General features: G+C 40.4%; 1 pseudogene; it reads left to right on the forward strand.

Annotated features, from left to right (window-relative positions):
- The first annotated feature begins 45886 nt into the window (after positions 1 to 45886).
- Positions 45887 to 92515, forward strand: LOC117078870 (annotated as a pseudogene).
- The last annotated feature ends 51664 nt before the right edge of the window (positions 92516 to 144179 follow it).

Consider the following 144179-nt stretch of genomic DNA (forward strand, 5'->3'; position numbering starts at 1 on the left):
TATTAGGCATGATGTATCATTAAAATTTAGCACAGTACTTGGCAAATCCTAGGGACTTAATAAATGGTTGTTGAATGAATGAATTGCGCTTTTTCTAAACTCCTTTTATGACCCCTGACATGTAATACTTTTTCTTACAGCTATTTGTGTACAAGTCTTGGTTTCCTTTGAGATGGTGAGCATTGTAGAGTAGGGATATTTTGGAGTCAGCTATCTACATCAAATTCCTAGCATCAGCTTTGATATGTTGTAGAACCCATTAAAGCTATAAGATGCTATAACTAGGTGGCATGAAATACCTGGACTCATGAAGTATATTCCTAAACTCCTTGCTAACTTATCTTCATAGAGACTTATGTTGCATGAGGTATTATTGATGAATTATTTCATAAAACATGTGTATTCCACATATTCTCTAGTGTCTGGAGTCTGGACTCCAGACCCTCTAAATTATGTCATTGGGTTAATCAGAAAGTTGTATACCTAGTCATTAAGCTTTGTCATCCTGGGAGAATTCATTTTTCTGAATTGTGTTTGGCATTAGGTCACTGGCCTTATAGGCACACTCTAGAAAAGTGTTGTGAAATTCAGTTTGTGCTGACTGTTGAGATAATGTTGAGAATATAGTGCTCTACATCATATCTTTTTTTTCTTTCTTTCTTTCTTGAGATGGAGTCTCACTCTGTCACCCAGGCTGGAGTGCAATGGCACGACCTTGGCTCACTGCAACCGTCGCCTCCTGGGTTCAAGCAATTCTCCTGTCTCAGCCTCCCGAGTAGCTGGGATTACAGGCACATGCAACCATGCCTAGCTAATTTTTTTTTTTTTTTTGTATTTTTATTAGAGATGGGGTTTCACCATGTTGGCCAGGCTGGTCTCAAACTCCTGACTTCAGGTGATCCGCCTGCCTCAGCCTCCCAAAGTGCTGGGATTACAGGCATGAGCCATTATGCCCGGCCAAAGTATCTTCTTAATGAAAACCCATGTGGAAAGTTCTCTCCATCCCCAGAACTGTGAATAACTGTTCATTTCCTTAGCAACTGTAACTTACATATCTGGTCAAATTTCCCACTTTGTGTTTGTCATGCGTGTCCGTGTGAAGAGACCACCAAACAGGCTTTGTGTGAGCAACATGGCTGTTTATTTCACCTGCGTGTAGGCGGGCTGAGTCCGAAAAGAGAGTCAGCAAAGGGAGATAAGTGTGGGGCCGTTTTATAGGATTTGGGTAGGTAAAGGAAAATTACTGTCAAAGGGGGGTTGTTCTCTGGCGGGAAGGAGTGGGGGTCACAAGGTGCTCAGTGGGGGAGCTTTTTGAGCCAGGATGAGCCAGGAAGAGGAATTCCACAAGATAATATCAACGCTTAAGGCAAGGACCAGCCATTTTCACTTCTTTTGTGGTGGAATGTCATCAGTTAAGGCGGGGCAGGGCCTTTGCACTTCTTTTGTGGTGGAATGTCATCAGTTAAGGCGATGTAGGGCATTGGCACTTCTTTTGTGATTCTTCAGTTATTTCAGGCCATCTGGGCGTATCCATGCAAGTCACAGGGGATGCGATGGCTTGGCTTGAGCTCAGAGGCCTGACATTCCTGTCTTCTTATATTAATAAGAAAAATAAAACAAAATAGTGTTGAGTGTTGGGGCGGCGAAAATTTTTTGGGGGGTGATATGGAGAAAGAATGGGCGATGTTTCTCAGGGTTGTTTCAAGTGGGATTAGGGGCAGCGTGGGAACCTAGAGTGGGAGAGATTAAGCTGAAGGAAGATTTTGTGGTAAGGAGTGATATTGTGGGGTCGTTAGAAGAAACATTTGTCGTATTGAATGATTGGTGATGGCCTGGATGCGGTTTTGTATGAATTAAAAAACTAAACAGAAGACACAAGGTCTGAATAAGAGAAGGAGAGAAAACAGGTATCAAAGGACTAAGAACTGGGAGGACCTAAGACATCTAATTAGAGAGTGCTTAAGGAGGCTCAGCATAGCCTTGCTAGCAAAGATTATTTATTTACTTTAAGAGGGAATTTAGAGTGGCGGTTTGGGATAGCACTAGGAGATATCAGCTGTGATGGCTTGGAGAAACAGTGTAAACTAGCAGTATAAACACGAGCAGGGCATTTATGAGTAGTTAAGAACGGTGAATAGGAGTGTGACTAGACAGAAGACAGTAGGGATGAAAGTTTTCTGGGGTGCAGTCTAAGTTGGTCACGCAGTAGCTCAAATGGGCTGGAACCTGTAGCATTCTGAGGACAGGCCTGAATTCTGAGAAAGGAAAGTGGTTAAAGTGTTGTCTAGTCCTTTTTAAGTTGGTGACTGAGCTTGGTGAGGTGTGTTTTTAAAAGACCATTAGTCCATTCTACCTTTCCTGAAGACTGAGGATGGTAAAGGATATAAAGGTTTTACTGAATACCAAGAGCCTGAGAAACTGCTTGGGTGATTTGACTAATAAAGGCTGGTCCGTTATCAGACTGTATAGAGGTGGGAAGGCCAAACTGAGGAATTATGTCTGACAGAAGGGAGGAAATGACCGCGGTGGCCTTCTCAGACCCTGTGGGAAAGGCCTCTACCCATCCAGTGAAAGTATCTACCCAGACTAAGAGATATTTTAGTTTTCTGACTTGGGGCATGTGAGTAAAGTCAATTTGCCCGTCCTGGGCAGGGGCAAATCCTCGAGCTTGATGAGTAGGAAAGGGAGGGGCCTGAACAATCCCTGAGGGGCAGTAGAATAGCAGATGGAACACTGAGAAGTGATCTCCTTTAGGATAGATTTCCATGATGGAAAGGAAATGAGAGGTTCTAAGAGATGGGTTAGCAGCTTCTAACCTTCATGGAAGAGGTTATGAAATGATGACAGAATAGAATGGGCCTGTGAGGCTGGAAGGAGATAATTTCCTTGGTCTAAGAACTATTTGCCTTCTGTGGGAAGAGATTGATAGGTGGAGCTTTCAGGGGGAGTAGGTGGGAGTGGCCGATGTGAAGGAGGAAAACTGCTGTGAGGGATAGAAGTTGGAAGCTAGCTGCTTTTTTAGCTACCTTATCAGCATAAGCATTGTCCTGAGCGATGGGATCTGATGCCTTTTGATGGATGCTTTTTTAGCTACCTTATCAGCATAAGCGTTGTCTTGAGCAAAGGTTGGGGGAAGAAAAACAGATTTTGGAAGTTATGAGAACTGTAAAGAGTTGAGCATAGTTGGTGATTTTTAGGGCCTCGAACAGTATTAAAGCAGTGGCAGCCACTGCGCGCAGACATGAGGGCTAGGCTAAAACAGTAACGTCGTTTGGACAGAAAGGCTATAGGATGCAGTCCCAGCCCTTGTGTAAGAATTCTGACCACACTAACCATGCCTAGGAAGGAAAGGAGTTGTTGTTTTGTAGAAGGGATTGGGGTTTGGGAGATTAGTCGGACACAATCAGCAGGGAGAGCATGTGTGTATTTATGAGAATTATGCCGAGATAGGTAACAAATGAGGAAGAAGTTTGGGCTTGACTGAAGTAATGGGGGCTCTCTGTGAAGCCTTGCGGCAGTAGAGCCCAGGTAATTGGCTGAGCCTGATGGGTGTCAGGGTCAGTTGAAGTGAAAGCAAAAGATAGGCTGGGATGAAGGGTGTAAAGGAATAGTAAAGAAAGTATGTTTGAGATCTAGAATAGAATAATGGGTTGTGGAGGGAGGTATTGAGGATAGGAGAGTATATGGGTTTGGCACCACGGGGTGGATAGGCAAAACAATTTGGTTGGTAAGGTGCAGATCTTGAACTAACCTGTAAGCCTTGTCTAGTTTTAGGACAGGTAAAATGGAGGAATTGAAAGGAGAGTTTATAGGTTTTAAAAGCCCATGCTGTAGCAGGCGAGTGATAACAGGCTTAATCCTTTTAAAGCATGCTGCAGGATGGGATATTGGCATTGAATGGGGTAAGGGTGATTAGGTTTTAATGAGATGGCGAGGGGCGTATGATCAGTTGCCAAGGAGGGAGTAGAGGTATCTTATACTTGTGGGTTAAGGTTGGGGGGTATGAGGGGAGGATGTGAAGAAGGCTTTGAACTGGGGGAAAAGGCAGCAATGAGGTGTGGCTGTAGCCTAGGAATAGACAGGAAAGCAGATAATTTAGTTAAAATGTCTTGGCCTAATAAGGGAACTGGGCAGGTGGGGATAACTAAAAAAGAATGTGTAAAAGAATGTTGTCCAAGTTGGCACTAGAGTTGGGGAGTTTTGAGAGGTTTAGCAGCCTGGCCGTCAATACCCACAACAGTTATGGAGGCAAGGGAAACAGGCCCTTGAAAAGAAGGTAATGTGGAGTGAGTAGCCTCCGTATTGATTAAGAAGGGGACGGACTTACCCTCCACTGTAAGAGTTACCCAAAGCGTCTGTGATGGTCCAGGAGGCTTCCGAGGCGATGGGGCAGCATCAGTCTTCAGCAGCTAAGCCAAGAAGATATGGGAAGGAGTCAGAGAGCCTTGGGCTAGAGCTCCAGGGGCTCTGGGAGTGGCTGCCAGGCGAGTTGGACAGTCCGATTTCCAGTGGGGTCCCGCACAGATGGGACACGGCTTAGGAGGAATCCCAGGCTGCGGGCATTCCTTGGCCCAGTGGCCACATTTCCGGCACTTGTAGCAAGCTCCTGGGTGAGGAGGTTCTGGAGGAACCCCTGGCAGCTGCCGTTCAAGCGTTCAGAGTTGTGTGCTGGAGATGTGGCTGCGGTTTGTCTCACAGTGGAGGCAAGCAATTGCAACTCAGAAATAAGTTGCTACTTGGCTGCCTCTACTCTATTATTGTACATCTTGAAGGCGAGGTTCATTAAGTCCTGTTGTGGGGTTTGAGGGGCCGGAATTTAATTTTTGGAGCTTTATTTAATGTGGGGAGTAGATTGGGTAATAAAATAAAATGCATATTAAGAATAAGACGGCCTTCTGACCTTTCAGGGTCTAGGGCTGAAAAGCATCTCAGGGTTGCTGCTAAATAGGCCATGAACTGGGCTAAGTTTTTCATATTTGATGAAAAAGAGCCTAAACACTCACTGATGTGGGAGAGGTAGGATAAAGAAAAAGGAACATTAACCTTAATGCCTTTAGCTCTAGCCACTTTTTTAAGAGGAAATTGCTTGGGCAGGTTGGGGAGGGCTAGTCGTGGAAGGAAATTGTAAGCCAGACCAGGTGTGAGGAGGGGAGATAATAAAAGGATTACAGGGTAGGGGAGCAGAGGCTGAGGAAAAATTGGGACCTAGCTCGGCCTGGCGAGGAGGGAAGAGGTCAGATGGGTCTGTAGAAAAGGAAGATTAGAAAGACTCAGCAACGCTTGGGGTTGGGACTGAAGGGACAGGCGGGAGGGAAAGAAGGAAGATTTGGGTCGAGTTTCATTGGGAACAGAGACTAGGGAGGGACTGATGTGTAAAAGAATGCCTGGACGTCAGGAACCTCAGACCATTTGCCCACTTTATGACAAGAATTATTTAGCTCTTGTAGGATGGAAAAAATCGAAAGTGCCGTTTTCTGGCTATTTGGAATTACTGTCGAGTATGTATTGGGGTTAAGCGGTATTGTAGAAGAAAATAAGGCATTTAGGTTTTAGGTCAGGTGTGAGTTGAAGAGGTTTTAAGTTCTTGAGAACACAAACTAAGGGAGAAGAAGGAGGAATGGAGGGTGGAAGGTTGCCCATAGTGAAGGAGGCAAGCCCAGAGAAAAGAGAGAGTAGAGACATGGAGAGAAGGGGTTCGGGGGTTCTTCCCCTCCAGGAAAGCGGGAAAGGGGTCAGGGCGTGGAACTAAGGTATTGGGGGGCAAAAATAAGAGGGGACACAAAAAATAAGGTCAGAGAGCAAAAATTAGAGGTCGGGGTACTTGCCCCTCCCCCAGAAAAGCGGAGAAGCGGTAGAGACAGGGAGGGTAGGGGTTGGGGTGCTTGCCCCTCCCCCAGAAAAGCGGGACTTGCCACTTAGGGTGAAGGACCAAGGCAGGCGTCTCTGCAGCATGGTCAGACACCCCTGAAACGTGGGTGAGTAATCAGAGAGGCGTCCCTGCAATGATTAAACACCAAGGGAAGGCTGCCTTCCCCATTCTGTGACCGGCACGGCGTTTTGGGTCCATGGATAAAACGTGTCTCGTTTGTCTCTACCAGAAAGTGAAAGGAATTGAAATTAAGAGAAGGGAGAGATTGAAGGATGGTGCCAAGATTCAAAGGAGAAAGAAGTTGAGAGACAGAGAGAGGTTGGAGAAGAGAGTAAAAAGGGGGCCACTTACCCGATTTAAAATTGGTGAGATGTTTCTTGGGCTGCTGGGTCTGAGGACTCGAGGTCATAGGTGGATCTTTTTCATGGAACAAAGAGCAGGAGGACAAGGGATTGATCTCCCAAGGGAGGTCCCCCTGATCCGAGTCACAGCACCAAAATGTCTGTTTATTTCACCTGGGTGCAGGCGAGCTGAGTCCGAAAAGAGAGTCAGCAAAGGGAGATAAGTGTGGGGCCGTTTTATAGGATTTGGGTAGGTAAAGGAAATTACAGTCAAAGGGGGGGTTCTCTGGCGGGCAGGAGTGGGGGTCACAAGGTGCTCAGTGGGGAAGCTTTTTGAGCCAAGATGAGCCAGGAAAAGGAATTTCACAAGATAATATCGCTTAAGGCAAGGACTGGCCATTTTCACTTCTTTTGTGGTGGAATGTCATCAGTTAAGGCGGGGCAGGGCATTTGCACTTCTTTTGTGATTCTTCAGTTACTTCAGGCCATCTGGGCGTATATATATATACACGTGCAAGTCACAGGGGATGCGGGATGTGATGGCTTGGCTTGGGCTCAAAGGCCTGACATTCCTACCTTCTTATATTAATAATAGTAAAACAAAGTATGTTTGAGAACCAGAACAGAATAATGGGTTGTGGAGGGAGGTACTGAGGATAGGAGAGTATTTGGGTTTGGCACTATGGGTGGATAAGGAAGACAATTTGGTTGATAAGGTGCAGATCTTGAACTAACCGTGTAAGCCTTGTCTGGTTTTTGGACAGGTAAAATGGGAGAATTGTAAGGGGAGTTTGCGGGCTTTAAAAGGCCATGCTGTAGCAGGTAAGTGATAACAGGCTTTAATCCTTTTAAAGCATGCTGTGGGATAGGATATTGGCATTGAGCAGGGTAGGGATGATTAGGTTTTAATGAGATGGTAAGGGGTGCATGATCAGTCGCCAAGGAGGGAGTAGAGGTATCTTATACTTGTGGGTTAAGGTGGGGGGATACGAGGGGAGGATGCGAAGGAGGCTTTGAACTGGGGGAAAGAGCATCAATGAGGTATGGCTGTAGCCTAGGAATAGTCAGGGAAGCAGATAATTTAGTTAAAATGTCTTGGTCTAATAAGGGAACTGGGCAGGTGGGGATAACTAAAAAGGAGTGTATAAAAGAATGTTGTCCAAGTTGGCACCAGAGTTGGGGAGTTTTAAAAGCCTGGCCGTCAATACCCACAACAGTTATGGAGGCAAGGGAAACAGGCCCTTGAAAAGAAGAAAATGTGGAGTGAGTAGCCTCCGTATTGATTAAGAAGGGGACGGACTTACCCTCCACTGTAAGAGTTACCCAAAGCGTCTGTGATGGTTCAGGAGGCTTCCGAGGTGATGGGGCAGCGTCAGTCTTCAGCCGCTAAGCCGAGAAGATCTGGGAAGGAGTCAGTCAGAGGCCAGAGCTCCAGGGGCTCTGGGAGTGGCTGCTGGGTGAGTTAAATAGTCCGATTTCCAGTGGGGTCCTGCACAGATGGGACACGGCTTAGGAGGAATCCCGGGCTGCGGACATTCCTTGACCTGGTGGCCAGATTTCCGACACTTGTAGCAAGCTCCTGGGTGAGGAGGTTCTGGAGGAACCCCTGGCAGCTGCGGTTCAGGCGTTCGGAGTTGTGTGCTGGAGATGTGGCTGGGGTTTGTCTCACAGTGGAGGCAAGAAATTCCCACTCAGAAATAAGTTGCTACTTGGCTGCCTCTACTCTATTATTGTACACCTTAAAGGCGAGGTTCATTAAGTCCTGTTGTGGGATTTGAGGGCCGGAATTTAATTTTTGGAGCTTTAATGTGGGGAACAGATTGGGTAATAAAATAAAATGCATATTAAGAATAAGATGGCCTTCTGACCTTTCAGGGTCTAGGGCTGAAAAGCGTCTCAGGGTTGCTGCTAAACAGGCCATGAACTGGGCTAAGGTTTTTGTTTGTTTGTTTGTTTTTTAATGAAAAAGAGCCTAAATGCTAACTGATTTAGGAGAGGTCGGATAAAGAAAAAGGAACATTAACCTTCACTATGCCTGTAGCTCTAGCCACTTTAAGAGGAAATTGCTGGGCAGGTGGGGGAGGGCTAGTCACAGAAGGAAACTGTAAGCCAGACCAGGTGTGAGGAGGGGCGGTGAGAAAAGGATTACAGGGTTGGGGAGCGGAGGCTGAGGAAAAATTGGGACCTAGCTTGGCCTGGCGAGGAGGACAGAGGTCAGATGGGTCTGTAGAAAAGGATGATTTTTAGAAAGACTCAGCGACGCTTGGGGTTGGGACTTGAGGGGACAGGCGGGAGGGAAAGAAGGAAGATTTGGGTCGAGTTGCATTGGGAACAGGAGACTAGGGAAAGACCGATGTGTAAAAGAATGCCTGGACATCAGGCACCTCAGACCATTTGCCCATTTTACGACAAGAATTATTTAGATCTTGTAGGATGGAAAAATCAAAAGTGCCGTTTTCTGGCTATTTGGAACTACTGTTGAGTTTGTATTGGTGTTAAGCGGCATTGTAGAAGAAAATAAGGCATTTAGGTTTTAGGTCAGGTGTGATTTGTAGAGGTTTTAAGTTCTTGAGAGCACAGGCTAAGGGAGAAGGAGGAATGGAGGGTGGAAGGTTGCCCATAGTGAAGGAGGCAAGCTCAGAGAAAAGAGAGAGTAGAGACATGGAGAGAAGGAGTTTGGGGGTTCTTGCCCTCCAGGAAAGCGGGAAAGGGATCGGGGTGTGGAACTAAGGGATTCAGGAACAAAAATAAGAGGTCAGGGCGCAAAAATAAGAGGGGGCGCAAAAAATAAGAGGTTGGGATACTTGCCCCTCCCCTAGAAAAGTGGAGAAGGGGTAGAAATGGAGAGAAGGGGTCGGGGTGCTTGCCCCTCCCCCAGAAAAGTGGGACTTGCCTCCTAGGGTGAAGGACCAAGGCAGGCGTCCCTGCAGCGTGGTCAGACACCCCTGAAACGTGGGTGAGTAATCAGAGAGGCGTCCCTGCAATGATTAAACACCAAGGGAAGGCTGCCTTCCCCAGTCCGTGACCTGCGCCGGCATTTTGGGTCCACGGATAAAACGTGTCTCCTTTGTCTCTACCAGAAAATGAAAGGAATTGAAATTAAGAGAAAGGAGAGATTGAAGGGTGGTGCCAAGATTGAAAGGAGAAAGAGATGGAGGGATAGTGAGAGAGGTTGGAGAAGAGAGTGAAAAGGGGCCACTTACCCGATTTAAAATTGGTGAGATGTTCCTAGGGCTGGTGGTGGATCTTTTTCATGGAACAAAGAGCAGGAGGACAGGGGGTTCATCTCCCAAGGGAGGTCCCCTGATCCGAGTCACGGCACCAAAATGTCATGCGCGTCCGTGTGAAGAGACCACCAAACAGGCCTTGTGTGAGCAACATGGCTGTTTATTTCACCTGGGTGCAGGCGGGCTGAGTCTGAAAGGAGAGTCAGCAAAGGGAGATAAGTGTGGGGCCGTTTTATAGGATTTGGGTAGGTAAAGGAAAATTACTGTCAAAGGGGGGTTGTTCTCTGGCAGGCAGGAGTTGGGGGGTCACAAGGTGCCCAGTGGGGGAGCTTTTTGAGCCAGGATGAGCCAGGAAGAGCCAGGAAGAGGAATTTCACAAGATAATATCATGGCTTAAGGCAAGGACCGGTCATTTTCACTTCTTTCATGGTGGAATGTCATCAATTAAGGCGGGGCAGGGCATTTGCACTTCTTTTGTGAGTCTTCAGTTACTTCAGGCCATCTGGGCCTATACGTACACGTGCAAGTCACAGGGGATGTGATGGCTTGGCTTGGGCTCAGAGGCCTGACAGCGTTACTACTAGAAGGATCATTATTAATTATTGGCCAACTTTTAGCAAATGACATAGGATATGATAAGCATTTGGAATTTAAATATTAAGCTTAGAAAGCAGAGCAAAAAGTCAGAGAGATCCATGAGGGTGGAAACTCCAAAGAGCAGATGCCATGTCTGTTTCCTTCATGCAGCACCTATATATTAAATGTGTGGGTGCTAAACGACACAGTGCATATTCTGAAAGTCATGTACAATACAGGATACAACCATAAAGAGAGAAGGGAAAGAGCGGAAAGAAGAGAGACTACAGTGCTTGTAAGGCCAAGCAATTAATTAATATGAGACATTTAATGTGACTTTTCCCCTAATTTGTGTGTGTGCGTGTGTGCGTGTGTGTGTGTGTGTCAGAGTCTCACTCTGTCACCTAGGTTGGAGTTCAGTGGCATGATCTCAGTTCCCTGCAGCCTCCACCTCCCGGGCTCAAGTGATCCTCCCACCTCAACCTCCCAAGTAGCTGGGACTACAAGTACATGCCACCACACTGGCTAATATTTTATATATTTTGGTAGAGATGGAGTTTTGCCATGCTGCTCAGGCTGGTCATGAACTTCTGAGCAATTTGCCCACCTGGGCCTCCCAATGTGTTGGGATTACAGGCATGAGCCACCACGTCTAGCCTAAATTTTTTTTTTTTTTTTTTTTTTTTTTTTTTTTTGAGACGGAGTCTCGCTTTGTCGCCCAGGCTGGAGTGCAGTGGCTGGATCTCAGCTCCCTGCAAGCTCCGCCTCCCGGGTTTATGCCATTCTCCTGCCTCAGCCTCCCGAGTAGCTGGGACTACAGGCGCCCGCCAACTCGCCCGGCTAGTTTTTTGTATTTTTTAGTAGAGACGGGGCTTCACAGTGTTAGCCAGGATGGTCTCAATCTCCTGACCTCGTGATCCGCCCATCTTGGCCTCCCAAAGTGCTGGGATTGCAGGCTTGAGCCACCGCGCCCGGCCTAGCCTAAATTTTTAACTTAATGTTTTTATTTTTTAAGAAAAGTGACGTCTATTAGCAAAAGAAGTCAGATCTTTGTGTACTGGCAGGGGAAGACACTCACAACAAAGTGAATATAAATATGTACTGTATAATCACACTTTTATTTTTGCAAAACAAAATCCATATGAATTTTTGTATGTTTTTTCTAAATATGTAATCATATAGTCATTGGTACAAAGAGAAAACTAGCAGTTCTGATCCCTGTTCTACTTTCTACACTATATTGTTGTGACCTTGACTTGGGATGTCTTATGATAAGGGTGACAATGGTACAATGAGATTTGGTATGAAATGAATTTTTTTGTGTTGCCAGGGGCAGGTTATATTAGTAAACATGGGTTGTCAGTTTAGCACTTCTTATCTGAAGCCATAATGATGTTCATAAACTTTGATCAATTTTTTTCCACATCTGGGCATTTATTGTAAGAAAATTACCCCAATGAATAATAAAGTTCTGTATGCAAAGATATTTATTGCTACCATAATGAATATATTTACCAATCCAAACCAAGTGGGGGTAAAATATTGAAATATCTTTTTTTCTTAATATTTCTGTCTCTCAGCTGGATGATATTTGAAGCAGATCTTGTAGCCTTTTCAGTAACTTTAAAGTATTAAACGTAAATAACACTCTCATTCTGGGGTATTAAAATGTTTGATTAAATCTAAGTCAAAATTTCTATCTAATTTAATTTAAAATGCTTAATCTGATCTGAGCTTAGAAACCTGATTGGGAGGCAGTAGAAGGGAGCAGAAAGACAGCTTTTTCTGTTTTTGTTTTACTTCCTTTCTCACTTCCCTGCTGAGAAGTGGGGCCAACAGAAGAGAAGAGAGATAGATAAAAAGTCATTTCACTGATATTAATCTGGGGTCAGAGCTCCCTGTAAGAGGCAGATACCTAAATACTAGCCCTTTCTCTTTAGTCCATTTTTTGGGGGAACTCCCCAGTTAGGGGCCTCCCTCTACATTATTCCAGTGAAAGACAGGCTCTTGCTCGTGATTTACCTCATTGGCACAGGCAGAACTTTGGGGCACAGTGCTTTAAATTCAACATAGCCCCAACTGTCTTCCAAGGACTACAGCTAAAAGTACTTCTTATTCCTGCTGCTGCTGCACTCCCAACACTCTGACCTGGGGAAGTATAACCAGCCCCTCACATTTAATATTTCTAGATGTGTACCAGAAACTAGCCTCTGTGTCCTCCAACATAGGGCACACCTTCCAGAAGTTCTATTGAGAACTCTTTCACCTGGCTTAAGTGAGGAGAGGGGGACGCAGCATTCCTTCATCTCTCCCCAAAGAGATTCATATAGCCTGTTCCTCCTATCTCCCCATATACATAGAATACAGGCATACAGAATAGAGTGATGGGCTTTGGGACGGGAGGTGGAACTGGCTGGTTCAAAGTTCCATTTAGCAAGGACCACATGGATAATCTGGCCCCTCTGGTCAGATGCATGGTACTTACTCTTTTGTCCCAGCTGCAGCTCTGATGCAGAAAGGCATTCTGTGACACCACTTTACTCATTTGCTATTTTTAAAAACCAGTAAAAATTTATTTCACTAAACTTTGAACAACTTTCACAATTTCAGTATTACAGTAGAAAACAGTTCATAACAGAGACAACTGACTTTTAAAGTTTTAAATGTATGTAGTTACTTATGCAAAATGGCTATTATAACTTATGGGGAATGGGTTAATCAAATCAAAATACAAATTTTCTGCTACCTAGAGAGTACAATAATACAGAAATGGTTCATTTATAAGAATCTAGTTTGTAAATCAACTTCACTTGTAAAATATTACCCCAAGAATTATAATTATATCAAGCTTCAATTTGAACAAATGTACAATCACTTAAACAACAGTTATTAAACTAAAAAAATGCAAAATGAATTTAGAAGAATGACAGAGACATTATTGCTCTGGTTCAGACCTTCAGAAGGAGGCTCTCTTAAAGGCTGGCTCAGCCCTAGGGAATTCACTTCTTGATAATGGGGGTAAAATCCAGCTCTTGTGCAAGAGTCACAGGGAAACTCCCTTGATGGACAGATGTCCCTCAGTGCCAATGCAGGCTGAAAGGACCAGGAAAAATCCCCTGTGGAAAGTAATCTCAGGACTTCATAGGGATTTCTTGGAGGAAAGAGAGATACAAGAGGTTCCTCCTCTTGTATCCCAATGGATCCTCAACTGGGCTAATATTTTATAACATGGAAAATCAACTGGATGATGTGGTTGAGGTAATAGAGATGGATCAGGAGGACCTAAACAACCAAAAGCATCCTCACAACGCATCCCACCAGGCTCCATTTTTTTAAAATGTGGACCAATTGCTCTTCAAAAGCAGTCCCATTCAAACTTGCGAATCTTGTCCATGTAGAAAGATCACCAGTGTCTGAAGCAGAAAGGTAAACTTTGTCTTGCACATGTGGACAAAGAGTAGGATATCGTTGGCCTGCTGGGAACTATATCATGCTAGGGTCTAGATCCCATGAGATAGCATCTGGTGATGTAAGGCAATATCAAAGCTTGAATCCCCAAACCATCCCAGCTGGACATACCTCCTGTGTTGAGGATCTGATGTTCCAGCAAATTGCCTGGTTCCTGTGGGCCTCTGCCAAACACTGCATGTGGATTGGCAAGGCCTTCAGGACCCTTTTCTAAAACTCTCAAGTTTAACATCTTCGGCTGCTTTTGGTCTTCCATGTGCATTCTTTCCTCCTAAATTGTACAGGGTTTTTGGCCAGCCTAAATTATCATCTGCAATTCAAGAGCTGTTATCAAGACCAATGGCCTGGTTTTCCAAAGAGCACATAAGTCCTTTCATTTCGTATCCTAAAGCTTTGGCTTATTTTTAATTTTTGTTTTTTTGGAATCCAGATCTTCAGGGCATGGCTCACATTTTTATTTGCTGTGGAGCTTTTCTTCTCAATCACAAATCATTCTCTCCCTCTACAGAATAATTTTCTGTGAGGTTTCTTATCATTGTCTTGATAAGAAAGCTCAGTCTTCAAGTTCATGCCAAAGCTTTTGAATCTCATTTTAATATTTTCATTTTCTGATTCCAACAACGTACTTACTTTGTTTTGAGAGTTTTGATGTAATTTGCTAGTGACTGTTTTATCTTCTCTAGCTAGTTGACTATATATTTAATTACTTTCTGCTTCAAGAATTTATAAGGAAGCATTTAGCTTGTTGTTATCAGTTTCCCCAAAGCTCATATTGACTGATCATCTAAGTGGTATCCAATTCCTGATCTAATTATTTCCATTTCCTGGTGACCTTCATCTATATCGTCTTTTCCCAGGACAGCAGCCAAACCCACCATCTTTAGCAGACAGATTAGTAAGAGTTTGATCTGATGTTCTTCCTCATGTAGAATTTTTCTACCCATGCTTTAGAGCAGTGGTTCTCAAAGTACAGGAGTTGGGGGGTCTCAAGACTCTTTCAGAAGATTGTGAGATCCTCTGAAACTATTTTCATAATGTAAGACAGTACATATTTTTGTCACCATTGACATTTTGTACTGATAATGCAAAACAATGCTGGGTAAAACTGGTGACACTTTAGTATGAATCAAGGCAGAAGCACCAAAAGGTACTAGAAGTCATTGTATTCTTCTTTGCCTTGCAATCTCAGTTAAAAAAAAAAAAAAAAAAGCAGCTTCACTTAAGTGTGTCCTTGATGAAGCAGGAGAAAACAACTATTAATTTTATTTTATAAAAAAAAGTTTTACATATCTAAGCCTGACACCTTGACACAAATTTTTCTAGTGTCTTGAACAACAAAATTAGAAGTACACATGAAATATTTCTGCTCCATACTGAGCTATGATGACTGTCCAGAGGCAAAGCGTATGGAAAGCATGTGCAGTTGATTGAGTTGCAAGCTAAATGACTACTTTTTTTAATAAAAAACTATTTTCACCTGAAAAACTGACAAACTATATAAAGTATTGGCAGACATTTTCATAAAAATAGTCAAAGTAAGCCTGTCACTTGACAGAAAATTGACAGTATTTTTTGCCAATGATAAAATTCAACTTTTCAAGTGAATACTAGAATTTAGGACAAAATTATATCTGTCACCATGAGCTTTACAGCTTCCCAATACTTAAAAAAATTTGATTAAATCAATGGAGTTATTAACAAATATAATATTTTGATTTTATAATAAAATATGTCCATATTTGGAAAATTTTAATAACTCAGCCAATATTTCTCAAGTGGCCAATATATGATGTTACAAAACTATGCATACGTAAAATAAATCCATTCAAAGTGCTGTATTGACCAATTAGTTTTAATGTAACAGAATTTGAAATTTTCATTAATCTGATGTCAGATTCCTCATTGCAACTACCCTTTAATAAGTAATTATCAGGTTTTAGTAGTAACAAAGAATACCCACAATTATCTAAAAATCCTATTAACATACTCCTCCCTTTTCCAAGTACATTTTTAAGACTGTAAAGGGGTCCTGACACTAAAACATGTAGAACTGCTAGTTTAGAGACCTCAACCATTTTTTTCCTGTTTATTGAGTTTCTCCCACTTTCTATCCACTAGCCTCTTAGGAAAGTAGTTTTATGCTTTCCTAAACATGGACATATTCATCCACACCTTTCTTTAATGCTGTCATTAGTTATTCTTCACTCTTCTAACATAACTTTAAGGTTGTTTTGGCTTCAGTCATTTGGAATTGAATGACTTCTGATTTATCTTCTAGCAACTGTATTCTTGTGACGTGAGTCCTCACCAACTCTTATTCTGGACATCTAGTTTTCTGTTCTCTTGATTCTTTTACTGAAAAGTCTATTTAACCTTAAGAAAGACCTTTTCAGTTTTTGGAGTTTTTAAAAATTATTTGCCTCCAGACGCAGCTTGTTCTTCAGAAGGCTGGCCTCCATCAAAAGGATTCCAGTGCTTCATAATATCTTAATATTCTCGAGCTCAAAAATTTTACTTTTTCTTTATCTAAGGCATAAAAAGTTATGCCAAACTTCTTCTCCCCACCTTTAAAAGTTGATGTTTATCTACAAGAAACCTTGTACCATCTCTTGGGCAATGCCCTGAGGGCTGCAACTAGGCTCACACCTTCAGAGGTGGTGCTCACCCCTACAGGGCATTTTCAGAACAGCCTGGTGGAAAGCTTTGTAGACATCACCAGGCCCTAGTGCCACAGAAAGCCCAGGTTGTCAGAGTTTTGTGAAGCCCAAAAAAGTACTCTGTAGAGTGTTCTACTCAACATACAAGGACCTGGCAAGCAGAACAGACAAGCAGTGGGAACAGTCAGGGAGGAGCAGGAAGGAACAAAAATGACAAAACAGAGCTTTTCAACATTTTCTGTATCATGGCCACACCAGTAAATCATTGTCACCAAAAGAAATGGGAGGTTCTTTGTGGCTTAGGGTACAGGCCCCACCTGGAAGCTGGGAGAGATGAAGTGTCCACATCATTCCACATCTATGGGCCCTTCCAGGATTGCTGGCCAACAAGATGTTCTCCGCAGGAAAGGGCTTGTATGTTCATCTCATGGGCCCAGCTACCTCCTTTTTGTCCTACAGTCCTAGAGTTGTGATTCTGTCTGCAAAGGTCCTAGAGATCTCCCTCCCCACACACCCCCACTCAAGTTTATTTTGTCAGTATGGGAGCATACATGTGCATGGCTGAGTCAGGAATACAAAGGGCCAACAATACATTTCAGTAATATGTATGACGGTGATATGGTCTGGCTCTGTGTCCCCACCCACATCTCATCTCGAACTGTAATCCCCACATGTCTGGGGAGGGACCTGGTGGAGGTGGTTGGACCATAGGGGTGGTTTCCCCTATGCTGTTCTCATGATAGGGAGTTCTCACAAGATCTGCTTGTTTAAAAGTGGCAGTTTCCCCTGTACACTCTCTCTCCTGCTGCCATGTAAGACATGCCTTGCTTCCTCTTCACCTTCTGCTTTAATTGTAAGTTTCCTGAGGCCTTCTCAGCCATGCAGAACTGTGAGTCAATTAAACCTATTTTCTTCATAAATTGTCCAGTCTCAGGCAATTCTCTATAGCGGTGTGAAAATGTATGATTAATAATACAATGGCAGATTCCTCTGTTTCTCTCTTTAGTTATGTCAGTTTTGCTTCAAGTATTTTAGTGTCCTGTCATTAGATGCATACACACTTAGGATCATTACGTCTTCCTGATACCTGACCTTTTCATCATTATTATGAAGTAACCATCTTTATCTCTGGTAATACTTCCTCTTGAGGTATTATTTTTTACATTAGTAAAACCAGAGCAGCTTTCTTATGCTTAATGTTTGCATGGTGTATCTTTGCCCACCCTCTATCAACTTTTTTTTCCATAAAATTTGTCTCATGTAAACAGCAAATATTGGATCTGGTTTTTCATCTAACCTCTGATTCCTTGGCTTTTACATGAAAGGTTTAGTCTATTTACATTCAATGTTATTACTGAATTTTTTTTCTCTTTTTCTAATTTCCTACCTTCTTTTGGATTAATTAGATTTTGTTTCATTATGTTTTGTTGTTTAAGTACTTTATTTTTTGTGTTATCTTTTAGTGATTGGTCTAGAGATTAAAATATGAATCTTTAGATATCAAGTAAAATGATATTAAACTATTTTATTAATTCAGGAAACTCACAGCATTCTAATTGTATTTAACCCCTTTCATACCCTTTTTGCTCTTGTTGTCATATAAGTATTTCTATATATGTTACAATCCCATAATATATTTTTATTACTGTACTTTGTTTTAAATGGTTAATAATAAAGAATATACATATGTGTGCATAGAGATATACATTGTACATACATTGTAATGTATATAATTATGTATAGAATGTATAATTGTATATAATGTATAATTATATGCAATTATATGATTATACATTATAATTATGATGTATATAATGTGTGTATAATGTATATCTCCATGTACACACACACACATATAGTCTTTGTTATTGACCATTTAAAATAAGATATACGTATTAAACTAAATAATGTATTTATACATCATTTGTAGTAAGAATCTGCCATTATTCTTTAAGTATAATAATATGCCTTTTTCTTCAAGCTAATTTTATTTTTTTTTTTCATCTTTATCTTTTGGAAGTTGACTACAATTTGCTTGTAGTTTATTTTGAATTTATATTGCTTGAAGTTCACTGAGATTTATGGATCTGTTTCATCAGTTTGGACACATTCATGGCCATTGCCTCTTCAAATCTTTTTTTCTGCCCCATTATCTCTTTCCCTTCTTTTAAAACTCCTATTATATTTGATCATTTGATATTGTCCCTAAGGTCTCAGATGTTTTTCAGTTTTACATTCTTATTTTCCTTTTTTATTTGGTTTATATAATCTCTTTTAGCCTGTCTCCATGTTCACTGATCTTTTCCCATTATTAAGCCTATCAATTCAATTATTAAAATTAATTCTGATAGATATTTTTCAATTCTATCATTTCCATTTGGCTCCTTTTAATATTTTCCAATTATTTTCTGAAAGTCTACATTTGTTGTGCCACATATGAGTCTAATTCTTTTAACTCTTATTTTCCGCTCTGGATTATAGGCCCCATTTTCTTCCTTTGTCTCCTGACTTGTTTGTTTTTAAAAATTATATGCCAGAAATTTTGTACGAAGGTACAACAGGAACTGAAGTAAATAAGATTCACTCCCAGAAAAAAGAGTATGCCCCTTCCTCTCTCAGGCTGCTAGTGCATGGATGGGTGGCAAGAGAAGGGGACAGTGGTGAATCGGTCTAATCCGCAGTTGAGCTGAATTTGGACGTTGCTGGCATCTTATTTAATGAGATTTAGTTCAAATATTCTGATGGTAGGATCAGACCTCTTCAGCAGGGCTTTGGATCTGAGCGTCAGTGACACTCTGGAGACTTCTGGGTGCTTTGGACGTCTGTGTCCAGCTATCAACTTTCTGGGTTACTGGTGAGTTCCATTTGCTCTGATACCAATTTATTTTGTGTTTTTTTAAACTTGGAAATTATTTAAATGCCGTACAAGAAGAGAATGCTTATGTAAGTTGTAGAAAAACTAGTACTGAAAATGTATGCACTGGTTTATAAAATACTTCTGAGGAAAAAGCAAAATCGTTAACATGTAATGTTAAATTTAAAGAACAGAACATTAAGCTATATCAAATAAAAACTAGGCAAAAAATATGTATATACATAAAGAGAAAGATGAGTATTGAAAAGAAGCCCCTCAAAATAAAATGTTTGAGTCACTCATGTCACAGGATCATGAGCTGCTTTGTTTTAATTTTTATTTTGATTTCCATTGATATGGCCAATTTTATTATATATGATATGAAGTACTTAAAAAGATAACCTAAGCCATTTGGGGCAAATCTTAGACAAGTCAGAAATAACAATAAAGTATCCTAGTCTATGAAAGATAATCCAGAGCAGAAACAGGCCAGCTGTCCTCTTCTCCCTTAAGGCCCACACAAAAGGAAACTAGTTTAAAATATAGCAGGAAGACTGAATTAGGAGAAAAGAAGAAAGAGCTTTTGGACCGTCAGGGCTGTAAAATGATGGCTAACATGACAGAGTAAGAAAAGAGGAATAGACTTAGAAAAACCCAGGTGCTGGGTAGTTCAGTCCTGCCCATAGGTTCTACATTAATTGATGACAATGTTGTGAGACATCTCAGAGTAAACCAACTTCATTTCTATCACTATTATTGCGGACTGGAACTGGTTACTAAGGGAAGCTCTGGCATTTTTTCCCTGGAGGCCGTTTAAAATCAGATATGAACAACCACCTGTCTAAATAACTCAGGTCCCATCATGCCTAGAAGCAGGGGATTGAACTAAATGGCACTTAAAGGTCCTTTTAAACCCTATGACTTTGTGATTCCTGTGCTAATAATATTAAGAAAGCATTAATACCTAACTTTTCTCTAATCCTCTTTTATTTACTCTCTACTTGTATTTTTTCGACTGGAAAGGGACCCTTCTTCCTGCAAATAGTCCATTCGCATCTCTGCCTGACACAAGGCTGAAATTTTAGTATTGCAAATATCACTGGGGAATATTTCTCAGCTGCAGTTGATTATTTCTTCTTTCACTACCAGATGTCACTGTACCTGGAAAGAATTCACTTAGCAAGGAAGGGGGAGGCAGTGAGCTGTAGCGGGAAGAAACAGCATGCCAAAGAAACTGGCGGGTGGGCCTGAGAGAGAGTGGAGGAAGCTGGGGAAAATTTGCTAAAAGTCAGAGACACAAAACTAGTATTTGAGATTAAAAATAAAGTCAACTAAGGCATAGTTTGTGTGTGTGCACATATGTGTATTTCAAGTGTCTTAGGACACCAAATTCTATACCATTCAAAGTTATTTGACCATAGCAATTAAAAACATTAATGATGCCATTCTAAATCCTTCATAAGAATTCATCTCAAGCTGCCAGAAAGGGCAAAAAGTTTTAGGCAAGATTTATCTACACCCATTCAGAATGAAAAATTAGTGACCTCAAATTAGCGGCCGGAATGAAAAGTAACCAATGAACTTCTATTTTACACCTGAATTTCTCATCTCTCTAATTTGTCAGTGGTCAATTCTGGGAGTTCTTTTGGAGGACTCTGCCTTTTGCCCTTCCTTGGAATGTGATTTTCACCCAGGGAGAAATGAGGGCAGGAATTCTTGAAAGCCCTGTTTCAGATCAGCATTAACAATTCATGGAACTCATCTCTAGTTCTACCCAAGGCATTTGGAAGGACACCTGACGTGTAGCAAAGGCTTGTTCAAAGTGTCTCCTAATCTGCTTTGAAATGCACAGTGGATTGGGGCCAACACAAGGTCAACACCCGTCCTCTTTTAGTGAGCTGGCTGGCTGCGCTCTTCTGGTAGAGGAAGTGAAAAGACAGAACCTACTGTAAATCCACTGCAGAGTTTTTCAGCTGGTGGCTGAGGGTCTTTTGAAATGCAAACCTCTAGAGCTGAGGGGGAAGCTTGTTTTCCATTCTGAGCCACTGGCTCACAGAAGGGGAAAAAATAATCACCGAAAAGTAATTTAGGTTGGGTGATTTACAAAGTGAGAAAGATCAAAGGTTAAACTCACACAATTTAAATGTTGAGAATAGGGAATTTTCAACATTATTCATTAAATATACTCAATTTAGGGGAATGTATCTTGATTTCAGATGAGAAGCAAGTAAGGAAGACTTTCATTCCTGCCACTCCACCAAACTTTATGCAGGTAAAACTAATGCATTGTACGGCATTGCCCATTCCCCCCAGCTACACTCTCTTCCTCTGGCTTCTGCGATGCCAAACTTCTGGTTTTCCTCCTCCTCCCAACTTCCCACTCCTCAGTGTCACTTGCCAGGTCTTCCTCCTCTTCTCAAACTTGACTATGATATACCCTTGACCATGAATTCCTCAAACTTGACTATGAAACCCTGTGACATACCTGCCTCCTTCAAGGTTGGTTCTTTAAGGCTTGGTCCTAGACCTGCTTTTGTTCTGTCAATGTACTGCCCACCTACAGGACCTCACCCACACCATAGCTCCACACCTTCTCTAAGCAGATGATCATGTATTTGATCTTCAGCCACAGCTCCAGGCCCACACATCCAGCAGCCTGCTGACTGTGCCCCTTGTATGTCTCACACACAACTCAGCGTGATGCAGACTGACATCCACCCCTTCATCCAATCCCAGTCTTCCTCCAGTGTCTCTTTCTTGGTGAAAGCAAATCCATCTGCTCAGTTTCAAAACTTAGAAAACTAAGAGTCAGTCTTGAAACTCCCTCTCCCCGCATCTAATCCATCTCCAAATCCTAAATATCTCCCCTTCTCTCTACTCCTAAAGTCCAAGCTGCCAGCATATCTACATCCAAAATGGCAACAGCTTATTAACCAGTTTCTCTGCATCTGCTTTGGCTCCCTTCAGTCCATTCTGTGCACACCAGCCAGGGGGATTATTCTACAGGGCAAAGCTGATTGTGCCTTGCTCCTGCTGAGAATTGTTCAATGCATTGTAATGCTTTTAGGATAAAGATCAACATCCTTATCACAGCCCAGAAAGCTGTGAAAGACTTATCTGCACAATTCTGCAACCTCATCTCGAGACACCTTCCTGCCTCCCATGTCCTCTCCCAGTTCCACTCTAAAAACCACACAGGTTTTTCATTTTCTCAAGCTCACCCCACTTCTCTCCACCTCAGCACCTCCAGAAAGTGCTGGTTCTTTTCTGGCTATTCATGCTTCCTCCTCATGAACCTCCTTGTCTAGTTTCTTCTCATCTTTTAGATCTCAGTTCCTCACAGAAAGCTTCCTGCATCCACAAAGCCAGGTTAAAACCTCTACTTATCTAATGTCCCAATGTCTTTGACTTTCCATGTTTGTAGGACTTATTACATTTTTAATTAAATGGCGACTCTACATATTCAGTTGTTTTCTATCTTTTGCACTGCTACTTTTCCCAGTGCCTAGTACTGTGCCCTGCACATAAGATATATTCAATAAGACTATCCTGAATGAATGAATGAATGAATGAACGAATGAATAATATAAAGAGATAAAATCACCCCAAAAAGGAGAAAGATCGTTTCTAGCCAACTTACTCATAATTTGTGTGTTTTTATTTCTTTGAATTTGGTGAAATGCTATCTCTCTCAGTTACTTTTTTTCATATTAGCAACCAACTTAAACCCCATTGGATTTTTTTACATTAACTGATGTCAAGCCAGGTATGTCTCTATGCATCAGCAATTTCTGTTTCATTTACATGTAAAGTTTTATATTTGAGAAAAAGGTGTTTTTGAAATGGAATTCTGCAAGTCAATATATTAACTGTCCTCACCAGATGTCATCTGAAGATACTATAATCATGACTTTCATGCCTTTTTCAAATTGTTAATAAATTGTCTTCTTATGCTAGCACCACAAAAACCCTATGACATACCTGCCTCTTTCCCCATGTGGCAGGAATAATTGGTCAATTAATTCACTAGCCTTTCCCCAACCCTCTTAGTCTTTCTTTTTTAGTTATAAAGTCTAAAACATGCCAGAGACCCACTTTGCCAGTTTTCCTTGCAGCTAGTGTTGTCTAGTGAGAAATAAGGTACATCTATAGAAGAAACGTGGGAACATATTTTGCTGTCATTTAAAAAAAAAAAAAAGCAATATCAACCCAAGAGACACTTCTTTAACACAATTGCTCAATTGCTTCTACCCTTGAATGTGGTTGTACTGCCTGGAACCATGGCAGCCATCTGATGATCATGAGGTAACAAGCATGAAGGAAGGGTCAATATGATGAAAATGAAAGAGCTTCTGAACCAGCCTGTTATGCCTATCCGCAGAGTTCTTGTGATGAGAAATGACTGTATCTTCATTGCTTAAGCCACTAATAGATAGGTTTCCTGGGATTTACACTCAAACATATCTTAAATAATACAATTAGTTAGAATGGGACCATTGATCAACATTCCAAGTATAGTTCATCATACATACACAACTCTGTCTACCTGTATTGAACAGCAGTCATCATTTCTCTATCTTATTCATAGAGCTATCTTGAGAGACTTTATTTTAAATTCCTCATTCAAGTCAAGGTACATTGAGACTGTGAGATTTCTCCCCTTTGAAAATTCTGTAGGTTTACCCTATAAGCATTGCTCTTGGCCTGAAAAGAGTATAGATAACAGACATAGTGTGCTCAGGTCCTATTTCTGTGAAATTTGGTCTGGATTAACATTAAGCTTCTTAAGACCTTACTTTCTATCAGCTTCATCCTCCTCTTTCTCATAATTCTTTTTTGAAGTGGATAGGTAGTCTTCTGAACACATAAAAATGAAAAAAGCAACAAAACAAGAGAATAAATTCTCCCTGCTGCTCATTCAAGCCCTTTAATGGTTCTTTATCCTGAGAAGTTCTTCAGAGGCTCTCTCCAATAAATAGAATAGTCACAGCATCCCCTGATTTTAGTTAGACTATCAGCTGGACTTCTGTATCACAGACCCAAAATAACAGTGGCCTCAATAAAAAGGTGATGATTTCTAACCTAACAGCCCAGGCATTGGCAGTCAGAGTGGTGTGGTAGCCATAATTTCAGGCAGTCTCCCCCTCTCTTCTTCCTCTAGCATATCTTGTTGGCTTTTCCTCTTGGCCCACATCCACAACCATGGCATAAGAATGGGGACAGGAGAATGGAAGATGTTCTTTTCCTTTTAAGGGATGACACAGGAATTGCCCTCATCCCTTCTGCCCATGTTTAATTGACTAGAACTTAGTCACATGGCCACATCCAGGTGTAAGGAAGGCTAAAAAATGTAGTCAATATTATAGGAAGCCATGTGCACATAAAGATCAGGGCTTTCACTACAATAGAACAAAGTGAGAAAAAAAATTTGAGGAACAACTTACTCTCTCTATCAGAACCCCTTCCCCAAAAAAATCTTATTTTCTGGGCTGAAGTTGCAGTAACAAACTGTAAGGTCACAATCGAAATGAAATCAAGCCAAAGGCCCAAGCTGGCTCCTGGGTTGAACAGAGGTCACCCACTTTGATAAGCAAAGCCCAATATTTTCTAAGAAGATTCTCTATCGTAGTGGTTCTCAAAGTACACTTGGCACCAGGAACATCAGCTATCAGTGTCATCTGGATATTAGAATTGCAAATTATTGGGCACCACCTGGACTTACTGAATCAGAAACTCCAGAGATGATACCCAGGAATCTGTTTTAACGAGCTCTCCAGGTGATATTGATGCATGTTCAAGTATGAGAACCACCACGCTGTAAAGTATCACACTTCATGGGTTTATAATGAGCACTTATTAATTCCTACAATAAGACACCAGATTACCCGAGTAATTCTTGGGCTCAGGTAAGCAATGAAATGTTCAGTTAGGAAAATGTTCTGGTCATAAAACGAATTCCAAATAAAAATATATATTTTTATATCAAGGTGTCTTTAATTCCTCTTAGGAAAGATTCTATTAGGTTTGCCTTTAACCTTTTCAAAAACAACAGTTTTTCATCTGCAAAACAGAGTAGTGAAAAAAACAGTTATACAGAAGTGGATTTAAAATCAAGCAAAAGGCAAGTCCTTCTCTTACTGTGTTGTCATCATAAAGACATGGACCAGCTAGCTCTCTTTTGGATATAGTCACCATTATGAATAACATGTCACCTGGGGCCATCCTTCCCCAGGGGAAGGGATGCCAATTGCTAGCTAAATAGGTGGAGGCAGGGGTCTCTGGGGAATCCCTCTACACAGTGCTTTTGTTTTCTGGCTCATAAATCTGAACAATTACTTATTTCTACACTCTTGCCTTTCTCTTCGGGTTTCATTACTTCTACGGGGTCATACACTGTCTTTATAATCATTACCTCAGGGTCTCTCAAACTTTCATGTGTCTGTGAATCACCTGGGGATCTTGATAAACTGTAGATTCAGATTCGGTGGGTCTGGGACCAGGCCTGAGATTCTGCATTTCTGACAAGCTCTCAGGTGAGGCTGATGCTGCTGGCCCACAGACCATAATCTGTATAAGAAGGATTTGTAGTATTAAAGGATAGAGAATAGAAGAGCTGTTTCAGAAGGCTTCCCATATTTAGCTGATGAAGTCACCACCCACGGTGACTGTTTAAGCTTTCAACACCAGGCATGTTTAAAAGGAAAAAAAGACACCTATTTACTGGGAGTAGTGGACAAAGAGAATAAAAAGGAAGTGGGGCACAAGCTGCCCATTCCCAGAACTATCGTCCCACCCTTGCTTTCAGGGCCGGACATCTTCACAGTCTGGGTGTTTTCCCTGGGAATCATTATGGTTGATGACAGGCCTTCCCTCATGCACGCATTTATTTTACAAACATTTATTAAGCAATGACTACATGCCAAAGGGGTCGACTCAAGTCTCAACGCATTAACTGAATGAGCAGAAGGGCGTCATCAAAGTCCCTTGCCCTAACTGGGCTTTAGCCCCTTGAAGTGCCCCCATCACTCCTTCTGTCCGTCTGAGCACTGGCTCATCTCCAGACTATTACCTTGGAAGTAGGGGCTCACTTCTCATTGGGTTGTTTAATAGCTTTGAGGCCCATTTATATCTGACTCAATTTCTTTGTCTTGCAAAAGACAATGTTTTCCAGTTGGGGAAGATGGGTCATCCAGGAGTACCCCCATGGACACCGTCTCCTCTGTGTATTTACAGAGCTAGTGTACAGCATTTCTTCCCTCAACTCAAAATTATTCTTTTAGTCAGGTCTCAATGACAGAGAAGCTGTGTCTGATTTACTGTACACCGTGGACAAATTAAACAAATTTTTTCTAAGCCAAAATTCAAGAATATGCTTGGAAATTAGAAAGTACTAATTGGAATAAAGGAACAGAAAATTCTAAAATAGGTGTATCCTAAAAGTTTCAGGCATATATTCATCTTGGCACTGGGTAGCTAAAAGTGTTCTAGAGGAGACAGAGAAGAGGAAAAAAGGATATAGAAATCAACATGGAGAAAACACAAAGACTGTGTGCTTTATAATTCTATCATTCAGGGTAAGCTAGTCCGGTGTCTCTGAACTGATTTTTCATTATCACTACCCTTAAAGACATTTTTTCTTGATTCCCCAACCCAAGATACTTAGTTTGTAAAATTTATTTATTTTTAGTTGCCAAATAAAAATTAATGTAATGTTTTGATACACACGCGCGCGCGCACACACACACACACACACACACAAACACACATATATCATGGGAAAATTAAGTCAAGCTAATTAATGTATCCATCACCTCATATTTTTATCATTTTTTATGGTGAGAGCATTTAAAATCTACTCTCTTAGCAATTTTAAAATATACATTATTATTAATTATAGTCTCATCTCCATGCTGTTCAGTGAATTTATAGAACTTACTTCTCCTGTCTAAATAAAAATTTATACTCTGACCAGTATCTTTCCATTCCCACTCACTTCCCCATGAAATTTGAATACCACAAATATGCTAAGTATCTGCTTATGTACAGTATATACACACCGTATTTTTTTCTCCTATCCCAAGAGCCAATTTTCATGCTCTTGGAAGTCATATTATCCATGTTTGGAATGCAAAGATTAGATACTGCTTGGTAACACACAATTCCAATTTTTTAAATTACTTTAAGTTCTAGAATACATGTGTCAGAATGTGCACGTTTGTTATATAGGTATACATGTGCCATGGTGGTTTGTGGCACCCATCAACCTGTCATCTAGGTTTTAAGCCCTGCATGCATTAAGTATTTGTCCTAAAGTTCTCTCACCCCTTGCCCCCCAACCCCTGACAGGCCCCAGTGTGTGATGTTCCCCTCCCTGTGTCCATGGGTTCTCATTGTTCAACTCCCACTTATGAGGGAGAACATGTGATGTTTGGTTTTCTGTTCCTGTGTTAGTTTGCTGAGAATGATGGTTTCCAGCTTCATCCATGTCCCTGCAAAAGATCTGAACTCATCCTTTTTTATGGCTGCATAGTATTCCATGGTATATATGTGCCACATTTTCTTGATCCAGTCTATCATTGGTGGGCATTTGGGTTGGTTCCAAGTCTTTGCTATTGTGAACAGTGCTGCAATAGACATACGTGAGCATGTGTCTTTATAGTAGAATGATTTATAATCCTTTGGGTATATACCCAATAATGGGATTCCTGGGTCAAATGGTATTTCTGGTTCTAGATTTTCGAGGAATCGCCACACTTCTTCCATAATGATTGAACTAATTTACATTCCCACCAACAGTATAAAGGCATTTCTATTTCTCCACATCCTCTCCAGCATTTGTTGTTTCCTAACTTTTTAATGATCGCCATTCTAACTGGCGTGAGATGATATCTCATTGTGGTTTTGATTTGCATTTCTCTAATGACCAGTGATGATGAGCTTTTATTCATATGTTTGTTGGTTGCATAAATGTCTTCTTTTGAGAAGTGTCTGTTCATATCCTTCACCCACTTTTTGATGGGATTGTTTTTTCTTGTAAATTTGTTTAACTTACTTGTAGATTCTGGATATTAGACCTGGATAGATGGCAAAAATTTTCTCCCATTCTGTAGGTTGTATGTTCATTCTGATGATAGTTTCTTTTGCTGTGCAGAAGCTCTTTAGTTTAATTAGATCCCATTTGTCAATTTTGGCTTTTGTTGCAATTGCTTTTGGTGTTTCAGTTATAAAGTCTTTGCCTATGCTTATGTCCTGAACGGTACAATCCTGAAATTTTAGTAGCTAGTTACAACAAAGCTATTGATTCACATCCTCTGTTTATCACAGATCAGATGGGGTAGGTGCTGCTCCCCACATCTTCTCACCACAGGATTCAAGCTAACAGGGCAACTACCAGTTCCAGTGTTGCCAGTTGCCAGTGGAGGAGAGAAAAGGAGTGTTCTGGAATTTCTCAAACCTGCAATTAAATGCTTCAGCCTAGAAGATACATAAGTCACTTTTCCTCTCAGCTCATTGGACAAAATTGGTCATATGGCCCTTGCAACCACATAAGGTCCAAGAAATACAATTCTATTGTATACCTAGCAGGTGGAGAACAGGAGGAAATACTAAGCAAAAGGCACCAAAGATTCAAAGCAACCTTACCTTTGGCCAGACTTCCCAATCAAAGACAATATGCTCGTACTGTATACAGAGAGGCTCTCAGGACCACAGGACAGAAACTTACTTTGTCCAAGGCTCACCTGAGTTCTTGCCAAAATTAATCAACTGAGACACTTCCCCTTCCCCCACCATCCTGTCCAATGATCAGTCCATTCATACCCCAACTACATTGTAGCCACAAACGCTCCACATCCTCTGTTTCCTCACTATCACGTCTACTTCTACTTCTACTCCCCCAGTGTTGAAAAGATCAAAAACCAGCAAAAGGAAGTTAGAAGGCTAAGAAGACTGTCTGTTACAGATACTCTATAGATTGCAAAATGGTACCTTTTAAAGAAAGCAGATGAACTAAATGCAAATTGTTTAACACAGAAGCAAGGATCATTAGACAAAGTGAAATTAGGTAAGGCTCAAAAAATTGATAAATGAATGTATGATTAGATAAATCAATGAATGAAAAGCACGATGTGCCATCCATTTTTCTTTTCTTTTTTTTTTAACTTTTAGGTTCAGGGATATATGTGAAGGTTTGTCACAAAGGTGAACTCGTGTCATGAGGGTTTCTTGTACAGATTATTTCATCACCCAGGTATTAATCCCAGTGCTTAATAGTTACCTTTCCTGCTCCTCTCCTTCCTCCCAACCTCCACCCTCAAGCAGACCCCAGTATCTGTTGTTCCCTTCTTATCTTCGTGTTCGTGAGTTCTTATCATTTAGCTCCCACTTATAAGTGAGAACATGCAGCTTTTGGTTTTCTGTTCCTGTGTTTGTTTGCTAAGGATAACAGCCTCCAGCTCCATCCATGTTCCAGCAAAAGTCATGAGCTCATTCCTTTTTATGGCTGCATAGTATTCCATGATGTATATGTACCACATTTTCTTTAGTCAGTCTGTCAGCAATGGGCCTTTAGGTTGATACCATGTCTTTGCTATTGTGGCTAGTGCTGCAGTGAATATTCACATGCATGTGTCTTTATGGTAGAATGATTTATACTCCTCTGGGTATATACCCAGTAATGGGATTGCTGGGTTGAATGGTAGTTGTGCTTTTAACTCTTTGAGGAATTGCCTTCCTGCTTTCCACAATGATTGAACTAATTTACACTCCCATCAACAATGTATAAGTGTTCTCTTTTCTCCACAACCTTGCCAGCATCTGTTATTTTTTTTGACATTTTAATAATACCCATTCTGACTGGCATGAGATGGTATCTCATTGTAGCTTTGATTTGCATATCCCTAATGATCAGTGATGTTGAACTTTTTTTCATATGCTTGTTAGCCACATGCATGTCTTCTTTTGAAAAGTGTCTGTTCATGTCCTTTGCTCACACTTTTTTTTAAGACCGAGTTTAATTCTTGTTGCCCAGGCTGAAGTGCAATGGCCAGTCTCAGCTCACTGCAACCTCTGCCTCCCAGGTTCAAGTGACTCTCCTACCTCAGCCTCCCAAGTAGATGGGATTACAGGTGCCCACCACTACAACCACCTTTTTGTTTTTTTCTGTATTTTTAGTAGAAATAGGGTTTCACTATGTTGATCAGGCTGGTCTCAAACTCCTGACCTCAGGTGCTCCACACGCCTCAGCCTCCCAAAGTGCTGGGATTACAGGCATGAGCCACCATGCCCAGCCCTTTGCCCACTTTTTAATGGGGATGTTTGTTTTTCTCTTATAAATTGGTTTAAGTTCCTTATAGATGCTGAATATTAGACCTTTGTCATATGCATAGTTTGCAAACATTCTCGCATTCTGTAGATTGTTTGTTTACTCTGTTGATAGTTTCTTTTGCTGTGCAGAAGTTCTTAGGTTTAATTAGACACTATTTGTCAATTTTTGCTTTCGATGCAATTGCTTTTGATGTCTTTGTCATGAAATCTTTGCCTGTTCCTATGTTCAGAATGGTATTGCCTAGGTTGTCTTCCAGGGTTTTGGTAGTTTTGGGTTTTACACCTAAGTCTTTAATCTACCTTGAGTTGATTTTTGTATATTGTGTAAGAAAGGGATCCAGTTTCAATCTTCTGCATATGGCTAGCAGTTTTCACAGCACCATTTATTGAATAGAGAATTCTTTCCCCAGTGCTTGTTTCTGACAGCTTTGTTGAAGATCAAATGGACATAGGTGTGTGATCTTATTTCTGGGCTCTCTATTCTGTTTCATTGGTCTATGTGCCTTTTTTTTTTTTTACCAGTACCGTGTTGTTTTGGTTACTGTAGCCCTGTCATATAGTTTGAAGTAAGGTATTGTGATGCTTCTAGTTTTGTTCTTTTTGCTTAGGATTACCTTGGCTATTCAGGCTCTTTTTCAGTTCCATATGAACTTTAAAATAGTTTTTTCTAGTTCTGTGAAGAATGTTGTTGGTAGTTTGATAGCAATTGCATTGAATCCGTAAATTGTTTTGGGCAGTATGGCCATCTTAATGATATCGATTCTTCCTCTCTGTGAGCATGGGTTGTTTTTCCATTTGTTTGTGTCATCTCTGATTTCTTTGAGCAATGTTTTGTAATTCTCATTGTACAGCTCTTTCACTTTCCTGGCTAGCTGTATTCCTAGGTATTTTATTCTTATTGCGGCAATTTTGAATAGGATTGCCTTCCTGATTTGGCTGTCAGCTTGGCTGTCGTTGTATAGGAATGCTAATTTTTTTACATTGATTTTGTATCCTGAAATGTTGCTGAAATTGTTTATCAGCTGAAGGAGGTGTTGAGCTGACACTATGGGATTTTCTAGGTATAGGATCAAGGACAGTTTGACTTCTCTTCCTATTTGGATGCCCTTTATTTGTTATTTGTTTCTCTTGCCCGATTGCTCTGGCTAGGATTTCCAACACTATATTGAATAGGAGGAGCCACCCATTTTTCAAAGTCCTCAAATATACATTTTCCTTTTATTGCTATTTTATTTATCTTGATTTAGACAAGTAGGGCTCTCCTTCCTTTCTTTCCGTGTTCCAGTCTTAGCTAAACAGCAAGCTCTGTTTCCTGGTGGTCCCATCGTTGGCTTGACAACTTGATTTGGATTACCAGTGTTTATTACTCCACTTCCTCTTTCCTTCCTCTCTATTTGCAGTCAAGATCTTATAAATTGGCCCCTTCTTTAGATTATTCTGTACCCTATTGACCTATGACTATCTAAGCTTCAAGTTAGCCCTTTCCAAAGTCCCCAGAAGAAAGGATCTCGTGACACAAACACACCAACAATGAAACAATGACACTGATAAGTAGAAAGAAAGTAACTGCTTATTGTGAAATGCCAGATACATGTGCACAGAGTCCTGCAGGTCCAAGCCAAGAATTGTTTTAAGTTTGTTGTTTCTCTCTCTCTCTTTTTTTTTTTTTCCCCCTTTTCTTTAAGACTGGGTCTCACTCTGTCACCCAGGTGGGGTGAGTGCAATGGTTCAATCACAGCTCACTAAAGCCTCAACCTCCTCAGGTTCAGGTAGTCCTCCCACCTCAGCCTCCTGAGTAGCTGGGACTACAGGCACATGCAACCACACCTGGCTAATTTTTTCTATTTTTTGTAGAGATGGGGTTTCACTGTGTTGCCCAGTCTGATTTCAAACTTCTGACCTCAAGTGATCCATCTGCCTTGGCCTCCCAAATTGCTGGGTTTACAAATGTGAACCACTGTGGCCAGTTCATTTTAAAATACATTAAGAAGCAGGGTGATAGCAGTCAGTATTTTTCCTTTCTCCACACGGTTAGGTGCCCAAGCACTCCTGATGCAAGTGGCATAATGAACTATGATCAAGAATCAGTCATTTGTCCATTTTAGGCAGTTCAAGTGTCCAAGCGGAGATTTGTCACTTTCAAACCAAAATATCTACTTGAATATTAAAATATTAAAACCTCTCCTGAGACAGGGCCAGGGCTAGTGAGGATATAGGGAGTGGGAGTTAGTCTTTATGTTCTACAGAGCAATGGAGTCATTTTTTTTTTTTTTTTTAATACCTTTAGGGGAAAGGAAGAGGAAGAAGAGATTCCCAGGTCAGCAGAAAAATTTTGAGTCAGCAATTGTAGAACCAAGCCTTGGAAAGGGCAGCATAAACTTGCTTTGAACACAAATCAAACATCATTAACACAGCAGATGGCCATCTTGGTTGTCTGTATCCTATAACATGTCACTCCTTGCTATGTGCTCCAGAGAGATCATAGATTTCTATTTCCATTTCGATTCATCTGATATTCTTGGCAAACAACATAATGGAGAAGAGAGAGTGCAGACAGCATAGCGGGAAAATGACCTTTCTTTGCCCTTTCCATGTAGGCAATATATTCATCATCATGCACATGTGTATCGATGACAATATGAGAGAGGCACTCAACTAAAAAGCACTGGGAATATAGCTGTGACCAACACAGACCCAGTCCCTGACCTCAAGCAAGTAACATTTTAATGCAGGAGAACAGACAATAAGCAAATAAACAAATGAATAAGATAATTTCATGTGACAATCAATGCTAGGAAGAACATAGAATATTGTGATTTTTAAATGATATGAGAGTTAGGTGTAACTTTAGACAGAGGTCCAGTGAGATTTTCTAAGACAGCGTCATTTGAACTGAGACCTAAATGATAAGAAAGGGAACAGTAAGTACAAAGCCCCTGAGGCAGTAATGAGTTTGGTGTGTTCAAGGAACTAAAGGAAGGTCATGTGCCTAGGGAAGTGAGGAGGGGAACCATAGGAGATGGGGTTGGAGCAACCAGCCGAATCTAGGTCATGTACAATCTTAAAGACCAAGGCCAATACGCTTGAATGTCTAAGGGCATGTGTAGTGTGGTTGTCCCAAGTCAGAGTTAGGATAGTGGGCACTGAGTCTGTCTTCCTGTATGTCCATTCTATCCCAGCCTCATTGTGTAGCAGCTGGTGAATGGGGGAAATCTCACATCTTGTTTTGTTTAAAAAAAAAAAAAAAAAAAGTATTCTGTTCTACATCAAGTTTCCTAGGAGCATACCCCAAAATAAGGATTCCTGTATAAGTAATTTATTAAGGAAGTGTGCCCCTCAAAAAAAACAGTAAGGGAGGGTGGGGGAGTAAGTTAGAAAAGGTGTAGAAACTAGGGAAGGGAGAAATATCAGGCAGAGTCCCACAGGTAGAGCTGCAGCCCTAGAGGAAACACTCCAAAGATATTTAACTCAACATCTCCAGGTTGTCCCAGTCTGAGATAAGAAAGCTGGGCTTTCATGGCCTCACACTTGAGAGTCATCGACTAAAGGCTATCCCAGGAAAAGTGAGTTCCAATGTCCTGGGTACAATTCTCAAAAAAAAAAAAAAAAAAAAATACTGGAGGTGGTAACTGTTGGAAGCAAAAGCACACTGAAGTGCATGCACACAGGCACACATGCACACACACAAGTAAAATCAGATCTAGAGGGTCCGGTAGACCACGCTATTATCCACTATACATCCTAACTGAAACACCTAGCTTGAAAATATGGTGTCACCATTTACCATCTTCATGATCCCAGTTTTCTTATCTATAAAATGTATATAATCATAGTATCTATCTTACGGCATTATTTAAATGATTTAAATAATGATAATGCCTTTAAAACTCTTAACACTATGCTTAGCATATGGTAGCCACTCAATAAAAGTTATTATTTTTTTTCACCTAATCAGGCATTCCAAAAACACAATCTAATGGAATATTTTCCCACTTACTGCTTTTTCCATACTCACATGAGATCATAAAAGCTGCACTGATTTCCATGAGCATAATAGCTTTAAAATAAGATCAGTTAACAAGCTACAGGATTATCCTCAAAACCTTCAAAGAGAAATATAACTGCATTCCCACCTAATTATACATCAAGGCATCCTTAAGAATCTCTCTTCCCACTGTGGAGGACTAGGAATATTCTTAACAATAACCAAGGAATGTCCTTGGCTGTCATAAATAGATGTAGAAATCACAGATATCCAAAAAATTTCAACCAAATTCTTTAGATTGGAGTTCATTATGGGTGATAATAGACATGTGGCTGCTTCGTGGATTCTTGGAGATATTTCACAGCTTCCACAATTGCATTTCAAATGCTATCCTACTTCCTAACCACTAAGGTACATGTTCACTTCAGCAAAATGTTTTTAAAATCTTGATTAAAGGGCCCAATGTCAGAGAATCTCTATTTAGCACCCAACAGGAATTTGAACATTTAATCATGTTCCTGCCTTTCATCATCCCACTTCCCAGCACCTACATTTTGAGCTGTTTCCAGGTTGGCCTATTTCTTCCATCCATTAAAATGAGCCCACAACAAGCAAGGGATGACCTAAGTACAAGAATTAGAAACTAACCTCAGTAAGTGCAAGTCCTATACAGAGCAAGACAGTACTCAGCTCAGAGTCTAGTTGGAAAGGAGAGTAATAACACTGCACTCCTTAAAGTCAGCACAGTCTATTTAGCTGGAATTTCAGGGCCCTTGACTGATAAAGATTGTGAAAAGTGGTTGGCTGAGATGTATTATCCTCCATGGTTTTCTCCCTTTCCTTGCCAAACTCCAGTAAAATTCCAGTAAAGAAATTTTTTAAATGTGTTAACCCAAAAGGACAAACAGAGCAGAAGAGGAGACAGCAAAGGGATAGAGTTACAGGTGGGACTGAAAACACAGCAATTAAGTAAAAATCCACGTTCTCAACTGTGGGAACTTGAGCCTCCTTCTTCCACCTGCCCCAAAATGACAGTAGCAAGACAACTTACTTCCCCTTCATCCCACCCCATTATGGAGGCTGGATTCTTCTCTGCAAACGCTGACCAGCACAAATATAAGACCTTTTGAGACATGTAGCACTCCCCAAGAAAAATATCTCCTTCATGAAACAGAGGTAACTATTGACCCCAAGAACAACCAAAAGTGTATTAAGATGTGATCATAATATACTACTTATCTCAGCAGTGAATGGCATTTGTAGATTGAAACAGTGTAAACACCAACTCGCTTGAAACCAAAATTGTGATCGATTGGGTAGACGGTAGAGAGGGGAGGTGGAGAGAGAAGGATCAGAGAAGTGTATAAAGCAGTGAATTTCTCAACTATCTTGCAGGAAATATAAAAATAACATTAAAAAAATCATAAGATTGTTATTTGAAATGTGGAGGTATATATTAGATGTAATTTCTAAAAAGAATTGAAATGGGTTATTTCTGGAGACTGAAAGTAAGGGATGAAGAAGGGTGAAAGAGAAGGTCACTTTTGATGTAATAAATGTTTTAGTACTGATTTTTTAAAAGATTACAAGCCAGTTCAAAACTAAACATCAAAAACATACTCAGTTCACCGGAAAGCAAAAATTCAAATCAAATAAATAAAATATCAAGCTTACTTTAGGCTCAAGTCAAAAAGTATATATATTGTCCTTTCAGTTTTGATTCTCTTTGATCATTTTTGTACACACACACACACACACACACACACACACCACTCTTTATTCAAACCTCCCTAAGATGTGTATTCTTATGTTTCTTATTTTACTTTTGATCCCTTTGATTCAATATCAACATTGTAATCCAGTTGTTGGTCTTTCTTAATGTAAGATAGCCAAATAAAATAAAAGATGTCAGTTAAATTTCAGTTTCAGATAAACAACAAAATTTTTTAGTACATCCCAAATAATACATGAGACATACTTATACTAAAACTTATTTATTGCTTATCTGAAATTCAAATGTAATGGGATTCTGTATTTTTATTTTCTAAATCTGACAACCCTATTTTAAGGATTACCTCTGTCTATATGCGCTGCACATTTGCTTCTGTGTTAGTCCAAACTGCAACTGCCTTTTTCCATCACATGTTCCCTCTCTAGCATTCCCAGGTCCATCTTGAGCCATCATTTCTTTAAGCCTGGTCACTAGAACTGCAAGGTTCTTGTTCATCCTGGAAAGGGTGCAGCCTCTGCCTTGCTGGCCTCAGCCAAGGGGTGATGCAGAGACGGTGGTATTTCCTTGGCTGCCCTGTGCTTAGACACCTGCCACTGACCTACAGTCTGTGACATTGTAAAAGATTGGTGACACTTAACACAGAATAATAAACATGACTTCGAGTAACATTTTTTAAAAAAAGGAAAGCTTTCACTTGGGGTCCTCTCATGGAAAACTCCAGTTCCTGGCTTACTTTTTACTCTCATGGTCAAATAGTGCCACATCCTCTTCTGGGCAATAAAACCCACCACCATTAGTCTTTCAGAATATGAGCTCTTTCTCCCCTTTAAGAGAACTTAATTCCTACTCACGGTCTTGCCCTTCTTCTACTAGAGAACTTTATTAGGATTAAGAATCCCCCCAGCAAAGAGAATAATGTTCTATATCTTGATTGTCGTGGTGATTGCATGAGTGCACATATTTGTCAAGTTTCATGAATTGTACACATAGAATGAGTGCATTTAGTAATATATTAATAACAAGTACCTCAATGAAATCAACTTTTTAAAATGTCCCCTAGCAGTACTTTTACTAAATCACGAGTTAATCTTTTTGGAATCTAAAATAATGCCACAGAGATTTCAGCAGCACGGCCCAGGATTTTCTTTTCCAAGTTTGGATTTCCTCCAATTCTGGCCACCACCGTGAAGTGGAAATATGTCTTCATTTGTTTCTACCCTCCTGTGGGTACTTTTGAATAACACACACACACACACACACACACACACCCTTCAAAGAGTATACAATGTAGTTTATCTGAATATCTTATTGAAAGCAAAATTATTTAGTAATAAACTCTTTATGTAGCTTGGAGACATGTGCAAGATATAGCTTGGTAGAACAATTCGGTCAAGGCAAAATTATGGGCCTCTTTATAAAAATGTACTTGCATATGAGACAATATTAAAAATGGAATTATATTAAGCAAGAATATCCTCTGAACTGTTATACGTGGGTTAGGGGAGGTGGATTTGGGGGTGTTTGACTCCATCAACTTCTTACCATTAAGAGTTTCCTCCAACTGTTATAGGTGCTGTGGCAGAGGTGGAGCTGGGGATTTGTTTTGCAGAAATAGTCCTGGGTTCTGGAATTTTCTATCCAACCCAGGGAAAATTCCATTTTCAGCCAAACCCCAATCAGGAAATGGTTCTTCCTAAAAACGGGGAACAGCTTAAAAAAAAAAAAAAAAAACTCTTCCTTACTCCACAGCCCAGAAAACACAAACAGGACAGAAGACTTAGCTCAGATAGAGGGACCGGAAGAGTCTGAACTCCACCCAGAGAAAAGCCGTTTTTGGGTAAGGAATTATTTAGGGCCAGGCATTTTGCAGATGACACAGGAGGGAAGCAAACCTCTTAAGCAAAAAGTGGGTACTTAGAGTGACCCTTTTGAAAGCACATACACAAACTCTAACAACTTTCTGTAACTTTAATAAACAAATGCTTTACTACTAAAAAGAGAGAAAAAAAGAAGGTAATCTAACATTAAACCAAGACAGAGCAAAGGGTACCCAGCAAGCGGAATATCAAAAGAAACAAAGGAAAGAGGTTGATGTCCAGCATTAGAACAATAATAGTAATAGTGACAACTGTCTTGGGCACCCACTGTGTGCAAGGACTATTCCTAAGCACTTTATCTGCATATCATCCTTAGTATCAGCCCACCGCAAGGGAAGAATCAGGGGAAAAGGCCCACAAGACCCTGGAAATATGCCAAGTATAAAACCCCGGGTCAAAAGGTCACACCGCACACTTGTCTTTCAAGTCACCTGCTTAGCCCTCTTCCAGGTATAATTATCTTCCTTTTGTTCCTGCTCTAAAGCTTTCTAGTAAGCTTTCACTCCTGTTCTAAAACTCGCCTCAGTCTCTCCTTCTGCCTCATGCCCCTCACTTGAATTCTTTCCTCTGAAGAAGCAACAAGTGAGGTTGCTGCAGACCCGTACAGATGCGGATTTGCCGCTGGTAACAATAGTGCTTAGTTAGGTTCTTTCAGGTTGCAGGGACTAGGCACTTCCAAGTTACTTTACAGTTATGCGTTTAAAACTTTCCCACCAAATACCCTTACCAGCTGAACCCACACACCTTCAGTGCCTCTGGGAGCCGTAAACTTTTTTCTCTCTCTCTTCCTTATCTGTTTTTCATAAACGACTTTGCTGAGGTGTAGTTTTCAGACTGTCATATTCACCTGTTAAATTTACAGCTCAATGATTTTTAATAAATTTACTGAGCTGTACAACCATCACCATAATCCCGTTTTAGAACATTTCCGTCATCCCAATATGATCCCTCATGCCTGTTTACAGTTATCTCCATTTTCACCACCTGCCTCAAGCAACCACGAATCTGTTTCTGTCTCTGTAGATTTGCCTAGTTTGAACATGTTATATAATTGGAATCATACAATATGTGATCTTTTTTCATGTGGCTTTTTTCCTTAAGTGTAATCTTTTTGAAGTTTATCCATACTGTAGCAGATATCAGTACTCAATTCTTTTTACTGCTGGCTTGTTTTCACTGTATGGAGCCATAGCCTTTTTCATTGTTTAGCAAATCTGAAAAAATATTGAAGCCTCAATATTTACCTTTAAAATTTATTCAAGTGTTGTATGTGTCTGTGTTGGCCTTAATATACAGATGTTTTAAATGACATGGTTTTCTTCAAATTGTTAAGAATTTAACTGTTATTTCAGCTCATTTTAGACTTCATTGGTGTAAGAGATAGAGCCTTGGGTAATGGAATTTAATTACAGGGAAGTCGGCAGATAAAAGAAGGCAGGGTAGGTGGATCTCAAGCCTTTGTCTAAGTCACCAATCACAGGTCCAAGCAGTGTGGCTGAGCCAGCAGAGTCGCATGGGACCAGGAAAGGCAACACTAGGCACTAAGAACTGCCCATGGTAGACTTCCTGAGAAGCAGGCAATGGAGTTTTATGACCCTCTATTCCATATATTTAGAGTACTCATTTGAAAGTCTTTAGTCATTCCCAAACTAATATTTCTGTAATTGGCTTCTAAGTTCCAAGATAAAGATGCCCACCAGGTACAGGTATAAAGAGATAGGAGAATGAGGCGAACCATCATGACAATTGCAGTCAAGATTTTGAGGACTAGAACATTGAAAAAAAGTGAGCATCTCTCTTTAAAAGCTATTGTTTTAATAAAGGATTATTTTTGTTACACAGAACAAGTAGCTACCTCTCCCTTAATATCCCAAAAGCTTACTCCTAAAGATAAGCTCTTTTTTGCATGTTCTAAAGCTCTTTTTGTTGACTTTGTCAAAACTTGGAACAACCCCATGGGGCTGTTAATTAATTCCACAAATGATCAACTTGCTCCCTAGCTGAAGTTCTATTAAAAGCACCATCAACTCACCACCAACGCAAAGATCTTGGTTTCTAATGCCATTTTCCAATAAAAGAAACCAAGGCTCCTTGGAGAAATCGTTGATTCTAGGACTGGGGCAGGAAATACACAGGATGAGGCTGGAGCATTTTTCAGTACCAGAAAGTAAGGAAGTACTGAAAATAAGATGATGAGGGTATGTCAAGGGACACAGGAGCCAACCTGAAAGATCTCCCAACAGCCAAAATCAGAAAAAATTGTAGAAGCAACATAGATAATGCAGTACTGGATTAAAATCCAAAGTGTAAAATAAATATCCATGAGTCCCTACTGATATAAATAAATTATTGAATAAATAAACAAGTAGGAAGAGAAAGAGATATCCAATACAGAAGAATTCCAAGTTATTTGTGTAGATATTCCTTCCTCAAGGAGGTAGAACTTAACTCCCCAGTTCTTGAGTGTGGCTGTATTTAGTGACTTACTGCTGAAGAGTAGTATGTAAAGGGACAAAAAAGCTTCACAAAGGAGAAATCTGGCAAATTGCATTGGCCAAGCAATCAAGGTTAACATCATCAGTGATAAGTTATGTTGATGACAGATACCCCTCAACTAATGTGTTGAGAGAATGGCATTTTACTTTCATGGTTTTCTTCCAAAAACCCATAACCACAGTCTAATCATTAGAAAAACATCATATAAACCCTAACTGAGGGACATTCTACAAAATACTTGACCAGTACTCCTTGAAACTGTCAAGGTTATCAAAACCAAGGAACATCACAGAAACTGTCACAGACTAAAGGCGGCTAAGGAGACATGATAAATAAATATAATATGGTATCCTGGATAGAATCCTGGAACAGAAAAAGGATGATTTTTGGAGAAAAACTGATGAAATCTGAATAAAGCACAGAGTTTAATTAATAGTAATGTGCCAGTGTTGATTTCTTAATTGTGACAAAAGAACCATAGTAATGTAAGATGTTAACATTAGGGGAAGCCATGCAATATACAGGATCTCTCTTGACTATCTTTGTAACTTTTCTGTGAATACATGCTATTCTAAAACAAAAAGATTATTTGGAAAAAAAAAAAAAACAAGCAAACATCAAGTTACAACCAAAGAGTTACTTCATAAAATCTCTCTACAGAGAAATATGCAATAAATCAGCCTAACTATGGGCAATCAATGCTTGTAGAAACAGGGACTTTTTCCTTATTTTTTTTTAAGAGTTACTCACTGCAAGTCTGATGTCATCCAGACCCAAAAGCCTTGAGCTGCATAATGATTATCCAGCCACCTCTCCCAAGCCACTACTCAAGTACCAAAAGCCTAATATTGTTTCCATGTAACTGTCCCCCAGGTCTCTCAAATGCATGTGACAACAATCCATGTACAATAAATATATGTATTTATATTTATAAATACATATAAATACAATAAAAATTACATATAGTGATTGACTAATATTTTAATAGTTCAAATATCCAACACAGACTCATTTTCAGGAAGGCTGATATTTGTGAATTCAGCCTCTTGACAGGCCCTGGTGATTTGCTCAGCCTTCAAAATAGATGAATCCATGTTATAAACCATTTGTGAACAAGGTCCACTGGCAAATAACCCAGTCATTCCTAAATGGTCAGAGCAGTTCTTGGGATCATTCAAAATAAACTGAAACTAATTTTCTTTTGGTGTGGGGATGATGAGGTGGAAGCAAAGATTATTAATAATATGAAACCCCTCACTAAATTATTTCTTTTATTTTTTTTTTTTTTCCTTTTTTTGAGACAGAGTCTTGTTTTGTCGCCTAGGCTGGAGTGCAGCGGTGCGATCTCAGCTCACTGCAACTTCTCAAGTAGCTGAGACTACAGGTGCATGCCACCACGGCGGACTAATTTTTTGTATTTTTAGTAGAGACAGGGTATCACCATGTTGACCAGGCTGGTCTCAAACTCCTGATCCAGCCTCCCAAAGCACTGGGATTACAGGCTGGAGCCACCGCACCCACCTCTCCTCACGAAGAGTCTAAAATCAGGAAGTTGGGCCCTGAGGCTGGGGCTGAGGATGAGAATTAAGACTCTTTTGCAGTTACTTTCCCTCCATCTTTCATTCATTCTTTCATTAATTATTTGTTGAGTGCCTACAATGAACCTGAAAGCTGTGACCTATTACAAGGTGGTTTTTGAACACCTAGAACAGAAGAAAAGCAAATGGAACCAGAAATGAAATAAATCAAGCCAGGAACTACCTGGATGCCAATTTCCACAGTTCTTAATCCAATGGTATATGGCATACAGTAGGTGCTTAATTAAATATTTGTTGAATGAATGAGTAAACACATCAAGGCTTCCCCATAAATACCTGTCTGAATAACTAGACAGGAGCCTGGGTCTGATGGCAAATTAAGAAACTATTCTGCAGTAAGAGCCTTTGGAATGACAACACCCAGTAGTGAACTGCAGAGCCTCTTTACCAAACACACTCATCCTGGAGTCCCTGTGAGTCAAGGCGATGGAATAAGTGCAAGGCCCTGTGAGTCAAGGCAATGGAATAAGTGCAAGGAGCTTGTTAAGTTCCTTATTACAACGTTGCTCCTTTATTTCCCAGGTTTCTTTAATCTTAAAATTAGCTGAGTAAGATCAGTACATGCTTAATATAAACTGAATGATTATTTGTGAACAAATCTTTAAAAGCAGAATAATCAACATGCTTTGGGGAAAGTATTGAGTTAGAAATTAAGAGAGCATTCTGGTGCCAGGTGTGTCTTCATTCTCATAGAACTTTAGACAGGTTATTCTACTTCCTTGTGACTGTTTCTTTTTCTAAAGGGTACAGTGAAGAATTAGACTACATTATCTCTCTAAAATCCCATTAGGGTCCAAAATCTTATAATTCTAAGGCTATTACTCTAATAATTATAATAGCTATTCACATATTGCACTGTTTGTTTTACATGATTTCCAAGTATTGTCTTATATAATCCTCACAACAATTGTATAAAGTAGGTACTATTATTCCTATTTTCAGATGAGAAAACTGAAGCACAGAGAGATTAAAGATCACAGGCAGTCTTCATTGTACATGATATCATGTTGATGGAAACTCACATATATTGAAATCATGCAAAGCAAGGGCACTGATCTGATATGCACACATTTTTGTTTGTACAATATCTTGAAAGCTAATCAATCACTGTACATGAACTCAAGCAATTCACATTCAGGGTCTGCATGCTTAGCTTCTATCTACACCAATAGTTCTCAAAGGGTAGTCCTCAGAACAGAAACATCATCATCCATGAACTTGGTAGAAATGCAACTTTTCAGACCCCAGTCCAGACCAACAGAATCAGAAACTCTGGAGCTGCAGCTTAGCCATCTGTTTGCAAGCCTTCTAGATGATTCTGAGGTAGGCCAGAGTTTGAGAACCACTGTTCCACAAGTTCCTGTTTAGTGACCCTTAGAAGGTGTGGTGATGAAAGTCAGGAAGCATAGTGCAACGGTCAGGGCATCCTCAAAGTTCATCTACTCCAAAGAACTAAGCATTCCTTCAGCAGAGAGACAAAAGCCATAAAAAGGAAACATGCAGAAGTAGGTCAACTTTGCAAGCTGGTCCTTTTCTTTTTAAGAGATGGGGGTCTCGCTAGGTTGCTCAGGCTAGTCTCAAACTCTTGGGCTCAAGTGATCCTCCCACCTCAGCCTCCCAAGTAGCTGGGACTACTGGTACACACCATCATGCCTGGCTTCAGTTACCTTTAGAGACAGCGTTTTTTTTTTTTTCTTTTAACCATAGCGCTTCAGTGAACAAAGAATAAGGAAAAAAGAAATCTGTTTTTTCCTTTAAAACTGTTACCCATGACCTTTTTTTTCAGGTTGAAGTGTCTTCAGGATGTATCCCTGAGTTTCCAAAGCACTAGGCAGGGATTTAGCTACATGACTCCAATTAGACTCCACAGGAGAGAGCTGGAGCCACTGACGGGTGCTTTGAAGTCCTTACCTCTGGTGGACAGTCTCCCCTTCTCAGATACAGCATCTGATATTCTGACAGTGGTGGAAAGCATCTGACAACCCTCTTATTTCTCTTCAGACCCAATGCTGTTCATTCAGTGGCCTTTTTCTAAGAGGCACACCAGATCGTCCGCTTGCTTTCTTAAACTAAAAAAAAATAAAAATAAAAAAAACTCCAAGCTAAGATATTCAAATTGCCAAACCAATAATATCATGGGAGACCATTATAAAATCCTCTCCTAGTTAAATCTGCATGGCTCAAAGAGCAAAAAATTAATATACTGCCGTTACACAGTTGAGAGGGAAAATTAATTTATAGAGAAACCTTTTCTAAGGCATGTTCAGACTGCCTGGATACTACTCTAAATGGCAGCATTATCTGCCTTCCCAAAATAATACACCATATGCCCTAATCTGGCAGACACAAAGATAATTACATGACTCTGGCAGAGCCAATATGCTTGCTAATAAATGGAAAAATGAGAATAATGCAAATCAAAGTTAAATTCAACCATTTTCAGAATTGTGGTAGGGAAACTACCTACTACAATTAAATATGGGAAAAGGCAGAAAATGGGTCTCTTGCATAGATTTCAAAAGCCAAATCTGGCTGGGTACTGTGGCTGGTGCCTGCAATCCCAGCAATTTGGGAAGTTAAGGAGGGAAGATCATTTGAACCCAGAGCTCAAGACCACCCTGGGCAACATAGCAAGACTCTGTCTCTACAAAAACTTTAAAAAAAAAAAAAAAATTCCAGGCACTGCAGTGCCACCTGTAGTCCCAGCAACTAGGGAGGCTGAGGCAGGAGGACTGCTTGAGCCCAGGAGTTCAAGGCTGCAGCAAGCTATGATTGTGCCACTGCATTTCAGCCTGGGTAACAGAGTGAGACCCTATCTTTAAAAAAAAAAAAATGCCAAAGCTTCTCTCAGGAGACCCTTTTAATATATATCATACATATCAAAGAATACAAAGGATATTAACATGGAAAAGACGGTTGCTTGTGAATAGGTGAGGCGATCTCATATGATTCCAAGCCATCAGGCAATTCCTTTTCGAATCGTCCATTGTCATAGAGATTCAATGAGGGTTCTTAATAAAACCAAAGCTCAAAATGCCAAATTCCACACAATTACCTTCAGTTTTTAGCAAAGAAAACTAAATGCAAAATGTGGTCTGGAAGTTGGATTTGCATCAGTACAAACTTATTTCAGATGATGGAACCAAAATCATGAAAAACTCTAGCCTACAGTAAAAAATCACAATCTAACATTGGTGTATTCTTCAGAGCTCTCTTTTCCAGGTAAGTGGTTTTTTCTCCCCCCCAATCATTTTCTCACAAAGCTACCAGTAATTCTCATTTCTAAGCTCCTGAGTCTTGATGTGTATTAAAAAGTACTAAGTAGGCCAAATGCGGTGGCTCACGCCTGTAATCCCAACACTTTGGGAGGTCGAGGTGGGTGGATCATGAGGTCAGGAGTTCAAGACCAGCCTGGCCAACATGGTGAAACCCCGTCTCTACTAAAAATACAAAAATTAGCTGGGTGTAGTGGCAGGTGCCTGTAGTCCCAGCTACTTGGGAGGCTGAGGCAGGAGAATTGCTTGAACCCAGGAGGCAGAGGTTGCAGTGAGCCAAGATCACACCACTGCACTCCAGCCTGGGTGAGAGAGCAAGACTCTGTCTCGGGAAGGAAAAAAAAAAGTGCTAAGTAACTGGAAGCATCAAGTCTGATTCCACATGACTATGGAAGAAAGATGTGGAGACAAAAAAAAAATGGTGTTTCTTTTACCTTAGAAAATATCCAATTTTGATAAGAAAGTTTTTTTACTGCAATTTTGCTCTTTATCTCCCCCACCAATAAGCCCCAGCAAGCTCTCCTATCTTTAGAATAGAAGGAAGAATACAATCCTAGTGGTGAAACACTGGTGTGGGGAACCTAAATTAAAAGCACCCAGGCTCTCATGGGCTATCTCAAGGAGCAAGCAGAACCCTGCTACCCCACTGGGGTAAGACGTGAGGCATGGCGATCTCTGCAGGAGGGGCTTCAGCTTACAAGCCCCTCTTGTCAACCACAAGGAAAAATCTGTCATTGGGAATGTGAACCCTTAGGGAAAGAGTCCCTCCCAGAGTGCTACCAAATAAGGTCCCTCGAGTCACTGTTGCCAATTAAATTCCAGGAGAAAGACAGTGACAGATAGATGTGGGGGTGCCAGTGGATTTGCGCTCTGTTAGTACAAATACCTTCGCAAGGGAGCGTGCGTTGCACAGAGGAAAGCAGCAGTAATGAAATAGTTACATATTTATAAATATCCAGGCATTAACAAGCTTGCCAAACTCATTCCGTGCATTCTAAAGAGTGGTTCCAGGAAAGAAAGAGGAAGACATGGCCCTTGATCAAGAGATGGCCACAGATCTAGGAAATCAGGCAGAGTAAACCAAATCTCTACTCCCAGAGAGTACACATCATTTTTACTGCTTCAAGGACAACCTTTGACAATCATAGAAGAGATTATTACAAGTCCAGACATTTACCTAATACAAGGTCTCTGAGAGCATTTTCCACTCTATTCCTAAGAGATGATCCTGGGTATGCAGGTGGCGGGGGAAGTCCACTGGCTAGACAAAGGCTCTGAAAAGTCCTACAGTAAAGAAAGCTGCTAAATGTTGTTTAACCCATCTCTCTGACTTCTTTGGCCGTAAGAATCCTTTTATTCGCCAATACATACATCTCACATAGTGCAAATTACCCTTCACACTACCCAACATAGTGGAATTTAATTAGGAAAAGCTGTATTTGCTTATTCCATATTTTAATGTTGAATTAAACAACAGTGCATTTCTTTTCCTGTGTGGAAATAAAACAATTTCCTTTAAGAAAGAAAAAAAGAAGAAGAAGAACTGAATCAGAGTGCCTATGAGGTTCTGCTTGATTTAAATCTTTTTTAAATTTATTGTTCTGGTACCCAGAGGCCAAGGTCACACTTGTTTTTCTATGAAGACAAACATAAAAGGCATGACTACACTACAGGTCATTCTCTGACCCTGTAAAGCAACAATGGAGAAATGCGACGGGTCTGAGGTGGGCAGGGACTTAAGAGTATTTCTGAGAAGTGTCTGATTTTGACTGATTGCTGGTCTAGCTTATCTGCTTGTTACAGTTTAGGACAAGATCTAACTCTTTTATAAAGTAGAGCTCCTGAGTTACTTACCTGGATCCATTTCCATTTAAAACAAATTCTGGAGAAGTGGTGATGGGGAGAGATTGGTTAACAATAATATATTATACAGTTTCAAACAGCTAGAAGGAGGATACTGAATGTCCCCTGCACAAAGAAATGATAAATGTTGAAGATGATGGATATGCTAATTACCATGATATGATCCCCCTACATTATATGCATATGACATCATTGGGTACCCTATAAATATGTATAATTATTATATGTCAATTTTTAAAAATAAAATGTAAAAAAAGCAAATTCTCAATGTGAAACAGAATTAGAGTTAACCCTTGAGCAACGCAAGTTTGAACTTCATGGGTTCACTTACACACGAATTTTTTTTTCAATAAATACAGTCGGTCCTCTGTATCTGCGGGTTTGGCATCCAAAACCAAGCACAGATGGAAAATACAGTATTTGCGAGATACAAAATCCATGGATATAAAGGGCTGGCTTTTTTTATATGTGAGTTCCCAAGGGCCAACTTTGAGATTTGAATGTGTGGATTTTGGTATCTGAGGGTGTCTGGAAACAAACCCCTCACAGAAAGCAAGGGAGACGGTAGTACCTCCTCTCCACCTCCTACCCTCATCTTCAGCCAGCTCTCTTATTAGCAGCTCAGTGTGGCTCACTTGCCTACCCACCAGCTCTAAGCTACTTATACTCTAGGATCAGCCCTAAGTCCAGGCTGAAATGCAAAAAGGTTTCCCTGCTGAAACAGGAATGGCCTTTGATCCTCCCTTAATTTATTTGTGTTAGTCAGCTATTGCCACAATAATGCCACATAACAAAGTACCTTAAAACTCAGTGGCTACAACAACCAATGTGTATTTGTCTCACTCACAGTCCCCTGGGTCTGCTGGGATGGTTCACTTTCGACTGCTGCTTGGCTGGCTGGGCTCCAGGCTGTAGGTTGTGTTCATGTGTGCTCCATGTGTCTCTTCATTTTGAGTCCCAGGCGGAAAAGACAGTAAATCCGTAGGCATGCTTTCCTTTTAGTGGATCACTGGAGCATAAGACACCTTGCCCTGTGACCCAAGCAAAGGTAAGATAGCCGTTTCTGTCATATCAGCTAACATTCTACCAGCCAAGAAACATCGTACAGCCAAGCCCCAAATCAATAGGGTGGGAAATTGAGGGAGAGGGGACTGAATATTTGCTGAACAATAATTCAAACGACATCACTCATCTCCTCCCTTGCTTCTCCTTGCACTATGTCTTTTGGGGTCCCCTACCCCTAACTGCTGGTCTGGCTTTACAGGCACCTGGATGGTTTTGACCTCTTGGACACTGCCTGCTTTCTAACTTTCATAGGGCCATTTGGGATGTCAGCCAGAAGGACAATGCGGGAGTGGAGACACAAGAGCCAAAATCTAATCAAGTGGGATGAGTACCATAAAGAATCCTAACCTCAAGTCTTTTACCCAAAGAATGTGGGTAAAAGACATAATGTTAGGGAGTGGCAAGAGTAATATGAGGAAGCCCAACTTCATCTTCCAGGCCAAAGGGACCCAACAGAGACAATAGTAAGAGATGAGCCTCAATGGTAAGAAGCTGAATTGACCCAGAAACAGGATGAAGGTCAGACAGGCAGGGAGAGTCAATGTTTTCCTGACTAGTTTCCATCCGGTCATCAAGGTCTTACGTTATACTGTTCCAGGCCATTTGGTAGAGCAACCTACTTCCCTACCACAAGGTCCAGGTATCCTGCCTCAGGACAGCAAGCTAATGTAGCCCTACCGAATCCCTTCACTCACCTCCACACTAGAGAGCAGATGCAAAAGATAATTTGTACGTCCCTTGTTTCAGCATCAGCTTAGCCCTCTCCGTGATTAGGAGACAGGCCTCAGCATCCTTCCAAATGATTTCCCCTTTCCCCGAAGCCAGAAGTTCCCAAATTTTGCTTCACATTGGAAACACCTAGAGATAATGAAGTCAGAATGCCCACACTGCAGGCATTCTGATTAACTGATCTGTGGTAGATCTGGGTACCAGAATGTTTAAGAGATTCTTGGGAAATTCTAATAAGCGGTGCAGTTTGGTACCCACTTTTCTAAAAATCTAATCCAGCCAATCAGACTTTGACAAGAGTTCATTTCACATTTACAACACAGTTTTGGATAGGCAAAAGGAGACCCCAAGATGACTTTGTATGTAGGAACTGAAGGGACCCCAATAGTTCTGCATAAGAAACTACAGGCCCAAATCCCTCAGTCTGAAACCCAAAAGGCTCTGAAAACTGAAAGTTTTTTCAAAACTCAAAGGCAGTAAACCCTGACCTGACTTGAATCACTTGGTGTTAAGACCCGACTATTTATAGTTTTTATTCATCAAACACAGTGTGAATATTCATCCATTTTTCCAGGTAAATGTTAATGTGTTTAATTACAGAGTGCTTTTCCAGACCCTGCTGGAGTTGTTACATAACACAAGGTATGTGTACCTTTCTACATTCTGAAAATTCTGAATTCAGAAAACAAATGTGTGGCTGAAGAGTTTAGGCTAAGAGAATATGGATTTATAGAAATAATTTTTTTAATTGCTCCTTAGATATAAAGACCAGAGAAAACAAGGGGATAGGAGAGAGAAAAATGATGAATCAACATAGCCCTTGTGTGACTTAGCTAAAAGTGCCCATCTGGGTGGATTAATTAGCGAAAGGGGCCACCTCTGAGTAAACACAGCCCTTCACTAGGGCTCACAGCTTGATAAGCAGATCACAGGCTGGATTTTACCCTCACTCACCTCCCTTGGCCAGATTCTTCTGTGCACTGCACAAACTACACAACCATACAGATGGCCTTACAAAGCAACTTTTATAGCAGCTGGAATCTGAGGTGCGGAAATGAGCAAAGTTTTAGGTACAGGGATGTCTAATATTCAATTTTTAATTGTTTCTGTTAATGAAATGAAAATGTCTCTGCCTCCCAAACCTTTAACACAGAGCATACACAAAAGCTCTGGGATGAAATAAATAGGATCATCCACTTGGGGCACGTGCATGGGATAGCATGCGTAGGATAGTACAGGTAAAGATGGCAAGCACGGGAGAAACAGAGTTCATCAGATGGGGCATTGGACTTTCCACCAACTGTTAAATAGACTTCAAGCTAATGTCATCCAATGATTAAGGAACAGTGTCTAGAGTGACCCCAACCAATGTCTGAAGTACAATAACAAGCTTCAGGCCAGATGCGGTGGCTCATGCCTGTAATCCCAGCACTTTGGGAGGCCGAGGTGGGCGGATCACCTGAGGTCAGGAGTTGAAGACCAGCCTGGCCAACATGGCAAAACCCCTTCCCTACTAAAAATACAAAAGTACAAAGTCGCCAGGCATGGTGGCGGGCACCTGTAATCCCAGCTACTCGGGAGGCTGAGGCAAGAGAATCACTTGAACCCAGGAGGTGGAGGTTGCAGTGAGCTGAGATCGTATCACTGCACTCCAGCCTGGGTGACAAGAGTGAAACTCCATCTCAAAAAATAATAATAAAAATTAAAAAATTCTAGAACAATTCTAGAAGAGAAGAGGAAGCTAAGATAGGTTAGGTCATTTGCCCAGTAAACGTGGCCAAAAAGCATCAAAATCAGTGACTCAATGCAGATATTTCTGATGCCAAAGCCAATGCTCACAACTACTACTCTGTTTCTACCCCACAGCAGCTATAACAGCACTTAGTGCCCAAAGGCCGCACAAACAAACCCAAAAATGTTGCCCACCCAGCCCTTTGCATATTTGCATATTCAAGGATCTTATTAAAATGAGGCCTTATCAAACTAAGCCATAATAAACACCCTACCAGACAAACACAAGCATGTGAAACACTTAACTAGCTCCTGTGTACTTGTGTGCCTCGTTCACATTTATGTAAACTCCACAATACAAATGTATTCACAATTTCAGCTCTATTTTAAGGAGAAATGTTTTGCTTTGGGCATTTCATTTGTAGGATCCATTAAACTGAAAGTCACCACTAGTTACTTAGAACCAAAAAAGCACTCTCATGTACAAGGCAAAACTGAAAACATTCTCAGCAGTGTTTATCAGCAAGGGGGGTTTCCATTACCTGCACCCTTTGAATATGCAACAGACCACAAGAAATTCAACCAATTCAGGATGCAGCAGTACCCTGGCCTATGACTGGTCATGCACAGAGTTGTTTGCTTAAACTCCCATCAAACTCAGCCACCAAACTGCACCAGTGATTGATACGGCACTTAATAAGCAACATAGATAAATTGAAAATATAAATTTCCTGTTGTTAGTGACTATGGCAGACACTGCTGATTATCTCTGTGGCAATAGCTAACGATGCATCAAGAAACTTATCCTCCCCAGAGGAAATTCTGCAGTACTAATTATTTTCTGTTTCTAGATCTACATACTGGTCACATAGGTGTGCTAAGTTTATGAAAATGCATTGGACTATACGTTTCTCATCTAAGCATCTTTCTGATTATAGTCTATGCTTTAATTTAAAAATTTTTTTAAACCAGTTATCCAGTATATACAATACAGCCAAATGAAAAGAATAAACTGAGAAAAATATGTTATGCTCCATTCTAGGTATACAGTTGTAACTGGAAGCACATATCTAGGTAGGAAACTTTCCCAGGATTGCTTGCTTCAAGATAGAGCCCTGTGACTAGTTCTCACCCATGAAATGTGAGCAGAAGTGATATGTGCCATTTCTAGGTCATGGTGGCTACAGCATTGTGTACTTTCTCTACCCTCCCTTCCCATCTGTCCGATGAATGAAGAACGCTCCCTTGCCCTAGAGGATGGCAGCACAACATGTTAACAGGCTGACCACTGACCACACCCACACTGAACTTTTAATGGCCTAGAAATAAAATTCTGTTGTGTTAAGTCATTGAAATTTTAGAGTTGTGTTGTTAAGGCAGCTGGCATTACCCTAACATATATACCTACCTAAAATCTGTTTACTCCTTCTTGACTAACAGACTCCTGTTTTTGTTTAGGTTGACAATGTGTCCACTTAAAAATACTGATCTCCTTAGATTATCTTGCAGTGGGATTTGGTTACGTGACTCAGTCCTGATCAATGAGATATAAATGGAATTTGCTGGCTGTGACCTCCAGGAAAGCTCTTTAAAAGATTCAGTTTTACCATGTGTGGAGCACAGACATGCTACATGGGGATGTCACAGCCATTTTGCAACCATGAGAGCCTGAGAGCGAAAGATATCTTCCCCCAGGAGTAACCACTATCCTTCTCAGTCTCTATTATTTTCAGCACTGCCCAGGCACGCATACATACGTATCTAACACACATGTGCACAGACATTTCTTTCCAAAATGGCAGTTGGGTATACGAAGGAGGGGGTTGAAGCGTCTTCATGTGAATGACATAGTGATTACCTCAGATCTGTACAGTCTCCTCTAATGCTGCTCCTCATCTTCATGAGAGGGAATATCTAGGACCTACATGTCCAAAGGGCTTCTTTTTCGGCCTCAGTCTCTCACTCTGACTCCTCTTATCCCCTCAAACATCTCAGCAGAAGGGACAGGCTTTCTCTGTGTCATATTCTCCTTCTCAATTCCAGCTTTGAGGCTAAGCCTAGATGGGGATAAGTATTTCTTTTTTTACTAGATAAGAGAAAGTCTAGGGAAACTGGCTTTTGCTATGAAAAAAAAAAAAAAAACTAAAGAAATTTAGAAAAATCTCCCTTCTCAACAATGCCTAATGCTCAAACCTATCTCTTGCTAAAGAAGTCAGGAACCTAACCTCTCCTCCCTGAATCACTAAAGCCTCCAGGCTTAGAGTTCAAGGAGAATCTAGTAGCTTAAAATAACAACCATCTATTCTGCTCATGAGTCTGCAGGTCAGCTGGGCAGTTTCTTTTGATCTCAGCTAAGCTCACTCATGCATCTGCAGTCCAGCTGTGGATTGGCTAGTTTGGTCTGCTGATCTTAGCTTGGCTCTCTCTCACATGCCCAGGGGTCATATGACTATCAATTGTTCTACAAAGGCCTTGGCTGCTCCATATGTCTCATTCCTGCGCAGGCTAGCCTGGCCATGTTCTCAGGGCCGTCACAGAGGAATAGCTGAGAAACCAGAAATGCACAAGGACTTTCACAAGCCTCTGCTTACAGCAAGTCTGCTAATATAATATCCTATAGACCAATGAAAATCACATGAAGCCCTTATTTAAGTGATGGGAAAATAGACGCCCTCTCTTTAGTGAGAGGAACTGCAAAGTCTTAAGGCGAGGGGCATGGATTCAGAGAGGGTTTAAGAGTTGGTATTTTCACCACAAATAACCTGCCATATCCACCAATCTCATCTGCCATTGTTGTAGATTAGATCCCCAGCACTGCCAGACTGGCCTACAAGCTTGGGCCAAGAGAAAGCCCTCAAGCAGAGAGTTGCAGATACGTAGAGTAGCACAATACTGACAATTACTGAAATGGTGATGCTAAGGGGATATGGGGGGCAGTTAGCAGTCAACCTACAGTTTGGTGGATATTCCATGATAGAACTGACCCATCAGATACTCACTCAGGAATTAGTACCAAGATCTAGACAGTTGTGATAGAAAAAAAGAGACACAGCCGGGCATGGTGGCTTATGCCTGTAAGCCCAGTATATTGGGGGATAGAGGCAGGAGGAATGTTTGAGCCCAGGAGTTTGAGACCAGCTTGGGCAATATAGTGAGACTCTGTCTCTATAAAAAAAATTAAATATTAGTCAGGAATGGTGGCATGCTCCTGTGGTCCCAGCTACGAGGGAGGCTGAGGTGTGATGATCACTTGAGCCTGGGAGGTTGAGGCTGCAATGAGCCATGATCATGCCACTGTACTCCAGCCTGGGTGACAGAGTAAGACCCTGAAGAAAAAAGAAGAAAAGAAAAGAAAAGAAAGGGAAGGGAAGGGAAGGGAAGGGAAGGGGAGGGAGGGAGACAAAGACAGAAAGAGAAAGGGAAGGAGGAAGGGGAAGGGAAGGAAGAGAGACACTAATTAGCAGGACACACAGAGAAAAATAGAGCTTCTAGGAATAGGTCTAGGTACAAGCTGTAAGATACAGCCATGTGCATTTTGTAATGAATGCCTTTTTCTTGAAAACACCTAAGTGAATCTCTGTGTATACTGACTACCAAAAATGGGCCAAATTCTTTATCTCCCCCTGTATCTCCCTGATCAATACCCCTTTACAATGTGATTTTGTAGGTCCTCTAATCAAATATCTATTTTCACACCCTTTGAATTTGGGCTGGTCTTGTCACTTCTTTTGACAGTAAAATACAATAGAAGTGATAGTGAACCAGTTCCAAGTCTGGGTCTTAACACGTGCATGATTTTGTCCTATTTTGGGGATCCTTGCCAATGCCACAAAAACAAACGTTGAAGAATGAGAGAAACCATGTGAAAGAGCACGGTCATTCCAGTCATCCAAGTCATCCAAGCCCCTTCAACAACAGCTGACCCTCAAGCACGTAAGAGAGCCCGCTTAAGATTAGCAGACCTGCCTACCCAACCTACAGCTGATGACAAACATTTGAAGCAGCTCATCCCAGGTCAGAAGAACTTCCTAGCCGATACATAGGATTTTTCTTCTTTGGTGTGTTAATATGGTAGATTATATGGGTTCATTTTCAAATACTGAGCCATCCTTTGTTGTATTGCATTATTCTTTTTATATATTGTTAGATTCAATTTACTAATATTTTGTTGAAGATTTTTGTATCAATGTCACTGGTCTATCTTTGGTTTTTGTATCAAAGTAATGTGAGAGTCATATCATCAGTTTGGAAGTATTCCCTCCTTGTCGATTTGCTCAGTTCCCACCTATGAGTGAGAACATGCAGTGTTTATGGTTTTCTGTTCTTGCAATAGTTTGCTGAGAATTATGGTTTCTAGCTGCATCCATGTCCCTACAAAGGACATGAACTCATCCTTTCTTATGGCTGCATAGTATTCCATGGTGTATATGTGCCACATTTTCTTAATCCAGTCTGTCATTGATGGACATTTCGGTTGGTTCCAAGTCTTTGCTATTGTGAATAGTGCCACAATAAACATATGTGTGCATGTGTCTTTATAGCAGCATGATTTATGATCCTTTGGGTATATACCCACTAATGGGATGGCTGGGTCAAATGGTATTTCTAGTTCTAGATCCTTGAGGAATCATCACACTGTCTTCCACAATGGTTGAACTAGTTTACAGTCCCACCAACAGTGTAAAAGTGTTCCTATTTCTCCACATCCTCTCCAGCACCTGTTGTTTCCTGCCTTTTTAATGATCACCATTCTAACTGGTGTGAGATGGTATCTCATTGTGGTTTTGATTTGCATTTCTCTGATGGCGAGTGATGATGAGCATTCTTTCATGTGTCTATTGGCTGCATAAATGTCTTCTTTTGAGAAGTATCTGTTCACATCCTTTGCCCACTTTTTTATGGGGTTGTTTTTTTCTTGTAAATTTGTTTAAGTTCTTTGTGGGTTCTGGATATTAGCCCTTTGTCAGATGAGTAGATTGCAAAAATTTTCTCCCATTCTGTAGGTTGCCTGTTCACTCTGATGGTAGTTTCTTTTGCTGTGCAGAAGCTCTTTAGTTTAATTAGATCCCAATTGTCAATTCTGGCTTTTGTTGCCATTGCTTTTGGTGTTTTAGACATGAAGTCTTTGCCCATGCCTATGTCCTGAATGGTATTGCCTAGGTTTACTTCTAGGGTTTTTATGGTTTTAGGTCTAACATTTCAGTCTCTAATCCATCTTGATTTAATTTTCATATAAGGTGTAAGGAAGGGATCCAGTTTCACCTTTCTATGTATGGCTAGCCAGTTTTCCCAGCACCATTTATTAAATAGGGAATCCTTTTCCCATTTCTTGTTTTTGTCAGGTTTGTCAAAGATCAGATGGTTGTAGATGTGTGGTATTATTTCTGAGGGCTCTGTTCTGTTCTATTGGTCTGTATCTCTGTTTTGGTACCAGTACCATGCTGTTTTGGTTACTGTAGCCTTGTAGTACAGTTTGAAGTAAGGTAGTGTGATGCCTCCAGCTTTGTTCTTTTGGCTTAGAATTGCCTTGGCAATGGGGGCTGTTTTTTGGTTCTACATGAACTTTAAAGTAGTTTTTTCCAATTCTGTGAAGAAAGTCATTGGTAGCTTAATGGTGATGGCACTGAATCTATAAATTACCTTGGGCAGTATGACTATTTTCATTATATTGATTCTTCCTATCCATGAGCATGGAATGTTCTTCCATTTGTTTGTGTCCTCTTTTATTTGATTGAGCAGTGGTTTGTAGTTCTCCTTGAAGAGGTCCTTCACATCCCTTGTAAGTTGGATTCCTAGGTATTTTATTCTATTTGAAGTAATTGTGAATGGGATTTCACTCATGATTTGGCTCTCTGTTTGTCTGTTATTGGTGTATAAGAATGCTTGTAATTTTTGCACATTTTGTGTCCTGAGACTTTGCCTAAGTTGCTTATCAGCTTAAGGAGATTTTGGGCTGAGACGATGGGGTTTCTGAATATACAATCATGTCATCTGCAAACAGGGACAATTTGACTTCCTCTTTTCCTAATTGAATACCCTTTATTTCTTTCTCCTGCCTGATTGCCCTGACCAGAAGCTCCAACACTATGTTGAATGGGAGTGGTGAGAGAGGGCATCCCTGTCTTGTGCCAGTTTTCAAAGGGTATGCTTCCAGTTTTTGCCCATTCAGTATGATATTGGCTGTGGGTTTGTCATAAATAGCTGTTATTATTTTGAGATACATTCCATCAATACCAAATTTATTCCATTCAGTATGATATTGGCTGTGGGTTTGTCATAAATAGCTGTTATTATTTTGAGATACATTCCATCAATACCAAATTTATTCAGAGTTTTTAGCATGAAGGGCTGTTGAATTTTGCCAAAGGCCTTTTCTCATTTATTGAGATAATCATGTGGTTTTTGTCTTTGGTTCTGTTTATATGCTGGATTACATTTATTGATTTGTGTGTGTTGAACCAGCCTTGCATCCCAGGGATGAAGCCCACTTGATCATGGTGGATACGCTTTTTGATGTGCTACTGGATTCGGTTTGCCAGTATTTTATTGAGGATTTTTACATCAATGTTCATCAGGCATATTGGTCTAAAACTCTCTTTTTTTGTTGTGTCTTTGCCAGACTTTGGTATCAGGATGATGTTGGCCTCATAAAATGAGTTAGGGAGGATTCCCTCTTTTTCTACTGATTGGAATAGTTTCAGAAGGAATGGTACCAGCTCCTCCTTGTACCTCTGGTAGAATTCAGCTGTGAATCTGTGTGGTCCTGGACTTTTTTGGTTGGTAAGCTATTAAATATTGCCTCAATTTCAGAGCCTGCTATTGGTCTATTCAGGGATTCAACTTCTTCCTGGTTTAGTCTTGGGAGAGTGTATATGTCCAGGAATTTATCCATTTCTTCTAGGTTTTCTAGTTTATTTGCGTAAAGTTGTTTATAGTATTCTCTGATGGTAGTTTGTATTTCTGTGGGGTCAGTGGTGATATCCCCTATATCATTTTTTATTGCATCTATTTGATTCTTCTCTCTTTTCTTCTTTGTTAGTCTTGCTGGTAGTCTATCAATTTTGTTCATCTTTTCAAAAAACCAGCTCCTGGATTCATTGATTTTTTAAAGAGCTTTTGTGTCTGTGTCTCCTTCAGTTCTGCTCTGATCTTAGTTATTTCTTGCCTTCTGCTAGCTTTTGAATGTGTTTGCTCTTGCTTCTCTAGTTCTTTTAATTGTGATGTTAGGGTGTCCATGTTAGATCTTTCCTGATTTCTCTTGTGGGCATTTAGTGCTACAAATTTCCCTCTACATACCGCTTTGAATGTGTCCCAGAGATTCTGGTATGTTGTATTTTGGTTCTCATTGGTTTCAAAGAACATCTTTAGTTCTGCCTTCATTTTGTTATGTACCCAGTAGTCATGCAGGAGCAGGTTGTTCAGTTTCCATGTCATTGAGTGGTTTTGAGTGAGTTTCTTAATCCTGAGTTCTAGTTTGATTGCACTGGGGTCTCAGAGACAGTTTGTTATAATTTCTGTTCTTTTACATTTGCTGAGGAGTGCTTTACTTCCAACTATGTGGTCAATTTTGGAATAAGTGTGATGTGGTGTTGAGAAGAATGTATATTCTGTTGATTTGGGGTGGAGAGTTCTGTAGATGTCTATTACATCCGCCTGGTGCAGAGCTGAGTTCAATTCTTGGATATCCTTGTTAACTTTGTGTCTCATTGATCTGTCTAATGTTAACAGTGGGGTGTTAAAGTCTCCCATTATTTGTGTGGGAGTCTAAGTCTCTTTGTAAGCCTCTAAGGGCTTGCTTTATGAATCTGGGTGCTCCTGTATTGGGTGCATATATATTTAGGATAGTTAGCTCTTCTAGTTGAATTGATCCTTTTACCATTATGTAATGGCCTTCTTTGTCTCTTTTGATCTTTGTTTGTTTAAAGTCTGTTTTATCAGAGACTAGGATTGCAACCTCTGCCTTTTTTTGTTTTCCATTTGCTTGGTAGATCTTCCTCCATCCCTTTATTTTGAGCCCATGTGTGTCTCTGCATGTGAGATGGATCTCCTGAATATAGCACACTGATGGGTCTTGACCCTTTATTCAATTTGCCAGTCTGTGTCTTTTAATTGGAGCATTTAGCCCATTTACATTGAAGGTTAATATTGTTATGTGTGAATAAGGTTAATATTGTTATATGTCGTTTTGATGTTAGCTGCTTATTTTGCTCGTTAGTTGATGCAGTTTCTTCCTAGCATTGATGGTCTTTATATTTTGGCATGTTTTTGCAGTGCCTGGTACCCGTTATTCCTTTCCATGTTTAGTGCTTCCTTCAGGAGTTCTTGTAGGGCAGGCCTGGTGGTGACAAAATGTCTCAGCATTTGCTTGTCTGTAAAGGATTTTATTTCTCCTCCACTTATGAAACTTAGTTTGACTGGATATGAAATTCTCGGTTGAAAATTATTTTCTTTAAGAACGTTGAATATTGGCCCCCACTCTCTTCTGGCTTGTAGAGTTTCTGCCAAGAGATTTGCATTAGTCTGATGGGCTTCCCTTTGTGGGTAACCCAACCTTTCTCTCTGGCTGCCCTTAACATTTTTTCCTTCATTTCAACTTTGGTGAATCTGACAATTATGTGTCTTGGAGTTGCTCTTCTCGAGGAGTATCTTTGTGGCATTCTCTGTATTTCCTGAATGTGAATGTTGGCCTGCCTTGCTAGGTTGGGGAAGTTCTCCTGGATAATATCCTGCAAAGTGTTTTCCGATTTGGTTCCATTCTCCCCGTCACTTTCAGGTACACCAATAAGACATAGATTTGATCTTTTCACATAGTCCCGTATTTCTTGGAGGCTTTGTTTTTTTCTTTTTACTCTTTTTTCTCTTAACTTCTCTTCTCACTTCATTTCATTCGTTTGATCTTTGATCACTGATACCCTTTCTTCCAGTTGATCGAATCAGTTACTGAAGCTTGTGCACTTGTCACATAGTTCTCGTGCCATGGTTTTCAGCTCTATCAGGTCATTTAAGGACTTCTCTACATTGGTTATTCTAGTTAGCCATTCGTGTAATCTTTTTTCAATGTTTTTAGCTTCTTTGCGATGCGTTTGAACTTCCTCCTTTAGCTCGGAGAAGTCTGATCATCTGAAGCCTTCTTCTCTCAACTCGTCAAAGTCATTCTCCATCCAGCTTTGTTCCGTTGCTGGCAAGGAGCTGCATTCCTTTGGAGGGGGAGAGATGCTCTAATTTTTAGAATTTTCAGCTTTTCTGCTCTGTTTTTTCCCCATCTTTGTGGCTTTATCTACCTTTGGTCTTTGATGATAATGACGTACAGGTGTGGTTTTGGTGTGGCTGCCCTTTCTGTTTGTTAGTTTTCCTTCTGACAGTCAGGACCCTCAGCTGCAGGTCTGTTGGAGTTTGCTGGAGGTCCACTCCAGACCCTGTTTGCCTTGGTATCAGCAGCAGAAGCAGAGGCTGCAGAAGAGTGAATATTGCTGAATAGCAAATGTTGCTGCCTGATCATTCCTCTGGAAGCTTCGTCTCAGAGGGGTACCCAGCTGTGTGAGGTGTCAGTCTGCCCCTACATGGGGGTGCCTCTCAGTTAGGCTACTCGGGAGTCAGGCACCCACTTGAGGAGGCAGTCTGTCCATTCTCAGATCTCAAACTCCATGCTGGGAGAACTACTACTCTCTTCAAAGCTGTCAGATAGGGACATTTAAATCTGCAGAGGTTTCTGTTGTCTTTTGTTTGGCTACAACAAAAGACAACAGAGGTGTCTGTTGTCCTGTCCCCAGAGGTGGAGTCTACAGAGGCAGACAGGCCTCCTTGAGCTGTGGTGGGCTCCACCCAGTTCGAGCTTCCCGGCCATTTTGTTTACCTACTCAAGCCTCAGCAATGGTGGGCACCCTCCTTCAACCTTGCTGCCACCTTGCAGTTAGATCTCAGACTGCTGTGCTAGCAATGCGGGAGGCCCCGTGGGCGTGGGACCCTCTGAATCAGGCACGGGATATAATCTGCTGGTGTGCTGTTTGCTAAGACCCTTGGAAAAGCACAGTATTAGGGTGGGAGTGACCCGATTTTCCAGGTGCTCTGTGTCATGGTCTCCCTTGGCTAGGAAAGGGAATTCCATTACCCCTTGCACTTCCCAGGAGAGGTGATGCCTCGCCCTGCTTCAGCTCTTGCTTGGTGGGCTGCACCCACTGTCCTGCACCCACCATCTGACACACCCCAGTGAGATGAACCTGGTACCTCAGTTGGAAATGCAGAAATCACCTATCTTCTGTGTCACTCATGCTGGGAGCTGTAGCCTGGAGTTGTTCCTATGTGGCCATCTTGGAACCACCACCGAAATGGTGTTTTTGTCTTCATTAATTGTTTGGCAGAATAGTAAAGCTCTCTGGGTCTAAAGTTTTGGGATTTGGTTTTGTTATTGATTTTTGTTTTTTGTTTTTTTTTTTTTTTTTTTGAAGATTCCTAAATACGAATTATATCTCTTTAATAGATATAGAACTATTTTTTCTTAAATAACTTTTGCTAATTTTTTTCTTTCAAGGAATTGATCTATATTATCTATGTTGTTGAATTTATGTGTATAGAGTTATTTATAGATTTTGTTATTATCGTGTTAAAGTCTGCAGGGTCTGTAGTAATATTCCTATTTCATTTCTGATGTTGATTATTTGTGTCTTTTATTTTTTCCCTGGAGAGTATGGATAGATGTATTGTATTAGCCTGTTCTCATACTGCTGATAAAGACATATCCGAGACTGGATAATTTATACAGGAAAAAGGGTTTAATGGACTTACAGTTCCACATGGTTCGGGAGGTCTCATGATCATGGCAGAAGGCAAGGAGGAGCAAGTCACATCTTATGTGGATGGCAGCAGGAAAAGAGAGAGCTTGTGCAGGGGAACTCCTCCTTTTAAAACCATCAGATCTTGTGAGGTTTATTCACTATCCTGAGAACAGCACAGGAAAGACCTGCCCCCATGATTCAATTACCTCCCACCTGTTCTCTCCCACAACACATGGGAATTCGAGATAAGACTTGGGTGGGGATACAACCAAACCATATCAGGTATTATATATATTTTATTGAGCTTTTCAAATAATTGCCTCTTTGTTTCATTGACTTTTCCCCATTTTTCTGTTTTCTATTTCATTAATTTATGGTTTTATATTGATTATATCTTTCCTTTGGTTTTCTTTTGAGCTTATTTTGCTCTTCTTTTACTAGTTGCTTAAGGTGGAAGCTTATAGATTTGAAACTTTTCTTCTTTTTTAATATGTGCACTTAAAGCCAAAAATTTGAATCTAAACACTGCTTTAGCTACATCCCACATATTTTAATATGATGTATTTTTATTTATTTCAAATATTTTAAAATTTACCTTAAGATTTCCTCTTTGATTCATAATTATTTGGAATTATGTGCTTAATTTCTAAATACTGAGGGATTTTCCATATATATATATATATATATATATATTTTTTTTTTTTTTTTTTTTTTTTTTTTTTTTTAAAGATGGATTTTCACTCTTCTCACCCAGGCTGGAGTACAGTGGCACAGTCTTGGCTGACTGCAACCTCTGACTCCCTGGTTCAAGCAATTCTTCTGCCTCAACCTCCCAAGTAGCTGGGATTACAGGCATGTGTCACCACACCTGGCTAATTTCTTTGTATTTTTAGTAGAAATGGGGTTCCACCATGTCGGTCAGGCTGGTCTCAAATTCCTGACCTCAGGTGATCCACCCTCTTCAGTTTCCCAAAGTGCTGGGATTACAGACATAAGCCACCACATCCGGCCCAGATATCTTTATTGATTTCTAGTTTGTTTTCATTAAAGTCAGACAACATACTTTGAGTTATTTCAATTCTTTTAAATTTACTCAGGATTGTTTTATTATTCAAGATATGGTTTATCATAGTGAATATTCCATATGGATCTAAAAATAATACGCATTTTGCTATTGGTAGGTAAAGTGTTTTTTGATGTCAGTTAGATCAAGCTTGTTGATGGTGTTGCTTAGATCTTCATACCCTTTCTGATTGTCTACTTTTTTGATTAGCTGGTAAGCTAGAAGTGCTGAAGTTACCAACAATAATTGGATTTGTCTATTTCTCTTTTCAGTTCTATTAGTACTTGCTATATGTATTTGAAGTCTTCAACTATGGTAGTGGATTTGTCTATTTCTTCTTGTAATCTTTCAGTTTTTGTCTAATTTATTTTAACAGTGTGTTTTTTGGTGCTTACACAGTAAGGATTGTTATGTCTTCTTACAGAATTTGCCCCTTTATTATTATTTAATGCCCTCCTTTGTCCATAATAATTTCCCTTGCTCTGAAGTCTGCTGTGTCTGAAGTTAATATAACTACTCTAGCTTTCTTTTGATTAGTGTTAGCAAGGCATAACTTTCTCCATCTCTTTATTTGAACCCTATCTGTGTCTTAATGTTTAATGGGAGTTTCTTGTAAGACAATACGTAGTTGGGTCCTGTTTTTTTTTTTTTGGTGTTTTTTTTTTATTTTTTTTTTGAGACGGAGTCTCGCTCTGTCGCCCAGACTGGAGTGCAGTGGCCGGATCTCAACTCACTGCAAGCTCCGCCTCCCGGGTTTATGCCATTCTCCTGCCTCAGTCTCCCGAGTAGCTGGGACTACCGGCACCCGCCACCTCGCCCGGCTAGCTTTTTGTATTTTTTTAGTAGAGACGGGGTTTCACCGTGTTAGCCAGGATGGTCTCGATCTCCTGACCTCGTGATCCGCCCGTCTCGGCCTCCCAAAGTGCTGGGATTACAGGCTTGAGCCACCGCGCCCGGCCTTGGGTCTTGTTTTACATCCACTTTAACAGTCTCTGTCTTTTAATTAGTGTATTTAGATCATTTACATTTAAAGTTATTTTGGTATATTTGGATGAATAGCTACCATATTTGCAACTGTTTTCTATGTGTAGCCTTTGTTTGTGTCTCCTCTTTTTTGGGTATTTCCTTCTTTTTCTGCCTTCTCTGGTTTTAATTGAGCATTTTATACCATTCTATTTTCTCTCCTCTTGTAGCATATCAATTATTCTTCTTTTTAAAATTTTTTAGAGGTTGCCTAGAATTTGCAATATACATTTACAACTAATCTATGTCCGCTTTCAAACAATACTGTGCCACTTCATAGGTAGTACAATTATCTTTTTTTTTTTTTTTTTTTTTTGAGATGGAGTCTCGCTCTGTCACCCAGGCTGGAGTGCAGTGGCACAATCTTGGCTCACTGTAAGCTCCACGTCCTGGGTTCACACCATTCTCCTGCCTCAGCCTCCTGGCAGCTGGGACTACAGGCACCCACCACCACAACTGGCTAATTTTTTGTATTTTTTGCAGAGATGAGGTTTCACTGTGTTAGCCAGGATGGTCTCAATCTCCTGACCTCATGATCCACCCACCTCAGCCTCCCAAAGTGCTGGGATTACAGGCGTGAGCCACCGCACCAGGCACAATTATCTTATAATAGAGTAAGCCCAATCACTCCCTTCCATCCCTTATAAAATTGCTGCCCTTTGTGTCACTATCCATAAAGTATATCATCCAATACGTTATTACTTTGAACAAACTGTTAACTATTGTTGGAGCAATTAAGGATAAGAAAATATTTTATTTTACCCTCATAATTTCTTCTCTAACACTCTTTCTTTCTTTATGTAGATCTGAGTTTCTGACCTATATTATTTCCTTCACTCTAAAGAAATTATTTTACCATTTCTTCCAAGGCATGTCTTGGGACAAGTTCCCTCACTTTTATCTAAAATGTCTTATTTCTTTTTCACTTTTAGAGGATAATTTTTCTAGACACAGAATTCTAAGTGGATAGCTTTTTTCTTTTGACACTTTAAATGTTGTACTTCACATTCTTCTTGCTTGCTTCATTTCTGAAGAGAAGTCTAGTGTAATTCTTGTCCTCATTATTTATGGGTAAGGTGGTTTTCTTCCCCTGGCTTCTTTGAAGATTTTCTGTCTTTGATTTTCTGTAGTTTGAATATGATGTGCTTTGGTGTCAGGATTTTTGTTTTGTTTTTGTTTTACCATGTATCCTACTTGATGTTCTCTAACCTTCCTGGATCTGTGTCTTGTTGGCTGTCATTAATTTTGGAAAATTCTCAGACATTATTACTCCAAGTATTTCTTCTGTTCCTTTCACTTTCACATTTTTGCCTCTGATATTCCCACTACATGTATGTTATACCTTTTGTAATTGTCCTAGAGTTCTTAGATATTCTGTTCCAGTTTTTCATTCTTATTTCTCTTTGCCTTTCAGTTCACCCCATTTCTATGAACACATCTTTAAGCCCGCTGACTCTTTCTTTGGCCATGTCCAATTTACTGATGAGTCCCTTAAAGGCATTCCTCATTTCTGTTACTATGTTTTTTATTTCTAGTATTTCCTTTTGATGCTTTTTTAGAGTTTACATCTTTCTTCTTACATTATTCATCTATTCCTGCATGTTATACATTTTTTTCTTCTAGCACCCTTAGCATATTAATCATAGTTACTTTAAATTCCTCATGTGATAATTCCAAAATTTCTGCCACATCTGAATCTGGTTCTGACATTTCCTTTGTCTTTTCGGAATGTGTTTTTTGCTACAAGCAGCTTCTTGACTTCTAGGCAACATTATCTTCCTTCTCTTGCTTTTCCAGTCGTTCTAAGACTTTTGCAACCAATTCCCTATGTTAAATCCCTCTCTGTTTAAACTACCTGGAAAGGTTTCAATTTTCCTATTCAGTGATGACTAGGACAATAGGTGAAGTAGGGTCCTCACATGTGGTCTCTGGGGATGCCATGCATAAGCCGCTAAAGGAGTTCTTATTAATACAAATAGAGAAAAATAAAATTTTTAAGTTGTGCCTTGTGGAACAGCAAAGAGATCAAGTTTATCACTGCAGTACAAATGATAAAAGAAAACAGAAGCTTAAATTCATAAATTTGCTTGTGTTCTTGTCCTGCTCTTAAGTATGCTATTTAGCCTGAACATGATATACACAGCTATTAAAATTAAATATGAACCCTGTGACATCTAGTGTGATAAGGAAACTGTGACCACCACCACTGCCATCAGGCCATAATCATACAGTTTGTGGCACTGCCACATCCATGCCAGGAATTCTAACTCACGGCCTTAAAATTTTTTAATTTAAAAAAAACTATTAAAAATTAAAGGGAAAAACTATGATTGATGTCCTTCAATAGGTGAATGGATAAATAATAACTGTAGTCCATCTGTACAATGAAATATTATTCAGCATAAAAATATAGCTATCAAGCCACAAAAAGGTAGAGATGAAGCTAGGCATCGTGGCTCGCACCTGCAATCCCAGCACTTTGGGAGGTCCAGGTAGGTGGATCACCTGAGGCCGGGAGTTCAAGACCAGCCTGGCCAACATGGTGAAACCCCACCTCTACTAAAAATACAAAAATTAGCTGGGTGTGGTGGTGGGCACCTGTAATCCCAGCTACTCGGGAGGCTGAGGCAGGAGAATCGCTTGAACCCGGGAGGCAGAGGTTGCAGTGAGCCAAGATGCCATTGCACTCCAGCCTGGGTGAAAAGAGTGAAACTCTGTCTCAAAAATAAATAAATAAATAAAATTCTATATTTGAAAATAAAACTATTGTTACACTTAAAAGAATATTGTACAAAAGATGCTCAATTTAGAGATGGAGCCATTAGTTAATCCGTATAACAAGAGGAGAATCATATTTTCTCACAAATTTCATCCTTTCATACATTCCCATGGGAGCCAAAAAGTTAAGACATTATTATATCAGAAATAAAAACCATAGGTTGAATTGCCCCATAAGTAGGATTGTTCCTAAGGCAAGTTTTTGAACCTTCTGTTTTGTAGAAATTAATCCTTCCACAAACATCCCAGAAACTGCAAGCTTAACTTCATATTTATATAAAGAGAAGGAGAGAAAGGAACACAGACCAATATACACATACCATTTTAGAATGCAGTGTCTTGCAAACACAATCACATTTGCTTCTTCATGCTAAATAAAGATTGCAGGGACATTCAGAAGTGAAATTAAACGAGGGAATGATAACAGTATGCTTGAGTAGTTTTATTTGTGCCAGTCTGGAAAAGTATATGACACCTCAAAGGAAGAAATAAGAGTACAACTGAATGACAGCATATTTATTGCTTATTGTAAGAAAAAAATGAAGTATTTCAAAGTCATAAAACTATATTTGATAAATATTGTTTAAGACCATAAACATAAACAAAACTTTGTTTATAATAGGACCTTACTCAAACTATAGTTCATCCATGCTTCTGTGATGGTTAGTTAAAGCTAGACTCTGATTGAATAGCAAAAGAGATTTTTCAAAGAATGGTAAGTAGTTCACAAAATCCTCTGGAAAGCTAGAGAAACAGGCTTGAGATGAGCTCCCAGGAACAATTTCTAAACCCACACTGCAGAACTAGTCTGATGACAAAAATGTTATCACTACCACTGCCACCAAGCAGTATTTATGAGTTCGTACCACTACCACATCCATGCCAGAAATTCTACCTCACAGCCTTAACCTCCCAAAAGGAGAGAGATTTATTTTAAGGACTTGGCTCACATGACTGCAAAGGCTTGGCAAGTACAAAATCTGATAGGATAGACCAGCTGGGAAAAATTGCAGTAAGTCCAAAGGCAGTCGCTTGAAACCCAGAGAACAGCCAATGTTGCGGCTGGAGTCCAAAGGCCATCTGCTGGCAAAATTCCCTCTTGCTTGGGGAGAGGCTAGACTTTTGTTCTATTCAGGCCTTCAACTGATTTGATGAGGCCCACCCACACAATGAAGGGCGATCTGATTTGTTCAAAGTCCCAATTTAAATATTAATCACATTCAAATACACCTTTACAAAAACATCCAGAATAATGTTGGACCAAATGTCTAGATGCCATGGCCCAGCCAAGTCAACAAGTACACTTAACCATCACGTTATTCCAGCTCTATTCTGTCACAAGCTTTTGGGTAAAGGTTTGGCAAAGATCTGATGAACAAAGTGAATCAGTGAGGGTTCAAGCAGGAAAAAGATGGCACACTCAGAAAGATAATTTCAAAAGTTTATTAGGGGGGCTGTTTGCAATGGTGTGGGAAAGGGTGGTAAAGCACCCAAAAACTAGCAACAGGGGGAAACTGTTACTGCACCTAGATCTGAAGGGCCAAGGGAAAGGAGCTATTCTGGAACCTGGTGAGAGCTTCCCTTCCCAAGCTGGGCTCTTAGGTATAGAAATGTAACAACAGCAGGAACACTTCTCGGCATGGATGGAGCTGGGGGTTAGTGTCCCCTCTGCGCTCTTCTCCTGCTCTCTAACTGCTTGCTATTGCTGCCATTGGCCAAACCCAACCAGAAGCAAGAGACAAGGAAACCTTGGTGATATAGTCCATCCAAGTCAGCCTCCTGGAGGATGGGATAGGTAGAGAATGGTGGAGAGTGGATCTGGAGGGACAAACAGAAGAAACCCATATCACCCAAAGCCCAGCTCAGAGGCCTAAGCACCTGCTGTTGGAGAGTCCAGGAAGGTGAGCTCTGCCTTCTACCTTCAGGAGGTGGATTTTAAATGATGGAAAATTCCAAAGTAGAAAAAAGGAAGGTGTTCCAGTGATGCTCAGTGGCTACAAACAGGACAACTGTCCTTTTTAAACTCTATCAGTTTCTGCTCCCAAAATCATGGACATCTTCAAGCAGTAGCCACTGCTGTGGTACACACCTTTCCAGTCTCAGAAAGCTGAAAACAACAAGGACACCTCCTCACACGCAGGCCTTTCTCTTCTCTTCTAGAATTTTCTTTCCCCTAGGACCACAAATTCTTTGCATTTTCATCCAGGCCAATATCTTTTCTCTTGGAGGAGATTGTATATTTCCTAATATTATCTGAGAGAAAGAAACAAGAAACAAATGAACATGCTTGCACAAAATTAAAAGTTTTCATTCCAGCAAGGACACTGAATATATAATTTAGTGCCCAAATCTCCTACTTAATCTTAGAAATACTCAAAGTCAAAGGACCTTGGCCTGAATCAAGGAGAGATTCAGAAAGGACACACAGCAGCCTCCTGCTGTCCCTGTGGCAGCTCAGGTGATGAATCACCAATCTGCAGTTTGGGGCAATGGAAACTGGCATCGGCCCATGCAGTGAATTCTCAGGGTTTTATCTTGCCTTGGCATTCATTTTGAATACAAGTTTAACTTTCTCATACCAGAAGCAGGGCCCAGTCTTCCTGGACACAGTTTCCATTTCTACACCACACCAAAATGGCTCAAGTCAGTGGCCAGAGATAAGAACTTAGAGGTATCTCTCCCACCTGGCAGACTGGGCTCCCTGTTTTCCTGCCACTTCTTTCAAACAGACCATTCAGACATTTGCCTGCAAACTTAGTGATCCACATTATTCTCTTATATATGCTCTAGGTGCCACATGCTCGCTCTCGTGCTCTCGCTCTCTCACTGTCTCTCTCTCTTTCTCTCTCTCTTTCTCGCTCTCTCTCTCTCTATCTGCCTGAGCCTTCTTTACTGCCTTAGGTGATCCAGGAACAGAAGACTGCCCTCCTGACCCATTATGTCTTCCTTGCTCGGGATCTGTAAGTAAAAATCTTTGAACTTGTTTCCTCTTTGTTGATGTATTGAATTTGCACATTCCACCTGAAGAATCAGGGGCTTCCCCAAGTCAGGATTTCCCTGGGACACTGGAAAGAATGTGAGGTCAGGCTTCCAGGGCCAGAGTGATGGTCAGGCAGGCATAAAGTGGACAGGGGACAGACAAGAGCCGCAAGGATGTCTGCCAGTATGAACAAGCTTCCCATGTGTGAGACCCCCCCAGTCACAGGTTGAACCACTAGGCTTAAGGCCATCTGCCATGTAAAGAAGTATAGTATACTGAGAGAGGCCAACCGTAAACGCCCACAGGCAGCTGCCCCTGCGCAGAGTCACTAGCCACTCTGATACTGGAACCCCAATTTAGCTGCAGACTTTCAAAACAGCTTCTCCTCCAGGTGTCTTCTAAAAACCACATACACACCATGCAAATTTAATATTAAAATCTAGAGCTTTTACCGCATAAACCATCCCTGTAAAACTTGACCAAGGTCAGAAGTTACAACTGGTAGCCCGTGGATCAAATCTGCTCTGCAAAGTATTTCATTGGGCTGCATTCTGTTAACCTACATCAACTTTAACATCATTTTTTTTCTTTGCCAGCATTTAAACATTGGGAAATTCAAAACCAACATCCAAAGTACAAGATTCTCCTGAAAATTAGAATGCTCTAGGAAAACTGGGCGCATATCCAACAGCACAACACAGCAGCACTCAACAAGAGCTGAGAAATCCCTGACTTCTTTTGATAGGATATGTGCTGTTCAGGTCACCACTTTTGTGCCCCAGAAGCCAAGGCTGACCATGAGTAACTGATTATCATTTTATTCCTGCTATTGTTTTTCTTAGAGTTATGTTAGAGAGATGAGTATTTTCCACACACATCTCTATCAAAATACAATGAAATTTAGACTAAGAGAACCATGTTTCAAGAGAAAGGAGAGGATGTATATTTTTGTGCTGAAGTGATCCAGCCTGTCTCACTCATTTATGCTTTCTGCATAAGTCTGAGTCACATTTGGGGCTGGGATACCTGGTGTGACCCTCATCAACTTCTTTAGACCCACTTTTGCCTCTTAGTTCCTTATTTGACTTAACTTGCGTATATAATTCTAAACTTCTGTTTAAATACAAAATGTGACCTATGGTCTTGTCTGACCCATGGTAATGGAGACACCTGATTTCTTCTTTATTCAGTTATTCAGTATTCATTCAACAAATAATTACTGAGCATTATGGGCAAAGCACTTTGCTAAGCACCAGAGATACAGATCCTATCCCTTGTGGAGCAACCAGTCTCTGCTTTTCTTTTTTTTTTTTTTTTTTTTTTTTTTTTGAGACGGAGTCTTGCTCTGTCGCCGGGGCTGGAGTGCAGTGGCCGGATCTCAGCTCACTGCAAGCTCCGCCTCCCGGGTTTACGCCATTCTCCTGCCTCAGCCTCCCGAGTAGCTGGGACTACAGACGCCCGCCACCTCGCCCGGCTAGTTTTTTGTATTTTTTAGTAGAGACGGGGTTTCACAGTGTTCGCCAGGATGGTCTCCATCTCCTGACCTCGTGATCTGCCCGTCTCGGCCTCCCAAAGTGCTGGGATTACAGGCTTGAGCCACCGCGCCCGGCCCAGTCTCTGCTTTTCTAGAAATGAACTGGAGTTTATTATGACGGACGAGCCTCATTTTTCAGTGAGTGACTTCACAGCTTATTTCTAAGCCAGCACACTGGCCTGGAAAAGTGTTCTTGAATATGGTGATTTTATTTCTATTAGAAGAAATTGGACAAAGAGGTAGAAGGACAAAAATCATTTTCACTAACTGGGGCCCAAATATTTTCACTACTATATCAGTCAGGTTAAGCTGCTGTGCTGCGGTAACAAATGACCCCAAGTTTGGTCTATCACAGATCAGCTTATAGTGCTTCTCCAGGTCAGCTTCACCCTGGGGCTCAGACTGATAGAGCTGTTTGTGACCTGGCTGGTTTGTAGCAGAAAGAAAGAGCTATGGTAAAACCACACAAGAGCCCTTAGATCTTCTGTTTGCAAGTCTCATACATCACTTTCGCTTACATTCCTTTGGGCAAAGCAAGTCGCATGGCCATACCTGAGTTCAGCAGGTCGGGGATATGTAACCCTCCAGCAGAACAGATACCACAGGAAGGGCATTTCAGTGAAAGACAATATTTTCAACAATAACACAATCTATCACAAATAGCAATACAAGCAGCCACTGGATGATGAGGGTCATCTGGTTCCTAGAAATCAAAATAAAAACAGTGTTGGCATAAAAATCGTGTCTGCAACAAATGGATAGTCTCTAATGAAAAAGCCAAATAACATAGCCGAGGAAGAAAATGAAAATTTCAGAGTCACTTGTGTTCCCTCGTCCCTCACTGAAACAGCCCCAGCCACATGTTTTCCTCACAAGGCAGATGAATGCTCTCTATGTATCATGACCCCATTTAAGGTGAAGTTTCCTCCTGCCTTCTCATCATAGCCTGAAACAGGAAGCCTAGAAAATTGTTTTGGGGGGGATATTAAATAACTTCCGGATTTAATTGATGGATGAATAATAACTTCTAAAATTAGCTCTGCATTTCATTACATCATGTCTGAGTGAAATCTGCTCAGCTTACCTGAAATCTTGGGAAATGCAAATACTGAACAAACTCCCTTTAAGCTCCTAAAATTGTTATTCTCCAGTTTTCTTCCAGTCCTTACATACAGGGAGGGGAGGGCAACTCACATCCATTTGTATAGCTTCTCTCTCCAAGAGCACCCACAGGTTTATAACTATAACCATTCAAAGGCCTTTATTCTCTCTTCACCCCTTTAGAAGAAGACAAAAATTGGGCATAAAGATTGATAACTGTAATTACTTCCCACTCAAGCTAACTCTTACCTTTACTCCCCCAAAATTTACCAGTAGAAATTATAAAATACAGATGCAGAAGGCGGCTGTGTTATTCATAAAGATCTAGCACAGGAATCAGAGGACTGTAATACACAAATGCCTAGCAGACAGGAAAGAAATCCTCCTTGTCCCCAGAAAAGAAGGCCCTTAACCTCAACAGGGAGAAGAGGGAGAGGAATCCTGAGGCTTTTAAAACAATTATCCATATCTGCAGACCATCTGAGTTGCAGTTTATTTGTTTAGGTTACTTTCAGCCTCAAAGAGGCATATATTGAAGTTCCCCAAGTTATTCTACTATAGGCTACAAGTGTTGATTCCAGGATAAAACATAATTAAAAAATAGAAATATTCTTATCATGAATCCAAAACTCTTTTTGAAACTGCCCTTGCAAAAAAACAAAGCTAACTGTCTTTTCTCATTCCCGGGCATAGGCCAAGCTAACTGTGAGAGGAATTTAGTTTATAGTTGAACTTTAAAATGAAGATGATAACAGCCCCTTCCCAAAACGAACCCCCTCTTTATTCAGGGACTGAAACTACCTTTGTAAAACTAATAAATTGGCTTCAAGGTTAGAATTATGGTTCAGAAGCCATGTGGCCAGAGGTCACAAGATTTGTAACCTCCCCAATTGCTACTGTATATGACATCACTATTGTAAAACCTTAACTGGTGTTTCACAGCTTGCATTTTTGTAGACTAGCTGGAACCATCTAGACCAGTAACCCATACCAAGAAACAGGTTCAGCTGGTCTTGTGACTCCTACCCAGGAAGTGACTCAAGAAGACAGCTTCAACTTCCTGTGATTTCATTCCCAACCCAACCAATCAGCATTACACATTCTCTACCCTCCTGCCTACTAAATTATCCTTGAAAAATTCTAGCCTTTGAATTCTCAGGGAGGTTGATTTGAGTAATAACTCCCATCCTTCAGCTTGGCTGGCCATGTGATTATCAAACTCTTTCTCTACTGCAACCCTGTTGTCTCAGGTAATTAGCTTTATCTGTGCAATGGGAAAGAAGAAACTGTCTGGCATTACATTCTTAAAGATCTAAATATGGGAGGCCAAATGTGCTCTTTCAAATTTAAGCTCCTAAGCCCATATTACCACTTCCTCTACCACTGATTTCTAACCTCAGCAAGTATTGAGCAAGCATTTGTACAGCAGGTGTACATACAAGACAGAATGGTCAAATAAGCACCCATGTAGTCTTAGAGAAATCTTTCCCATAAAACATCAGATTTGCATTTTCATTAGCTTCAGTTTATTAACAAGGAAACCTGGAAAAGTTTCCATAGAGAAGCTGAGGAGTATAGTGGGAAATTTTCTCAAAGCCAAGCCGCAAAGATGGCATTATACACTGCAAAAGTGGGTGCCTTCTAAGATGCATGAGATATAATCAAAGAAGAAAGAATGACGTGCATATAGTTGTGATTGAGTGGTAAGGTATTGGGTTTGTACTAGAGATATAGACATTAATAAGATAGACACAATTTCTGCCCCTCATGGAGCATATAGTTTATGAGGAAAGGTGGATGAATACTTGGAAATTTGATAAGCATTGTGAAAGAGGAGGTGGAGGGAGTTGTGGATTATAGAACGAGCATTTAATTTGGGGCAGTTAGAAAAGGCTTTCTTAATCAGTATATCAAAGAGATGTCTGCATTCCCATGTTAGTGCAGCATTATTCACAATAGCCAAGATATAGAATCAACCTAGGTGTCCAACAAATGAATGAATATAGACAATGTGGTATATATAAACAATGGAATATTATGCAGCCTTAAAAAGAATGAAATTCTGCCATTTGCAGCAATATGAATAGAACTGGAGGTCATTAAATGAAGTGAAATAAGCCAGGCACAGGAAGACAAATATTGCATGTTTTTACTCATATGTGGGAGCTAAAAAGTGAACCTCTTGGAGGTAGAGAGTAGAATGGTGGTTATGAGAGGCTGAGAAGAGAAGGGAGAGAAATGAGGAGAAATTGGTTGAATAACTGGAAGAGAAGAACTGTATGATTCCCAAAATTTAGAAAAAAGATCAATATTGGAGGTGATAAATATCCCAATTACCCTGGTTTGATCCTAACACATTGTATGCAAGTATCAAAATAACATATGCACCCCCAAAATATGTATGACTATTATATATTAACTGTTAAACATTTAAAAAATAAAATTTAGGAAAGAAAAGGCTTCCTTGAGGAAGTGGCTTGGAAGCTGAGACCTAAATGTTGTGTGGTCTATTAATTAGAACACATGGCAGCTCATACTGCTGCCCACAGCAATTCTCACTTGTCAGCTCCCCACCTTTGCATCTGAGAAGCTCCCACCAGGCACAGTGCATCACAGTCATCAAAGCTCAGCCGCAAGCCACCCACCTTATTCCATTAGGAAGACAACAAGACAGATAAGTGGAGACATATGTTGAAAACTATTATCAGTCCAAGAAAGCTTAAATGGAAAAACCCAAAGTTGATTAGATGGGTCATCACAGAAGTGAGCTGATTTGAATTCTGTAAAATAGATAATCACAAACTCCTGCCAAAATCACGATCACTACTTCCCACAGTCAAGAAGAGTGCTCCACTTTTTTTGATACAGTCTTTAAAAGATAATGAGATACAAAACCTCACCTTTATAAATGAAACAAGAAGGAGGAACTTCTTGTCAATCTTTTGACAAAAGTATTTGAACACTTTCCTTCTAGATTGGTAGAAAAAGAAAAATAACATCGGGTGTTATCAACAGCCAATATGACTCTGAAATGTAAAGATAAATGTACATTGATTTTCTAAAATGCCATGTTTCAGTCAGAACTGTAGCATTTTGATCCTATATTTCTCGTAACAACAATAAGCAACTATTCCCCTTAACCAGTAATAATCTAGTTGGCAAACAGATGCATGCAGCTTGATCCAACTAACAGGGCTGGATGTGGAGACCTCTTAGCAAATTGATTAGGACAACTACATGAGTATTAATGGTTTGTCTTTTGAAAGTGTATGATCATAACAAATAAACATGTTCTTTGATTTAATTCCCATAATTAGGATCCCAGTTTCTTCTGGGGTTATTCTAACCACATGTGACGTCTTGTTCATTAGCTACACAAAGAGAACCTGAGATGAACCAAAGAAGGTTGTGAGAAACTTTAACAGAAAGCCCAAGGTGTGTTGCCCTCAACATTGGCATTACAAGAACACCCTCCAGCTGCCTTCTCTGGCACCCTCACCTACCTATGATAGGTCCTACTTGTCCTCATTCCTTTGCCAAAGCAAATTAAACCAAGCTCCCTTTGCTAACCTTGAAGGCATTCTAAGGTGGATCAAAAAACTATGTTAGCTAAGACAGCTTTCTTTTCAGCCAAGAGCAGAGACTCAAGGAGCCCTGACTATCAAAAGCACTCACTCAGCTACCAGAAATTCTTTTGTTAGGGCAAAGAGGCCACATAGGTGCATCAGTCCTGGTACTCTGTGGTGTATGTCAACAGGCAGGAAGACTTCAGAGGAAATTGTTTCTGGCCTTTCTTTGAAATAAATGTAACTGTAACTTTGAGTTTGGGGATGTACAAGTCCCTAAGTGAACTCCTGGGTAATCTCATACATTGTGATACATTCACTACTTGGAAATAAAAGTCTGTGAGTAACATCTTATTCTTCTCAGGAAGAATCTCTTGAGAAAATTATAGCAAAGCAATAGAATGTTTTGTTTTCTGTTTAAAAATAAAAACGACTGACAGTATCATTTTCTATTTTGATATTTTTGTCATGAAAAAGTTGCCTTTTGCCTTATTTGCAATGTGATTTGAACAATGATGATTTTACCATTCATATGTTATAAGGATGGTTACAATCTTCCCACTAGGGCTAATATTCGTCAAACTAGTCAATATACTTGATTTCCTCCAAATATTCATGAGGCATTTAAAAAATTGATTTCTCAGTTGTGAATCAGTTGGATGAAGTAAAATGCAGGGAGTTTTCAACACACAGGTCAGTTTTCAGTATTCTGTGATTTGTAGTAGATTCAGTCCTTCTTCAAAACAATATGCCAGCACAACCATTGGATGATTTATTGCATTCCCTTCCTGAACTTCCTTCTCCTCTCTGCCCCCAACACCAAAAAAATCCAAACAAAACAAAAGGTTTAAGATATAAATATTAGCTGATAGACTGTCAACGTTCCAAATATCAATAAGAGAAATAAAAGGCCACACACTGATTATTAGTTTAACTGTCAGTAGACTCAAGGACATACAAAATGATCTCAATCTGTCTAAATGACTGCCTTTTGTCTACCTGGTCCAGACCTGTTTGAAATTATACAAACTCAGATTCTATTTGGAATATTCACAAGCCCTTTCTGTTCATATAATTCCCTTCTTTAAATTGACTAATGGTCTCTTCCTTTTCTCCCTTCTACTCTCTCTCCTCCCACACTCTTAAAGGTTTTGGCTTCTAGGAGTGACATGACTGAACTATTCAGAAGCTTTTTCATGGCTCTAAAGGAAAAAAGCTTTGACATTTTCACATAGGGAGCTTTCCTTTGTGATATAGACAAATCATTTAAGTTCCACATTATGTTCTTAATTATACACACTTCCTAAGTAGCTGTGGTTTTATTTTCTGTTTTTAAATGTTAATTAAGAAGATCATCAGTGTTCTTACAGTTTTATTTATCATTTTCACATGGACAGTATTACACTTGGCACCATGCAGCATTCCAGTTTTCCCTAAAAAAAAAAAAAAAATCCAAGAAATATTCTTCCTACTCTTTTCTCTTCCCTAATAAAATCTCTGCTTCAAGCACCCCAAAAAAATAGACCTATTTGCTTCCTTCCTTTTTCTGTTTTTTCCTTCTAAACATAGGGAATTTGTCTCCAGGAAAGAGAAACGTGGGGCTGGGGTACAAGGATGGGAGTGAAACTTACTTTTCATGTGTTTCATTTTCTATTGGTTGTGAAAACTTCCCCAACTTACATCAACAAATGTATCAGCTCATGATCAGAACTCTCAGGTGGCTTAACTGATATCTCTGGCCTGGGTTTCATAAGGCTGGTATCAAGGTATCAGCAGTGCTGTATTCCTTACCAGAGGCTCTGGGGAAGGATCTGCTTTAAACTCATTTGGGCTGTTGGCAGAATTCAATGCCTTGTGGTTGTAGGGCTGAAGTCCCTGTTTCCTTGCTGGCTGTCAGTCCGTCACTGGTCTTTGAGGCCATCTGCATTTCACATGGTGTCTCCAGCAACAGCTGGTCAAATCTCACTCATATTTGGAATCTCTCTGCCTTCCTCTGCTGCTACATCTCTTGGACTCCAGCCTGAGTAATTCCTGTTTTAAAGGGGTCATTTGATTAGATTGGGTCCACCTACATAATCACAGATATTCTCCCTATCTTAAAGTCCATAACCTTAATTACATATGAAAGTTTTTTTGTTTTGTTTTGTTTGTTTGTTTTTCCATGTAACATATTCACAGGATCCAGGGATTAGACTGTGGACATCTTTGGGAGGCAGGCATAATTTTACCTTCCACATCACCGTATATTTTTCATTGTATTTTGAATTTATACCCTATGTAAATATTACCTATTCAAAAATGTATTAAAATAATAAAAAAGGACATATGGAACAACAATAGGGTAACATTTACATAAATTGTAGTTCATTTGCTGAGCACTAACCAAGTGCCAGGTTCTGTTCAAAGTGCTGTATTTACATATTCCCCAGTTTTTTCATCACCACATTATGGTCTGAGGAAGCCAAGGCCCAGAAGGGTTGTGTTTGCCCAAGGTCACACAGCTGGTGTGTGGTAGAGTCTTGCATGTCCAGAGGTATCTTATACCACCAGGGCCTGCTTCTAAGCACTCTGCAGCACTGCTTGGCAAATCCCAGCTTAGGGAAACCTCTGCCGTAATTCCTTCTCCCTCTTTCCCTCTTGCGCAGATTTCTCTAGGGGAATCCATGGCTGAGGGAAGCAACGTTCAGTGCAGCACGCTTTAGAGAGCCTGGGGAAAGCTTTCTGGTTCTAACAGATTAGCTCCCTGTTCATGCCATTTCCCCTCTGCCCAACCCAGGTGGGAGAAAGCCAGAGACCACCCCCAGGTTCAGTAGCTTGGGTTAGGTACAGGCTAGTGAGAATGAGGCACTGGGTGTAATTTTTAGAAATGGCAGGTGACAAAGCCCCCTCCCGCCCTATACCTGTTTCCAAGTATCAGATGCACGTATTACCCCAAAAGCAACTGAGTAGCCAACTACCTAATAGGCTCCCTGAGGCCTCTGCCCCAGACCACCTCTCAGTTAACAGGATGTTCCATTTTCCCTAAGCCAAGAAGGAAGACCCAAGCCTACATAAGCATACAGTAAGCAGAAGCAGGTGGGGAGCAGAGAACAGAACCAGCTGACACTTCCCTTCATATATAGGTGGTCTCCAGCTTAGGATGGTTCAACCTATGATTTTTTTGATATTACCATGGGAAGAAAGGGATACACATTCAATAGAATGTACTTCAAGTAACCGTACAACCATTCTATTTTTCAGTACAGATGTTTCTTGACTTACAGTGGGGTTACATCCGCACCCATACTAAGTTGAAAACATTGTTAAGTCAAAGATGCATTTAATACTGTACACCTAACCTACTGAACATTACTGCTTAGCCAAGCCTGCCTTAACATGTTCAGAACACTTACATTTGCCTACAGCTGTGCAAAATTATCTAACACAAAGCCTATTTTATAATAAAGTGTTGAATAGCTCATGTAATTTATTGAATACTTTACTGGAAGTAAAAAACAGAGTGGTAAGGTTTTTACTGAATGTGTAGTACTTTCTCACCATTGTAAAGTTAAAAAATCTTAAAATATCTTAGTTGAGAGCATCTGTACACACATAAGGCCTCCTGTCTATTGCATGTAAAATTATACTCTATTTTTCTCAATTACACAAATATTACATGTTCACCGAAGAAAAGTTATAAATTATATAAACAACAAAGAGAAAAAAGTTACCATCCTCTCTCCATCAACAGAAAGCCACTGACATATACTGGTGTGTGCACTTCCAGGTGTGTGTGTGACAAACAGAGAGAAAGACAAAGAGAGAGAATACAATTGATTTCTCTTTTTCAAAAGTGGAATCATACTACATATAGTTTAACTCCATTTTATTTACATTAATTATTTTTGCGAACATTTTTTCATGTCAGTAGACAAATTTCTGCAACAAAACTATTACGTTTCCAAGGGAGGTTTTGAAAATACTTTTAAATGAGTAACATATTCATTGAAGAAAAATTAGAAAATACAGATAAGCAAAATAAAATTGTGATTGCACCAAGTGAAGACAACCACTGTTTACATTTCCACCTTTGTTGTTATTGGATATACACTACTCTAGTCCTCCAAAGTTGAACACTATTGCCAAGCCTTTTGCTAGACATGCTCTTGCTAGACAGGCACCACCAAAGATGGAACAAGCTAAACCTTTGTTCACACCCTTGATCATTTCCTAAAGACTAAGTCCTTGATTGTCCTAGATGAAGTGTTGGGTCAAAAGACATGAACATTTTTAAGGCCATTGGTCAATGTTGGCTAAATGTTTTCTTAGAGACTTTATAGAGTATGGGAGTACATTTTTCCAGGTCCTCTCACCAATCTTGGGTGGTATACATTTGTTAAAAGTTCTTTCAAGCATATCACTTAACAACGTTTTCAACTTTGGCACTACACAAAGATGTTTTGGATCTTGGTTTGGAAGCATAAGCTCTAAACAGCTTTTCAGGATACTGTTTTAATCAGGTCCTGGCCTACTGTAAGAGGCAGACATGTTTTTGTGCAGGAAAAATCAGGAAAGACATGAATATTTACATGAAGAAAACTATGAAATTACCAAAGAAAAATTCAGCTGGAGAAAGAAATAGAATACTCATTGAAGTTGTTTCCAGAAGGAAATCTTTGCTTTGATTTCATTTTCTTCAGCACCGGATCCCAAGGAAGCATCCCATCGTCTCCCTTCTTGTTCTGCATGTCAGAAGACAGAGGACCAGTTCTGAAGTTTCCTCCTTGAGATCCCTTTCGTGGATCTGGTTTAAGTCCGAGAGCATATCATCTGCTATGTGGAGCTCAGTGCAACAAAGGCATCAGACAATTTCCAGCAATTATCTGAGAAATTCTATTTCACACACTAAATCTCCAACTTTAATCAACTTGCAAATCCCAATCATCCCCAGCAGTGAGCAATCACAGGTCTGAAGGAAGTAGTGATTGTGTCCGTGACCCCAGAAGACCTCTCTCCATCAGGTAGAATTTGGAAATCCCTGGGGTCTGATTGCCTCCTATTAAACTTTCACTATTTCCAGATGAGCTATCTGAATAGAGGAAATGATGCCCAGCTGCTGGAAGGGCTGCTAACTTGAGGCCAGCTGAAACTACCTGTGTCCTGCAGGCTGAAAATTGAGGAAGAGAAACAATGACCCAGGAGATAAATGTGTATTCTGTTCCTTTGCATCATCAGGAGGCTGGCTTGACCAGAGGGTTTTCTCCCAGCAGCTTCGGTGGTGATATCTCTGTGGCAGCCATCTGAGGGTAACTGATTCCTTGGCTAATTTGGCCTGGGTGCCAGCAGCTGTTTTGAGGCAACATTTACCCAGAGCTCCTAGCTTAACCTCACCAGTTAAGCATTTTTGGCACTGCCAAAAGCTGTCACCTTACCCTGCATAACCCCCAAAGGCAGTGCTTATAGTGTGCAGCAGAAATCCAAATTGTGTCTGTGTATATATATATATATTATATAAAATATATATTTATGTCAGCAAGTGGAATAGATCAGCTCTTAATGAATGAGCACATAGAGATGATCCATTCTAAACATCTGCAAGTGTAAAACCACATGCCTAGTGAAGAATTTTTTTTCTGTTCTCATGTAAGATCTACCTAGGAAAGAATATCACAAAACTTACTGCTTTATGTTTGAGTTAAAAAAAAAAAAAAAAAAAACCTGTTTCTGGTAGTTTTCTAAGCATTGAGGTAGAAGGAAGAATACAGGAGGAGCCAAAATTTGCATTTAGAAAATGAGACCTTCCTCCCAGAACTGCCAACACAGATGCTCTAAAACACTTTGTTGAAAATTAATTCTCTCCACAGAAACAATAATGGAATTCTAACCAATTTTTTCTCTTTAAAGAAATAGATTATATTTATGCTATAATTAAACCCAGCAAAAAGACCATAGGCATTTCTTCAACTAGGTCAGAAATTATGAAGTTAGGTGTGCCAACACTGCTATCAGACATACCTGCCAACAATTTCACATCTTCCCACTTCATGCTGCTCTGAACAGCAGGAAATGTTCAACGTTGTCACAAAGCTGCTTTCCTCTGCTTTGCTACGCAAGCATCTTCTACCTGCAGTATTTTTCGTGGTTTATTTTTCCTATCTTGCAAAAACGAACCGCACCTACCTGTTTCCCTATCTACAAAGATTCCTCCCATAATTTTATTGTTAAATAAAGTCTTTATTCCTTTTATTGATCAAATTTGAACTTTATGCCTAAGATACTTGTACCTCTTTTTTTTTTTTTTTCCCCACTTTTCTGGTGTGTGTGTGTGTGTTTTTTTTTTTTTTTTTTCCTTGCTTGGGTTGCATATGCTGTAAAGCAATGAGAAATAATATCAGCAGAGAGTTACTACCACATGCTCCGATATGATGATGTGGCACCTGCCACAGGCCAGGTGTCCTTTGAGGGATGCTTGACTCTGCCACTTCTCCTCAGAAAGCAAGAAGAGCCTGGGAGTTTATGCCACTGTTTCTGACCACACAGTAGGCCTGATCCAATAGCTAGGAATATGAAAGCCTAATATCAGGATAATCCTGAGACATAATTCAGATTTTCCCAATGGGATCAGGCTGGAGATAACCTCCATAGGATTTTGCTTGAAATTTTATCCCTGCAGGGGCGTTTCTTCCTATTTCCAGTATCTATTGTTACACAATAAGCCACCCAAACATTAAGTCTTCTATCACTGTGAAACTACTCCAAGTTTCAATTTTCCATTGCTTCATAACAAACTATTCCAAAGTTTAAAACTGCAATTATTGTATTTGCTCATATTCTCTTGGTTGGGAATTCAAACAAGGCATGGCAGGGATTGCTTGTCTCTGTCTGTGGTGTTTGGGACCTCAGTTGGGATGGCGGAAATGACTGGAGGGGCTGGCTGAACTGGCTGGACTGGTGTCATACCTCTGGGGCTTTGGTTTTCACTGCCAGCTGGATTCCTCAATTTCCTACGCCATGTCACCTTCCCATGGTGCTAGCTCAAACTTCACACCTTGGTGGTCTGAGGTGGTCGGGTTACTTACATGGCCACTGGTATTTTCATCCTCCTTTTCCCACACACAGTCTTCATAGCTTGAACCACTTACAACAGTGGTTTGTTTCTGTTTCTGTTTTTGGTTTTTTTTTTTTTGAGATGGCGTCTCGCTCTGTCCGCAGGCTGGAGTGCAGTGGTGTGATCTTGGCTCACTGAAACCTCTGCCTCCTGGGTTTCTCTCCTGGGAAATAGACCCCTCCCTGGTAGGTGGAGGGGTTTGTACAAACATGGAGGAAAGGAATGGGAGGCAGCTACCTTTAAAAACCAGCTACCACACTCCGCTCCCTGTCCTGCTTGCTCTTTAGCAGGTTTCTCCTGGGAGCGCTTTCTAAATGAAATCACCTACACATCAACTCCCGTCTCAGAATCTTGCCTCTGGGAAACTTGACTCTAAAGATAAAGGTTATTTCAATCCAAAGATTTCAGCCTCCTATTCTGGGAAGGTTTGTTACTAACATGAACTAAATCCAAGTCTCCATCCTGACATCTGCAAAATCCCAGGAGCAAGCATTATAGCTCTAAATCAGGGGATCCCCAATTTGGGATGCTCATTACAAACACTTGGGAGCTCAAGGAAAAAAAAAAAAAACCCTTAATGTTTGGGACCTACTCCAGGGATTCTGAATTCATTGGGCTGGAATAAGATGTATGCATGGATATTTTTGGTATTTTTTTAAAGTTCCTCTGGTAATTCTAATGTGCAGTTCAGGTTAGGAACCACTGTTCTGGCTGGGTACAGTGGCTCACGCCAGTAATCCCAGCACTTTGGGAGGCCCAGGTGGGTGGATCACAAGGTCAAGAGATTGAGACCATCCTGGCCAACATGGTGAAACCCTGTCTATACTAAAAATACCAAAATTAGCTGGACGTGGCGGCACATGCCTGTAGTCCCACCTACACAGGAGGCTGAGGCAGGACAATCACTTGAACCCAGGAGGCAGAGGTTTCAGTGAGCCAAGATCACACCATTGCACTCCAGCCTGGCGACAGAGCAAGACGCCATCTCAGAAAAAAACAAAAACAAAAACAGAAACAAACCACTGTTGTAAGTGGTTCAAGCTATGAAGACTGTGTGTGGGAAAAGAAGGATTAAAATACCACAAGGTATCCTGTGAAGGCAAAAAATAAATAACCCTTAACCAAATCACCCCTTGCCCTGGGGCCAAAATCTTATAGCTGCCATCACATAACATGGGTTGCAAATCTGGTTTTCAAATCCAGTTGCTGTAGGTCTAGGAGCAGAGTGGCTTCTTTTACACGTCTTGTCTGAATAAAAGTCACATATATATACTCTACTAGTTCAGTCTGGAAAAATAAATTCTAGCCATTGTGTACCCTTTGCCTTATGGCCTACAGTATATTAAATGTTATTTCTAAATCCTACTAGAGTTTTATAGAAATAGTAATATCTAGCCTTCTCTTTACTAGGGACAAAGAACAATCTTGGTTATATTAGCACCTGAGTTGGAAAAAACAACTTTTGGTGCCATTTATTAAACTTCAAGAGTGAAATCTGATTATTAAAGTTCCACAGTGTAGAAGAATATTTCAGAGTATAAAGAACGCGCAAACACTTTTCCTAGCTAATTCCACAATCAATAGGACAATATTTTCCCTTTTCTTCTTGCTGAGTCTCTTAATCTTTAAATGACACAGAGAAGAGCGTATTCTAACTTCCTGTAATTACATTTTCTTGTTAAACTTTATCCTTAGTCCTAATTCTCAATTTGGTTTCTATAATCACTGGCTTTTATTCTATAAAACTTTGTTTTGTAATTAGCAAGATAGAGATCAATGTAACACAAAATATGTGCTAACACAGAACCAGGTTTTGCTCTTCCATGCATGAATGCCAAGTGTAGAGAAGATAACCTGCAAAAACAGTTCAAGGGACACTTGATCTCATCCCAGAAATAACAGCCTCCTCTTTCATGGGAGGCAGCAATCTTAAAATGTTGCATTTCAACACTGTACTTCCACTTCTTGCAGGAATTATAACGTTGTAATGTCTCTGAAATGGTGATATGTCTTATAATTGTCAACGTTTAATTGGCAGGTTTTTTTCCTTCATAGTGGTAAATAAAATAATAGTGTACCTTAAAACTGACAGTGTCTTAGTTTGGATGAAATATGGCAATCCGCATTCACCCAGCTAAAGAAAGCATGGCATAAATTTCAAATTAAAATGCAGATATGTGAAAGAGAAAAATTGAATTTCCTGTCTAATGTAGCCCCTTTTGAACCCTGTCAGGAGCAAACAGCAATAACCAAAGCTTGGAATGCTATATGCAGGTCACTACATATACCCTCTTTCTCATCTATTGCAATTTTGAGCATATTGCCTACATTTAGGATAATCTATAAGAAGCTATCTCAACAACATGTGTTTTTTTGTTTTGTTTTTTAAGATGGCTGATTAGAGGCATTGTAAGCATGCCTCATCCACTTAGAAGTACCAAAAAAGTGTGTAGACAGTCTTTTCTTCTTTTCTTCTTTTTTCCTTTTTTTTTTTTTTTTTTTTTTTTTGAGATGGAGTCTTCCTCTGTCACCAGGTTGGAATGCAGTGGCGCGACCTCAGCTCACTGCGACCTCCACTTCCCGGGATCAAGCGATTCTCCTTCCTCAGCCTCCTGAGTAGCTGGGGTTACAGGCACACGCCACCATGCCCAGCTAATTTTTGTTTTTTTAGTAGAAATGGGGTTTCACCATGTTGGCCAGGATGGTCTTGATCTCCGGACCTCGTGATCCACCCACCTCTGCCTCCTAAAGTTCTGGGATTACAGGCAGGAGCCACCATGCCCGGCCAACATTCCCATTTTAAATATATTATCCTAGGTGGAACATGGGAGTTTGACAGAAAAAAAAAAATGATAGGAAACACTAAAGTCTAGGAAGGAGAAGGAAAACGTGCAGCTTGTGTGGCGATGATTGGCACTGAACTGGTAGGTGAATTACTTAGTACAGCGGAAGGTGAGTGTCTTCCTGCAATTTACCTTCCCACTTGGGAATTGTACTATCCAGGCCATAGGAGAAACACTTTGACTCTCCCAAGCCCTGATTCTGACTTGGGAGCAGCCAGGAGACTGCGGGAAGGAACTCCAAGGAGGGAACACACCTGGGACCTGAAGAGCTACAATAAAACACCATTCTTGATCCTTGCTTTTAGCAGACTATGCTCGGTCCTGGGAACCAGTGGCACCAGTCCCGGGCATTGGGGAAACTCAGGCTGCTGCTTCCAGAGCCGGGGCATGGGGCCAAAGTAGGAGGGTGGGGGCGGCTTTTGCAAACAGGACTGAGAAGCAAGTGTGCTGTGGGCTGCAGCTGCTGGTGCTAGATGTGGGCAACTCTTCCACTTGTCCTGAACCAGACAAGAGTTGCTGCAGAAGCTTGGACATGGAACTGGGCAGGGTGCCCCCATGGCCCAGGGCTGAGTTCCAGGCTAGGCGTGAACTACCAGGTCTGACTGAACAGCCAGGATGGGGGAGGGATCCCCCAGCTGCAACAGCCAGGATCGGGGAGGGAGCCCCACAAGCACTGGGGCATGAAAAGGACGAAAGTCCCCCAGCTGCTGGCCAAGGGTGGGGCTGCTGAGACTGCTGGAACTGGCCACCCCCACAACATGGTAAGACCTCACTGTAGTGGTGGTTGCCCCTCACCCAAGCATTTCTCCAGGGCCTAAGGATCACCCCACCCCACCCCACCCCCACTCCTCAACACAGTTAGTCCATACACTCATCATTGAGGAACCTATGTACAAGTTTGCCTGGTCTGGCTCTGCTTGGCTTCACTCCACCATCTGAGACAGAGTGCAGGATCCATGGTCCTGGGGGTTCCATAACCCAGTCCATCACCTGGGGCTCCTAAGCACTTATCCTAGGGGACAGAGGCTGGGGACAAAGAACATATCACTACCACCTCAAGCACCTGCAGGTACTTGCTTCTACCTACAAGCACCACCTAGTGGCCTGGAAGCCAGCCCGCATGGCCCATTGCAACAACTGCCAACACAAAAGCACAGCACTTGGGAATCAGAAGAGCATCTCGCCACTACTGCTGCCACCATTGCCCACATCACACAACTGCTCAGGAACTCAAGAGCCTGCTCACCCACCCAGTCCACCACTACCACAACCAGCATTGAGAAAGGCACCCAGAGGCCCAAGAATCAGCCTGCTTGGAACCACCAACATAAGTGTCAGAATACACTGCCACAGAGCACAAGGATAGACATGCTTAGCCCCACCGAAACCTAAAGACAGACCAATCTGGTGTTTCAGACCCTAGCACAAGTTCACCACAGCCTCCACCAATAACCGCACCCTAACACGCCAAGGAAACCACAGATACCACTGACGCTATTTATAGCCAATGAAATTGTAGTAGTCTTCCCTACTCCATGCACCCAAAAGCAAAGCCAAAGGGTTCTACCCAAACAACATCATAGTCACATATTCAGGAAAAAGCCCCCTCAATGAAGGAAAATTCAAAAAATAAAGAGAAGCAAATGCTGTAAAGACGTAAGAAACATGAAAAAGCAATATGACACCCTCATAGGAACATCAGAATTCTCCAGCAATAGATCCTAACCAAAAAGCAACGCTCCAAATGCCAGATAAAGAATTCAAAATATTTATTTTTAAAAGTTCAGTGATGCAAGAGAAATATGAAAAGCAATACAAACAGCTCAAAAATCAGTACAGGAAATAAGTGAAAAATGTATCAAAGAGATAAATATCTTTTTAAAAAAACAGACATTCTGGAACTGAAAAAGTCATCAAAGCAAGAACAAAATACAATCGAAAGCTGCAAAAATAGACTTGGCCAAGCAGAATAGAGAATTTCAGAACTTGAAGGCAAATATTTTGAAATAATCTGGTCAGACAAAAAATAAAGAAAAAATATTTTTCAAAAAATGAACAAAGCCTTTGAGATACTCGGGACTACATAAAGCAACTGAATGTATTAATTGTTAGTATCCCTGAGGGTAAAGAGAAACTGAAAGGCTTAGAAAACCTACTGAACATAGTAGTAAATGAAAACTTCATAATTCTGGGAAGAGATTTAGACATCCAGATATAGGAGGCTCAATGAACCTCAGAAAATACAATGCAAAAAGTACTTCACCATGGCCTATTGCAATTCAAGCTGTCTAAAGCCAAAGTGACAGTACAAATTCTAAAATCAGCAAGAGAAAAACATTTTATCACCTATAAAGGAAACCCTATCGGACTAACAGCTAACTTCTCAGCAGAAACTTTACAGACCAGGAGAAAATGGGATGATATATTCAAAGTACTAAAAGAAAAACACTGTTAGCCAAGGATACTATGTCCAGAAAAATTATCTTTCATAAATAAGGGAAAAATAGTATTTCCCAGACAAGCAAAAGTGAGGAAGTTCATCACCTCTAGACCAGTCCTCCAATAAATGCTTAAGGGAGTTCTATACTCAGAAGCAAAAGATTATTAATAGCTACCATCATGAAAACACTCAAAAATATAAAAGCCATAGATAGAGCAAACAAACAAGGAAGAGGAAATACTCAAATGTTACCACTGTAGAATACCAACAAACTAAAATAGTAAATAATAAGAGAGAAATAAAGGGAAAAAATAACATATAAAATTACCAGAAATCAAGTAACAAAATAACAGGAATAAGCCCTGATATATCAGTAATAACCCTAAATGTAAACAAATTAAACTTTCCATTTAAAAAAATATAGACTTGCTCAGTGGAATTTTTTAAATGACTCAAGTATAGGCTGCCTACAAGAAATTCATCTCATCTGTAAAAACACATACAGACTGAAAGTAAAGGCATGGAAAAAGAAACTATATGCAAACAGAAACCAAACTTAAGCAGAGTAGTTATATCAGATAAAACAGACTTTAAGTCAAAAAACAGTAAAAAGAGACAAAGAATATCATAGGATCCAATATCTCATTATGGATCCATAAAAGGATCCATTCAGTAAGAGGATATAAAAATTTTAAACGTATGTACCCAAAACTGAAGCACCCAGATTTATAAAGCGAATAGTATTAGAATTAAAAGAAAAGACAGACTCCAATACAACAATAGATAGGGATTTCAACACCCCGTTCTCAGCATAAGACAGTTCATCTAGACAGAAAATTAACAGAGAAATATTGAATTTAAACTGCACATTAGACCAGAAGGACCTAAAAATCATTTACAGAATATTTCATCCAGTGGCTTTATAATACATATTTTTCTCATCAGCACATGAAACATTCTCCAGGTTGGACCATATGTCAGAACACAAAACAAGTCTCAACAAGTTTCAAAAAAATTGAAATCATATCAAGTATCTTCTCAGACCACAATGAAATAAAGCTAGATATCAATAGCAAGGAGAACTCTGGAAATGACACAAATACATGAAAATTAAACAACATGCTCCTGAATGACTGAATGAAAGAAATTAAGGAGTAAATAAAAAAAATTCTTGAAACAAACAAAAATCAAAACCCAATATGCCAAAACCTACAGGATACAGCAAAAGCAGTGCTAAGAGGGAAGTTTGTAGCAATAAATGCCGACACCAAAAAAAAAAAAAAAAAAAAAAGACTCCAAATAAACAACCTATTGATGCATCTCAAGGAACTGGAAAATAAGAACAAACCAAATCCTATATTAGTGGAAGGACAAAAAGAAAAATCAGAAGTGTATCTTGACTCATAAATTGAAGAAGCCAGTGGTGCTGCAAGTGTTCTTTTGGGGTAGTGTCTGGGATCCAGTGCAAGTCGAATCATTGTTCAAATAAGGTGTAATTGAAAAGTGATCCTCTCTACAGAGCCGTCAAAAACAAGTAAATCCGAGTCTGGATCTCGCTCTTCTCGTTCAGGATCTGCATCAAGATCTCGTTCTCATTCATGTTCGAAGTCTCAGTCCCTAAGCCGATCTGTCTCTGGTTCAAGGAAGTGCAGGCTGAGTGCTAGGTCTGGTTCCAGATCATATTCTCCAGCTAATAACAGAGAAAGAAACCACTCAAGAGTATATAGGAATCGGATTTCCGAGGTCACAACAGAGGCTATAGAAGGCCCTATTATTTCTGCGGGTGCAACAAAGGCTTTTATCCATGGGGCCAGTATAACGAAGGAGGCTGTGGAAACTACCACTCAAATTGGCAGAATTACCGGCAAGCATACAGGCCGTTGAAGGCTCCAGATCCCAGCGAGACGGTCCCCTTCACCAAGGTCCAGGAGCCATTCTAGAAACTCTGATAAGTCGTCTTCTGACCAGTCAAGGCGCGCCTCATCCTCCCGTTCTTTCCTCCAACCATAGCCAAGTTGAATCTTCTAAGCACAAGTCTGCAAGGGAGAAAAGGTCCTCTTCCAAGGATAGCTGGCCATGTCAGGCTGCCGGGGATAACCAGGGAGATGAGGCCAAGGAGCAGACATTCTCTGGAGGCACCTCTAAAGATACAAAAGCATCTGAGAGCTCGAAGCCATGGCCAGATGCCACCTACGGCACTGGTTCTGCATCAGGGGCCTCAGCAGTTTCTGAGCTGAGTCCTTGAGAGTGAGGCCCAGCTTTCCAAAGCCCCCTCCAGTTTGTGGTGGTGAGGCAGCGGTCACTCCTTCCTACCCCAAGCCAAAACCTAGTCCTCCACTTTCCAGCACATCCGAGATGAGCTCAACTCTGCTGAGCGGTGCTGAGTATCGGCCTGGGATACACCAAAATCAGTTCGACCACAGTTCTCGGGTCCCTGAGTCCATCCAAAAAGAGCCCTGTGGGTAAGAATTCACCATCCATTGGCTCCACATATGTCTCATCTCAGAAGCAGGAGAGTGCTGCTCCAGGAGGAGCAGCCTGTACAAAGGGTATCTAGAAAAGCAGAAGACAGAATAGAAAAGATAAGGAACAGAAACAAACAAATACAGACAAAGAAAAAATTAAAGAGAAAGGGAGTTTCTCTGATACAGGCTTGGGTGATGGAAAAATGAAATCTGATTCTTTTGCTCCCAAAACTGATTCTGAGAAGCCTTTTCGGGGTAGTCAGTCTCCCAAAAGGTATAAGCGCCAAGACGACTTTGAGAAGCAGATGGCTGACTTCCACAAGGAAGAGATGGATGATGAAGGTAAGGACAAAGCTAAGGGAAGGAAGGAGTCTGAGTTTGATGATGAACCCAAAATGTGTTTAAAGTCATAGATGCAAACAAAAACCAGGAGGAGGAGAAGTCAGGCAAATGGGAGGGCCTGGTATATGCACCTCCAGGGAAGGAAAAGCAGAGGAAAACAGAGGAGATGGATGAGGAGGCTTTCCCAGAAAGATCCAAAAAGGAGGATTGGGGCAAGAGAACTGAAGGTGGGCACAGGGTCTTTGTACCTGAGAAGAATTTCTGAGTGACTGCTTACAAAGCTGTCCAGGAGAAAAGCTCATCGCCTCCCCCAAGAAAGACTTCTGAGAGCCAAGACAAGCTGGAAGTGAAAGACTTTTCCACAGGGAAGTCTTCCTTTTCCATTACTCAAGAGGCACAGGTCAGTGTCCAGATGGACTCTTTTGATGAGGACCTTGCAGAACCCAGTGGCTTATTGGCTCAGGAACGCAAGCTTTGCCGAGATCTAGTCCATAGCAACAAAAAGGAACAGGAGTTTTGTTCCACTTTCCAGCACATACAGTCAGCTCAGTCTCAGCGTAGCCCCTCGGAACTGTTTGTCCAACATACAGTGACCATTGTTCACCATGTTAAAGAGCATCACTTTGGGTCCTCAGGAATGACATTACATGAACGCTTTACTAAATACCTAAGGAGAGGAACTGAGCAGGAGGCAGCCAGAAACAAGAATAGGCCAGAGATACACAGAAGAATAGATATTTCCCCCAGTACCTGTCTACAAGGCTGAGGGAAAATACAAAGATGATCCTGTTGATCTCAGCCTTGATACTGAACGTCGTAAGAGATTTTTGTTTTCTTTTTTTTTTAGACGGAGTCATGCTCTGTCGTCCAGGCTGGAATGCTGTGGCATGATCTTGGCTCACTGCAACCTCTGCCTCACAGATTCAAGTGATTCTTGTGCCTCAGCCTCCCAAGTAGCTGGGATTACAGGCATGTGCCACCACCCCCAGCTAATTTTTGTATTTTTAGTAGAGATGGGGTTTCACCATGTTGGCCAGGATGGTCTCGATCTCCTGACCTCATGATCCACCCACCTCTGCCTCCCAAATTGCTGGGATTACAGGCGTGGCCCACCACGCTCAGCCAGGAGAGAGTTCTTAAATGAGGTAAATCAAGAGAATCAGTGGATTCCTGAGACTCCAGCCCCTCAAGGGAAAGCTCAACTGAGAAAACAGAGAAAACTCATAAAGGATCAAAGAAGCAGAAGAAGCACCGGAGAGCAAAAGACAGGTCCAGATCCTCTTCTTCCCAGTCATCTCACTCCTACAAAGCAGAAGAGTACACTGAAGAGACAGAGGAAAGAGAGGAGAGCACCACGGGCTTTGAGAAATCAAGACTGGGGACCAAAGGCTTGGTGGGTCCAAGTGAAAGGAGGTGGCAGAACTGGAGGAACCTTTCCATTTCGAGCCAGAGGAAGAGGCTGGGGCAGAGGCAACTACTCTGGGAACAACAACAACAACAGCAACGATTTTCAAAAAAGAAACCGAGGAGTGGTACCCAGAGTACGCCCCCAAAAGCAAGAAGTATTACTTGCATGATGACCATGAAGGTGAAGGCAGTGACAAGTGGGTGAGCTGGGGCCAGGTGGAGGAGCCTTTCCTCGGGATCGGGTCCTGTTCACGTTCCAGAAATCAAGTACTAGCCCCAAGTTAGCCCATGACAAGTTCAGTGGGGAGGAAGGGGAGATTGAAGATGATGAGAGTGAGACAGAGAACTGAGAAGAGAAGGACAATTTACAGCCCACAACCGAGTAGGGGCCACTCTTGACGGGATTCCTTGCCCAGGGGAGAGAGGCGCTGGGAAGATGGCTGGTGAGGAGCTAAACAGAGGAACCTCAAGAAGATTCTGAAAATCCTACCCCACCCCTCACCAGCCGTGCAGATTATACTACCATGGAAGGCATCCCTGGCACTGCCTCCCACTGGGACAGAGGAGGCTGGCTGTGGAACCCAATGGTCAGGCCCAGCTTTTGAGCAGAACACAACTCATTGGGCTTTAACTGTTTTTCTCATTTGTCGTTGGTGTGTGGGGGTGGGGGTAGGGGTTAGGGCAGGAGAGCAATGCTTGAATTTTTGTTTCCTATTAGAAACCAACAGTTTTGTTCTGAAGTTCATTTCATTTGGAGCTAAGAAGACTAATTTGATGTTTTTCAATCTCTTCTCCCCATCCTGATTTTAAAAGCCCTTCTTTCTTTTCTTTTCTTTTCTTTTCTTTTTTTTAGGCATATGTAGTAATATTAGAAGCATTTAATTTGGGAAACTTTGATTCTTAAAAGAGAAAACAAAGCATGTGAATAAACTTTGAAGTGTTCACCTCAGTTTGGGATCAAATTGCTTGGATCTTTGTAAAAACCGGTTTTGTATGTCAAGGAGGAGTTTAAGGCCTTTCTGACCACCTTGTGTTCCCCTTTTCTGCACAGCTATGTATCACGTGGAGTTGCTCCTAACCACACCCCACATGCCCCTGAGCCCTATTTCCTGATTTCTTCTGGGCTGGACTTTCCATTCTCCACCAGCAGCTCCAGTATCCCAAACTTTCTAGTCCTGCTGATCCTTCCAGCAACGGGGTGGAAACTGGAGGGCAGTATCTGGTCTATTTTCTAAGAAACTTCTGAATTCTATTATCTTTACAAATGTAAGATGAAAAAATAATTTTTTCAATATCTTTATTAATCCTTTTATAAAATGAAAAGAAACTCATGATCAATTAAGGAAAGTGGTTATGGCTGGGTGGTTCATGGGGTTTTTTTGGGGTCTTTAGTTAGTTTTTTTTTTTCTTTTTTGTCTTTTTAACTTTAAGGTGTTTAAGTTGAAGCATTCTCAGATGTTTGCAGGGAAAACATCCTCTTAAAATGGGTCCTTGTGCTTTTGCCTTCAAGGGAGATGGTCCTGGGCGGTGAATCACAGTGCGTTTATGCATATGTTATATGCAGACTGCACCCACCTCTTCTCCTGAGACTTTGCCTGTTGGGTTGTTGTGTTGCTTTCCCCTTACTTTGCTACATTTCTATAGTTAAGTTAGTTTTACTTGAATGATTCATGTTTAGGGGGGAAATGAAAATCTCCCTTAAAATTTGTTTCAACTCCTCCTGCAAATAAAATAAATGAAGTAGCAGATGTTTTGTGTGTGTGTATATATATATAAAATACCTTAATAAATAAATTTAACCGAGGTGGTAAAACATCTCTATGAGGAAAACCATAAAACACTGATGAAAGAAACTGTGGATGACACAAACAAATGAAATACATCCCATGCTCATGGAGTAAAAGAATTAACATTGTTAAAATGACCATACTTCCCAAAGCAATCTATAGATTCAATGCAATTTCTATCAAAACGCAAACACCATTTTTCACATAATTAGAGAAATAATCCTAAAATTCATATGGAACTAAAAAAGAACCCGAATAGCCAAAGCAATCCTAAGCAAAAAGAACAAAGCTGATGGCATCACATTACCTGACTTCAATTTTATTACCAGGATATGGTAACCAAAAAAACATGGTACTGGTAAAAAAAAAAAAAAAAAAAAATAGACATACAGATGGATGGAACAGAAAGAGTACCCAGAAATAAAGCCACATATTTACAGCCAATTAATCTTTGACAAAACTGACAAAAACATACACTAGGGGAAAGGACACCCTTTTCAATAAATGGTACTAGGATAATTGGATTGCCATATGTAGAAGAATGAAACTGGATCCCTATCTCTTACTATATACAAAAATTAATCAAAAATTGAATTAAAGACTTAAATGTAAGACCTAAAACTACAAAAATACTAGAATAAAACCTAGAGAAAACTCTTTCATACGTTGGTCTAGGCAAATAATTTATGACTAAAACCTCAAGAACACAGGAAACAAAAACAAAAGTAGACAAATGGAATTTAATTAAACTAACAAGTTTCTTCATGGGAAAAGAAATAATCAACAAAGCGAAAAGACAACCCACAGAATAGGAGAAAATATCTGCCAACTATTCATCTGATGAGGGACCAGTAGCCAGAATATACAAGGTACTCAAACAACTCAACATCAACAACAAAAACAACAGATATTCCCATTAAAAAGTGGCAAAGCCTTTGCCCCATAAATATATACACCTACTATGCACCTGCAAAAGTTAAAAATAAGGCCAGGCATGATAGATAGCTCATGTTTGTGTACTTTGGGAGGCCGAGGCGGGCTGATCACTTGAGGTTAGGAGTTCGAGACCAGCCTGGCCAATATGGTGAAAACCTATCTCTACAGGGTTAGCCAGACATGGTGGTGCACACCTGTAATCCCAGATACTGGGGAAGCTGAGGCACCAGAATCACTTGAACCAGGGGGCAAAGGTTGCAGTGAGCTGAGATCACAATACTGCACTCCAGCCTGGGCAACAGAGTGAGACTCTGTCTCAAAAAAATAGTAATAATAATTTAAAACAATTTTTTAAATGGCTGGTCATGGTGGCTCACGCCTGTAATCCCAGCACTTTGGGAGGCAGAGAAGGGCGGGTCACCTAAGGTCAGGAGTTCAAGACCAACCTGGCCAACATGGTGACACCACGTCTCTACTAAAAATACAAAACTTAGCTGGGCTTGGTGGTGAGTGCCTGTAATCCCAGCGACTTGAAAGGCTGAGGCAGGAGAATCGATTGAATCTGGGAGACAGAGGCTACAGTGAGCTGAGATCATGCCACTGCACTCCAGACTGAGGGAGATCACGCCACTGCACTCCAGCCTGGGGGACAAGAGCAAGACTCCATCTCCAGAAAATAATAACTATAAAATTAAATTAAATTAAAATAATTAAAATTTTTAAAAAGTGGCCAAGGGCATGAATAAATATTTTTTCAAAAGAAGACATACAAATGGCCAAAACATGTATTTTTAAACGCTCAACTTCACAAATCATCATCCCCCGTCAGATGAATAGTTTGCAAATAGTTGCAAATTAAAACCACAATGAGATAATCACCTTACCCAGTCAGAATATCTATTATTAAAAAGACAGCAAATAACAGATGTTGGGAAGTATTTGAAGAAAAGGGAATTCTTATATACTCTTGGTGGGAATTTAAATTAGTACAACCTACATGGAGAACAGTAGGGAGATTTCTCAATCTGTTAAAGGAACCTAGCCAAAGGAAAGGAAATCAATTTATCAAGGAGATACCTGCACTTGTATGTTTATTGTGGCACTATTGACAATAGCAAACGTATGGAATCAACCTAAATGTCCATGAATGGATGGATGAATAAAGAAAATGTGGTATATCTATACAATGGAATACTATTAAGCCAAAAAAATTGAAATTACGTCTTTTACAGCAACATGAATGGAACTGCAGGTCATTATCTTAAGTGAAACAAGCCAAACACAGAAAGTCAAATATGATATACTCTCATGCATAAGTGAGTGCTAAAAAATATATACACATGAATATAGAGAGTGGAATGATAGATAATGGAGACCCAAAAGGGTGGGAGGATGAGAGGGGGAGGATGATGAGAAATTATTTAATGGGTACAATATATAGTATTCAGGTGATGGATACATTCTCTGACTTGACCACTACGTATAATCTATGCATGTAAAAAAACTGCACTTGTACCCCATATTATACAAATAATTTAAAAAGAAAGTATAGATTCAAGGTCAAAAATGTGGCAATTACCAAGCTGACATTTGGTTGGATTCCTATGACGCACTCCTCTGTTTCACAAGAACTGCCTTTGGGATTTAAATGTCAATAAGGGATCCAAGAGAGGAGTGTGAAAATTTTTAAACTTTACTGAGAATAATCTTTAGCATTTGTTACATATATTAATCCCAGGTCCTCACCCCAGATCTTTTGATTCAGAAGCTCTGAGAGTGGTGGGTGATGAATAAGCTTTACAGGTGATTCAGATGCATACCAATGCTGAACTGCACGGCAGTGGTGGTTTTAGAGTTCTAGGCATAGTATGGCATGCACACTGGCTCATTGGTGGTGAGATATCCTTAGCCCAGTATGTGTTGAGAGCTGATCCCCACATGTCCAAATTCACCTGACTGCGTGCTCACACTGCTCAGTAGGCATCTCTTGAGCTCATAGCTTCTCACGCCAACTCTGTTTTTCTGGTGATCTGTCTGTTTTCTGCCCTCTGGGTGAACTACTGATGTCCCAAAACCTGGGACACGTGTGTCAAATGCTCTAAAAAAAAATACCTATTCAATGAAAAGGAACTAAAGCCTAAAGTGTTTTAGTTAAAAAGAGTAAGAGGTCAAGAAAATTTGGATTAATACTTATTTATTTGCCAAATAATTTTCATTTTCAACAGCCACACAGAAGCTGCCTTTTTTGCTAGATGTGGGATTATAATCAATCCTAACACCCTCTGCCTTCACTCCATTTAATATATATTATAAACAGTGGGTGTGGTAGACTGAATAATCACCCCCACCAAAGATGTTGCCCTAGTCTCTTCAGGCTGCCACAACAAAATACCATGGAATGGGTACCTTATAGACAACAGAAATTTATTTCTTACAGTGCTGGAGACTGGCAAGTTTCAAGTCAAGGTGCCTGCAGATTCAGTGACTGGTGAGGGCTCGCTTCCTGGTTCTTAGATACCTGTCTTTTTACTGTGTCCTCACGTGGCAGAAAGGCAAAGGTGCTCTCTGGGACCACTTTTATAAGGGCACTAACCCCACGTATGAGGGATCCACCCTCATGACCCAGTCATCTTCCAAAAGCCCCACTCCCTAATACCATCACATTGGAGATCAGGTTTCAACACAAACATTCTCTCTGTAGCATATATCCATGTTCTAATCTTTGAAACTTGTGACTATGTTACCTTACATTATCAAAAAGACTGTAGATGTGACTAAGTTAAGAGTCTTGAGAAGGAGAATTTTGCCTGGATTATCCAGGTTGGCCCAGTGTAGTCACAGGGATCCTTTCAAAAGGGAGGCAGGAGGATCAGAGTCAGAGAGAGAGAAGATGTAAGGATGGAAGCAGAGATCAGAGAGGAGAGAAACGGTATGCCACTGGTTTTGAGTCTAGAAGAAGGAGCCTTTAATTGAGGAATATGGAGTGCTGCTAGAAATTAGAAAAGGAAAAGAAAGGAATTCTCCGTTATGGCCTCCAGAAGGAACGCAAGCCTGCTGACATCTTGTATTTAGACCAATGATACCCACCCAGAACAGTAAGATTATAAATTTATGTTGTTTTTAAGCCAAATTCATAATAGTTTGTTATAGCAGCAATTGAAAATTAATAGAGTGGGTTTTTAAATTAGGTTTCTTATGACATAGCTTAAAATTCTCTGAGCAAACAGGAACCTTTGGGAGACCCAAGGGAGAATAATTTACATGGAGTCTGAGACACATTGACACTGATTTTTCTTATTTCTTGAAAGCAGATGGGATTAACCAACTATGACTTTGATTCTTAACAAATGCCAAAGTCTCTGGGCCCATTCCAGGAGATGAGCTGTATTTTGCAATCAAGCAGGAGAATCTACAAGTCTCCTGTAAAACTCACTTGTGTTTAAAAAGCATGCTTGCTTGCTTCTGGGATATGTATAGATTTCTATTTAGTGGAAAGAGTACCCATCTGCATTCAAGAGAAGATACAAAGAAGCATGGCCCCTTAGTTTCTGTCCTACATGAGACAATGAAAGGGCTAAATAACCCGTAAGAATTCCTGGGTGTTGGCCGGGCGCGGTGGCTCCCAGCACTTTGGGAGGCCGAGACAGGCGTATCACGAGGTCAGGAGATCAAGACCATCCTGGCTAACATGGTGTAACCCCTTCTCTACTAAAAAAAAAAAATAGAAAAAATTAACCGGGCATGATGGTGGGTGCCTGTAGTCCCAGATACTCAGGAGGCTGAGGCAGGAGAATGGTGTGAACCCGGGAGGTGGAGTTTGCAGTGAGCCAAGATCACACCACTGCACTCCAGCCTGGGCAACAGAGTGAGACTCCATCTCAAAAAAAAAAAAAAAAAAAAAGAATTCCTGAGTGTTCATAAAGGGATGCTTTTTAGACTGTAGGCAATGCCTTTTGCTGTCTCATTCACTGTTCTGTCTCTTGCCCTTTCCTTCTCTCCTACTCATATACCCCAATAAGCTTTTCCTGCACCAATTCTGAAGCTTTGGAAGACTTTAGATGATCTTTACCATCAGGAAAAGGATGGAAACTTTGAGGCAAAGTACCACATTGCGTTTGTTGTCTTTCAGCCCTACACTTCCCCTTTTATGCCCTTTTCTCACCAGCAGGGCAGAAAACCTGCAAATTACATTTGTCAGACCTACTTTCCACCTAGCTTCCTGTCAGATGCTACCAATGGGTGTCTCTGGCAGGAGTTTGGAAGGTGAGAGTAAGGAAGAAATATTTTTTCTTCTTGTGCTTCTCGCAGAGGATGCAGCAACAAATGAGGAAGGAGTCTCAGCAGCAAAGGGTGGTAGCCATGGACAAATGTGACTTCTGGGTTTCTGCCAACTTTGTTCTAACACCACCACATTCTGTACTCTGAGCAACACCTTTTTCTCTTTGCTCTTTTAGACCTAGAGGTGATATCTGTTTCCGGCAGCTACTGATCTTTGAAAAAATCTTACCTTCCCCTTTTTCTCCCCTGGCTCTTCTAACACCTTTACTATCAACTGCCTATTTAAAAACCTAGAGTAGCTTCTGTTTCCTGATCAGATGCAGACTGATAAGATTGCATCTTTCACCTACTTTAGCAAGGGACAAAGGGCAAGTGAAAGGCTTTTCCCATCTTTACTATCTGTGTTTTGGGAACTGCCATTTCGTTAGGATCAACAGAATCAGAGCAGGGCTTTCCCAGAAAGGGGAGGTGGCTTGAGTTTGGCAGACCCATGGCAAACCAGATTGGAAGCCAGTGTTCTTCCTTAGATACTCATGGTTGTAGGTTAGTTTCTCTGGATATACTCCCTGAGATGAGGATTCAGGAGTTAGTGACTTATTACAAGAGTGCTATTAAGAGATATCGGGAGAACCCGCCCCCAATATTTCAGCGTAGGTTCTTTCTATTTTCCCTAAGTGTCAGCCGGCTGAGAAATAAAGAGAAAGAATACAAAGAGAGGAATTTTACAGCTGAGCCTCTGGGGGTGACCTTACATATCAGTTAGACCATGATGCCCACCTGAGTTGCAAAACCAGCAGGTTTTTATTAAGGACTTCAAAAGGGAAGGGGTTGTACAAACAGGGAGTAGGTCACAAAGATCACATGCTTCAAAGGGCAAAAAGGAGAACAAAGATCAAATGCTTCTGAGGCCAATAAAGATCACAAGGCAAAGGGAAAAGCAAAGATCACAAGGCAAAGGGCAAAAATCAAAAACTCCTGATAAGGGTCTATGTTCAGCTGTGCACGTATTGTCTTGATGAACATCTTAAACAACAGAAAACAGTGTTCGAGAGCAGAGAACCAGTCTGACCTCAAATGTACCAGGGTGGGATTTCTTCCTCACCCTAATAAGCCCGAGGGTACTGCAGGAGACCTGGGTGTATTTCAGTCCTTATCTCAGCCACATAAGACACTCCCAGAGCAGCTGTTTATAGACCTCCCCCCAGGAAGGCATTCCTTTCCCAGGGTCTTAATTATTAATATTCCTTGGTAGGAAACGAATTCAGCGATATCTTCCCTACTTGCGCGTCCTTTTATAGGCTCTCTTCAAGAAGATAAATATGGCTCTATTCTGCCCGACCCCACAGGCAGTCAGACCTTATGGTTGTCTTCCCTTGTTCCCTGAAAATTGCTGTTATTCTGTTCTTTTTCAAGGTGCACTGATTTCATATTCTTCAAATACACTTATTTTACAATGAATTTGTATAGCTAACACAACTATAGTGGTCCTGAGGTGACATACATCCTCAACTTATGAAGATAACAGGATTAAGAGATTAAAGTAAGACAGGCATAAGAAATTGTAAGGATATTATTAGTATTATTTGTGAACTGATAAATGTCCATGAAATCTTCACAATTTATGTTCAGAGATTGCAGTAAAGACAGGCATAAGAAATTATAAAATATTAATTTTGGGAACTGATATGTGTCCATATTAAAATGAATTATTCACAATTTATGTTCCTCTGCCATGGCTCCAGCCAGTCCCTCCGTTCGAGGTCCCTGACTTCCTGCAACAAAGAGAGGCCTATAAAAGAATGAGGTAAGCCAGGCAGGATGAAGCCAAGCAGGGGAGAGATGCAGGTAAAGTCTCACAGAGGGTTGCTCCAGGCTGAACCCCAGGGGAGCTTTGGAGTATAAGCTATGCCTTAGAACTTTCCTGATCACATGGTCAGTCATTGTTTACAAGCTGCCTGAAGGACACATAAACTCCCAGGCAATTCTGACTGGTTCCAGTAGCCTGAGAACAGGCCTCTGAAGAAGAGTCCCAGGTACAGGTCTTTGGAAACAAAAATACACTGAAGCTGGGAAATACTGTACAGAAAAGGTAAAAGGAACCCAAGGGCTTCTGGCCAGGGCACTGACAAGGTCTTCTATATCCCTGTTTCTCACCACAGTGAAGTCACATTAATTCAAAGCTCAGTCTCTCCTACTTCATTCATTCAAGATGAGCCACCACTCTCAGGCACAGTGCCCTGGGGTTTAAGTGGTGAGCCCAAGGCATGGTTACCAGACTCTCATATCTGGCAGCAAGGCAGAGAATGCAGATCACTGAATAGAGTATTATACTATTACAGGACAAACTCTGCAGTGGGGGGTGCACGGCAGTCCACAGTGCCTTGGGAACATCTAGCTGAAGCATCTTAATCAGCTGGAGTTTGTCCTGGCAGTTTGTACAGGCAGAAGGAAACTTTCAAGAAGACAAATAATATAAACTGTTTTAGTAGGGAGGATCTCACAACTCTAGACTTGCCCAAGTGCTAGGGCTGAGACTTACTTTCCTAAATGGTTCCTCTAAGTATCATGGAGTCCAGCTTCTGTTTTGAGCATCTTATTAAGAGTATAGTATAACAATTACAGTTTTAGTCAGGGAAGCAGCCCACTGGGATGTTACAAGGAAGTGCTATGGTTTGAATGTCCCCACAAAGTCATGTTGAAACTTAATTGCCAACGTAGTGGTGTTGGGAGGTGGGACCTTTAAGAGGTGATTAGGTCATAAGGGCTCCACTCTCATGGATGGATTAATGCTGTTACTGTGGGAGTGGGTTAGTTATCACAGAAGTTTAGCCCCCTCCTTTCCTCTCTGTCTCATGGGCTCCCTTCCACTTTCAACCTTTCAGCCAAGGGATAATACAGCAAGAAGGCCTTCACCAGAAGCCAACACCATGCTCTTGGACTTCTCAGCCCCAGAACTGTGAGCCAAAATAAATACCTTCTCTTTATAAATTACCCAGTCTGTGGTACTCTGTTAGGGGAGTAGAAAACAGGCTAAGACAGAAATGTATTAGAGGAATTAGACCTCACAACAGTGGAAGTTGCTGGAAGAGAAAGTTCCAGAAAGAGTTGGAGGGTCAGAGAAAAAGTTATCAACCAGTCTTCTTGAAGCACTGACACCAATAGCCAAGTTAGAGTTTGCAGAGGGGTCTCCAGCCTCTGAAGCAGATCTTGGTAGGGGAGCTCATAGAGAAGCCTACGAGCAGCTCTTCCCCTGTGGAGCTACCACCTTGTGGGCCCACTGCCAGCCATCTGGAAGTGGACCTGGAGCCAAAAATGAATCTGTTGGTCAGAAGAACCAGCAGGTGGGAAGATGAGCTATGGTCAATGCTTCACTTCTGCCTCCCAAGTTTTATACAAGTTCTTCTTTTGGCCAACTCTATCCTAGAACCATAGAGGGAAGGGGACTCTGGGAAACGAATTCCCAGCTTAAACAATTTGATAATACAGCAATCCAGGACATTTTGTTCTGGCTTTTAAATCAATCTCCGCAAAGTCCATGGTTAGAAGTGGGCCTCCTTTTGCCAGAAAATCCACAGCCACTGACGATGAAAGCTGTTGACACAGCTCATCAGTGTGGGCCTCCATGATGTGTTTAATCAAATGTCAGCAGACAGTCTGTAGGTGGAGGATAAATATCCATGCACAGACTGGCTCTGGCCCTGGAAGGTGCTAGGCTGATTCCACTCCTCTCCACATCACTACCCTGTTCCTGTCCTCTCATCTTAGCACCCTTATCCCCAGCTTCCTTGATCCTTTGATGTCAATTCTCAAGTGCTTATTTGGAAGACAAAAAGTACTTCTCACTGGTGATTTTTATTTTCTTTGCATATAGATTTAGAGGCAGTGTGGTACTGCAGTTAAGAGCATGGTCTCCTAAAGTCACATTTTCTGTATTCAGGTCTTAGGTCATTACTTATCAGCTGTGGGACCTCAACCATCAATTTTCTCATTTGCATTAATAAAACAGGGATAGTGTTAGTACCTATCTTATACAGTTGTTGAGAGGATTAAAGGAATTGATATGTGTCAAGCACTTAGAAATGAGCCTGTTTAGGTACTTTCATTTTCCTTATTTTCCATGACTAGATAGGGGAAGGGATCAGAAATCAGAGAAAAGAAAAGAACAAAGGTTAAATCTGTCTTTATAACCTAGAACTGGTCTAATAAGGTAACCAGTAGATACATGTACCTATTTACATATCTAAATTTAGATTAGCTAGAATTAAATAAAATTAAATATTTGGTTACTCAATCACTTAGCCACATGTGGCTAGTGGCTACCATATTGGACAGCTCAGATGTAGGTTTCCAATATCACACAGAAAACTTTACTATACACTGTTGGTCTAGATTTTCAAGAGGACTGTTTAACTTACTGACTATCCAAGCTGTTTTTGAAGACTTGAATTAATGTATATGAATAACATGTTAATTAAACTTCAATGATTAGAAATAGTCTTTATGTAATGATTATATATTTTTCTTATCTATTCTACTAAGGCATTACCCAATGGGATTTGATGATGCTTTGAAACAAATTCCCACTACTCAAGTGAAGGAAACAATAAAAATGCACAACGATATTTTCAAAACGTTCTTATTATTATCACAATTTCAGAATGGCCTTCCCAAAGTTTGTGAGATTTTATCATGCATGGACTTTACTCTTGTAAGGCAGCAGTCTTTAGAGACATTTCCTAATGAAGAAGAGTGATTATAGAAAAGCTAAAACCAACAGTGAGATAGCTGAATTCCTCTCATTTCTATTAATAGCTGGTGAATTTTACCAACAACTATTTGCTCAAGTAATGGAAGCAGAGAGCCATAAGAAAAGTTTACAAGCATTGGGTTGCATTTGAAGATCTCAGCAAGAATATAAATGTATCTTCCCAGTGACATATAAATAACCCAGAGTTCCTTCATGCTCAGTCTCAAGGAAATAACTGGCACACTCTAGTGATCCAGTATGACAAATCACTGTGGTCAGAATTGTTGCTCCAAAAACACTTTTATGCACTGCTAGTGGGAACACATATTTGGTACAACCTCTTTGGAGGACAATTTGGACATATGTGTCAACACTTTTAAATACTTACATCCAGTGATGTGCTGTTGTGTTTGTTGTATAACAAATAATTTGATTGGTCTTTGGCCCAGGTTCCCGGGACAAAGCCTCTAAGCCCTTGGAATTTTCTGAATGACAAATAGGCGTGTCTTTTTTTAATCCCTGCTGAGCTCCTGGGACCACACCTGAGTTTATGCTAATAAGGTGACTCAAGGTGGGCTCCTACATAGTTTCAGAATAGGGGTTGGCCATGCCAGAAAAACCAATCATATGATTAAAGGATTGAGCTTTGGGACACCTGAGATTCGTTTGTAATCTCCTGACTCCCAAGGGAGGGATGAGGAAGCGGGGGATAGAGATAAAGTACAATCACATGGCAAATGACTCGATCAATCCTGCCTACATAACGAAACCCAAATTGTAACTCTGGACACCTGAAGCTCCAGTGAGTTTCCTGATTGGTTAACACAATGATGTGCCAAAAGGGTGATGCATCTTGAAGCCACAGGGTGAGGACACAGAAGCTTCACATTTGGGACCCTCTCAGGTCTCACCTATGGTGTATCTTCATTGGTTGGTCCTAATTCATATCCTTTATAATAAAGCTATAATTATAGATGCAGCTTTCCTGAGTTCTAAGAATCATTCTAACAAATGAATTATCAAACCTGAGGGGACTGTGGGAACTCCCAAATTTGTAGCAATTTGTCAAACATGTGGGTTACCTATTGATTCCTGAACTTGTGGCTGACATCCGAAGTCAGGTAAGTCTTGTTAGGGACTGTTCCCTTAACCTTTGGAGTGGGCTAACTCTGGGTAGTTAGCATCAGAATTGAATTACAATATTGCAGTGTTTGACAACCAGCTCTCCAGGAGGGAAGGGGAAAGCCCTAAGCCCTAGTTCGTGGTGTTTGCATATTTTCATGATATAAATGCTCCCACTGTGGCCAATAGCAAGTTACCAATGTGATGTCTTTGATCATGGAGTTGGGAAGAGATGCAGAGAAATCAGCTGCTTGTAAGCCTGTGTGAGTTAACTGTAGCACACTCACACCATTGCTTATACCTTTTGACCAAGCAACACCACTTCACAAAATTCATCTAACAAATATGCTGGCACAATTTGCCCTTCGTAAATGTGTACAAAGATGTTCATTGCAGCATTGTTTGTATTCATAAAAGATTAAAAACCAGCTACAGACCCATCAATAAGCTTAAGCAAATCATAGTGCATCAATAAAATGAAGTGCTATGCAGGCTTTAGAAAGAATGAGGCAAATCTACACCAATATGGAATAATTTGCAAGATATATCATCAAGCAAAAAAAAGGGAAAATGCAGAATAATCTGTATTCTGTCATCATTTGGTATAATATGAAGTGGAACATATATTACAAATACAGTCTGTCTTGGGGAAGGAAGACACAAAAAGTAACAGAGGTAGTTTCTGGAAAGGTGGATGAGGAGATTTGAGTAAGAGGAACAGTGTTTTTTACAAAAAAGGCATTACATGCCTTTTTGTGCTGTTTGAATTTCTATGATGTCTATTTAAATAAAGTGATAGGCAATAATGGAGAGAAAGTAAGATAATGGAAATGAATGACTGAATACGTAAATGACTGAGTAAGCCCTCTAAACAAAATGGCCATAGCTCTTTCTTCATAGTTAATGCATCTTCCATCAACCTCTGTACACAACTCTGTTCTTACATCTGCTTGAGGGAAAGGATGACAGAGTTCAAAGAAAAACTACAACGCACGTTCTCTAACAGTGAAGTCAAATGCTGAAAGGCCCATAAGAGCCAAGGAGGCACCATGAATGCATGAAGTTGTCCATGTGGGGACTGTGCTGAACTGAAGGGCTCCTGCCACAAATTGAGAGGAGCCATGACTCAGCTACAGCAGCCCTTGTTCTGCAGAAATGTAGGCTCAGTGTTGCCAGATCTTTTGATTTTTCAAAAAAATTCAGAAATCCAAAATAATATGTGAAACCTCTTCACCTTTTTGAAGTAAGCAACTAATACAAATCTTTCAATGAAATAATGTGGACCAAAGAAAACCCATTATAGCTTTTTATTTTTAAAGAGGACATCACATTTCCATCCATGAAATACAAAACCTTGCTTTAAGCTGAGTTTAGATGAGTGGTAAGCATTTGGATTTAGTGTTCTAAGGAAAGGGATTTTATAATTTTTCCCCAAGTCCAAGACAATGAAATAAAATGATGATATTTATAAGGTCAATTAAGTCTGAAACCTGTTCCTTAAAAGCTATGAAAAGCCTGTCAAGCCTATATAAAAGTGAGGGGCGGGTGTGTGCAGAAAAGAGCTACAAAGCGGCAGCAAGGCAACAGGAAGGGAGCCAGAGAAGGGAGCCTGGCAGGGGCAAGGAAAAGAGAGGATTACAGTACTGATTTCGCCCTAGGAGGGTGGGAAAGAAGCCAAAGACATGAAGTCCAATCATTATACTGGTGACGTTTTTCAGTGGGTTTTCTTGTTTATTGACCTGCCTTTCTGAATCCCCCGTGTTTCCATTCTAATTTGATTAGAATTGTCCAAGTCCATCAATATCAATATTGTGACTAATTTGTCTCTACTGACTTAGATTCTCCCAGCAACTGTTGGCTGAAAGTGTGCTGATTTCTTGCTGCTCTAGCTTTCATAGACTCTTGGCTGCAAGCATGTCCATGCTTCTATGGAAGTTTACGCCCGTAAGAGTTAAGCAAGCCCAGATAGAGGCGAAATTAATGGTGGTGTCTGTGTTACTGTAGAGGGGGAGAAGGAAGTGGCATTAATAACAATGACGGGGTTGGTGGTAGCTACCCTCCTGAGCATTTATTATGGGCAAAGGTGCTTTATGAGGGAGACAATCAGAAGTCTCACCTCATTACTACATCTAGATCCAAGCCCAGCATCTCTGAGGAATGTATATTTCTCTGAGTCAGGCCCATGCGTAAACTTCTCAGAGTCTACCAACATATGGCTACATAAATTTAAATATTTCCAACACACCATACTCAACAGAATAATAGTAGAAAGAAGATAAGCTAGCTACACTAGACTTCTTTTCGGACAAAAGCAAATAGGGAGAACAATTCAGAACAATTGGTCCTTAACATATGCTATATCCAGTCAGAGAAGACTGGCAGTAATTCCCATCCTTGGCAATGAAGGGATGTTCTTGGTCAGCCAATCTGGCTTCCCCTGGTTCTGCTAACAAAAAGGACTTCATATAAGAAGGTTATGTCTTGTTTCCTCTTACAAGAGCCAGCTTGGACTAAACACTTCCCTTTCTTTCAGAACTTTGCCAAAGGCTACAAGAATGAGCTAACACACTCCAAGACTGTGACATTTTTCTACATGAGTCAAGGCTGAACTTCCATGTTATTGTCTCCTGTCTACAGAGCAGGAAGCTAAGACTCAGAGAGATTAAATAACAATTCTGATCAGTAAAAAGCAGAGCACAGACATGAATGAATTTATCCTATTTCAAAATTATTATTCTTTTTAAAATTTCATATTTATTACTTTTTTATTTCTAACTACAAAAGTAAGTACATAAGCATGATGGAAAAATTGTAATATACAGAAATGTATTTTATATTTCTTTTCAGTCTCTCTTTCAGAACACACAAAAACACATGTAGTATTTCATCAGGATCGGTCACCACTTGTTCTTTCCACTTCTCTACAAAGGTACAGAATTCTCACCCTCAGACAGGAAGAACAGCCCCAAGAATTCCAGGTTGCCAACAGTGTATTAATCAAGTGAAAACAAACTCAGAATTTTCTCAGGTGAGCTTAGATTTCACTGTGTTAATTTTCAGATAGCCCATTATAATTTGGTAATACATGCATAAGATTAATTGAAATTTAAAAATATTTCTGTTTTGTACCTGATTTCAGAAATGGTGCTAGAGTATAATGAACGCAAAGTCTTCCTAAAGAACAAACAATCCCAGCCACCAAAGAGACAATCAATAGAAATAAAATAGAGTCCAATGTCCAATATTCATCCATTCATTTATCATTCAACAAGTAATTTTGAGTACCTGTCATGGGCCAGACTTTGTTTTGGGACCCAAGGATAAAACAGTAAACAAATAGACAAATTCCCTGCCTTCAGAGGGCTTACACTCCACTAAGGAGAAACCGACAATAAATAAATTGAGAAAATATCAGGCTGTGATAAATACTGTGGAGAAAAAATAAATCAGGATAAAGGGATGGAAAGTGCTGAGGAAGGAAGTTGCTCTTTTAAGCTATGTATTAGCTCAGAATGCCATAACAAAATATCACAGACTGGTTAGCATAAACAACAGACATTTATTTTCTCCCCACTCTGGAAGCTACAAGTCCAAGATCAGGGTTCCAGCTGATTCCGTTTCTGGTGAGGGGGGTTTCTCTGATTGGCCCTGTTTCCTCTGATGGCCAAGTTCTTGCTATATCTTCACATGGCCTTTTTTCGGTATTTGCTGGAGGAGGGAGAGAGAGTGAGCTCTCTGGATTCTCTTCTTATAAGAACACTAAGCTGTCAGATCAAGACCCCACCATTCTGACCTCATTTAACCTTAATTACTTCCCTATTTCAAAGACAGTCACACTGGGTGTTAGGGTTTCAACATTTGAATTTTGGAGGGGTACATGCATTCAGTCCATAACATACAGGTTACTCACAGAAGACGTCCCTGATAAGATGTGGTAGTTAACTTTCAGGATGACCCTCAATGGACCTCATCTTCTGGTGTTCACACCCTTGGATAGTCTCTTCCCAAATAAATTAGGACTGGTCTCAGTGCGATAGAGTCGAGGGCTGGTATCAGTACAATAGAGAAGAGCAGAGATTAAAGGTATTTCACCTCTGAGGCTGGGTGATAAAAGGCACTAAAGCTTCCACTCTGTTTTTTTTGGATCACTCTCTCTGGGGCAAGCCAGTCCCGATGGCATAAGGACAGTCAAACACCCTTGGGAGAAGACCACGCGGGAAGGAAATCAGACCTCCCACAAGAGTACTAATTTGTCAAACATGTGAATGAGCAAGCTTGCAAGTGGAACCTCCAGCCCCAGTAAAACCTTCAGATGACTGCAGCTCCAGTAGAAGTTGGAACTCCAACCTCACTGGAAGCCCTTAACCAGAACCACTCTGCTGAACTGCTTCCAAATTCTTGGCCACAGAAAAGGTGAGATAATAAATATTTGTTGTTATTTTAAGCCACTAAGTTTTGGAGCAATTTGTTGTTATGCAGCAAGAGAGAAGTAATGCATAAAGTGACATTGAGAGACCCAAAGGAAATAAGCTAGTAAACTCGGCATGTATCTGGGAAGGAAGACTTTCAGGTAGAAAGAAAGTATTAAAGCCACACAATTAGAGCACGTGTGGCATATTCAAAGAACAGCAAACAACACAGTGAGCCAGAAACAGAATAAGCCAGTACAAGAAACACAGGAGACTGGTCAAAGGGGAGGTAAAAGGTCAGAGCACACAGAGTCTCAGGCATCTGCAACCCAACCACAATGATGTACAAAGAAACATTCACTTGGGAACAGCATCTTATTTGTTTAGATGAAATATTCTGATAAGCTTTAACTTTCATGTCATTGGATCATATCGGCCACCTTGATGATATCAACAATTCTCATTAACACACAAATTACTCTTGTTTGTATGTTTACAACTCCCAAATTCATATTTCCAGTCTAGACTTCTCCATGAACTTCAGTGTTTCATACCCAAGGGCCTAGGAAACATCTCATCTAGAATGTCTAATGGGCGTCTCAAACTTATTGTGTCTAAAATCAAAATTCTGGACTTTCTTCACCTCACCCTCAACCTCTGAAAGTAAAAAAATCCATTATTTCAAGTACTCAAGCCAAAAACCTTTAAGTCTTTCTTTACCCTCCTCTTTTTTCGTCTATATGCCCATTGAAAAAAATCAGCAAAGTCTATTAACACACTTTTAAAAATGTATCCACAACCCAACACTTCTTACCACCTCTATCTCAATCACCCTTCTCCAAGCCACTGCTATTTCTAGTCCGGATTATGGTATAAGCCTCTAACCAGTCCCTACAACCACGCTTTTCCTGCTATAGTCTACTGCCAGCTCAGTAGCCATAAAGAGATTTGAACATACAAATCAGAGCATGTCATTTCCCTGCCCCAAATCCCCCAATGTGTCCACATGTTGCTCAATGTAAATACCAAAATATTCATAGGATAAGTCCCCTCAGGATCTTGCCTAATTATCTTTCCAAACTCATCTCCCTTGATTCTGGCCCTTGCTCACTGAGTTTCCGCCACCATGGCCTCCTTGCTGTCCTTGAAACAAGCCAGGCACACTTCTGCCTCAGAAACTGTGTGCCTGCTGTTCCTTTTGCCTGGAATTCTCTTTCCTCAGATATACTCAAGATTCACTCCCTTACCTCCTTTAGTCATTTGTTCAAATATTACCTTGTCAGCAGAATCTTCCCTGACCACCATGTAAAAATTGCAGCGCCCTCTCCAGAATCCCTTAGCCCTTGTTTGTCTTATTCTTGTACATAGCTCTTATCATTATCTGATATATTATACATTTGAATTATTTATTTGTTGTATTTATTTATTTTATCTCTCTCTGATATGGTTTGACCGTGTCCTTACTCAAATCTCATCTTGAATTGTAGCTCCCATACTTCCCACATGTTGTGGGAGGGACTCAGTGGGACATAAATGAATCATGGGAGTGGTTTCCCCCGTATTGTTCTTGTGGTAGTGACTAAGCGTCACAAGCTCTGATGGTTTTATAAGGGGAAACCCCTTTCACTTGGCTCTCAAGTCTGTCTTGCCTGCTGCCATGTAAAAGTGCCTTTCACCTTCTGCCATGATTGTGAGGCCTCCCCAGCCACATGGAACTTTAAGTCCATTAAACCTCTTTTTCTTTGTAAATCGCCCAGTCTTGGATATGACTTTATCAGCAGTGTGAAAACAGACTAATACAGTCTCCTTCCACTAGAATATAAACTCCATGTTGGTAAGGATTTTTTATTTGTTTTGCCCACATCGTCTCCTCAGGTCTTAGAACAGTGTTTGGCACATGGTATGCGCCCAATAAACACTTGCCAAATAAATTAATTAGCCCCATAGAGTGGATGTAAGAGCCTCCAGCATAACCCTAATCCTAACCCTTTCAATACCCCCACCATGATGAAAGATGGTGGATAACTTGCTGTGCATAAGATAATGAGAAGAACTTGAGATGCTCTAAAAAATGAAGAAAGAAAAATGAAGGCAAGATGTAAAGAGAAGGGCCCAGCATGTCTGGAGTCTGCATGGGAGGATCCAGAGAAAGTTATTCCCTTGGAAGTGGCCCAAAAGATTGGGGAAATCGGAAATATTTTAGGTGACTTTCAAACTAGTTTGCTGTGGTGTGTACAATATAAACCTCAATCCTCCATCTTCTCTACAAAAGGTTTATTCTAATTTTTCCTTGCTTGTTAATGCTTGTGAGGGGAGTTCTGGTCGGGAAAGTAGAAGAGGATTGATTAACTTCTACATCCAAGCTGGCAGAGAGTCAACATGTTCAGATGCAGAAGTCAAAGGCCAAGAGCACAGCTGATATCTGAATTGTACATGCCGGCTTTAACCTTGCTGTATATTTCCTTGACTGGCTGCTGTTGAGTAGAAGGGTGATTTTAACAAGGACCAGGGATTTTAATTAATCAGGCACCATTCACTGTGGCTCTGAGCCAATTCATCTTAGGGCAGCTGCTTTCCTACACATTCTTCAATTCATACTTGTAATTATTATCAATGGCCACCACATCCATACACAGTGTGCCAGACAGGACAGCCTAAATGGGATCTCTGAGAGAAACTATTTCGTTTCTGACTATTTGAATCATGCAGTCCTAAAATCTTACTCTCCCACCTTTTTCTAATCGGGTTAGCTTATTTAAAGTGGGTAGTCATTCAAATTTGCTTCTCCAGTAAGTCTTGCTCAAGGCTGTTCTTTAAGAGTGCTGCAGACAGAGAAATTTCTTTGAAGAACAACAGAGGTGGTCATTTCCCCTGGAGAAGGGCCAGAAAATTAAAATATGGAGATAAGAATCATGTTATTGTATATTGTTCATATAAAATCCCATTAAGATAGTGCATACAATCTTAGTTAAACCTATTCAGAGAGAGAAAAAAAATTGTGGAGGCTAAAAGACTTATTCACAAAAGCTGTATGTTTTTAAAATCTACATCCTATCTAGCTAATTTTATCTTCCGTTGTTTTATTCTCATTATATTTCATTGAGTACAAATAGTAGGCCACAGGCTGAGACAGCCATAAGGCTCCTTTGACTTCTCGGCTTTGCTTATTCAGAGCATCTGTTTATGCCCTGAAACTCCAGGTTATGAGCAACCTGTTTGTCACTTCTTCTCACCCAGCTTTGCGAATCACCAAACCCTCTTTCCTCTAGGTATAGATCCTAGAGAGACTGTTACTTTTTTTAACCCCCCTCCAAAAGAATTTTTCACTCTCCAGGTTTTCTACAGGTAAAAAGATTATTTATAACCTTTTCAAATCTCTCACATTTTAAAACTCTATCTATTTAATTCAAATAGCATAAGATTAAAAAAAATAATAATAATGCCTTTGTTCCTAAATAGGTGGACAAGAACAGGGACTAGCAATAGTATCTATTAGGTAGAAGTTAATAACACTTATTGAACCCAGGTCAGCACAGCACTGTTGGGGTATATGATGGGACATGGAAGAGTTCCACACGTCCCATACTGATTCTCTATGTCATGGCCTGTCATATCCCAGCACAAGCAAAGTGCAAGTCCTAGGTTTGCACAAAAATTTACTGACTTAGAGGTGGACAATTAGGCCAAAAAAAAAAAAAAAAAAAAAATGGAACAGAACAGATAGCCAAGAAACAGATGCGTGGACATTTGATGTGTAGTAGACATGGCATTTCACAGAAATAGAGAAAGACAGTCATTGAATAAATGGTGTTCGAAAAATTGGTTGTCGACGTGGGAAATTTGAAATTGAATACCTACCTTACATCATGCACAATAAATTCATTCCCAACTTACTGAGAATTTAAGAATTCAAATGCAAAAGGCAAAACATTCAAATGTTTAGAACAAAATAGAGGCAATATATTTATGGCCTGAAGGTTTTAGGTGAGAAAGATTTCTTAAAGCATAAAAAGCACAAATCTTATAGAATGAGATTTATTGCTAAATTGGGCGTTAAAATTGTGATCTTAAACTCATAAAATTACACGATAAGAAAGTGAAAGGCAAGGTACTAACTGAGAGCGTATATTTGCAATAAGATAAACAACAAAATATTAGTGTCCTAAAAATACAGGAACCGTAAATGGTTACAAAAGCAAACAGACAACGCAATAGTTAGATAGGCAAAATATATGAACAAGTACATCTCAGACTATAACCAACAAGTATGACATAATCAAAATATTTATTGATACAGTAAATATTTTTTAAATGTTCCTTATTAGTTATCAGGAAAATGCAATAACAAGAACTGCAGCCCTACTGGATTGGAAAATAACTAAAAAGTCTAACACCAAGTGCTAGAAGAGTATGTTGATACTAGAAAACGATTTGGCATTACCTGGTTGAAAATGTACATATTTTATGTAAAACTTATCCATTTCACTCCCACATATCAATTCTAGAAAAACTTTTAAAAATGATAACACAAAATTATACAGCACTCTAGTCTATTAAGCACTATTATAGGTACAAGTAGTGTACAAACTGTTGTTTCAATCCATTTTTTCCGTAGGCATTAATAACTTTACTTCTCACAGAGGTCACCTTCCTATGATCACATAATTGTGACACATGTTGACACCCCCCAGGGTTAATTCCCCTTTCTCCTGGTAACAGCCCCAACTTTTGTCTGGGAATCTGTCCTCTCCACTCTTACAGGCTCTGGGTGAGGCTCCATCCAGACATGGTCAATCAAAACACCACTGTTAATGGTTCCGGGATACCATGATACTTAGGCCTGTCCGATCAAACAAACCACAGGACTACTGGAAAAGATTCTTGCTCTTTCATGCTGGTCTAGAGCCTGGAAGGAAATGAGACCAGAATTCTGTAAGCTGCCAAATGGAGTCTGAGAATAAAGAGGCCAAAGCAGAAGGTAGAGTTGAAAATGGAAAGAAATTAAGTCTTGATGATGTAACTTACAGCTCTAAGGTACCTAGGTCCAATCTATGCCAAAACATCTAGATTACTTAAGCAATAAACTCTCTTTTTGCTTAAGTGATTTTGAGTTGCCTTTTCTTCAACTTACAACCCAAGGAATTCTGAATGATACAATGACCAAGACAAAACTAGAATCCAGATATTCCAGTGTCCACTTTTCTTTACACACAAGATGCGATTGGTAGACTCCGAAAACAACATGAAAAAAATGAAAATAATATTATTGTTTTACTGTGACAAGAATCTTTGGGGGATTTTTTTTAGCCTGTTATACAGAAAAATATTTCTGTCTCTTATTTTTGTGGCTGTGTGTCTAGTTTATGTCTTACCCAATTCAAGGTCAACAACTTCATACTCAAGTATTTTCTTTGTCAAAAATTCCCCTTCAGATGGTCAAGGACAACATTCAGTAGTTACAGATAAATGTATTCAAACTACCAATTGTGTTTCAAGGTGATCAAGTTAAGGATATATGTTAAATTGTTATCATTAAAGCGATTTAGACTATTTGATTAAACAGCATAAATAAAGAATGGTGACACTGCAAATAAATAGCATAATCAACAGTACAAAGTCCTAAACAACATTCCCTCCCCACAAGAGACTGGGAGATTGTCAGAGCTGTCACCAAGATGTTCCTGTCTCCTGACAGAGGCAATGGCACTCAGAGTACTCACCTCACCAGCTGGAGTCAATGAACTGTAACCAAGGGGCTCCCGAAACCGTGCCTGTAATTGCAAAATCATAATTCCAAACACAGTCTGACAAGTGTGAATGTGCATATGAGGACAACTGGACAGGCTATGTGAAAGCAGGACTTCCCAGAAATTCCAGAATGGTGATCACCAACATCAATAATAGAAGCCATTTGTAGTCAGAGCAAGTAAGTCAAGGTGTCAAAGGATGAGCATGACATGTCAACACTGTTGCTAAAATTGCAAAGTCTTCTCTGCTTGTTTGCTTCTTTTCTGGCACCTTCTGACTTCCCTTCTCCCTCACCCTTCAGCTCCTAGCAGCCCCATTCCTTGTCTGTGAAAGCCCGACAAGGAGGCACCCAATTTAGACCTAACCCTCTGGGGAACAGCTTAAAGCTCCAAAATTACTTCTTTCTTTCTCTCTTTCCATTTCACCCAACAAAATTTCCATTTCCTCATAGAATCATGAGCATTGGAGCCATGCAGTGCTAAGTTGCAAACCAAGCCATGCCACTTACAAGCTAATGAAATTGGGCATGTTAGATGACATTTAAATGCATCAGTTTCCTCTTCTGAAAATTGGGAATAATAATAGCCCTAACTCACACAATTGTTGAGAGAATTCAGTGAGATAAAGCATGCAATGTAGTTTACTCAATATATGACCCATAGGGAGAGCCCAGTTAACATCAGTAATTATTATTATTGCTACTACTACTACTAATAGCAACAAAGATAAGAAAGAGCAATAGCTTTAACCATCCTAGGTAATGTCTATTTTTGAAGAGAAACTTAATTGACAATTTAGGGGAAGTACTCATTCACAACTTGTATTTTGCATCCACTGTTTTTTTGCCTGTGGGGCTTTCTGTAGAACAGATTGTGTATCTCTTACTGTAGTAAATTTCAACATTCCTTTTCATAGAAATCCATCAGCTCTGATATAAGAAACTGTTACACACAGCCTGTAACCCACACAAGCCATGCAAAACAATGCATTAGCCCAGAGATTCATTGCTAGCAATATAAAAGAAGACCTTTCTCCTCTTTTCTTTGGTGATTTATTTTATGAATAAATTGCTTTTCTTTTAAGGTCACTGTGTAGTTTTAGAGCTCTTTACACCTGACACTATCCTCTTACTCTTAGAAGTTGCAAAAAAAATATTTTAAGCAATATTTCCTAAGATTTTATCCATTACTTAGTCCAGTGACTAAGTAAGGTGGTTTGCTTGAAAATATAAGTATTATCAAAAATCAAAACAATAAAAAACCTATTTTATGTATCATCCACCTGGGTAAGAAATAACAGTTTATTGCAGTTAATATTTATTGAATACTTACTATATGCTTGGCAATATACACTAGGGTTTGTATGTGTCATCTTACTAAGTCCTGACAATTATTTAAGAGCTAAGTTGTTATTATTCTCACTTTTCAAATAAGAAATTTAAGGCTTTAAATAATTGAGCCAAAGTCACACAACTAACAAGGGGTAAAGAGAGGATGGATTATCTGTCACTGTAATCCAAGCTGAAGACACTAGCTAGACTCAAACCTTTGACCATGACACCTCCAAAAGAAAATGCTGGGGAATGTAAATCAGGGTAGTTTTGAAGACATGAATCAGAATGTCTTCAAATGAATCAATTTCAGTAAATCTTGTAGACTCCGTCCTCTTGGCCTTCTTTGGAACTTCTATCCTGAACTTCCTATCCACTAGGAGGAGATCTGAGAATTACCTCATTCTAATGCAGATTTATCATGAAAAAAAATCGGATACAGTGATGATTGTCAACCTAGGACATACACTATTTCCTTCCATCCTCCCTATAGTCCTTTGAGATGGATATTGACACCATGCTACAAATGAGGAAATATGGTTCTGAGAGTTTAAGTCCGAGAGACCAGAGCTGCTTCTAGATCATATGGATATTCTTTTTGGTCTATATTAAAACATTTGAGCTAGCATTTAAAAATAAGAAGATTACATGCTTAAAAAACCAGATTACATGCTAAAATTCCAGATACCCAGATTCTATAGAAAATTTCAAATTTCTGAAAACACTGGCCACATTCCCTCATGGCAATCACCAGCTAAAGATGAGGACTAGTTGCCCAAGGCCCATCCTCAATGGCTATTACTATCTCCATCAGACAGCATCCTCATTCCATTCTAAAATGAGTCTCTGTTGGCTCCCTTCAGTCATGAGAACAGGCAGACTATTATGGTCACTTATGGACCGACCGGTCCTTAAAAGGCCGTGTGTCCACTCTGACACTGTCACCATTGTCAAAAGATGCTGAAAGCCCAAGAGTCACAGAGGAATGATGCAGGAGCAAGGACAATGAATGCATCCTCTCAGTCTGCTGGAAACACTTCTTGCCACAAGACCCATTTTAAAAATTGTTACAGAATATTGTTTTCGTTAGTTGTTTTCTATAAAGAAGCTAGTATGTGGACAGCCTTTGTGGTTTTGTCACATGACTTCCCCAGGAGTAATTCTGATAAAAAGACTTAGAAAGATCACACAGTGTTCCTTTTCCCCTTTCTTAGAACCCCGAGTTTTAGGTGGGCATATGGCCGCCAGAGGAAAAAAACTATTTCTCAGCCTCCCTTGCAGCTAAGTGTGGCCATGTGACTTACTTCAGATAAATGTGATGTGGACAAACATGATGTGTGCAACTTCTGGGTCTTCCAAAAGATCTATCCAAATACTCTTTTCATCTTACCCCAGGCTATACCACCAATACAGACATAAGCCAACATCTGCCATATGGATATTAGAAGGTAATTACAGAGCAATAAGATGGAAGGAATTGGGATCTCTGACTGTCCTCATAGAGGAGAGCCACCTTACCATCCCAAGACAGCTCATTCTGGTTCTTTTGGGGATAAATCAATTTTAACATACTTAAGCCACTAGAGTTTTATATATCTTTGTTACAGCAGCCTTCTTCTCCTTATCCAGTCCCATTCTGTCCATTTTCAGTCATCTTTTGTCATTCCTTGAATTTCAGAGGATGAGAGGTGTGCTTCCTTCACTGTGTAAAGCACAGCCTTAAATTGTGACACAGCTTCTTGGGAGAAGTGAGACCTTGGGCAACCTTTTTGCCTTCTCTAAACCTAATCTGCAAAATAATTGTTGGAATAATTTGTCAAAAGGATTAAATAAAGCCAAACTACCCTGCAGTTCCTGGCAGTTTGAACGCATTAAATAAATGTCAGCGTCAGTCTTTCTCTTTCCTGGTTTAAATCTAATCATCCCGCCAGTGTTCTGAAAGCTCCCTGTTGCCACCAATTACCCACACTTCTCCCATATCTGTAACCTTTCCATCTCTTTTGTTCTTTCTATTGGCATATAAACAGATTAAAATTTCTCCCACCCTAAAAATTAAGAATAAGAATTCTGTCAAATCAACAACCACCCTTTCTCCTCTTCACAACCCAAAATCCATAACGGGTTGCCCACTTTCTCACTTCCCACTCATTCCTCAACCTCCCCCTTCCTTCAGTCTGGCTTTAGCACCCACCACTCCACTGGCATGGCTCAGTAAAGTTGCTAGTGTCTTTCTGATTGCAAAATTCTTCTCTTTGTCAGCCACTCTGAAGCATTAAACACCGCTGACACAAGCTCCTTCTGAACATTCGTTTCTCACCTACTTCCATGATTTGATCATCTCTGGACTTGACCTCTTAGGAATTCCTTCTCAGTCTCTGCTGTGGTCCTTTACTTCTTCCCACTTCTTAATTGCTGGTATTCTTCAGGTTGTATTTTGAAAGCTGCAACCAACCAGTATACTTGAGGTGAATTCAGTGATGCACTTTCCAGATCCCCCTGCAAAAATAAAGGACTTCTTACTTTGGCTGCTGGGAGCACTGCTGGCAGAAGCACTTAGCAGTCAGCCTTCCTCCAGGAAGATAGCCATCTCACCCTAAGGCAGCATCCCCTTCCCACATCAAATTACTGGTCGAAGTAGGGATTTAAGGCTCAGCTCCTTTGTCCCAACTCAAAATAAATCTGAAGAGTCATTGCATTTCAGTACTCGCAGCAGGATCAGCCAAGGTCTTCACTGGGATTGCATCTCAGGTTGACTTCCACCTCCAACTGGACTGCTACACAAAAGAGAAATAACCTCTGTCTTGCATTTTGGGGTGTCTTTGTCCCAACTTATACAGTCACTCTCCAACCTATTTTTTCAAATGCATACTTGAGCCAATTCTTCCACACTAAAATCTGTCAATGACACCCCAATTGCCCTTAGGAGAGGATCCACCCTTCTATTTAAAAAAAGTTTTAAAAGACCCCAAATGATTGGGCTTCAACGTTACCCCCAGACATACTCTCTAGGCAGCCAGGGACATTGTCACTGAGTTAGAGAAAGGCCCTAATTTCCCATCAGGGTTGTAATTCCTATTTTAGGGTCTTACACTCAGTTTCCTAGAGCTCTGCAAACCAGAAGGCGGTACAGTGTAGAGAAATAAGACCAGATGAATCAGACAGACCTGAGTTCACATATGGTCTCCACCATTCCCTGGTGTGACCTCTGAAAAAAGACTTAACTTTCCTGTAAAACAAGTACAATTGCTCACCTCAGGATTGCTTTGAGTGTTAAATCAGATAATATAAAGTGTTTGGCTGAGTGCCACCCATGTAGTAAACACTCAAAATATATTATTATTGCAGCGCTCCTGGCTTTTTTACTTTGTTATAGCATAGAAGCATAGAATAACCCCCCCGCCACCCCCCCGACACAGACACACCCCGTCCTCTACCTGAGGATATGTCAAGGATAGTGCACAGTGAGTGTTTTTGGTTTGGGGTTTTTTGTTGTTGTTTTTTTTTTTAAGACAGAGTCTCATTCTATCTCCTGGGCCGGAGTGCAGTGGTGTGATCACAGCTCACAGTAACCTCAAACTCCTGAGTTCAAGCCACCTTCTCACCTCATCCTCCTGAGTAACTGGGACTATACGCATGCACCACCCTGCCCAACTAATTTTTTTAATTTTTTTTTTTTTTTTGGTAGAGACAAGGTCTACCTATGTTGTCCAGGCTGGTCTCAAGCAATCCTCCCCATTCGGCCTCTCACAGCACTGGGATTACAGTTGTGAGCCACCATGCCTGGCCACAGTGAGCTTTATATCTCAAATTATGTCTCTCTAGTGTCAATCTACCCCTGACTCAGCCCAAGCCCTCTCCTACACTCCTGCCTGTCCCGTAGAGTTTGGGAGAGAATTAATAGGTGGTCATGACTTCCTAGTATATGAGCAGCCAAACTCCAGCATCCTTGTGCCCAACCATTACTCCTCAATCCCTCTCTAACAGTTCACCCCTTTGAATCATAAGCAAATTGTCCCTGGCTTCCTAGTTCTCTCTTGGAGACTTCAGTAATAAAAGTCCTTCATGTAAAGTACCCAAAGCCTAACTGCATTGTGGTCCAGTCATGCATTCATTAAAACAAAAAGCCAGCAACCCAAAAGTAATTTTTTTAATTAGCATTTTTACTGCAGTTTCTTGGGGGGAAAAAAAGCCAAATAGGGAGCACAGAAGAACTTAGAAATTCTCTTTTCCTTTTCATTCGTTTTCAATTACTCCCAAACCCTGCAGCTACCCCAAAGTCTCTGAGCTCTTTGTCTAAAACTAGACACATGCACACAGCCCACTAGAGGTATACCAGAGTAGGCTTGCACTAGCTTGGAAAAGCCAATTGTTAAATTTTTAGGAATTTTGCCACCAGGTTGTTAAACATAGCCATTATTTAAGATTAAATTATATAAACTTGCAATGAAATAAATTACAAACAGAGATAATAAATATACAATAGTTCGGGGAGAAGATGAATAAACATGTAACAACATGGGTGAATCTCAAAATAATTATGCTGAAGCCAGACAAAAGAAGAGTATATGCTACATGATTCTACTTACGTAAAACTATAGAAAACTAATCTATAGTGATAAAAAGCAGATGAGTGGTTGTCTGAGTGAGCAAGGGTAAGAAGTGGTGAAAGTAAGAGATTACAAAAGGGCATAAAAAATTTAGGGGAGTAATGAATATATTTATCATCTTGATTGAAATGTACACATCACAGGTGTGTACATTTGTTAAAACTTATCAAACTGAACACTTCAAATATGTGCAACTTATTGTATATCAAGTATACCTCAATAACACTTTTTTTTTGAGATGGAGTCTTGCTCTGTCACCCAGATCGGAGTAAAACGTCACTATCTCAGCTCACTGCAACCTCCAGCTTGCAGGTTCAAGTGATTCTCCTGCCTCAGCCTCCCAAGTAGCTGGACTACAGACATGCGCCACCACACCCGGCTAATTCTTGTATTTTTAGGAGAAACAGGGTTTTGCCGTGTTGGCCAGGCTGGTCTCAAACTCCTGACCTCAAGTGATCCATCCGCCTCAGCCTCCCAAAGTGCTGGGATTACGGGCATGAGCCACTGCACCCAGCCAACATTTTAATACTCAAAATCCATCACTTTCCAGGTATTTTACTATTTTATTGTATTTTACTATACATTTTATCTATACACCTGAAGTTTCTTTACATCTATTACATCTGTAGGGTAGAAACATTATATAATGTGCTGCTTGGCATCTCTTCCCAACTCCACGCCCAATAATGTCACTTTGGTACCTTGAAATTGGCCATAGTAGGAGGATTTACACTATGGAAATCAACAAACACTACAAATCAGAACTTGATTTATTGTTCTGTTGATTTTCCGATTTTAAAAAGTCATGGGAAAATGCTAATGATGCAGATTAAACTTTAAAGCATGTCATGCCTGTAACCATTACACTGTCAACAGCACAAAATATTAAGAAAATCCACTTTTTAAAAAGTGCCAGGCATGGTGGCACATGCCTGTAGTCCCAGCTACCAGGGATGCTGAGGCAGGAGAGCCATTTGAGCCCAGGGGCTTGAGACCAGCCTGGGCAACACAGTAAGACCCTATTTCTGAAAAAAAAAAAAAAAAACTTTTTTCAGCATTTAAAAACTATTATCTGATTCAGCATAGAAGTCACTCATTTACATCATTGGCCAATGTGTAAAGTTCCAGCATATTCTTTGTTGTTTTATTTCCTTATGTCTAACTCATTAACAAAAATATTAACTGATGCTTATGTTAAAACTATATTCATTTGTCAATTGCAGCCATAGGTTGGCTATGAATACAAGAATTCAGGAAAAATCAATGAAAACATTCTGTAAGGATCAATGGGTTGTATAGAATTTATAATAAAGAATACTACATTTTATGACCAAGTGTGGTGGCTCATGCTTGTAATCCCAGCACTTTGGGAAGCCAAGATGGGCAGATCACTTGATACCAGGAGTTCGAGACCAGCCTGTCTCTACTAAAAATCCAAAAAAAAAAAATAGCCGTGGCGGTGCGTGCCTGTACTTCCTGCTACTCAGGAGGCTGAGGCACAAGAATTGTGTGAACCCGGGAGGCAGAGGTTCGTGCCACTGCACTCCAGCCTGGGCAACAGAGTGAAACTCTGCCTCAAAAACAAAAAAAGGAATATTACATATTTAATTTATAAAGTATGTGCTTCGCAGAAAAATTTATAATAAACACATATATATGCATACACATACACAGTTTTGTTTTCAGAAAGCCAGTTATTAAACATTTACTAGCACTACATCACTATTATATCATGTTTGTTTGCCAGATAACCACTCCGTTTCTTAGTGTCCCCTGCCCTTTTTTCACCTCAGATATTTACGATGTATCTCTTTGGCTGAGAGTTTTTTGTTGTTGTTTTTGTTTAGTTTTCTTTTTTATTTGTTCATTTTTCCCAATACCTAAATTCTGTATAAGAAAGGAAGAGTCTGGACGGACTACGTAAGCAAGAATCCTGCCTCCTTAGTGAAGGAGGAAAATAGAAATCACTTCAATATAACCTGCTTACTTTGCTTCTCCTTTATTTCTACCCCGTACATGTTTTTGGCCTAGTGTCCTAGAGCTGGCAAGGTGATGACACACACCGATGCTTGCTTATGCTTGCTTTAACATTGCTGGCTGTACTCACTTCCCCACTTCCCCTTAAGCTGCCTCACCGAGGTCCTGTTGTAAAAGCTAGCATGCATTTGCTAAAGGCATTGCAAAGAGAAGTACAGGTGTTCGTTGCGTAACATCCACTGGACTCAGGTGTAACAAGTAAAGCCTTGACTCCTAGGATCTAAGTAAAGGCTTAAGCCCATGATTCCCTGACCATAAAATCATATCAACACTCTGAGTACAGAGAGAGAAGCATTTCATAGGTCTTCCCGAAAGGCCTGGAAAGATACAAAAATGAAAGTACTCATTTGTTGGGGTGGTAAAAACGTAGATGAACTTCTTTTCACCTACATTTTGAATTCTACTGTATTTGAATTATATTAATGTCACTATAAATTGTTTGCATAACTATGTAAATAGAGGAATTTATTTCTATGTTGGCATATCAAAATAGAAAAATGGCATTCTTGTTTTGTTTCTGTGCATCCTAATGCACAAAGTGTTATACAAACTTCCTTCTGTTCATCCCTATTCCAGGACCCTTCCACCCTCACTCTCATTATCTGTGGTTTTCTCTCCATACTTGTTTCCTCGCCTCCCTTCACAGCCATAGCTGTTCTCCTCCCACCACCAGTCAGAGCAGCTGCTTCCTGACCCCACAGGGCCTCCACAAGCATGCTTCCCTCCTGCTCCCAACACAGCCAAAAAGACCACCACATCCCCATCCCTGTGGCCGTATCACCCACTGAACATCCCAAACATGCTCCATTTCCCCAGAAAGTCATTCATCATCATCCCTTCGTGCCTTTCGAACTGTTTCCTCTTCCTGAAATGTTCTTCTCTGTCACTGACCATGGAAGCCCTACCTCTCTTTCCAGACTCTAGAAAATGCCACTTCCTTGGATAAGTCCAGCTTCCTCCAAGGCCCTGAGGGAATGAATGAGCCCCAGGTCTTGTACTTCCTCAGCCTCTGCCTAGGTCTCTACTGTCATGCTCCCCTCATGCTGCCTGCCCATGTCCCCTCTACCTGTCTGAGTTTCTCAGAAGATAAACTCTGTTAAACTACACACTCTTGTTCCTGGAACAATGCCTAGCTCGTTCATAGAACAAATAAGTGCCTTGTTCTATAACTCGTTATTTATGTTAATTCGATGAAGTTACTGTGCATTTAAAATGTGTCAGATACTAGGGTAAGTGCTATGGATTCTACAAAATAATTAGGCCTAGTCTCTGTGGTCAAGAAGCTTGCAGATAGGGGATGGGGAGGGGTCCAGGGCTGGACTAGGGTGAGGCAAGGGAGGCACTCACCCCAGGTACAAATTTTAAGGGGGTGCCCAAGAACTCAGTAATTAAGGTAAATAATATTTTAATATAATATTTTTAAAATCAGAATGAATGCTAAAAATCCATGATGATCAAGATATCAAAATGTTAAACAAAGGCAGGGTCCTTTTCCTTTTGCCTCAGGCTCCAACGTGGCTTAGCACAGCACTGTGTGAAGGGGTATTTGTGCAGGGGCGAGAGTAAGTAGGGAAGAAAACGACAAGCCAACAGGATACGCAGAAGGAGCGCCTAAATGAGCCTCCCAGTTAGTAATATGGGGCCACTCACTGCTTATCTCACCCTGACCCTAACCTGGCTCTTCCCTTGTTTGTCCTGGCTCAGTAAATGATGCAACCGTTCAAACAGAGACCAAGCCAGAGACGAGGGAATGGTCTTGCCTGCTTTCTCTCCCTCTGCCCTGTTATCCTCTTTCTCTCCTTTCATATCCATGGTGCTGCTTCCTAGGCTTCCCACCACCCCCGTCCAATCTACCTTCCACACTCCTCCAGGAAGCTCATATCAACTCCAGTGGGATCCCCAGAACAGTTCAGCAGATAAAGCCCAAACTCCTCAGAGAGGCCTGTGTGAGCTGGGCCCTGTCTGTGCCCAGATCTAAACTCAGTCCTCTGCACTCCCAAACGCTGGCCCTTTGCTCTTGCTCTCCCCTTGCCCATCAGACCCTTTCTTTTCCACATCTGGAGAACTCCTACTTATCCCACAGGTGAGAAGCAAAGTCTTGAACCAAAGACTACCTGACAATAAATCCAGTTACCACTATAATTATAGAGGTATACATGCTTCTTTGCAGAAATTCTGCTGAGAGATTATCTCCTTCAAGAAAACTTGCTTGACTCTCCCCTATCTCCTGGGACAGTCTTGAAAGGCCCTGCAAAGTCCTCTTATAAAGGCCCAACTCCATGTTTGCCATGGGTGCTATCTTTGCCTGTTTACTTGTCTGTCTCACCACTGGAAACAGCCCACAGTCAGGGAATCTTTGGGGATCCCAAAAAAAAAGATGCATTTTTGCATCCCAGCTTCTAGCCACTTATTTACATGTAGTAGATGTTCAATACATGTTTGTTGAATGAATAAATGAAAGTCTGAGTGGCATCTGGATTGATAGGAAATACCGGTTACATGAAAGGAAGAAAAATACCTATCTCTTAGGACTACTGTGTACCGTGGGACAGGTTGTACACTTCCTAGCTTTAGAGATATGTGATTTATATCATGTCTATGTGAATGGCACCCCCAGAGATCACCAGGGGAATTCTAGTCCATGTCTCAGTTGTCGTTCTTTGAGGGCATGCACCCTGTCTCAATCCTTTGAGGTCCACATACAGCACCCACACTGTGCTTCATGCCCTGTAGGTTCAGCGGGCTATTAGAGAAATGAATGGATATACTTAAGTGAATTTTTCATAAAGTTGTGGCAGCCAAAGTATTGCCCTCTTCGTATTAGGGATATTTTTATTCTTTGAACTATAATGAATAGTCAAAATCTTTTCCTCCCATCAAGCATTCATTCATTCAACAAAAATTACTGAAATATTCATTTACATGTCAGGTATAGGCACTGCCCTGGACACTGAGATAGAGCAGAGGGCAAAACAAAGCTCCCTCATTGAACTTATATTCTAGTGCAGAAAACACTGGAAACTAATAAACCAAAGAAGTGTGTAATAGAACGTTGAAGACAGATAGTAGGAAGTGATATGAAGAAAATGAGTATTGATTTGGGGAATAGAGGGAATCAGGAGGAATAGTCTGTAGATAAGATGATGTTTTCCCTAATTCATATGGTGAAACTTAATTCCCAATTAGACAGTAATCAGAGATGAGGCCTTTTGGAGGTGGTCAGGTCATAAGGGCGCTGCCCCATAAAAGAGGCTTCAGGTAGCCTGTGTGCCCCTTCTGCCACAGAAGAGAAGGCAGTGAGGTTATGAGAAGTGAGCCCTCACCAGACACTGCTGGTACCCTGATGTTGGACTTCCTTATCTCCAGAACTTAGAGCCATAAATTCTGTTGTTTACAAATTAACCGGTCTAAGGTAATTTTGTTATAGCAGCCTGAACAGACTAAGACGAGTGGTTAGAGCAGGCTTCTGTGAGGAGGCCATGATTAAGCAGCCCTAAGTCGATGAAGTGAGGAAGTGAGAAATGCCCTAGGTCAGGGAAGAACTTACAAGGCCACCAGCAGAGCAAGTGGAAAGGCCAGAAGGTAAGAATGAGCTTGGTGTGCCTGAGGAAGCCAAAGAGGAGTGGGAGAAGAAAAATGCCAAAAAAATTTTGCATTCCAGCCTCCTCTTTCTAGATTCCATAGATAACACAAAGACGTTCAGTTAATAATCTTTTTTGTTCCTTTTTAAGTCACTCCTTACCTCAGGCTACCAGTTTACAGCACAATTCAAGAGATTTTCTTTCTTTCTTCTTTTTTTTTTTTTTTTTTTAACAACTTTACAATGCAGGCCTATCTTTTTGGTACGCAATTCTGGATATTTAGAAAACATTCTCTTTTCAACAACAAATACAAACTTTCTTTTTTTACAAAAAAAAAGAATGTGAGTATGAAGAGGATTGTTTTTCCATATGCCTACGCCTATCTGAGGCAAGTCACAGTTTTCCTCATTATAATTTCAGAAATGGTCTTTTCCTGACCTTGCTCCAATCTCTGAGCAACTATTATGTGTTGATTATTGGCAATGTGACCAAAAAGCAAGAGGAGCACTGGCAAGAAACAAACAATATGAAAAATTAAGAGGATGGACTTTTGATATTTTTGCTTCTCTAGACAAATGGTGACACAAAGACAACTTCCATTCCTTTTCATAAGGAGAGCATGGTTAAATATGAAGGTTTTCATCTTAATAAGGGACCTTTCATTAGTTGTTAACCAAGCCAAATTTGACCAAAGCTTTTCTCCTCTTTTTCTAGAAGATATTTGTAGGCATCTTTTTATATCAAAGGCCTTCTTGTCCTTTAGAAAGTAATTTCTACACTATTTTTTTCCTACCATAGAATACCAAGAAGTCAGATAATACAAAATACTGTATGATCAAATGTGTTATGCTGACAATATTCTTTCTCTGTATAGACCAAGTCATAACAATGAAAAAACCCAACTCAATTTCACTTGATCCCTCTGGTATTATTCCTCTGTCCTTCATACTACATTCCCAGAAAATGATGGCTCATCTGGTAGGTTGCAATAATAACCCCATACAGATTAGAGCCTTTGGAAGCACCAAGGATAAAGTTCACTCCATGACTTGATAGACAGTGGTTAAAACTCTAATTAGTATTTTATAGAACTTTAGCAAGAAGTGATAAAACTATGAACACTTCTCTCTTTCCCAGCCTACTCCATGTGAATAACAGAATTTCATGTATAATTCAGAATTTGGGAGATTGAGGAGAGAAAAAAGGTGCATGTATTTTGAAAAAGCTCCCCTGATATCCTGGTGTTTCTCTTGATAAGTCATTTTCCCTTCCACTTTCTTTTTACTGTTCTACTGTTCTGTGGGTATATTTCTATTTGTATTCTGTTTTTCATTTATAGGTGAATTACTTATTTATCCACTTCCTTACCTCTTCAAAATTTACGGAGGTATTGTTTCTTTCTCCCATCATTCTTCTGTTTTATTATTTTCCTGAATATCTCCTCTCTCTTATTATTCCTTCTTTCACAACTGATCATGATATAGAATTCAAGTATATTTTAGAATAGTTATTGTATCTCTGAAGTTCATATTTCCCATTCTTTATCGTGAAGTCAGGGTTTAGAGGAGGAGAAAGGAACTAACATTTATTAAACGTTTTAGTGCCAGACATTAGGCAAGGTGTTTTGCAGACATAAATTCATTTAATCATCTTAATAGCCTGTGGTCGATTAGATATTGTTCAGAAATATTCACTCCCTCCCCTTCACTTTCATGGGAGAGGATACTTCCTGCTCCAGTGATGTTGGGTTTGCCTAAATGATTTGCTGTGGCTTCAATACTGGGCAGGATGTACCTCCCTGCCCCTTGACATTAGTCTCAATCACGTGACAAGCTTTGGCCAATGGGATGGTAGTATAGGCATGTTACAAGCAGAAACTTGAATTACGCTTTCACGATTGAGCTTGCTCTCTTGCACCTCTGCCATGCCATGTGAAAAACTCTCAGGCTAGACCTCTGGTTCTGGGAGAAGGATGAGTCTCTCAGAGAACAAAGCCACTGCAACTCAGATTAGCCAACCCCCAGCTGACCCCAGCTCTCCGAATGCAAAACCTAAATAAAGGCTTGTTGTTCTTTGCCACTGAGATTCTGTGGCTTTCATTATACAGCAATAGCTAACCAATGCACCATCCTGTAAGATAAGTAGTAGTATTACCCTTTTTTTAACCAAAATGGAAACTGAGAGTAAGAAATAAGCCCACGGACACACAGCTAGAATGCCGTAAAGACAGGATCTAAACCAAAGTCTGTCTGATCGAAACTCCAGTGCTGTCTTATCTACAGTATGTTTCCTCTTTAATCTTTATATTCCCCTTTCCATGAAACAAACAAAATAAATATGATTTTTACTTTCGTGTGTCTCTTGGTTGGTTTTTGCTGAGGTCAATAGTCCTCCCTAGAAAGTGTATTGTTTACCCTGCCGAGAAGTTTGACTTCCTGGAATCATGTCTTTACTTTATTCTGTGAGTTCTCAATATTACCCACTTGTGATAGGATTAAAAAAACTAATAACTGGTTATTCCAAAATTATATATATATATATATATATATATATACACACACACACAAATATATATATATGTAATTTTTTTCTTAAACTCTAAGTTGGTCAGATAGGAAGAGCAAATGCTGGGTGCAAGCATGTGATGGATAATTACTTCTGCCTCTACTACAGCCCAGAGGTGGAGTGAATGATAAAACTGGAGTATTCTGAGTGGTGGGTCCTGATAACACAGTTCCTGGAGCACAACAGAAACTGCTGGCATTACTGCTGAGTTACTTGTCATTACTTTTTAGAACTGATAGCACTGAAGAGAAATACCTGAAAGAAAACAACAAACACAGTGCCCATTGTTTTTAAAATCCCGGAAGACTGTCCTGGATATAGAGATCGATCAGCTTAACTTCAGTGTCTGCCAAGGTATGGGAACAGATAGTCAATTTGAGGTAATGCTCTAGTTAACTCGATGGCCAGCCAAAAGTATGTGCAGTTTGCAGGCTTAGCCCTCCATGGTAGATCTTTAAATATCACCCAGTGGTGGTTGTTGAGATCGATAGGGAATACTGCTTTTTTATATAAATCTCACTTTGGGATATGATTCAGTTTCTCAATCTGGGCACTATTGGCATTTTGACCCAGATAATCCTTTGTTATAGGAGCTGTGCTATGCATTGTAGAGGCTTAGCAGTATAGTCTGGCCTCTACTCACTAGATGCCAATGTCTCCAGACATTGCCAAATGCCCTGATTGAGAACCACTGGGCCACATAAACACTTCCTCTAATTATATTTATTTAGTATGCCTAACTATAATGTAACATGCCCATGAGTATGTATTCCCCAGTCTTTTACTCCACGGATATTATACAGACTGTCAGGGTGAACTTCAAAGCCCCAGAGTTTCACCCTCTTCCCCCTGGGAATCAGCAGGGGTTGTTACACATACATTCCTGAAATCTCCGCTACTGTTAACATGAGACGCCATTCCTTCCCCCTGCTCCAAGCTCCCTCCATGATGTCCGCCACCTAGGAAGCCATGTGAGGATACCCCCCACGTCAGTGCTGCCGGAGGTATCTTGAACTTCGAAGTTCAGGATATCTGTGCTGCCTCCAAAAGTATTCAAGGCCACCATCCCTGGAGATTACAGACTGATACCACTTTCCTTGGGGTCCTCACTGCACTGGAGTCATTCTGGGCCCCTGAAGAGGGCCTCTGTGCACCATGCTGTATCACTTGGGCATCCAAAGAATACTATTTGTACCCTGCCATCCCTCACATTCCCCAGCTCACAGAGTCTGTCAAGAAGAGAATAATTTGGGCTCAATGGTTCTCAATCCCTTAGGTAGGCCAAGTGCTTCTCAAATGTAACATGCAGCAGAGTCACCTGGGAGATCCTACGAAAAGGCAGATTCTCATTCAATAGCTCTGAAGTGGGGCCTGAGATTCAGTATTTCTTACAGGCTCCCAGGTGAGGCTAGCTCTGTACTGCACTTTAAGCAACAAAGTCTTAGTAGACATTAGAATCACTTGGAGTATAGCTTTCTAGGCCCCTTCCACCAGAGAGGCTGATTCAGAGGGTCTCAGTGAGATCCAGTCATCTGTGTTTACAGCAAGTTTCCAGGTATTCAAAGTCCACATTTTCATTAACACTGCATTGCTATAGCCGTTATCTTTGTAAGATTGAGAAATTATTCACTAGGGCTGGGCCTAATCCATGGAGCTATAAAGCCAGTTCCACAGGTATGTAGTCTTCCTGATTATAAGCTCCCTGCCCGCAGCAAATCACCTCATGCAAATAAACAGCTGTCTGGTGACACCCCTAGGTCATTAGGTAGGCCCAAATAAGCCCAAGCCCCCAGTAACTAACCGAAGACAGATGCCTGCTGGGCCCCTGGCAGACTGGAAGAGAAGAAAGTTTGGGTCTCCTTCCAGGCTGGAGTACAGGGAGAGCCTTTTAAATAAAAAGCAATTGTCAACCCACATAGAAAGCACATACATCTTTCTGGAAACACAGAGTTAGAAAATTCTTCACCCTGTGGAACTTAGGCCTGAACTCTGTCTGTCCCTGGGCTCTCTTTTAGATGAGAAATTTCCTCAGACACAGGAGATCTACCACCTGGAACTACTTCTGATGTTTTGGAGTTTCGAGGTAGAATACACTTTTTGAGGAGGATTTATGCCAAGGAAGAAAGTTTGGAGAGAACCTTCCTAGGTTAATATCCACAGAGGCCTGCCTCCCTGGTGTTCAACAGAAATTCCCTCTCGACACTCAATTCCTCACAGGAGTCATGCTTTCCCATCAGTAACTTCCTCAAAACAGGTGTAAGACATCAAATGAAAAACATAATAGTTCCAGCAGAAGAGATAGAAAGGGAGAAACTCCAAGTTTCGAGAGACAGAGAATAGAGTAGTTTTATGATACATTCACTTAAAAGAAACCCCCAGGATTTTCAATAGAAGTCAGCGTGACTAGGAGTGAATGTAAGGAAGAAATACTGAGATTCTACTATGTAACTGGCACCCTGCATGTATTACCTCCTATCACTTTCACACAGATAATGAGGTGTCATCACTCTCGTTTTAGTGATGAAGACATGGAGTTCAAAAAATTTAAATTCAAGAGAAAATGAGTCTGGGTTTCTGATCCCAGGGAGCTACCCTATCAGCCCCGTGCTGCTTCCACTGAAACATCTATCTCATTTAAGCTGCTGTTATTTTGGGTCTCTCTATGACAGTAACTGAAATCTATAACCTAACTAATATAACCAGATTCTATATCCAAAATTACCGGGATAAATACAGCATTTACATACCATCATTAGGAGATTTCATGCCATTTTTCCAAGTGCTTTCTTTGATGGTGTTGCATGTGAATACGAATGTGAGTGAGCACTGCTGGGACCGTGGTGCTTCTCTGCATTCCCCCATTACCCGCGAACACCAATAATGGCATCTGTCAAGCTCTTTCGGAAGTACAGTGTACAGAGAAATGTCCTGACAGATTTGGCGGGATCAGGCTAAATCCATCCGAGAAGAAAATGTCATTTCAATTTTTCTAATAGACTTTTGAAGAAACATATCATATTACTATCCTTCTTTATGAAAACTTATATTGCAAAAGATGAACTACTAAGCCAAGGGAGATAAATAAATGTGCCAGTGTGGTTCATCTCAACTCCAGTTTTCTCCAATTCTATCTCATTGTATGCTGTTTTTATAAGAAGAAACAGTCAACGTTTTACATTTTAGCTTATGATCTAATCCCCTAATCTCTTAAGAAACATGGATGCAATGACAACATACACCAGACCTTGAGGGCCAACCCAATTTCAAATGCTTTTTAATTGTCATCATTAGGTCCTGGTCTACGATTCAGCCTTGTGTCCAAGACTGCATTCTTGTTTTTCCCATTTAAAATAATGACATATAGACTCCTTTAATCTGAAAATCACCTATCTCACACTTTTCCTGGAATAAATTTGATTTGGACAACTTGAACCCTTCCCAAATCTTCCCTTGCTCCTAATTCTGCCGGCCTCCCTCTCATTCCCAAGGGCCCTGATCAATTTCCTTATGTCACATTTCTATTATTTACCTAAGCATTATTATTACAGTAATTACAGTGGCTAGGTTTTTCCTTTGTAGATATATACATTTATATGCATCTGTCTCCAGGCCTAGACTGAATTTTTTGAGAACAGAGATCCACTGCATTTGCTTTTGTATCAATGTGCCTAATACATAGGCTGGCACACAATATATGTTCAATAGTTCCATGTTTTAAGTTAGCAAAAATGAATAAATATGATTTTGCTCTTTTGCTCATAGGTAAGTACAGAAGTGGGATTTCTGGGCACTGCAGAGAATGCTGAGTCTGTTTAAGATGTGTCACCCAGGCAACATAAGTGGCTTGGGAGGGCTGAGGGAAGAAAGGGATTGTGCTAATGGGGGAGATGAAAAGAAGCCAACAGCAAATGTTATCTTCTTCCAATTTTGCCTAAAGCTCTTCTTGTCCACAGCAATCACATAAAGCTAAATTTAATAGCTAGAAGTGAGGTCAAGGGCCAGGGGCAGACTTGGTTGAATTAGAAATTAAATAAATTCTCATCTTGAAGGATGAAGAATAAATGCTCTACTGGTACACTCTAAGAACATCCCCAAGAAAAATATGTTCCATTAATCTAAAGAACCAGAAACATAGTTCAAAAGAGATATTGCCTCCCCATTCTATAAGAGCTAATTGCTAGATATTCTTGTTGGCCAATAATGTGTGATGCGATCACAGTTCTTTTCTGGGCAAGTGTTTTCATGAGGCTTGCATAGGGAACTGGGGCCTGTAAATGGAGTACTTAGAAATTAAATTAGGCAAGATTTCAGGGGTACTCAAATAGGCTCATTTTTAAGTTTTATTTTAGCTAGCAGAGTGGATGCAGAGGAGGGGAATTTATCTTCAAGTGACATGAGCAAGAGCTTGGATCCAGGCCCTGAAACCGTAGTCACTTCCTGTAGCACTCATATCCATGGATCTGAACACATCTTCTACCAAGCAGACAAAACCCACCCCAAAAAGTTATTTTTCCCGAGTTCAAAAGAGGTCTACAGTTTGCATATTTCTTGATTTATTTGAGAAATCCGGATGCTTCTTCCCCCAAGTTCTGATTTTTGATCTGCGATTTTTATTTTTGCCTTGGTTGATAAAAGATAGTACATCCTTTCTTGGCACCCCCAACTTAGTCACCAGAAGCAGATGGCTGTGAACATGTGATCAAACTTATTTTTTTTAATGATTTTTTTTTTACAAAGCCAATATATCAATACATGAAAGCAGGCAGCCTGTCAGCCTAAAATAATAAGCACTACAAAAACCTCCCGTGTTTGAAGTGAAAACTTTTTCTCTCGTGTACTCCCTTCGCCTCTAAATGCTCAGCTGCTCCACGCAAGCTGTAGAAGTCCCCCTTCCTTTGTTCACACTGTTCATTAACTGAGGACATAACTGCTTCTGATTCTGCTCTCATATAAGCCACCAGCACTTCACACTGGCAGTGTGATGTGCACGGATTATAGATTGGGGCTCTACAACTCCAATGTGAAGTCACCACTGTTCTCTTTTTCTTTCAAGTAACTACTATCAGCTACTCATGATTATCCAAGTTCTTCTTGATGTTGTTACCCGCTCAGCTTAATTAAATCATTTGTTGATATAAGTAAGGTATTGGTTTAACTGAGCTCAGCAAAAGGAAAAGTATGTTAAAGTTCTTTAGTTGCAAACAACAAAAATACAACTAGAACAACTCAAGCTCACAAGAGAGGGGACTTTAGTGTGACACTGTGCAGAGTCTCAAAGGCCTGGAGGACCTGAAGGTAGAAAGACACATGACCTTAGGAAGTGAAAGAGCCTGAGAATTACAAAACTAAAAGGAAACATTCAGCCAAGGCATCTTCTACCTTCTCTCTCCACAAACCAGCCTTGTCTGTTTCTCAGAACCTGCAGGCTCAGCCAAGAGACACACTCTCCGTTTCAATCTCAAATGCCCAGGAGATTGGCTAGTTTGAGTCTGATATCCAGCTTTGGGTCCTGCTGGCCAGAGCCAGAGACGGTATCACACAAAATAACCATGGTGGCTAGAGGACCAAGTTTTACGGTGGAAGCCGTTCCTGGGAAAATACGGAGTCATGGTCTCACTAGCTGATCAGACACCTCCAAGAGTCCCACAAAAAACACTACAAAAAAAAGCGAGTTGTATCAAAATATCACAGGTACTCCATACATATTCATAACTGTTCTGTATCCAAAATAATTAAAAACAAAAAAGAAAAAAGAAAAGACTACCAGCGAGGTGTGGGGGCTCATGCCTGTAATCCCAACACTTTGGGAGGCTGAGGTGGACAGGTCACTTGAAGCCAGGAGTTCAAGACCAGCCTGGCCAGCATGGTGAAACTCTATATCCACTGAAATATGAAAATTAGCTGGGCGTGGTGGTGCATGCCTGTAATTCCAGCTACTTGGGGGGCTGAGGCATAAGAATTGCTTGAACCTGGGAGGCAAAGTCTGCAGTGAGATGAAATTGCGCCACTGCACTCCAGCTTGGATGACACAGTGGGATGCTATCTCAAACAAAAAAAAGAAAAGAAACTACTACCAATGCAGTTTGTCATATCATACAATGGAACAAATACTAAAAATATGTTGTCCATTTTTAACAGCTTTATTAGGGTTGTAACTGATATACACACACAAAAAAAACCCTGTGCACACGTTTAATTAATACATTTAGAGTTTGGACATGTACAAACATCGGTGATACCATCATCATAATCAAGATAGTAAACATATCCATCATCTTCAAAAGTTAAAAAAAGAAAACACCAAAATATGCAAACATTCTGTAATCCCATTGAAGGTGAAAAGTAGCAAGCTTGGTAACTGGGGAGAAAAATAAGGAATGCTTTAAGCAAGTTTTCCCCATCATTCTGAAAGGGAATGACCACCATTTTCAGCTTGTCATTGAGAAATAATGAGGACTTTGGACAGCTTTCTATTTCTTCTTGGACCTTATTTTCATAATGTAAATAGATTTGTTATTTGATTCGAAATACTGTAGTTTTCCACAGTGTAAAACAAACTCGTAATTTAATATGTCTCAAAATTCATTTAAAGCCTAATAGACATTACTTATGAAAGTGTGTTGTTAGATTTTTACTTCCTTCAAATTTCAAAGAACTGAAGGGTGGTCAGTGTACCTCAATTTGTAAAAGTAATAAAGATAGCATTTTTGAGATTCTTTTCCCCAGTAGATCATTTTTTTCCTATACCTTTTTCTCTCCAAGAAGTATGGCAGTTCTAAGCTTATTGCTTCAGAAAAGGGACTAGCCTTGATGGACATCTGAAACAATGTTTTGTGGCTTGGGTTTCCAAAATCCTCGGCCACGCTGAGGGATGAGGAGATGACAGTTGGAGACCATCTTCAGCACAGGCAGAAATATGGTAGAGAAATTCCAGGGCTGAGAATAAGGGAGGAGTCGGGAAAGGCCGTTAAGTAGACTGGGGTTTCCCTCACAGTTAGAAGATTCATCTTGGCTGGATAAGAGGGAGAAATCTAGAATACAAAGTAAGTATTTATAAAACAGTCCTGTAGAGTGTGGCCTTGTAGGTTTTTTCCTGGTTAGAGCCCCCAGGAGACAGCAAAACCTCAGATAGATTTGTCGGGCCAAGGGATGGGTCCCTGATCTCTGCTTCTCATGTGGATGGAACTGTCTAGGGACGTGGCGCAGAATACACAATAATCTGTGGTGACCATGACCCAGGCAGAGACCCAGGGAGAGTCATAAGCAGCTAGGCAAGAAGAACTTTGGTCATCCCTGGCCTTAGTGAGCTCACTATAGTGTAGAAGCAGTTGAATGATTCTCATGCTCCAAAATACAGTTCCTAAAGCAAGCCATGGAAGTAACATCTCAGAGGTTATTTGCATGGATTGACTCCTGAGACAAAAGGACCAAAAACACTTCAGTGGATATCTGTGCAGATAGATGACTCAAAGATCAGATGCTATCCAGATGTGTTTTGATAATACATAAGCCCCTAGGATTTAGATACAATCTTGAAAGAAACTGAGACAGATAATTCTGAATTAAATGAGGTGAAGTTTCAGGCACTCAGCTGATTGGAGGCTCAAAATAGAATTAAGTTGCATTTTAGAAAAATAAAGTTAAATTTCAAACACTTGAATTTCTGCACTGAGATATGCATCCACTAAGTAAATATGTAGGAAAACACAAGAAACAATTTCAGCAGACCCTCTGGAAGGTCATTCAATGCCATTCGGTATTATGAGAGGTTTTTAAAATTTTTCAGCAAGTATTCCCTTTTTCTTGCCCACCTCTTTTGGAGCTTGTATACCTCTCCTGCCTCATTGATGTGGGGCATGAATAATGGAATGTTGGAATGTTGGAGGACATGATACAAATAGAGGCAGAGGCATTTAAAAGTTTTGTTGCCCATTTTGGCTTGATTTCTTATGCTTTTGATCTTCATAATGAAAAGACCATGCCCCAGATACCACTTGTCCATAACTGAGGAGATGCACAAAGCGGACCAGAATTCAACACATAACCCAAAGCAGAATCATTCCTCCTGACCCCCAGCCCATGAATAAGAAATAAATGTTTGTTATTATAAGCTGAGACTTTGGGTTGTTGTTATAGAGCTTATTACAGTAATAACTGGCTAATACCTATGAAAAACTATAGCACTAGGAGATCAGCAGCTGCTCTAATGATGCAACCAAATCTTAAGTGCTTATGTGCTCTGAAGTATGTGTTCACTGATTCCTTCTTTAACATTCTGCCATTATGATTGGAGTGGGTATCAATAGTAGTCTCTTATCCAGAATTTCTCTCCCTTCTTTGAGGGAAGTGTACTCTCTTTCTCTTGGAAATTTGTCTCCCTTGCCATGTAGTTCTACTGAAGACTGACAACCACAGTACATAGTGAACACACTGATTAGTCCAGTGTTGGTTAGCTGATCTAAGCAGGACCAATTAGAGCCCACTGTAGGATTTTCTTAGTGTTGGAGCTGCAGGGGACCATGCCCCCTCTCTCTTCATGCACAATACCTGTTGACAATAGGAGAGAATGAAGCAAACATGAGGGAAACATAGGTATAGGACAAAGACAGTAATTTCTGCCGGGCGCGGTGGCTCACGCCCGTAATCCCAGCATTTTGAGAGGCCAAAGCAGGTGGATCACCTGAGGTGGGAGTTCAAGACCAGCCTGACCAACATGGAGAAACCCCATCTCTACTAAAAATACAAAATTAGCCGGGGTGGTGGCGCATGCCTGTAATCCCATCTGCTTGGGAGGCTGAGGCAGAAGAATCGCTTGAACCTGGGAGGCGGAGGTTTCGGTGAGCCGAGATCATGCCATTGCACTCCAGCCTGGGCAACAAGAGCAAAACTGTCTCAAAAAAAAAAAAAAAAGACAGTAATTTCTAATTTCTGGGTGGGTTTTATTCCTGCTTCTCATCCTACCTAACCACATACCTAATCTTCCTGGTTATATTAGCCAATAAATTCTTTTTGTTTTGCTTTGTTTTGTTTTGTCCAAGCAAATTCAAATTGGGTTTTTGTTCACTAAAACTAAGAATATTGACAAAAATTTTTTGCTTTTGCTTCTACTGCTGCAGTCATTGTCAACTGACTCTCTTCATATTCCCATCACAGCTTCCACACTTAGGGTCATCCCTTGGTTTCCTCTCTGCTTTCATGTGCCTTTCTCTTGCTGTCACGTATGATCCAACATCCATGTTGGAGTCCTTCAACACCCCAAGAGAAGTTAGCTATGAACCAGGATAGATCCAGACCACCTGGACTGGATCCAGACCACCTCAAAGACTGGTGACTTTTGGCTATCTTTGAACCTGGAACCCATTACTACTCCAATCAGACATGGTTTGGGTGGAGAGGGCAGTGTGGTACAAATCACAATGTCTCCTGAATAAAGGACTCTGCAGAGAGGGATGATGGGCTTGGCAGGCACTCTGGGGCTCCTCAGAAAGGAACAGTAAAACCAGCCTGTTCTTTCTTGGTCTGTCCTCTTCACATTGCTGCTCTTGTTGATCCACATTCTTGCTCCCTGTTCAACTGTATGTACAATGAAGGGTTGGCTGGAAATGAAATCTGCAACAGGTTTCTGTTAGAGGATAATATGGAATGGGAAGATTTAAAAAAAAAATTGGGAAGATTTAAAAAAAAAAAATCGGTCTGTGAGTTCCAATAATGCAACTAACAGAGAAAGTTCTTTTTAGCACCACTTTTTCATGTTTCTAAGATCTTCTTGGTTCCGTTTACTGCTCTCTGATGTAAATGATTTTTCATCTGATGTTTCACTTCTAATATCTTCTCCCAAATAAAAGGCTGGAGAGTAGATCATTCATCCATTTATTCAACAAATATTTATTTATTAGTGAAGCATAATTCACTTTGGATTTTTAACTATTTCCAAATTTGTTAATGATTATTTAACCAATCATATCTCTTTTCTCTAATGTTTTACACTGAGAACTGTCAAAAATCACAGAAAAGTTGCAAGAATAATCAAATGAACAACTATATCCTCCTAATTTAGATTCATCATTTAACTTTTATTGATTAGAATATTATTCTGTATCAGGCTGAGGTCATAAAAATGAAAAAAGATGCTCTTGAGGAGTTAAAGTTCTAGTCCAAGGCTTCCAAGTGGAGGCCAGTCACGGTGGCTGAGGCCTGTAATCCCAGCATTTTAGGAAGCTGAGATGGGGATCGCTTGAGCCCAGCAGCTGGAGACTAGCCTGGGCAACATGATGAAAATCTGTCTCTACAAAAAATACAAAATCTTAACCCAGTGTACTGGCGTGTACCTGTAGTCCCAGCTATTTGGGTGGCCAATGTGGGAGATTGCTTGAGCCTGGGAGGTTGAGGCTGCAGTGAGCTGCAATCACAGCACTGCAGTCTGGCCTGGGTGACCAAGTGACACCCCGTCTCAAAAAAAAAGGAGATCCGGTAGCAGACAGCACCTAGAATATCTGATTCAGTAGTTCTACAGTGGAGCCCAGGGAACTGAATTGCTAATAAACTCAGCAAGTGACTACTATAAAGCCAGCTTTGAGACTGCTGGTCTAGCAGAAGAGAGAGAACAAAGAAAGAGGAGCACTACGAAAGGCTAAATTAAAGATGTAAAAATGTTCTGTGAAAATGGCAAGATTGGAAGTTTCATGCAAGACAAATTGAAATTTCTCAAATGAGGCTGGATATGAGGAGTGGGGGGTGGCAGCTGTTCTTAGGTGTGGTTCTAGAAACCTCCATTTATTCGCTCTCCTATCCTTCTCTCATCATAAGTATATAATAATGGGTTTGTACTGGAAACTCAGCTCCCACAATTCTTGGCAATTTCTAGACCACTGATCAAGAAACTTTCTCACTTGTAGAAAGGGGTTAATATTTTCCCATATCTGTTTCACAGGGTTGTAATATGAATCAAAGAAGAGAAAGCTTGTGAACATCCTTTGTTGTCTGGCAAGTGATTTATACACAGAGAATAATTATTATCATCCTCAGTCAATCCATTTTCACATTCACACCGTCCACATGTGTGTGGGTGCTACTTCCCCCACAGCTTTGTCACAGAATGTGTGAAACAGCACAGAATACATGTAAAGGTTTTATTAACCTCACTTTGGATGATGCTGGCAACTAATAGTCGTGCAATAAACTTTTATTGGATACTTAACTGGTATACTTTTTCCAATTACATTAATCTCTTCAAAGATGAAATAAAGTTGTTTGATGTATTTCTGGTCTTAGACCATTTCTCCTACTAAATATATGATCTCACAATAACATGATAATATTGATTCTTTCTCAAAGAAGATATAAACTCACCCTGAGCAACACAATCTGGGGTGAGTTACCTGAAATTTCCTTATGTCATACATAGAGGGACAGAGCTCCTTATAAACCATTAACTTGTAGATCATAGTTTCCTCTTTGCTTTGTTCCCTAGTTCCTCAAGTCTCACAGTGTGGACAGAGAAATCCGATTCTGTTCAATTATTTTCTTGAGCTGAGCAAGCTCTTCCTAGTGACAGTAGTTGCTACTGTATCTTGCCCCACAGCATTTCAGAGTAAACCTGTCATCAAGAAGCTGCGTGGGATGTCTAACTGGTTTGCCTGACTTTTTTTGTTTCTTGTTAAGTATCCTCAGAAGGGGACACCCATTGGAAGCCTGCTGTGTATAATTAAGAGATGATTGTAGTTGTCTCAGCATTTTGTGCAGCTATACCATTAGCTTATTTGCAGTGATGCCTAAATGTAGTTAGGATGACGATTTTGAAAATGAATATAGAATGCATTTTGAAGGATGAAATTTGTGATAATTTGAAGGAGCACTTTACCTTCTTTTTGCTAAGATATGCCCCATTTTAGCTTGATGTTTTTAAATTAAGCTTGATGTTTTTAAATTAAGCTGACTTACTTTGGTTTCCAAGAGTGATCACGTATTTTGCCCTACTGTGTACAGCCTTGGAGATTTTAACTTTATATACCATAACTTTTCTTCCTCAGAGATGTGTAATGCAATCTTTGGGCAACTGATTAAATGCTTCTCAGACAGTGAATAATGATTCCCTATGAATTTTGGAGCAAGCCTATTCAATTTTATTACATTAGCTAGATGAAGAAATTGTCTGGTATTATCTTGTGTGTGACTTTTCACTATTCTACCATATAATGAATGCTAGTGAATTATTATGGTGGAAAAAAGTTCCTAAAACAACATAATGAAAAAAATATTCATTTCACTGAATAGGATAAGTCAAAGAATAAAGGTCAGATTTCTGGAACTTGCCTAAAGTAAAATGATGCACATAACTTCTGTTTCATTATTGTTTTCTCCATTGGACTTTATGCTGCTCAATGTTCATACATAGAGTTCATTGAACTCTATGCTGTTATGTTTGGATTGGGCTCTTTCCAGTAAGGTCTGTAAAGGTCTCTAGCCAGTTCTAAATGGTGAGACTGAGCTGTGCGTGCAAACATATATATACCCCTGATGTGCATTTAGCCAAATTGTGTTACTGTCTAATGGAACCATGCAGAGGTGCCATGATCACTTCACTTAGACGCCTGATATGAGTAGAGGAATATAAAAAATCGACAAGACACCTGAGAAGAAATTCAGTTTGCATTGCACACAACTGTATAAACTTATCATCCCCTAACAGTGCTCATCTGAGTAAGGCATTCTTTTTTTTTCTTCTTCTTTTTTTTTTTTTTTTTTGAGACAGGGTCTTACTATGTTGCCCAGGCTGAAGTTCAATGGCACAGCAGCTCACTGCAGCCTGAATTTTCTGAGTTCATGCAATACTGCTGCCTCAGCCTCCTGAGTAACTAGGACTACAGGTGTATGCCATCACACCCAGTTAATTTTCTAATTTTTTGTAGAGAAAAGGTCCTGCTCTGTTGCCCAGGCTGGTCTCAAACTTCTGGCCTTACGTTATCCTCCTGCTTCCATCTCCCAAAGTGCTAGGATTACAGGCGTGAGCCACCATGCCTGGCCCATTCTAATTTTTTTTTTAGATTTTAAAGATGACTAAAAATGAGCTAACATCATTCACCTTTTTTTAAGACAGAATTTTATTTGCTTTTTTTGCAATAATTATGCCCCTTCATTATGGTAATGGATACCATAAATAGTATAATCTTAGAATTGTCATTATTATCAAATATTTATGAAGTCCTCCTTCATGGCATTCATAGATTGTGGCAATTTATAGATGTGATTAGAAACAGCCAGTGTTCTCAATAGTTTATAATCTAAAGACAAAGATAATTCAGAAGAACATGAAAGATACTATTGTCTTGAAGCTTAGAGTGGCATGATCTACTCATTCTGTATTTCTCACCTCTTATTGTCTTTCTAAAGTCTCCTATTCTAAATGCATTCTCCTAAAAATCAGTGCCTGAGACAAGAATTTTGGTGCAAGAATTTGGGAGGTGATCACAGGAAGCAAGTGTGAGAGTGGAGCAGTGAGACAGGAAAGGGAAGAAAACCAATAAAGGGTGTGTTAATTAGCAGGTTACTGCTGTGAACAACAGAGACTCAATCCTGCTGAGGACCCCCTGAGTGAATGCACAGAACACATCTCAGAATTGTGAGGAAATGTGGCTATTTATCCTCCAACTCCTGTCCCTACGTGGCTGAGAATTGCTATTGGGGCTTTAAATCCTAGGCACTGCGGGCATCTTCTTCACATAGGCACAGCACAATTCCACAGCCAGAAAAAGTTTTCTGGCAGAGAAATGCAGGCAGGAGGAAGCTGTTTTGCAAGTATCAGAACCCTTCACTGAGGCCACAGGGGACCTGGGGGGCAGGGGAACAAGAAGAGGCGAGTGAGGCATTTATAGCATCTGCTACATGTCTTTTTTCACTGGGGCACAAACTAGTCCTGGCCCAAAGCCGTCGTCAGAATACCTAGGATTCAAATCACTTTTACCACTATTTTAAGATACCATACTCTTCCCTTGTACTAAAAATTATGCAGTGTCTAATTTAGTCTTAAATAATCCATCTTGATTTTAAACAGCCCAGACATTAGCACCCATGTCTGATTCATTTTTTATCACAAGTGCGATATATTAGTATTTTTTTCTTGTTGTATTTTTTCATAAGGGCAATAGGTACCCAAGAAAAAGAAATTATCCATCTTATACAAGAAGATAATTGTCTCAAAAGAATCAAAGTGAAATCCGTGCTAACCAAAATACTATATGTTTTAGTGTCACCAATCAATTGCCTATTGTATTTCTGAGGTTCTGTCCATGCCAAACAGGTTCAATCAAATTCAATTTAATAAGACTGAATTCAATAAAATATATTTTTAGTGATTGTCTTCATGACAGGAAATAGCCAGTTTAAGGATTTTCCCCAATTTCTTAAAAGGCTGCCTGGGGGACCCAAAGATACAGTACCCTTTAGATGAACAGAGGCAAGTCAGTACCGGGGCAAAACCAGCAAACATGCAGCATCATCACATCCTTCTGGAAATGAGATAGGGCAAACAGGTATAAAATACATAAGTACAAACAGAAACAAATATGGGGATCTTTTATAGACATTTAGAAAGACAGGACTATTAGAGTTAGGGCACGTGAAAAAGGTAGAAGAGAAAATGGGCAAATCAGAACAGTGCTGTTTTATCACTTAGGGCTCCAGCAAAAAACACAAGGCACATTCAAACTGAGTAATTTGAGGAGAGTTTAATAAATGGGTAATTTATACAAATGTGGGCAGGATTAGGGAAACCACAATGGTTAGTATAGTATTCAGGGCTAGGAACAGCAGGGAGGGGGTTCAGGGTCTGAAGGGGAAAGGAGTGAGAGAAGTTATGAGTAATCAGAACGAGAACTGTGAGGAGAGGACTGCCCAGCAGGAGCTGGGTCAGTGTGTCAGCACTGGCAATGCCAGAGGAATAGATATCCTAACCTCATCTGCCAGTG

Source organism: Trachypithecus francoisi, unplaced genomic scaffold, assembly GCF_009764315.1.
Source record: "Trachypithecus francoisi isolate TF-2019V2 unplaced genomic scaffold, Tfra_2.0 Lachesis_group0, whole genome shotgun sequence".
Classification (NCBI taxonomy): Eukaryota; Metazoa; Chordata; class Mammalia; order Primates; family Cercopithecidae; genus Trachypithecus; species Trachypithecus francoisi.